At 45.2% G+C, this 112,452-nt stretch overlaps 1 protein-coding gene and 1 pseudogene across 2 annotated transcripts; one reads left to right on the top strand and one right to left on the bottom strand.

Annotated features, from left to right (window-relative positions):
• Window positions 1-13,534: 13,534 nt before the first annotated feature.
• TRABD (TraB domain containing) lies at window positions 13,535-71,561 on the bottom strand. Of its 2 annotated transcripts, XM_026648938.1 has the most exons (10): window positions 71,439-71,561; window positions 49,363-49,424; window positions 46,692-46,770; window positions 39,689-39,855; window positions 38,753-38,893; window positions 34,372-34,482; window positions 26,776-26,915; window positions 23,757-23,929; window positions 19,460-19,571; window positions 13,535-15,141 (listed from the first exon to the last, which is right to left on the bottom strand). In XM_026648938.1, exons 2-10 carry the CDS (start codon window positions 49,384-49,386, stop codon window positions 14,964-14,966), a joined length of 1,125 nt encoding a protein of 374 aa, XP_026504723.1. In that variant the 5' UTR covers window positions 49,387-49,424; window positions 71,439-71,561; the 3' UTR covers window positions 13,535-14,963. The 2 variants fall into 2 exon arrangements, with proteins under 2 accessions (XP_026504723.1, XP_026504724.1); XM_026648939.1 differs by lacking the exons at window positions 49,363-49,424; window positions 71,439-71,561 and adding an exon at window positions 49,292-49,361.
• A 34,173-nt stretch (window positions 71,562-105,734) lies between these two features.
• LOC112107700 lies at window positions 105,735-106,448 on the top strand (annotated as a pseudogene).
• Window positions 106,449-112,452: the final 6,004 nt, after the last annotated feature.

Raw genomic sequence — 112,452 nt, 5'->3', positions numbered from 1 at the left:
TCCTACACTGGCAGAGACATGGACTGGCTGCTAGAGTCTTTTCCATCTCTCGATTTCCATAATTAAAGAATCGATTAGTGCACTGCTTAGAAACAAAATGTTCTGGTGGAATACACCTTACATTGTACTTCTAATCCAGCTGCAGTGAATTAAAACAAATGGTGATTACTATGAATCAATTACAGTTATCTTCTCACCAGCACAGCAATGATTCACCTTTTGATTATATTCTGCAGCGGCAAAACCCCCATTGTAAACAAACTGTCAGTCTTTTACTAAGACTCTTGTGAATATGTTTATAAATGGCTTCAATTAAATTGAGGGCCAAGAAGACGGTTTAAAGTTGAGTCGAGTTTATGTTGATGGTAGTATTTCTCCAACACAGCCATTTATTTAAAAGATCCATATTTTGTTACATGCTTGAAATTGTGATATAAAACAAGCCTCTGTAAGGAATTCAAATTAATGTGCTTGTGTATAATTTTGGAGGGATTAATCTATCTTCTGTCATAACAAGTTCCCAACCAGAGATACGAAGAGGTCTTCCAGGCGGTACATCAACTCATCTACCTATTTGCCAAGTTTTACAGGAGGCCACATAAAAACATTAGCAAAATCAGTACAACGTAAAAGTTCATACCGACAACGACTGTCTATGTTGCAGCGGAGTAGCTTGTCTGGCTCAACAAGACAGGGGTCTGAAGTCCCAAGCTGGCAGGGAAAACAGGCTCAGAGGTAGTTTCAGCACATAAGGTGACATTCCCAAGGGAGTCTCTATGACCGAACCTATCACAAACTTATTTACACTGCTCTATATACAATACAATGAAATGTAAATAAAATATTTATATTCTAATTGATTTATTTTATCATTATACGGTAAAAAGTAGAACAATTTTTCAGTAAGAGTGTGTAGTGACACTTTGTATTTTTATGTCTGATTGTGTAAGCAAGTAGCTTTTAAGTGAGATGAAAGTTAAGCGTTCGAAAGACAAATCAGACTCCTGAAAGGGATACAATAGTCTGGAAAGGTTGAGAGAGAGACACAATTGTTGCCAACTCTCATGATTTTGTGATGAGCCTCATGATAATTATTGTTTTCCTTAAAGCCCAAGCTCTGGGAGTCAAGTGGATATGTGATGATTTCAGCCTTCATTCTTAAAGAAAAGGCAAGTTTCTAGCTCTCGAGGCCATGGAGAATGCTTTAAAATGTGACCCCAGTGCATCCTAATGGCTCAAAAAGCAGAAGGCAAATAAAAAAAAAATCTATTATTTTTACATTCTCTCATGATTTGAAAGCCAATCTCATAATTTTTGAACATTTGGCAATACTGCAATAGAAAGCTCCTTTTATCACTTTTGAATGAAATACTCAGATTAACACAATTACAGTTAAATGTCACACCATCACTGTACGTTAAAACCATAACAATGCGTTAATCACCAGTAAACGGTATGAGGTGGACAGAGTTATTTGCATAATGTGAAATTGCCCACTGGCTTACCTGCTAGAGAAGGGTAAAAATAAAACTCCAACCTATCACTCTAAGGCCATGTCTACACTGCCACTTATGTAGGCAAAACTTATGTCGCTCAGAAGTGTGAAAAAACCCCAACCCCCTGAGCAACATAACTTTTGCCCCCATAAGTGGTAGTGTGCACAGCGCTCTGTCAGCGGGAAGGCTTCTCCCACCAACATAGCTACCACCGCCCATAGAGGTGGTTTTATAACGACGGGAGAGCTCTCTCCTGGCAGCATAGAGTGGCTACATGAGCTATCTTACATTGGTACAGCTGTGCTGCTGTAAGCTTGCTAGTGTAGACATGGCCTTAGTTTCTTCAAGGCTCACTTGATTTGAGCAAAGAAAATCCCTAACAGAGAGCAAATCAACAAAAAATATTGGGGTAATAACTACTAGAAGCTTTTCCAGCTTCAGTCTTCTGTGAAGGTAGAAGACATATCATTCCCCTTTAGTAGCCTCATCCCTGGTCTCCCCTTATGCTGATGAACTCAGGGAAAATATCCATACAGTAAGTTCCAAAAATGGACACCTGATTGCTGGTCACATGACCTCTGGACTCAGTACCTTCCTAGGAATGATAAGAACTGGCATTCTGGGAGTTGAAGGCTAAAGGGTCATAACAAGTACACATGCATGCACTCCAAGCCCCAGTACCGCATTGTATTAATACTTGCATTGGTAAAGTTCTGAGGTCTACTTAGTGCCGTCTTCTACCTGCTGAAAATTATATGTAGAAGCTGTTCCAAGGCACTGAAACTTAAGTCCAAACAAGGCTATACTTCAGCTTCAGAATTCCTTCTGAGATTTCAGAAACCAGCTGTGTCAGATCATGCCTCTATTTATATACTCTCCAGCCAGAGACAGATAAATCCTTTTGTATTAGTGTTAGTTGGACAACATTCAGTGGTTTCAAGTTGCTGGGGTTCACTTGAAACTCATTAGGCCCTTTTCCCCACTGCAAGTTCCATAGAACTTCCTTTAACTAGGTGCTAACTGTGCCCAGCTGTCGATGCTTCTAGGTCTTTAGGTTGTGCTTGGAAGCCCACAGCAGAGATCTCATTCACTGTTGGGTTCCTATGGTATAAATCTAGAGAATAATGACAAACAGTGATTCTAAATTAATGAATTAATATTGTTTGGCTTTCTTATGTATATTCCTGAATGCTACTAAATGGGTGTAAATGGGGAATTTAAAAGGGACCACTCTCCACCAGTGTTCCCTCTAATTTTCCCCACATATGTGCAGAATGAATTTTGTTATGTGCACCAATATGGAGGTGATGTGTGATATATGCACCAATATGGAGGCGAAGTAACAAAATTCATGTGGCGGGGCCGTGGGGTTTGGAGTACAGGAGAGGGCTCAGGGTTGGGGCAGAGGGTTGGGGTACGGGGGTGTGTGAGGGCTCCGGCTGGGGGTGCAGGCTCTGGGATGGGGCCGGAGGGGTTGTGTTCAGGCTGCCCCAGAGCTACGGTGGGAAGAGAGAACTCCCCCCAGCTCTCTCTTCCCGCAGCAGCACCTGGGATCAGGGGGAGAGGTGCCTCTCCCTACCATGGCAGCTCCAGGGTTGGTGCTGCAGGAGGGGCGCCTCTCCCTCGGCCGCGGCAGATCCGGACCAGGGCTGGGGCCACAGCAGGTCCGGGGCTGGGGGAGAGGCAGTTACTATATAGGATGCTTGTATTGCTAATAATTATGATTATGTCTGGATGTAAGTTTAGTACTAGAACAGTTTCCATAGTCAAAAAATAAAAGTTGCACATAGTTCTTAATTTGCCATCACCGGGGAACATTTCAAAATACTACTATCCTCTTATTTCAGAGTAGCAGCCGTGTTAGTCTGTATCCGCAAGAAGAACAGGAGTACTTGTGGCACCTTAGAGACTAACAAATTTATTAGAGCATAAGCTTTCGTGGGCTACAACCCACTTCTTCGGATGCATTTTCTACTTGAGGTTAAGAATATGGTCTGTATGCTTGCTTGGTTTCTAAGTAAGCTTTGGGAGGCATTTGGTCAGCTTCTTTAGGAAGGAATTCGCCAGGTTAAGTACCTGATCAGGGAACAATGCATCTTGGAATGCTCCAATCCACATAAGAAGTCTTCCTGGAGACATGCAGGATTCCATGTGGACAATGGCTTCAGCCTGTAAAGACTGAGTCATGCAGGGACATGTGACTTGCCCAGGTGACTCCAGAACTCCATCTTGGAGCTGGACTTTGCATAGGAGGGAGGAGGGGGGTCTCCTCCCACAAGAGAGAGTCTATTTAACCCTGGGGGAGACCCCTCCATTTTAGCTTCAGCTGGCTAAAGAAGGAGCCTCTCCACCCCCCCAGGATGCTTGAAGGAAACCGAAACAAAAGACAGTAGCTACAGGGGTTGTGAGAGATTGCTGGACCCAGGCTAAAGGAAGATTAGCCTGTGAAAGGGAGCATTCTGGAACTGGTGAGGAACTTATCTGTATTTAGTTTGATTAGGCATAGATTTGCGCATTTTATTTTATTTTGCTTGTGACTTACTTTGTTCTGTCTGTTACTACTTGGAACCACTTAAATCCTACTGTCTGTATTTAATAAAATCACTTTTTATTTAGTAATTTACTCAGAGTATGTATTAATACTTGGGGGAGCAAACAGCTGTGCATACCTCTCTATCAGTGTTATAGAGGGCGAACAATTTATGAGTTTGCCCTGCATAAGCTTTAAAATGGATTTATCTGGGTTTAGACCCCATTGGGAGTTGGGCATCTGAGCGCTAAAGACAAGCACACTCCTGTGAGCTGTTTTCGGGTAACCTTGCAGCTTTGGGACAAGTGATTCAGACCCTTGGTCTGTGTTAGAGCCAGATAAGAGTGTCTGACTCAGCAAGACAGGGTGCTGGAGTCCTGAACTGGCAGGGAAAACAGAAGCAGGGGTAGTCTTGGCACATCGGGTGGCAGCTCCCAAGGGGGTTTCTGTGATCCAACCCGTCACAGTTATCCTCTTATTGAAGTCCATTAGTTACCTCCACTTTAAAAAATATATTGCTATTGTCATACCACTTGCAGCCAGTTGATGGAACTAAATATTTTAAAGCATGCAGAACACAGCAGTTAAAGTAAAATAGGGCCAGATTCTGCCAGCATTACTCATATTGAGCAATATCTTATTCTGCAAGTAACCCCCCTGAAACCAGAGGGGCTGCTTTTGCAGTTATGGGCCTCTGGTATAAATCAAACACCAGAGGGTCAGAAACTGGCCCTTAATTATTTTGTGCACACTTTGTGTGTTAGCTGATAGTTTGTACCATTGTTTGACATGGAGTTTTACTTCGCTGGAGGAGATGCATTTATTTAAACAAAAGAATGATGGGTACATTTTTTAAAAAAAGCTGAACTCTCACTTCTTTCCTCAGCACAGCACACATCTAAAGTATTTTGCATCAACACTGGGATTGGGTGAGAGGTGGTAGTGATGGTATGATTCAGTTTGTTTATCCAAATCAGCAATCAGAAGTCTTCCCCTTGCAGTATTTAAAAAAAAATAAAGAACACTCCAGATGAGTGAAAGGAAAGTGCTTACTTCAGAAGCTATGAGCTCTTAAGAGCTGCCCTTGCACCAACACAGCTTTTTGGAACACAGGGGCCAGGCATCAAGCAAGAGGCAGGGGACACATGGCTGAAGGTGAGGACCTGTGAAGAAAAACATGGTACAACCTCCTTGCTACTTGTGCCTCCCAGTTACCTCTTTTCCCCACTGCTAATAGTGGCAGAAAGGATAACTCCATTTCTTCGCTGCCATTGGCTCCCCCAGTAGAGGAAGCTCTCATCTGACTCCCCCCCAATAAGAATACAGCAGGCAAAAGAAAAACAATATACATGGCAATTTGACAAGTCACACATCTGCCTCAGCATAGAAATGCTGAGCAGAACATCTGTTCAATCTATTTCCCCTCCATTTCACATAGCTGGCACAAAGGGCTACACAGTGCCGTGGGAATCTACCACATAGTGGTATTTCCCCATTTTAGCAGCTGTACAGCGCTGTGAGTTAAACCTGTCTTCGTACAGCTGAGTAGGGAAAAGCGCTGCAGTCTGTCCACACTGACAGCTGCCAGCGCAGTGGTGTGGCCACACTTGCAACATTTGCAGCTGTGTTGGGAGCGGTGCATTATGGGCAGCTATCCCAGCATTCATGTGGCTGCAACGTGCTTTTCAAAATGGTGGGGGTGGGGTGGATTGTGACAGGGAGTGTGGGGGGAGAGAGAGTGCTTTTTGGAGCGTGTCAGCACTCTATTTTGCAAGTTCTGAACTCCCGGCCCCCTGCTCATTCATTTACTCACTCAAAGCAAGCTGCAAACTGTTTGCTTTTCTCTGTGGTACGAGCTTTGAAACCGGCACTTCCACATTCCTGCAGCCGGTCACAACAATGGAGAGGATTGGCCACTTGACAAGGTGATTAGTTCAGCACTGCAAGTGTTTACACTCACACCCGTGAGTCGTAGCCACTCCGCTGCAGCTGTTATTCCTCTCGGAGATGTGGAGTACCTGCAGCGGTGTACCCAGGGAGATACAGCGCTGCAAGTGCCCTGCCAGTATGGATGGGGAGTGATCAGGCCTTGGCTACACTTGTGAGTTACAGTGCTGTAAAGGCTCCCCCAGCACTGTAACTCACTCCCCGTCCACACTGGCAAGGCATTTGCAGCGCTGGATCTCCGTGGTTGCAGCGCTGCATGTACTCCACCTCTCCGAGAGGAATAGCGAGTATTGCGCTGCCGCTGCAGCGCTGCGGCGGCAGTGTGGCCACCCAATGCGCTGTGAATGGCCTCCAGAATTATTCGGCAGTATCCCACAATGCCTGTTCTAGCCACTCCGGTCATCAGTTCAAACTCTACTCCCCTGGCCTCAGGTAACCAACCATGTGACCCACCCTTTACATTCCCCGGGAATTTTAAAAAATCCCCTTCCTGTTTGCTCAGCCCGGCGTGGCGTGGATTGCTATCAGCGAATCTTTCCAGGTGACCATGCCTCCACGCGCCAAGCGAGCCCCAGCATGGAGCAATGGCGAGTTGCTGGACCTCATCAGTGTTTGGGGGGAGGAAGCTGTACAGTCCCAGCTGCGCTCCAGCCGTAGGAATTACGATACCTTCAGGAAGGTATCAAAGGACATGATGGAAAGGGGCCATGACCGGGACGCCCTGCAGTGCAGGATTAAAGTGAAGGAGCTGCGGAGTGCCTATCGCAAAGCCCGCGACGCAAACAGCCGCTCGGGTGCTCCCCCCGCGACCTGCCGATTCTACAAAGAGCTGGATGCGATACTTGGGGTTAACCCCACCTCCACTCCGAGCACCACCACGGACACTTCAGAGCCGGTGTGGGGGGGGGGGCGGAGGAAGAGGAGGAAAACGGGAGTGATGGTGGTGGGCCAGATGGAGACACCCCGGAATCCCTGGAGCCATGCAGCCAGGAGCTCTTCTCGAGTCAGGAGGAAGGTAGCCAGTCACAGCGGCCAGTACTTGGTGGAGGACAAACAGAAGAGCAGGTTCCCCGTAAGCGGTTTTTTTTTTTTTCGGGAAGGAATTTTTTCGGTGCGGGCTGTTTGGGAGAGGAGGGTTAGGCATGCATGCCTAGATGCGGAATAGTACATTGATGTGGTTTATCACATCGCGGTAATTGGCCTCGGTAATCTCCTCAAATGTCTCATCCAGAACGTGTGCAATGCGCTTGCGCAGGTTTATCGGGAGAGCCACCCTGGTCCTTGTCCCAGCCAGGCTAACCTGTCTGCGCCACTGTGCCGCGAGGGGACTATTGCTGCACACAGGCAAGCTGCATATGGGCCAGGGCAGAAGCCGCATTGCAGTAGAAGACCCTCCCTTGCTTCCCAGGTCACCCTCAGCAGCGAGATATCGTCCAGGACGAACTCCTGTGGAAAATGTTGGGACATTGTTCAGTGTAGGTGCCCCCTGAAGCTGTTGGCTCTCCCCAAGGCACAGAAACCCAGAGGACAGTGCAGCCCTGAAACAATCAGTCCCCCTTACTCACCATTTTGAGGCTCCCGTGGGATATGTGTGCTCTGTTTCGGACAGGAAAATTATGCTATTGTGTAGACCCTGTGTGTTTTCTACTCCTTAAGTGCGGGGGGAATCATTACTCTGTCTGGTATAAACAATGCTGCCTCTGTTAAATGTTGCATTTTGCCTATACAGCTGCATCAACCTTGAGACCTCAGCCGTCCCTCTTATCGCCTGCTCAGAGACTGCAAAGACTCAGGAAGAGACCGCGAAAAAGCAAAGAAGACATGCTGCAAGAAGTGATGCGGCAATCTATTAAAGAGAATGAGAAAGCACAGAACTGGAGGGAGAGAGAAAGCAGGATCCGCCAGGAAAATGCAGCGCACCGGCGGCAAAGCACCGCGCACCGGCAGCAAAGCACTGATAGGCTCATAAGCATCCTGGAGCGCCAAGCAGATGCTATCCAGGAGCTGGTAGCCATGCAGAAAGAGGAGCAGTACTGCAAACGCCACCCCCCCCACAGCCCTTGTCCCAAAACTCTTTCCGTTGTGCCCCACTGTCACCTCCAACCCACTTTCCCCAACTTCCATGTTCTTCACATCACCCGCTGTCTCCCACACCAGTATCTTCACCACCCAGCCCTGAAAACCACGACCCTTACCCTCTGCACTCAACCCCCATCACCATGCAGTATAGCTATCCTGAAGTGCAGCACTCACTGCACAGCACACCAGACAGGACATACGCGAATCTGTGATTGTACTGTTCCCCACTCCACCCCCTTATTTCTTTTCAATAAATAATTTTTTTTCTTTTCAATAAATGGATTCTTTGGCTTTGAAAACATTCTTTATTGTTGCATAAAGTAAAAGACTCCTTAGCCCAGGAAATAAACAGGCACTGCAAGTCTGCTTGTCTGCTTAGCAAACACTGATTCCTAAAGATTGGAACTACTGCACTTCACTCCCGTGCAGGGCACCAGATATCACTGCTGGTTTTCAGCCTCAAATTGCTCCCTCAAGGCATCCCTAATCCTTGCAGCCCCGCGCTGGGCCCCTGTAATAGCCCTGCTCTCTGGCTGTGCAAATTCAGCCTCCAGGTGTTGAACCTCAGAGGTCCATGCCTGAGTGAAGCTTTCACCCTTCCCTTCACAAATATTATGGAGGGCACAGCACGCGGATAAAACCGTGGGGATGCTGTTTTCGGCCAAGTCCAGCTTCCCATACAGAGATCGCCAGCGGGCCTTTAAACGGCCAAAGGCACACTCCACAGTCATTCGGCACTGGCTCAGCCTGTAGTTGAACTGTTCCTTGCTGCTGTCAAGGCTCCCTGTGTAGGGTTTCATGAGCCACAGCATTAACCGGTAAGCGGGATCTCCAAGGATCACAGTGGGCATTTCAACTTCCCCTACCGTGATCTTCCGCTCTGGGAAAAAAGTCCCGGCCTGCATCTTCCTGAACAGCCAAGTGTTCCGAAAGATGCGTGTGTCATGCACCTTTCCGGGCCAGCCTGTGTTAATGTCAATGAAACGCCCACGGTGATCCACAAGCGTTTGGAGAACCATAGAGAAATACTCCTTCCGATTAACGTACTCAGATCCTAGGTGGGGTGGTGCCAGAATAGGAATGTGCATCCCATCTATCGCCCCTCCACAGTTAGGGAACCCCATTTGTGCAAAGCCATCCACTATTTCCTGCACGTTACCCAGAGTCACGGTTCTTCTGAGTAAGATGCAATTAATGGCCTTGCAAACTTGCATCAACATGATTCCAATGGTCGACTTTCCCACTCCAAACTGGTTTGCTATCGACCGGTAGCTGTCTGGAGTTGCCAGTTTCCAGATTGCAATAGCCACCCGCTTCTCCACTGGCAGGGCAGCTCTCAATCTCGTGTCCTTGCGCCGCAGGGTGGGGGCAAGCTCCTCACACAGTCCCATGAAAGTGGCTTTTCTCATCCGAAAGTTCTGCAGCCACTGCTCGTCATCCCAGACTTCCATGACGATGTGATCCCACCACTCGGTGCTTGTTTCCCGAGCCCAAAAGCGGCGTTCCAGAGTGCTGAGCATGTCCGTGAATGCCACAAGCAATTTCGTGTCGTACGCGTTACGCGGCTCGATAGCATCGTCGGACTCCTCACTCTCACTTTGGATCTTAAGGAATAGTTCGACAGCCAAACGTGACGTGCTGGCGACATAAGTCAGCATACGCCTCAGCAGTTCGGGCTCCATTTCCCGCAGACAGATCGCGCTGCACAGAAACCGTTGAAAGATGGCGCCAAAGGTGGACGGAAACAAAGGGATTTCTGGGATGCGAAGCGATGCATCACGGGGCGTTGGGACAGGAGCCAGAATGCCCCGCACCTACACCCCCTTCCCACAACCCACGGCGCCAGAATGGGAAGAGGTGCTCTGTGGGATAGCTGCCCATAATGCACCGCTCCCAATAGCGCTGCAATTGCCGCAAATGTGGCCACGACAGTGCGCTGGGCAGCTGTCAGTGTGGACAGACTGCAGCGCTTTCCCTACTCAGCTGCACGAAGTCAGGTTTAACTCACAGCGCTGTACATCTGCAAGTGTAGCCAAGGCCTCAGACTTAGTCAATATCAAAAGGCAGGTGAATGAGTTTAGCCCCATGCTGGATATGACCCTTCATTAGTGCAGCTGTAAATATAAGTTATTAGATAGGAGTTATTAGACTTGCAGTAAAGAAACAGTCCTGCAACACCAAAGTCTAAAATTAAAGTTTATTTTAATTTCAGAGGGAAACAGCAAATAACTACAAGTTTGTCTTAGAATTACACAAAAGACACAATTTTCCTCTTTTTTAATGTGTAGTTCCCACTACTGTCTGGCACTTTGAGATAACTTGTTATATTTCTCATAACTGGCACTTTAAAAAGGGTTTTACATTTCACATGCATAGCTTCAAATAAGCAACTCCCTGTGCAACTCTGGCTGATTTTTAATTCAATAATTTAAATTTGATTCAGTATTATGTCAGCATCTATTAAAAAAGACCTTTCATCATAAATACTATCTTGGCCAAATGTCTGTATACAGCAGTGATAAACAAACAATAGATTATAAAAGCAGGTGGCTTCTATTCCTACACAAAAGAGTAGATTAAAAACATACTAGAAGGGATGCAGGTGGGAGGAGAGAGAGCATGGCATTCCTTTGATTTAGCTACCTCCCCTCAGCACTTTTGTATACTGAATTGCCCAATCATTGTGTATTATTTCTATTGGGTTAGCTAACTGATTATCTTTTCCGGAAGTGTAGTCATTTTTGTTTTACTTTAAGACTTTCTTTTGGCCCCGATACATTTTTTTTAGCTGCAAAATGAGGATCCAATTCTGGAAGGTAACAAGGACCCCCCTCCACTCAACACCTTGCCAGACTGGGCCCCAACTGAGACAGTACTTTCAGAACTCATTTAACTATTTCAGTGGCATGTCAGAGGGAAGTTCCATGGCCAGCACTTTATTTTAACATTTATTTAAAAACAGCGTCTGCTTCTCATCTAAATGGCCTATTCAGCACTCATTCAGTCAAAGCTCACATTGCCATCAGCAGGAGTTTTGCCTAAAAAAGGATAATAGGACTTAATGCTTATGTCCAGAGGGCTGCATAAGCTCCCTTTCTCCACAAGAATGTATACAAAGAGTATAGGCAGTTGAGTGGCAAATCGCATAGAATATTCTATTATCAGTAAATTGACTATAATATATCTAACTGTTACAAATGGATTTATTTTCAAATATGAACATTATCCTGACTTAAAATTAAAGCTTTGCACATATATTTTTGCAAGGGTTATTTTGATTAACCTGGTCCAATTTTCAAGATTAAATAAATTCTTCTTTTATTTTGCCACAAATTCATTCACCTTTAGCCTCTTATGATGCTCAGTCCTTCAAACCACTGAGTGGTCTGGTTCCAATCCAAAGCAGAGCATTTAACCACATGATCTACTTCTTATGAAACTACTGATGTGCTCAAATTTAAGCACGGATTTAAGTGCTTTGCTGGATTTGGGCCAAGCTGTTCAGCACCATAGTCATGGTTTAGAAAAATACATTAGGTGGTGTGCATATTTTGCATCTACTTTAGTTAACCAGTATTTGTTTTTTAAAAATGATGACTAATACCAAAAATAAATGGCTTCAAGAGAAACAGTGGTTAAAATATTTTATTTGGATAACATAGAACATACTGCTGTTTACTTGAAACTGTTGTAGACTAAAAGGCACACGCTTGTTAAAAATACTTCAAATTTACATAAGATGTACAAATGCATAAAGCAAATGCACAGTTTACCAAAAAGTACAATATGGCTTCACAGGGTTGAGTGAGGGCTGGGACAATTCAACATATGTTTAAATTTCACTGGATGTTGTTAACACTTAAATGATTGACTCTAGAACACAGAAGGAAATTAATGGAGGGTAAAACATTGAGCATGTTACACAGATAGTATAGCACATCGAGTATACAACATATACCACTTATATGTGGATTCATAGGACTGTTAGGTCTGCAAATTCATCAGGCATTTGATTGCCCCAGGATAAACACTTGTGGGTTTTGATGATCTGCCAGTTTGAGAACAAATTCTTCATCAACAAACAGCTTGTTTTAAGAATCTGTTTATATATTTTAAGAGACAAAGAGGGGGAAACAATACACTTTTTAAAACAATAAATTTTGGTAATAATCAAATTGTCATAAAAATCAAAGAGTAACGGACATTGTAACCATTTTCCAGGGGTGCGGGTAATTGTGCGCATGTGGAAAAAAATAACACACTAAACATGTGAAAATGCTCCAAGACAATCATTTAGTGCTAGCCCCACCCAAATTTAAGGCTCATTTGTCTGCAATTTTCCTTAGTTTTTTTTCTTTTGTGTAAAATTACCTGAGCACAGATATGTTCACAGATATTTTAAAGCAAAACATTAATACATTGAACTAAACCTCCTAGAGAAATCTCAGGAGGGGAAAGAACTCCCAATCTTTTGGTAGGTCACTAACGCCAGGAGAAGAATGAGCTTAAGCTTTTTCTTTAAAAATGTACATAAAAATGTAATAAAATTATTCAAACATGACTGCTAAACGGTTTATTAAATTATTACAAAAAATCAAGACTCAGAATTCAGGTGGTCACTCTAGTCAGTTATTTGCTAATTCTGCCTTCAAGCTCAATGCAGATCACTGCTTGTTTCAAACATTAATAAATAGAAAACTGAAGACGAAGGACCCAATTCCGCTGTGTCCTGCATTGTCACTTACATCTGTGAAAAGTGAGTATGAAATACAGCCATTCTGAGTAGGCAGTATTTTACACTCCCTTGCACAGGTGTACGCCCCAATTCAGAAAAGCACTTAAATAAGTAAGTGTTTTAATCAGGATAGATTTAAACACATCCTTTAAATTAAGCATCTCCATAAGTGGTTTCCTGGATTGGGATCTAAATAAGTACACAAGGTGCAAGGCACTGGAGTACCAGGCCAATAGACACACCAGCTCGCCAGTGATGTCAGTGGCATAAATGCAAACAGGATTAGGCCATTCATTTCTTTAGGGTTAAAGAGAAAAAGCTTTTAAAAAGACACTGCATGAAGGATACACACACAAAAATCTTGGGCAAATAATAGATTGTGTGAAGACATTTCCCCCACACAAGACTTTGAAAACATACCCTAATAATAACCAAGCACAGTTTGTTAACCTTATTGAACTGTATGACAACCAAAATCAACCTCTCCTTGCTGCCATCCCTCAGATTCAGCTCCTCCTCCCCATGTAAAGGTATCAGAACAGACAGGGCCGGCTCCTGCTTTTTTGCCGCCCCAAACGGCGGGGGGAGAGAAAAAAAAAAAAAGAAAGCCGCAATCGATGGCACTTCGGCAGCAGCTCTACCGTGCCGCTTCATTCTTCAGCGGCAATTCGGCGGCGGGTCCTTCCCTCCGAGAGGGAGTGAGGGACCTGCCGCCGAATTGCCGCCAAAGACCTGGACGTGCCGCCCCTTTCCATTGGCCGCCCCAAGCACCTGCTTCCTTTGCTGGTGCCTGGAGCCGGCCCTGAGAACAGATATGGACTTCACTTCAACCAATTTTCAATTGCATACGAGCTCCAGTAGCACATGGACCTCTTTCACATAAAATAAAGAGATTAAAACATTATTGATATGACAATTATGATTGCTATACCATTGGGGAGGGAATAGATTGTTTCCAAGGGCACTTATAATTAAGGGCAATCCTGTCTTACGGATACAGAAAGAACTATAAAACATAATGAACATAGGGTTAGAAGTAGATGTACTGAAAAAAAAAGAAGTGTTTAACATTACAGTAGTTGAAGTCATACCCATAATTCTACAAACAGCAAAGATAAAAAATCTCCAAACCCCATGGCTAGTTAAAAAAATTAATTGATTTTTGCTTTTCTTTCTATTAAATAGATAAAATACTCATCCACTGAAAAATTATACTGATAAACAAAACATTGCATGTGTGGGGGGAGAAAAGTAAGGTCAAGTACTGCATATCAACCCCAGACATATTGTCCAAATAAAGAAAGCTTTGCGACGTGAAAAGTAAATTAGACAGTAGTTCTAGCCTCAAAAGTTTACAATACTGAACTTAAAGCCAACAGGATTTGGCTAACTAATATGGTTAAATAATTGAATCCAAAAGGAACAGAGTGCCCTGTAAACACTGGAAGTTAACCAACACCTGCTGATAAAGGTACATACCTTTCCAACAGAGGAGAAAACTATTACTGATGTCTGTAAGGTGAGGTGTAATTCTAAAGGCAACGTTTCAGTTCTTTAATAAGGCTCAAAGAAACTTGGCGGTGTACGTCTGACAGCCTGTACCATTCTGATATTTTTTGAAAGCTCTGAAGTTTAAAAAAAACCTAAATGTATACAAAATGTTCTGTAAGAAGATGTCCTTCTAAATCATTTTATAGGTGCTTAGCACCAGGACTGATCATTTGGTATTATTATACCGAAACACTACTCAGAGGTGTCCATGCGCTGTTGAGCGGAAACATAATTAAGTTACCTTATGTTGCTCTGTTCCTCTGAAAAAAGTCAAGAATATACACTCTTTACGCTGTCTGTACTACATCATCATAAATATATATTATATATACACATAATATATAATATGATATATAATATATATGTGTAACATATTTCATTTACCTCAAACTGGAATCATGTACTTTCATACCACACACTTATCAGGAAGCAGACTTATTCATTAGGTCACAGCTGGTGTAGCTTTTAATAGCAACCCATTTACTTCACAGCAATTCAGCACTGCTCAGCATCAAATGGAACCTATGACAAGAATCCTCAGTCCCTCTTTTTCATCCCAATTAGCATGTGTTGTCTTTAAAACTCATTTCTGCAATTATCTCCAGACAGTATTTCAACTGGGCGTTCAATGTCGAGGTCTAATTTCCGTCAGCCTCTGAAGACAGTTCTGTGTTGCTGGCATCGAGAGAATAAATTGAACTGTCCTTTGTCCTACCCGGTAGCAGCCATATCCCATCAGTCCGAAAACTGTTGCCTTTATGACAAATCTGAGAACCTTACTCGAAGTTGACGGTGGAGGCACACTGAAGTAAAGGTGATAAAGACAAAGTTATCATCCACATAGCTGGAAGAAAAAGATCCTTCCCTATCTTCATTAAACGCTGATCATTTCTGCCACAATGTTTGCCATTACAACACACTTCCTTACTAGTACCAGGAGCCCTTGCATGGAATAGGTATATTAAGACAGAGCAAATGATTCTTTCAAGGTCATAGATTACATCCAACATCTTATTCCAAATCTAAGGGTAATGGCCTAGATCCTGAAGTATTTAGGCTCCTAACTTCCACTGAAATCAGTAGAAGTCTAAATACTTTTGAGGATCTGGACCAATGACCTTTCCAGTCATGTAGGGCACAACTTTTAATTCCCTAAGGAGCTTGACCTCTTTTACCATCAGAAACCCTAACAAACACAAAGAATACTGTCAGGAGTATTGTGGAGAAATTTAAATCTATACAGAATTGTTTTTAATGTGACTATTCATCTAACTACAAAGAACCAAAATCAAAGGTGATGTGTGAGGTGGCATAAGTTAAACATCAGTATGAGGATTTAAAGAGGGTCAGGACTTGCCAGTACTAGAAAAGTTTCATTGGTATAAATAAGTGTATTTACATTTAGTTACATTGGTGCAATCCTGTAATACAGACAAATTGGTTTAAATTGAAACTATATTACCATGATTTAAACTGGGTTAAATCTGTACATATATTAGAGATTTGCACAGGGTCATTAGGTTGATTTTAAATTAATTTAGTTACAAAGATATAAGTTTCCTAATATAAAACAAGATCTTGTATTTTGAGGGGTTGGAAAAAGGTACAACTTAGAAAGAGAGAGCATGGGGGAGGGAGGGGGGGGAATAGAGATACAACTACTTTAGCTTCCATCTTTTTACATCCTCTTATTAGTTGCTTTTCCCTCTTTTTCAGCCTCTCAACTAATTTAAATCACCTTTGAATATAAACCCAAAGGGGGTTGCACTTAGCAGTAAGTTCAATATGGGATGATCCAAAAATCTGTAAATGGAAATACATGTTTGGATTCTGAATCCTAAGAAAGGTTATTTCCAGAGCACTTTGCCCCTCATGAAGCATAATAAAGGTATCTGCAGTACAGCAAGAGAACTTTAAATCTAGGAAGAATACTCGGAGAATACATAGCCATAACCCCACAGACTGTGCATCTCAAATATGCTGAGAAAGCTGGAAGTTCATCCTCCAGCCAAGAAGTCGGGGTTTGAGAATGGTTGTACTCTGAGGGTTATTACTTGCTTTATACTTAGGCTTGGGAGGATTCGATTTTTATCAGTAAATGGCTGTAAACATCAATTTCATCATACACACACAAACTGACAAAACTATTTCCATTATTTGGTTATAATCAAACCTTACAGATAGGCAAAGTAAGAAAAATGCTGCTTAAATTAGAACTCAATTTGAAGATATTTACTTTGTATATTTTGACATGTGATGTTGACAATTTGTGTTTCAACAGTTATAAAGCTTTCACTTTTTGAATCGATACCCATTGTAATTAAATAATTTTTGTCTGACCCATACCACAATTTCCCGCAACTGTGAAAGTGTAAACTGAAAAATTGAAAAAAATGCTTAAAAATTATCAATATCAAAAATTATAAAAAAATTAAAAAAACCAAATTCTGCCACACCTATTTATACTATTAAAAAAAAAGGGAGAATTTAAGCAAACTTAGTGCCTTATGAAAGATGCTGGACTGACAACTCCTCCACCGTCACAGCCTTGAGTAGTGTCAGTTCAGTCAAAATGTCTTACGCCTGACTTAGAGGGATCCCTTGTGTAGGCATGAAGATAGGTAGGTCAGTTTCCACGCCATTCAGCCTTCAACCTCACTAATGAAAATGCAAACAAATGTACCAATAATGCCAGTTACTGTAACTCTGATCTGGATCTCTGTCCACTAGCAACTGGACTGAGACTACTAACCAGCCATCAAAAGATATGGTCTAGTTTTTAGGGCACAAACCTAAGATTTGGAAGGCCTGAGTTCAATTCCCAGACTTCCTATGTGATTTTGGGCAAGCCTTTGTGTGCCTCAGTTCCCCTTCTGTAAAATGGGGATAAAAGGATTTCCCTCCCTCATAGGGGTATTGGGAGGATAAATACATTACAGAAATTGAGGCACTCAGGTACTACAATAACGGGGCATGATAGATTCAAGGGGGGGAGAGGGAATCAAATGGTGAATTCTGGAACCCACTGATCTGGGCTGAATTCCAAAGGTACTATGAGTATGTCTACACTGCAAATCCGGAGGTGTGACTGCAGCACATGTAGACACACCCATGCTAGCTTTGAAAAATTAAAGCTAGCTTGAGCGACAATAGCAGTGAAGCCATGGCAGCATGGACAGCAGCTGTCCAAGATCCTGAGCAGGCGGGGCTAGCCTTTGTAGTCTCCTGTTCTGCCACAGTTTCACTGCTATTCTTAGTAAATGGATTATGAGAAACTGTGATTTTGCACTTCAAGAGGCAGTGCTGCCCAAATACAACCAAAGCCCAGAGGTCAACAATGTCTCACTCTTTGGTTAAAGTATATTTGAAGCTTCTTGTTTCACATACTGCAGGTTTCACCTCTGAATCACGTACCCTACATTCATTTTAAAAGCACTAAACACAGATAAATACATTTTCTTCTATGGCAAGACCATTTTCTGATCAGATGCATCACCCCGGAAATCCAGCTATGTTCATTTTTTTTCCATTTACAGCTTCTCTCATCTTTGTTGTAAGAACAATCTGCAAGTATTATACACCATTTCACTGCTGTAGCATTGTGACCCACAGCGCCCCGCAATGCCAACTGGCAGAGGGCACACCATACCATTACTCACATCAGGCCTGGCACACACATTGCCCCACCTCACTGTTGTCATAACTTGTATCTAAAAGGTGTCATGTAAGGTATCCTACCCAAATATGAATGACATATTAGAATCATAGAATCATCATAGAATATCAGGGTTGGAAGGGACCTCAGGAGGTCATCTAGTCCAACCCCCAGACAGATTTTTACCCCACTTCCCTAAATGGTCCCCTCAAGTATTGAACTCACAACCATGGGTTTAGCAGGCCAATGCTCAAACCACTGAGCTATCCCTCCGCTCCCCCGCATGTACATGCAGAGCATAAAGAATTATAGATGTGTGCTGCAAATATGTTTGTAAAAGGTGTTTGTCAAGCATGCATAAGCCCAGCCTGTCCTAGAAAAAGAAATGTTGTTTTGCCTGCTTGACTGTGTCTCCAATGTAAATTGAGCCTGATAAGCCCAGAAACAAGGGAAGTACATTTACACATACAGTAAACGGAGCTATCAAACTAGCAAGCAGGGGGGATGATCACTTAGCATTCACAAGAGGGATGGAAGCTATACCCCAGGAAGTCTTCCTGGCTCTTGAAACAGAGACGATGGACTTTAGGAATTATAAGTAGAAACAAAAAAACATTTTGGCCACTAAAGGACCCAAGAGGCCAGAGCTCTAGAAATCTGAGAAAGGTGGATCCTTCAACCAAGGGGGTTGACGTCTCTGGGAACGGACTATAGGTGAGAGACCTGCTTAGACAAAGATTGTAACTTGCCGACATTAAGTTTTAGTCACTAGAAAGCATGTTTTGTTAATAACCTTTCATATCTCTTTCACTCTTACCTGAAGAGACAAGGTAGATAGTATCTTTTATTAGACCAACTTCTGTTGGGGAGAGACACAAGCTTTTGACCCGTACAGAGCTTTTCTTCAGGTCTGTCCAATAAAAGATATTGCCTCACCCACCTCGTCTTTAATACCCTGGGACCGACATGGCTTCAACAACACAGCATACTCTTACTTGAAATCACTTAAACCTATGTTCTTTGTTAATAAACTTATTCATGTGTTATTACAAAACTTTCTCAGTGCTGCTGTGAAGTGTGGATCTTCAGCTAACCTAACAAGCTAATGTGGGCGCCATCTCTTTGGAGGCAGTGAACTTAATAACAGCATCCAGTGAGAGGGACTGGACACTCCAGAGAGACATCTCTCGGGAACTGGGGTTCACTGATTGTTACCTACAAGGCAAGGTTTGGACTGACAGAGTCCTGAAGAGTTTGCTGGCAAAGCAGACAAGCTGGTGAAGTGGGGAGCGGACACACAGCTTAGCAGCAGCATAGCTCACTCTTGTGGAGGCAGACTGGTAACAGTGTGGCTCACCGTTCTGGGTGACCTGAGCAAGATGTCATAAGCATTAAAAACAAAGGCTACTGCAGATTGTAAAGTGGAGTAGCTACGAAATCAACATACAAAGAGGAGAGGAAGTTACCTCATGATTTCCTGGATGTTTAAGTCCGTGTTCCAGTTCTTTTCTATTCCAGGCACGTGACCCATCCCAACCACTCCAACTACAACAGACGGGATACATTTTCTGGGTTCAGCTAAGAGAGGAGAGGGGGGAAAAAAATATATCAGTCTCTTCTTCAGTGAGAAAAACATTGCCACACTGTAAGCAATCTCTTATATCAAGGCAACAATTTCAAACAATTACCCCCAGTAAACATGAACCAAATTTTTTCAAAAAGTTAAACATGAAAATTTTTGAATGACAAAATTCTCTTTTGAACTCCCCCCTCCAAAAATAAAAATAAAAATAAAAACCTACTTATTTTGACTACCTCTAGGGCTACTCTAAGTCCTAGAAGCTCCAGTTGGGGCAGAATGCAGCTCATCACTAGTACGGCTTGCCGTGAGCACATAAAATTGGGTGAAGTCTTTGCATTGCCTTCTTATTTGCTTTGAAGGGCAGAATTCAAGGTTTTTAGCAATGATCCATAAAGCCCTGAATGATCTCACACCTTGTCCCATGAGAGACCTCCTCTCCTGTTATACCCAGCTGGGAGTCAAGGTTGACCAATAAGCACTTGGTGTTGGAAGCTCACATACAGTGATAAGTCCCTCTCCATTGACCATCTTTGGAATTTGGGTAACCTAGGTCACCTGAGTCTAGTGGCCATCAGGGTACAATGCAAAACGCATTTGGGCCCTGAGCCTGCAAAGGGAGCTCTGCAAAACTGGACCCCTCTGTCTACACAGTGCGATTGATTTCAGTGGGGATCCTAAGTAGTACAGAGTTTGGCCCACCTGGTTCTCTTTGCATGACTGGGCAATTATCCTATTTTTAAAGCATCTGACGGTTGTCTTTATTTTTGTTTTGGGAGTGGCATTTCCAATTTGTGTTTCAAGCACTTAGTATCCCTCGCTCAAAAATAAATAAAAGGAGCCTCAAATCACCTTCTAATATGCACTCACTATTTAGCCCACCAAAGTTACAGGAGCAAATTTTGAGGTCCTATTTGATTATATGACCCTCAAAACATTGCATAAGGTTTTAGCCCCCCAACTTGAGTAAATGCTGCAGCAACACTTCAGAAACATAACTAGTGCCATTCTGGTTCTCTCTGCCAGGTATGGTGGATCAGCATAATGGGGATAAATCAACATATAAATAATAAATACACAAACAAGATTTTCCTTTTTGTCTGATTCACTAAGGAATTCACACGCTAGTGTTTTCGGACACCATAAATTGCTTGTGACATGCACGCGTGCGCGCACACACACACACAGTTTGTGCGCTAGACTTCTTCAGCTAACAATTCAATAAATGAAAAGCCTTAGATACAATCTCCTTGAAAATCCAGCTGCTTTCTTCTATCCCCGAGGTCTTTGCCTCATCTCTCCCCTGAATTTTCTCTCTCTTTGTTCCCAATAGCTTTTATCTGTCCTCCCTACTGTTTTCCCTTTCCACTCTTTGCTTCATTGTCTCTCCTTCCTCTACTCCATGCTCCCCCCATTTTTATTTCTCTTCTCCCCCTTCACCAGCAGGGCCAGATTAGAGAGTTTTGGGGTCCTATGCATTATGGAATTGGGAGCCCACCCATCTCCCTTAAACTAAACAAGAGCATGAGATATATAGTCTGCAAATAAAAGAAAAATCTACATTTATTTATTATTATATCAGAGGAGACTTTAAAAAAATCAAATATGAAATATATTAATAGAGATAGAATATTTAAATATACACGGCAATTTAATTAAAAAAAAAATCTAATACCCACTCTCTCCTTTTTGTCTAGGAAACGTTACCTAAGTAGGCTAATCACTTGGCTACATTTATGCAACATGATTTAGAAATGAGCTGGACCATGCTCAGCTGGCTCTGCAGCTCTAGGGAAAGTGATCCTGATGAACACAAAACTTGCTGGAGACCGTACAAATCACACAAGAGCAAGTAGTTTGGTACACTGGGTTTCGGAGGCTCTTGAGCCAGAGAAACTCTGCAGCCTTTTGAAAAACAGGCAGAACTAAGAGGAACTTTACCAGCTCCTAAGGGGAAGGGGCATTGAGTCTTAGCTGGCTTTGGACGCAAGTTTGGTCCAAATCAATACAAATAAGGGACTGAGACAATGATTGTGGGATTGGGCTTCAGCAGCTGAGGGAGCAGGAAAGCTGGTTCTTTACCCCTGGGAAGAAGAAACATGGGTGCCATAATGGCCAGCCACCAGGACCCCAAAGCAGACACCTGATAGGTCATGACACCAGTGCCAGCAAGGAGGCCCAACAAGTCACGGATGAGCTGAATCCTGAAAAGGGACTTGAGAAACCAGACCCCACCCAGAAGTTCCCCATCTCTTCCGTGGCCCTGATCATCATGGCCATCCCAGAGACAGCCAAGAAGCAGCCCAGCCGCTAGGGTGCCAAACCTGTCTGCATCTCCCTAGGGTACCAAACCTGAGTGGCACTGTGATGGTGTGTGCCAGGTCACAATGCCACTCACTGACATTTCCCCCCCCCCCTTCCAGTCATGAGTCATGGTGAGGGGAGTCAGAGGACAGCTGGGCCAAACCTGGTCAGAACCCAAATAGGGCTGCCACCTCTAAGAAACCAAAAAAACGGCCACTGCCTTCCCCACCGATTCATCTCCCACGTGCGACCCCTCCTCCCAACAAGCCTCACTCCCCCCCTTCCTCTCCCAGGTACCTCCACCCACAAGTCTGACCCACTTTCCCCTCCCACGCACCACCATGTACACATCCTGACCCCCTGTTCTCTCTCTCCCAGGTGTCCCCCCATCACCACAAGCCTGACCCCCCCTTTCCCTCCCAGGCACCCTCTCCACACAGCCTGACCCCCTCCTCTTCCTCTCCCGGGTACCTCCACCACTGCCACCAGCCTGACCTCTCTTCTTCCCCCCCCAGGAACCCCACCCCCACCAGCCTGACCCTCCCTTGCCCACCCTCAGCCTGACTCCTTGGGCCTATAAGCCACTACACCCACCCCCTGCCTGGAGCCCCAGCCCAGGGAGCCCCCCACTATACCCTCCCAAACTCCAGGAGTCCCTGCTTCCCCCACCACAGTCCCTGCTCCTTACCCCTCCCCAATGGTAAGTCTTAGGCCCATCCTGCTTTCCAGCACCAAGAGAAGCAGGAGCCACCGTATCAACATGTTGAGGGCCCAGTATGCAGAGCAGGATGCTGGGTGGAGCCCCTTTCTACTCGTGTCCCTTGTAGCATCTCCTTTTCAGTGATGGAATCTAATCTACCCTCCCCTTTACCTCCATCATCTCTCATCACCAGGCTCAATCACGCATGAGGCCATTGCTGTGATGTTCTTGCATAGAGCGTTTCTAGCAGCAGAACAAAACTGATGTGATTTTGAGCAGTTTCACTCTGGTCCTCTTGGGTCACATGGGAAGTGCCATGCAGAGAAACTGCACAAACTATCCTCCGCTACTGCTGACGTATTTGGGAGGAGAGTGGTGGTAAGTTTTATCCCCTTTTCTGCTCAGAGAACTCCAGACCCCACAGCAGAAGGAGATCCTTCACATGTTGCTTTGACACCTCCTGCTTCCCTCATGACCCAAATGGGACTGACAGCAAAACGAATGATTTGTCAACAGTTTCCTCTGCTGCTTCTCCAGCTGGTAGCATGGAGGAAACACCACGTGAGGGAGCAGCAGAGACCCAAGTGCAATATTTGTGAAATTTTAAAAGTGGGAGACAGTCTCGGTGGACCTACACTAAAGTTACATCTAATATCTTCTTAAGATATTGGATATAAGATAACCCATAACTTATTATGCTTATGCATCCCAAAGGATTATGGATCACAAAAGTGACAGCCAAGTGCCTTTAGAGACTAAGTATTCAGTATGCCCACCCCTCCTGAAGTATATTATTGCTTTTATAAAAAGACTTGAGTCCCATCCTGTGCTGTAATATTGATGCCTGCATTTTTCAAACTTTAGCAGCCTAATTAGTATTTTCCTGTTTTGACATAGGCATGATGGGAAGGAGGAATCCATTATTCAAAGCACTCTCGTAAAGCTAAGAATTTCATTCTACTGGTAGAAGAGGCTGTCAAACTAATCTAACAATATTCTCCCTTATTTTTTAAGCATTATAATTTATGAAGACATCTCATTTATTACACATGGTACCTGTCTACAAAGCAAGACGGCAAAACTTTTCAGATTTTCCGGGAGGAAGGAAAATCATGGAGTACTACATTAAGAACATATTGCTTGCTAAACACAAGTTATATATCTGCTTTAAAGCAATTACTTTCTGAAGCACGAGGTAGTTCTATTCGCTTAGCTGCTTGCTTCAACATGTAGGTCAAGTAAATATCTCGCTCCGATACAATTGTTCGATGGAGATCAGGAAATTCTCCAATCATTTCAGCCATCATCTGCTCCAGTAAATCCTTCTGTTTACACTTCTCCACGTCATCTTTACTGAAAGAAAGAGAAACAATCCCAATGTCTGTATTATGCTCTCAAAGTCCAATATAGACACGCTGACTTGTAAAATTATACGAGTCCTGTACCTCCTGAGAAAGCAAAACTACCTCCCTATAGACTCATATTATAAGCAGTGTGTCTGAACTCAGTGAAAGGGAAAGAAAGTGGTCAATCATGTAAGAGCTATTCAGTAGAAGTCGTTCATTACACCTTACTCATGGGAAGCTAAACAAATACAGTAACTCCTCACTTAACGTTGTAGTTATGTGCCTGAAAAATGAGACTTTAAGCGAAACAATGTTAAGCGAATCCAATTTCCCCATAAGAATTAATGTAAATGAGGGGGTTAGGTTCCAAGGAAATTTTTTTCACCAGACAAAAGACATATCTATCTATCTATATAGTGTGACAAAGTTCCTCCTCTATCTTGGTGGGTCCTGCGCTTATTGGCGGATTTTCTTGCCTCAGAGATTCACCATGTGGGTTGGGGAACAGCACAGAGACCTTCCCCTCTGGGAGAACCCACAGTCCAGGTCAATTGGGAGGTTTGGGGGGAACCCGGGCCCGCCCTCTACTCCGGGTTCCAGCCCAGGGCCCTGTGGACTGCAGCTGTCTATAGTGCCTCCTGTAACAGCTGCATGACAGCTACAACTCCCTGGGCTACTTCCCCATGGCCTCCTCCAAACACCTTCCTTATTCTCACCACAGGACCTTCCTCCTGGTGTCTGATAACGCTTGTGCTCCTCAGTCCTCCAGCAGCACACCCTCTCACTCTCAGCTCCTTGTGCCTCTTGCTCCCAGCTCCTCACACTCCCACCACAAACTGAAGTGAGCTCCTTTTTAAAACCCAGGTGTCTTGATTAGCCTGCCGTAATTGATTCTAGCAGCTTCTTCTTAATTGGCTCCAGGTGTCCTAATTAGCCTGCCTGCCTTAACTGGTTCTAGCAGGTTCCTGATTACTCTAGTGCAGCCCCTGCTCTGGTCACTCAGGGAACAGAAAACTACTCATCCAGTGACCAGTATATTTGCCCTCTACCAGACTCCTGTACCCCACTGGTCTGGGTCTGTCACAATAGATATCTATATAGACACACACACACACACACACACACACACACACACACACACACAGTATAAGTTTTAAACAAACATTTTAATACTGGTACACAGTGATGATGATTGTGAAGCTTGGTTGAGGTGGAGGAGTCAGAGGGTGGGATATTTCCCAGGAAATGCCTTACTGCTAAATGATGAACTAGCAATTGGCTGAGCTCTCAAGGGTTAACTCTCACACTCTACAAGGCAGCAGGAATGGAGAGAGGGGAGACAGCATCGCAGACAGAGACACAGACCGTCTGTGTGAGAGAGAGAGATGCGCATTTCCCCTTTAAGTACCTGACCCTACTCTTAAGTACACTGCCTTGTTAATTAGATCAGCTTGCTGAGACCGCAGCTGCTGCCAGCTAGCTCCCTCCATCCTGAGCCCTGTCATGTCCCCCCCCCGCTCTATGGAAGATGGGTAAGCGGGGTGCAGGAGCAGGGGGGAGGGGGACACCCTGACAGCCCCCCTCTTCCTTCCCTCCCCCCGCACAGCAAGCAGGAGGCTCGGGGAGCAGCTCCAAGGCAGAGGGCAGGAGCAGCACATGGCAGTGGGGGGAGGGACAGCTGAACTGCCGGCAATTGATAGCCTGCTGGGCGGCTGCAGCACAGGGAACTTAGGGGAGCTGATGGGGGGCTGACGGTCCACCCTGGTTCCAAGCCCCCACCAGCTAGCTCCAACGGGCTGCTCTTCCTGCAAGCAGTGGACAAAGCAGGCGGCTGCCAAACGACGATAGAAGGGAGCATTGCACCACTTTAAACGAGCATGTTCCCTAATTGATCAGCAACGTAACAACAAAGCAACGTTAACCAGGATGACTTTAAGTGAGGAGTTACTGTTTATAAATTGGCATCACACCTGAGACAACATGCCAAAGCTTTGAGGGAAGGAGCTACCATCACGGCCCAGTTAAGGAGCATTATTGACACTGCTCCTCCTGGGGCCTGTCAAGCAGCCCTGAAGCAGCAAGATTGGTCACCACAACACAGAGCATTTGAGAGCGTGCACAGGGAGAGGAACAGAAGGGCACCTCCAAATGGGTCCCCTCAAAGCAATGAATTGGAGGAAACAGGTAGAATTCCATATGTCCCCATTATACATCTGCTGGGAGCACAAGTAAATTGCAAGGGCATCTAGGAATGCACTCCTGAGCCATGCAAATTAATGCTGCTTTTGCGGAGTTATTTGGCCCCAATTCAGGTGGAGCCAAATTTGACCCTACTCGTTTTTTTGGAGGGGGGGAAAATCCACAGACAGAATAATGGGAATGGGAACCACTGCATTATTGTAACACTTCCTGGAAAGCTAACAAAAACCCTTTATAAAGGGGGATATTAATGAACAGAACACTCAGACATTTAAAGGTTACAGACCATATTCTCTCCTGTGCCAAGACCTCCTTGCATAGAGAGCTGGTAATCATATCTCAGTTCTCAAGCTGAAATATGACAGCAGGCTATGGTCCCTAAGGAACCATAAAACAGCTGCGAATTGGCACAGTGCAGCTCCACTTTGTCCCTGTCACAATCCCTCCTTCTACCAAAGGGTGCAGGGGAGGCTGGACGGGAATAAGAAGTTACTGATCATTCTTCCTTTTGGCTGATTTCGGGCCCAATCATCTCCGACAGATTGCTGAGGACTTTCAGCTCCGACTGAAGTGAAACGGAGGATGTTCAGCAACATGCAGGAGCGGGTACTTACAATCTACCTTTCAAATAAAGCTAAAAACACTTATTCATACCTGATTGGGTCAGATAAGAAGCAGAGGCCCCAAGCAAGCTTGACTTTTTGCCAGAAAGAAAGTGCAGCGATGGCTCTCTTAAACGTAACAGGGATGGGTCTGTCCCCAAGATGAAATTTACAGAAAGGTACTTTACCAGCCTGAAAGAGAAGGTACACATTAACTGTTAGTAGATTGTTAGGACACCATTACTAGTTACACTAACCTAAGTGTTCTAAAGAACACTAAGGAAACAAGGGCAAATATTGTCACACTTAAATATCAGGTAAATGGAGGTTACTTACAGGTGAGTGGAAGTTCTTTGAGATGTGTGGTCCCTATCTGTATTCCACACATGGGTACGCATGCGTGCCACGTGCCAGAAATTCTGACAAGCAGTGGCCATTGGCTCACACATGCACAGAAGATCTCCTCATGCTCCCGACCAAGAGCACAAGAGGCAGTGCAGGCTGACGCCTCTCCTGTTCCTCCCCTTACCTCAAATCCAGCAGGATCCAAAGCAGAGGGGACAGTAGACGGGTAGTGGAATACAGATCGGGACCACATAGCTCAAAGAACAGCCAGTTACAGGTCTGTAACCTCCATTGCTTCTCGAGTGCTAGTCCCATGTATTCAGACAAGCAGTGCTCAGATATGAGCAGGGTGTGAGGAAGATGCTTGCAGTACTGCAGTTCCCATTGCTGCATTTGCAGCAGAGGCCTGAACTAGCACACAATGTATAGAGAATGTATGGAAGGAGCTCCAGGTGGCTGGTCTGCATATATCTAGTATTGGAATGTCCTGCATGGATGCTGTAGTGGTGGCTTGTGCCCTGACTCCGTCAGGAGGAGGTATGTGTGCTAACCTGTAGCACTCGATGATGCATCCAGAAACCCACTTAGAGATTCTCGGAGAGGATATTGCTCGACCTCGCAATCTTTCTCCTATGGTGAGAAAAAGTCTTGATGATTTTCTGATAGGCTTGGTCCTTTGCAGGTAGAACACCAGGGCATATCTGATGTCGAGGGAATGAAGTCTTGTCTCCTCTGGCTCCTATACACCAGCTCCAAAGCCTGACTGCCTCTAGGCAAAGGGGAAGCGATCCTGCTCTGCCCTGTTTGTTTATGAAAAGGACCACGGTGATGTCTGACATCATTTGGATATGGAGCGAATGCATAAGCAGGAGAAAGGGTCTGCAAGCCAGGTGGACTGCTATCACTTAATACATTGATGTGCAGTCTGACCTCCTGTGGAGTCCAGGTACCTTGTGCAGTGAAGTTGTTCAGGTGAACATCCCACTCAGAAGGGAAGTGCCTGTTATGTTGGTGGCTCTGGGGGTAGGAGTATTGGAGGGAATGCCCACTCTCACTCTCTCTGGGTTCGACCACCCAGGTGAGGGAGGCGATGACTCTGGCTGGAACGGTCACTCTGGAGTTAATGTGACCTTTGTCTGGTGAGTAGGCCGACCAGAGCCAGGCCTGTAGACACTGTAGATGAAGGATGGCAAATGGTATCACCAAAGCGAAGCCATATGGCCTAAAAGTGAAAGGCACATTCTGACCACATTTCTTGGTCTGTAAGTAATCCATGCTATCAGGCTGCTCATTAACTGAAGTCTTTCTGTTGGAAGGAAAGCTCTCACAGAAACAGAGTCCAGCGTGGCTCCGATGAAGGGCTGCTAGAAGATGGAGCAGATACACCATCACCAACTTGACCTCTTGGCAGGAGCGACCTGCCAAGAGCCAATCACTCAGATATGGGAAAATTGTAACTGACGTCTCATTTAGGCTGCCACCATAGAAAAAACCTTTGTAAACACTCTGGGTGCTGTTGCTATCCCAAAAGGGAGAACTCTGATCTGGAAATGTTCTTGGACCACCATAAAAACACCGGAACCTTCTGTGGGAGGGATGAATCTTCACCTGAAAGTCCGCGTCCTTCATGTCAAGAGGTGAGAACCACATCCCCTCTTGCAGGGAGGGGAATTACTGACACTAATGTAACCATCCTGAATTTTGACTTTTGAATAAAGGTATTCAGTTGCTGAAAGTCCAGGTGCGTATCCACCTCCCATCTTTTTTGGGGCTAGGAAATACAGGGAATAGAACCCTCTCCCTTGACACTGAGATGAGACACACTCGATTGGCTCTCATTACAGGAGGGAGTCTACCTCTTGATGAAGAGCAACCTTGAGAGAGAGAGAGAGAGAGAGAGGGGTCCCTGAAAGAGGGCTGGGAAAGGGGTTTGTGACGGGGGAAGGAAAGGAACTCAATGGAGTATCCTTGATGGATAATCCTTGACGGGTAACAACTGTCTGTCGTGATCAAGTCGAAATTGTGGGTGAACTGTGAGAGACAGCCCCAAATAATAATGGGGGAAAGGGTGGGTGGCATCAGGGTAGTAGGCAGCTCGGAATAGATAGAGGTCGTGGTGGTATAGGGGCTAAGAAGTAAGACCTCTGATCCCTCTGATGTTTCCGTGGAGGTTTGGCTGGACACTAGTGGTAGAATGCCTTGGCCTATAGGCTTCTCTCTGGTGTTTCCTCCTCAGGGCCACAGTGTAAATCCCCAGGGAGCGTAGAGTCGATCTCAAGTCCTTTAGCGAGTCCTTTAGGGACTCATGCTTTTTCACGCTGAAGAGATTCAGCTCATCAAAGCGAAGGTCCTGTATGGTATTCTGCATCTCCCTGGGGAAACTCTGAGACTGTAACCAAGAATCCCTCTTCACGACTATACCAGCAGCCAGGCCTCTCGATTCTGCATCTGCTGAATCTACTGCAGCCTGGAGAGGTGTTCTTGCCGCTAACTTGCCCTCCTCTGTGGAGGTCTGAAATTGGGCTCTGTCCTTAGAGGGAAGCTTGTCCTTAAATTCCACCAGCCTGGAACTGTTGTTAAAATCATATTGTTGCAAGGCCTGATAGTTAACAATACGGAATTGCAGGCCCATAGAGGAAAAGACTTTTTTCCAACCTCTGAGTCCTTGTCAGTGGTCCTTTGATGTTGCGACCTAGCCCTCTCCGTAGCTGCCTGTAACGGAGTTGGGGGCAAGGTGGGAGAAAAAGAATTCAGCTCCCAGGGTGGGGATAAAATAGCACCTCATGTGGGGGTTGGAGTGTGCCAGATCAGCTTCATGATGGCCTCGTTAAGTGGAAGGGCCACCTTCCTTGGGCCTGCAGGTTGCAAAATATCCAAGATCCAGTGTTGTGGGTCCTGGACCTGCTCCAGTGGTATCTGGAGGTCATTGGCAATCATCTGCAATAGCTCCTGGTACCGCCTATGCTCATCTGGCAGAGACAGAGAGGAATAAGAAGGAACTGGAGAAGCGTCAGCACATACTGCCTCTTATGCTCAGTCGAGAGCATAAGGAGATTTACTGCACACATACACACTGCTAGTTAAAATTTCCAGACTCAGGCGCCTGGCGCACATGTGCACCATTGGAAGACAAACAGGGACTAGCACTCAAAGAAGAATTTTATATTTTGTAGGTAAATAACATTTTCATTTTCAACGTAATATCCCATAACGGAATACTTCTTCCATGAAATGCAACAGTTATTACAATAAAAACCCAGGGCTCTATTCATACCAAACAGCACACTAACCCTCTCTATCTTTTGCACCTTACCAAAAGAGTCACCAGCTTTTGGGCTAGGCAGAAGAAAGCTTTTTGCATATAACTGCAGTTGACAGGATTGGGATCGAGACTTGGATTTAGATCTGGATAAGGTCAAAAGCAAAAATGATTTTAATGATTTTTAATTTTGCTTTTACAGGATCTGTAATATCCTGGATCCATCACAAAACATGGATTGAGAGGCAGAAAGTCTAAGGCTGGTGGAAGTGGGATACTAGACACTACATGGCTTGCCCAGGTGAAAAAAGATTTTGCTATGACAGATCTTTGAGTCAGAGGTACGTGAAGCCACAGACCTTCTAGAGCCCTGTCTAGAACACATGAATTCCATGTTAGGTGGAACCCTAGGCAAACCTCTTTTTCCGCCTCTCAAAAAGGTCCTTCCAAACATGATTTCAAAATACTTTGTTTTCTGTCAGTGAGGATTCAGATCTCAAATCTCTTCTAAAATGATTGTGAGTTGGTATGGGTACTACTTTCTAAACTAGTATGAACATATTTCTGCCTGGCTCCTGCTGAGCAAGAAATAACGTCTTAAGCCAGATACCACAAAAGAGCCAGTCCACGGCTGGCAGCGTGACAAATGGCAAGCAAGGGAGAGGAACACTAAACCAAATAAAGCACAGATCCAAAGGTTCACTTCACAAATATTTAATGGAACCAGACTCTATATATTGTACAGGAACTCATTTGGGACAAAAGTGTCTTTCATATGATCAATAAGATAGATCACATCAAGGGCCTAATCCTGCAGCGTGTCAGGATTGGGACCACCGTCACTTGGGCAGATCACTGAACTCATCCTATGGCCTTTTTGGATTAATACACTGGAGTTCATTAACATTGCAGAGATAATTCCTAGTGCAAAATCCTGATGCTCTTGACTTCAAAGGGACAAGGATTTCACCCCCTAGTGTTTTATCATCAAGTGACCTTTTGAGCCTTTAAATTTACTAGATGAATTCAAGTAGCTATGACTAAATGGAGGCAACAAAGATAAGCATTAAAAAGGGCTAAGATTTTACTTTAAAGTGACATCACCATATGCTCAGAGATTTTGGGATAGATTTACAAAGTCAGGCTCTGTTTTCCACCTATACATTGCAAGCACAATTAAAGTATTTTGGAAATCAGGTACCTGATTGTACCTGCAGCTCAGGTACTCAGTCATCCAGATTACCTTAATTATATCTGCAAACAACCATGGGCACAATTTTATGCCTATAATCACTACTTACTAGTTCCCACAAAACTACAAGTGCAAGAAGAGTTAAGGCTAGGCTGAAAAACGTGTCCCACTAACAACTATCCACCAAAGGACTGCAATAATCCTAGTATTCATGAATTACATTCCATGCAGCATTGTATAAAACATATTTGGTCAGTTGTGTTTCATTTAAACACACACTGGATTATAGAAAAAAGAAAAACTGGAAAACATTTTTCAAATTATGACCTTAAATTTCCTTGAAATTATTGTGAATGCAGATACTAACATCAGCATCCCTGCTGACACCCTCTTCCCTCTTAAAGTATTTCAAAAATCATTTTTATATTACAGCCTGTACAAAACTAGATTTACAATAGTACTGGGAGTATAATCCATTAGGAGTTCCAAAGATAACAGGCATAATCCCCCGCTGCCTTGCACTTTGTGTAGTCATCGACACCTGTACAAAGCGGTTGTAAAATGCTACCATGCTGATTTGATACCATAGTATTTTCACTTTGCATAGGAGTAAACGACTACACAAGGGGCAGGCAGTGAGGAATCAAACCAAATGTGTTTACAAAATACAGAAACAAGTCTATGGCAGGATTCTACTTTTCTCCTTCAATTGATAATGGACTTGCAGAAAAAAAGGAGGTCTCAAGTTAGCAGCATTATTAAATTTATGTCTAAAACAGATAGATTTCTGGTGGGCTGACAAGGGTTCTGACACTGCAGAGTATCTGGTAGAACAATATGGGTATTGTTAGCATATTACTACACAACCTTCTTGCTACTTTCCCCCTCCATTCCAAAAAAGGACTGGACACACACAGTTCCCATCAGATTAGTCTTCAGCTTTGTGCCTCGTAGCACAACCCAGACGTAGCATGATCAGTGTAACTGTATTACTTACTAATTGAACTAAAGCTCTGCAGTAAATGGTACTATTCAATCAATTTGACTGCATCAAAACAATTCAACATTTAAAGATCCATGTATTAAAACTGAAATGTCAAGAGACACTGAGTGGAGTAGGTCTGTGCTTAGTTTCCTAATACATCCAATTCACTCCTTTCAAAGTCTGACCTTCTACCTAGGACTCAGACTATATTTTCCCATGAATTATAGCATATAGCTAAAAAGCAGTTTTCCTGGCATTGTTAAGCTGCAGGAGCACCATGAAATCTTTGTAGCATGTTCATGTTACTATCACACAAGTTTCTGTCCTGGCACTGACTGCTTAAAGTGAACTGCAAACCAAACAAAGATTGTGCATGTGCCCTTTCCCTTATTACTACTATTTAGATAGCTGCAAAGATTTTTTTTTCAGTTTGTCTTTTTATATTGGAGATGAGACATCTTGAATCCCCCCCAGTTTTGGCTGGAGGATCCTCTGAACTGGGGATTCCCAAACTTTCCCCTGTCACAACCCTATTTGACTCTCCTAATGTTTGTGGCCCCCTGTAAGCTCTATTTATAACAAGTTTCAAAACACGCCAGGCTCATGAAGAGACATCTTGTCTCAGCCAGCATAGGGGAGATTTACCCCTCTACAGGACTGGCTACATTCTTATCTTGTAGGTGGTGTTCATAGGATGGCTGGTTCTTCCTGCTACTGACAACAAAGGGAAATAAATGGTGGCAGTGGGAGTGGAGCAGCAGATTTTCACAAACACAAGTGTAGCAAAATCCATCCCTTATTCTTAGAGTGACAGCTCAATACCGAGGCTGTCCTCATCTGTGTTCATGCTGCCATGTTCCCCACGTGGTTCTACTGCCAGTTTAAGAAGCAGTTTTTCCTTTCACACCCATTATATGTGTGTTCAACGATTGGATCACCAGAGACATAGTGCTGTCCAGCCTGCTTACACACCTTCTTCCTCTCAAATGAGGGATAGGAAAGACACGGATTAAAAAAAAAAAAAAAAAAATTAGTATTCTCCCAACAGTTACCACACAGTGCTATCTGAGATAACATTTTACATAACATGTTAGCCTAAACATAGAGAAAACTGTGGGAACTGTTGATTTTAATAGCCACAACTTCATATATTTAATTCATTAATTAGGTTTTTGCTCATTGCAAGAAGTGGTACATTTTATTAATTCAAAGTCTCTGGCCCCCGTCCCCACCTCCCCCATAGAGGGTTCCAACGCAGTTGGGGAAATGATGATCCAGAGAACTAGAAGGACAACACAGTCATCAGGACATATTGAAACCTGAGCTGCAGCTCTCTCGCCAGGAGAGGTCTAGTCAGACAGGGGTGTTTGTTTGCGATACCCATGCAAATCCTTTTGATTCCAGACAAAGGCCCCAATTTGCATGGGAACAGGGTTCCACCCATGAGGAGTTCATTGAAGGACCAGGGCCAAAACTGGGAGAAAAGCTCTATGTGAAATGTTTAGCATCCCCTCTCTCTCAGCTGGAGACCTACTGTGATTTCACTATCCCCCAGCAAATACAGAGAAGTAAGAACTGAATTCTACTATTTCTAGGGAGAAGACAAAAGCCGAAAATATTTTTCAAGTCTTTATGGAACCATCCATATATACACCAGAAAGGGGCAGTAAGGGGGCAAAAGCCACCATTTTCCCTTCCTCTTTGCAGTTCTCCTTTAAGTAAAAGATCTTTAGTTCTCCAGCCTCACCTTGTATAAGACAGGGATCAGAAAAGAGCGCTCTGGCCAAACAAGTGACTTTATTTAGTTTGACTGAGGTACAAGAGACCAATATTTTTACCTTAGAAACAACCAACTTCCAGCCCCTACCTCTTTGAAAGCCTCCCTGAATTCCCCTCCTGGGGCCATTCCCAGCTGTTCTGTGATGTGAGCAGAGACCTTCAGCAGAAGCATTTGCATTAGTCCTGACATGACTCCATTCTAGCAGAAAAGGGAAAAAAACATTAAACAGGAACCATCAAACCGTATGGATTACTAGGAAGTACACACAGACATTGTGCCATTAGCAATCACTGAGAACCATCAATTATTCTGATGAAGAAACATTGAAGCCACCCTCTGGAGCTGATTTACTGCTGAACACTGCTCCCATTATTTCAGCTTTCATCATTTATATGTGGGATCATTGTTAAAAATGCTCTTTGCTTACACACCAGATTGTTTGCTCAAAGAAAAATGTGTTTAAGAAATAATTAAATAAGCCAGTCTTGTTTCAGCCCCCCTGCCCAAGGTGAGAAGAAAGCATCTGTCCATGTGAATAGCAAGAGTAGCTCATACCACACATTTGTAATTGAATAAATTAGAACAAACACTGCATTCTCCTCCAAATATAAGTAGCACAGAACATGACCATATTTGCTCTGCATTTGCCCTGCTAGAGGGATATTGGAGTGGGGTAGACCTAGCAGTCTAAGCATGAAACAGCTAGATTCTTCAAAAACAGTGCTGAACACCGGCTGAGTCAAATCAGAACTTCCTCTTTCTAATCCAGAAAAACTGAGCATCAGGCAGTTTCCTGTTCATGGACTTGCAGATGAGATCTTAAAGAAAAACCCTGAGCTTGAGTCACGCTGTGGGCATAAGAAGGGATCCAACTTAGGGGGCTGGCAACTGTAGCTCTGCCAGTTTCCATGAAGGGAAGACAGCTTTAAACTCGACCTGGGGCTGCAGAATAAGGGAGGAAGGGTAGTGAAAATGAGTGTTTGTTCACAGAACACAAAGGACAAATGCTTCCACAAATTCAGGAGAGATCCCCAGCAAGAGAAGATTTTTTTTTTTTTTTTTAAACTGATGTACTTGTGGATAGACAATACAATAAATACAAGCCCTCATCCTTAGGCTATATTTCAGTAATCGCTCAGTAGCATTTTACTTACATAATTATTTATTTTCAATCTCTTTGTCTGGACTTGTGCTGCTGGTTGCTGCTATCTGCTTCAGCCTATCACCTATTATTTTCTTGAGTCTAAGCAAATAGGACAGGCACTGGGTTTTGGGCAGATTAAGAACATGATTGACTGAAATACACTGCAGTCATGTCCTTCTGCTACAAAGCAGGATGCAGTGTTTCCATCACTGTGCAAAAAGAAAACCCAGAGCACAAGCGTAAATTAATTACATCTGTCCTAAAGGAGCAAACGGCAGCAAGTGATCTCAGCAGGAATCCAGCCTCAGCCGCTTTAGGTAAAAAAAAACAAAAACAAAAACAAAAAAAACCTATTTTGCTGGGGATCTCTCCTGAATTCATGGAAGCATTTGTCCCATGTGCTCTGTGAACAAGCACTCATTTTCACCACCCGTCCTCTTCCCTCCCACTCTCCCTGCTGGCCTGATGACTTCTCACTCCTGGTGCATTTCACTTGGTAGTTCCTCGTGACCTGGCCTGGCCTCACAACACCACCCCCTGGACACCTCCCTCTGGCCAATTTCTAGCTTGAGGAAGTAAATAGGCACCTGGCATCAGGGAGGGTGGGTCATTTCAGGCAAAAGGTGGGGAGAGAGGGGAAATCAGGATGAGAGGTAGGGTAGCTCTTGGTTATAGGGTTTGGCAGTTTGGAATTTGCTCCTTTCCAAGAGTCCCGAACTGCCTACTTTTCAGAAACCCTCCGTTCTCCCCAGCACAGCACTCCCGATCAGTTATTGCTAAAGGATCCTGGGATGATGACTGGGTGGCTTTGACCCTTCGACTGAAATCAAGGCAAAGTTCTGCTGTTTAGGTTGAGCTTTGCTTTGTGTTTTGGGTCTCCACTGCAAATCAAAACTCGGGATGTGAACCAAGAAGAACTGAAACTGGAAAAGAGGCCTTAAAAAATCCCTGCTAACTAAACCAGGGCGTTTCACACTGCTTTAACACCACATCATGCTGTCACAAACAGGGAGCAGGTTGTTGAGAACAGCCAGTCATGCTGTAGAGTAGGTGGGAAACTGTCAAAAGCACAGATGGCAGTTAGGGGGCGAGCTCTTGTTGAGAGTCAGTGGGAGTTGGGTGCCTTTGAAAATATCCACTCAAGGCAGGCTTGATTACTATTGGGAATGGGTAAAATGCACAGTGTTTCTACATACAAAGGACCCTCATCCATAGGTAGCTTTATTTATTGACCTTAGTTTTTGAAATGGTCATTCAAAGAACAGCACAAGAATTATAATAATTTAAATGGAACAAGGTCCAATATTGAGTTACTCGCACTGCCACCAAGCGGCACAAAAGGAGAGTCACCCCAAGTCCTGGCAGGAACTGCTGACTACACGACACTACAGAGCTGCCATCATGAGCTTTCATAAGTCTCCTATTCAGGAAAAAATGTCAAAAGACTAACAATGATCTGAAATCAGTTTTCTATAAGATTTTCATTGGTCTTTTCCTCTAATAAAGTTGCAAGGCAAAAACGGTTGCATTCATATTTAGATAAAAGAAGAAAAGAGTGATGTTTTGTTCCTGTTTTAATTGTTTAAAAACGTTGATGATGATCCCTTGATTGCACAGAGGCTGTGTCATTTTGGTCATTGCTTTAAAGAAAACCTTACCAAAAAATGTAACCTTTAAATATGTTGCAATATCCTGGTCTTTGAGACTATATAAATACAAAACAGGAAGGACTAGTTATTGCTCTAGCTACATGAGTCAGAAAGAACTTACTGAGAGACCATACACACACACAGAAAATTACTAACTTCTTATTCACCACATGTGATTTCAGATTGGCAACAAGTGTTCTTGATTTGGGACCAAACCTGTAAATACCAACTCACAAGCAGTCCCACTGATGTCAATATGACTACTTACTTATGCCAAAGGTTCAGGATAAAATCAAAATATCTGCAGTCGGTTATGAACCTGTCCTTTTAACTTGATTATTTAAGACAGTGTTTCCCAAACTTGGGACGCCGCTTGCGTAGGGAAAGCCCCTGGCGGGCCGAGCCGGTTTGTTTACCTGCCCCGTCCGTAGGTTCGGCCGATTGCGGCTCCCACTGGCCGCGGTTCGCTGCTCCAGGCCAATGGGAGCTGCTAGAAGCGGCGGCCTGTACGTCCCACGCCGCTTCCAGCAGTCCCCATTGGCCTGGAGCAGCGAACCGCGGCCAGTGGGAGCCGCGATCGGCCGAACCTGCGGACGGGGCAGGTAAACAAACCGGCTCGGCCCGCCAGGAGCTTTCCCTACGCAAGCGGCGTCCCAAGTTTGGGAAACACTGATTTAAGACACCATTGATTGGTGACCCAATGCTTGTATAGTCTGTTCAAGTTATGATAAATATACCATTTAATCAACTTTTATTTGTTGCCCAGTGAGTAATTTTAACTTCATTAAACACAAATACAAGTACATTGTTTGATACAGATAATAAAGGACTGAATTTATATTTACATACACACCCACACATTAACAACCAGCCAGTTTGGATATGACCTGAATGCTAATCCACTGACAATTGATCCACAATATAACACAAATAGCAAATATTAACATGATGTAGAATGGAATTAATAACGAAGGGGAAAAGCAACCAAATATACCACTCAGAAACTATATAAAAATTAAATACCAAGAACACACACAAACAAGATGTATGACTAAAATTCCATAAAATAGTGTCAAAAGAACATTAAGGTTGCAAAGTTATTCTCCAATCCTGCAACAGGCTCCATATGGTGAAACCCAGGCAGAGCCCTGCTGACATCAAAGAGGATCCCTGTACAAATCCAATTGTAGAATCAAGGCCGTAAGCACTGAAAAGCCAGGAATTGCCGAAACCAAGGCTTAACAAACAACCTTAACTCTGAGGGTTTGTCTACACAGTGAAGTTATTACAAAATAAGCTAGGTCGTGAACTGAAAGTGCAATAGCTATTCTGCACTAGCTCCCCATGTAGACACTCTTATTTAGCACTAAGGCTATGTCTACACAGCCCCACACTTCGGATTAGGGGAGTGTGAACCATAGCCCTAACAGTGCTTTTGTGCAGTTTAGTTTAATCCACTTCAAGAGTGCCCATATGGGGAACTAGTACAGAGTACCTATTCACAACAGCTATTCCAGGCTATTTCCCCATGTAGACAAGCCCTGACTATTGTAGCTATGCTCACACTAGGGCTGAAGTGCTAGTAGGCTTGGTAGAAGTTGGTAGCAGCCATGTTTCTGTTTGCTGAATTACCTTTTAGCACAGATAGATTTAATTTTCACTGAGGTAATCATACCTGTTTTATAGCTTGCTGAAGTTTCTCCAGATTGATTTCTTTGGCTTCCTTTAGTAATGTCTGTTCATCCATCTTTAACATAGAAACTCTGTATTGGCAAAGCTCAACCACAACCACATCAGGCTGTACCTCCTGTATTGTCTGAAAAAGATGGATTTATTTACATAAATGTGGACAAGATGGAGAGGTACTGCAGCAAATATTGATTTTTTTTACAACAGCTATTTGTAAGGTATGGGGCTTAATAGGAATCCATTCCACAAATAATTTTCAATTAACACGACAATGAAAAATAAACTGCTTCAGGCCATTGATATTGCTCTGAGTTATCACATGCTTTTAGCACCTACTTATTTGAAGAAAAATAAGGAAGCCAATGAAAGGTATTACCTGCCAGCCATCTGGGGACAGGAACATGGAGTAACAATTGTGCTGGAAAAATCTGATTTTAACATTTTCCCTACGTGTTAGCAAAGTTCATTGTAAATGGTACTTTATGACCTTCTGCATCACAAACCTAGCAGGGACAGGCCTTTCCATCAGCAAGGCCTAAATCAAGAGCCCAAAGTGCTGGAGGGACTGATCCTAGCACAGGTTTCCTCCTGCTCAGCTTCCAGTGCCAAGCAGGGTGGTGAGGCCATCTATATTGCAGAGTCTGCATGGGACATGGAGCTCTGCCAGCTTTTCAGACCTGTCCTGATTCAGTTATTTCTGCACCAAAGTTTGAGAAACAATCCCAGTTTTTACAGGTCTGTTCCGCTTCCCATAGTCCTAGCACCTGTACTATACCTGCATCTGCCCTAAAAATATACCATTAGGTGCTTTTATGTCAATTACTGATAACATTTGGGACTTGCTAGCAGTTCACTTTAATCAAATTATTGTTTAAATACTATGGCTTACAACTTTGCTGAATGGCTCCACCTGCGTGTTTACCTTCACTACATCTCTTTTGCTGCTGTCACTGAAGTGGGCAGTACCAACCACGAACACCTTAGATCCTTCCTCAGTGACGAGTTCGGTCACAGTGCTTGGTAGATTGGGCTTTTTCTGTCTCTTCTTCATCTTCATCTCCAGGAGAATTTTAAATGCATCTGCATCAGCTAAAAATTTTAATAAAATATGCATGTCTATAAGCTGCATGTAAATAAAACAATTAAAAAAAATAAAATACATAGGTGACTCAATAGCTCAGCAGAATTAATATACCATTGTTTTAACACTATAGTCCTTGTTTTAATCCTGGGACCGTATCGTTACTGAGATCTAGGTCTTGAGGGGGCACCTCTATGCATGAATCTCGGTCTCTCCCTGTTGAAGAGGGGCTCCGGTGCCTCTGCGGTACCAACCTCACCCCCCTGGGCATTGAAACTGGTTCTCCATGCAGTTCAAGAAGTAGGGAGGGAGGGAGATGTGACAGGTAGAAATAGGATGGTGGGTGGAAAGGCACATCATGCCCTGCAGAGATTACAGCCTCAGGTAGTATTCACTTTTTGCAGATTCTCTCAGGTTCTCTGGGAAAAAATGGTTACTCACCTTCTCGTAACTGTTGTTCTTCAAAATGTGTTGTTCATATCCATTCCAATTAGGTGTGCACGCACTGCGTGCATAGTCGTTGGAAAGTTTTTACCTTAGCAGCTCCCGTTGGGTTAGCTGTGGAGCCCGCTGGAGTGGCGCCTTCATGGCGCTCAATATATACCCCTGCTGACTTGGCCCCTCCTCAGTTCCTTCTTGCCAGCTATTTACGACAGAGGGGAAAGGAGGGCGAGTATTGGAATGGACATGAACAACATCTCGAAGAACAACAGTTACAAGAAGGTGAGAAACTGTTTTTACTTCAAGTGATTGCTCATATCGATTCCAATTAGATGAGTCCCAAGCCCCACCTAGGTGGTGGGAAACGCTGACTGGAGCACCGCTCTGCCGAATGCAGCATCATCTCTGGCGTGTTGGATGATGGTGTAATGAGAGATGAACATAAGCACAGAGGACCATGTTGCTGCCCTGCAGATCTCTTGTATCGGAACCTGAGCCAGGAACACCACCGAAGACGCCTGCGCCTTTGTGGAGTGTGCCATAAGGAACCTTGGCTGGCTCGTAGCACATCCGGATACAGGACGTGATCCACAATGAGATCCTCTGAGATGAAACCGGGAGGCCTTTCATCTGGTCTGCAACCACCATGAACAGCTGATTTGACTTCCGGAACGGTTTCCTGCGCTCGATGTAAAAAACTAGCGTCCGCTGAACGTCCAGTGAGTTGAGCCTCTGTTCTCAGACATTAGCGTGAGGCTTTAGGGAAGAAGACAGGCAGAAAAATGTCCTGGCTGGTGTAAAAATATGAAACCACCTTTGGAAGGAAGGCCTGGTGAGGTCTGAGTTTTACCTTGTCCTTCTGGAAAACCATCGGGGGGGGTCGGAAGTGAGGGCCTTTAACTCCGACACCCTCCCGGCTGAGGTAATGGCGACCAGAAAGGCAACCTTCCATGAGAGGTAGAGAAGGGAGCAAGTTGCCAATGGTTCGAACGGGGGCCACATTGGCCTGGAGAGGACCATGTTAAGGTCACACGCAGGGAGTGGTTGTCTAACCTGTGGGTATAGTCACCCTAAGCCCTTGAGGAAATGGGCAAAGACTGAACATCCGGCCACTCCCGGGTGGAAGGCTGAACTAGCGGCAAGGTGCATCTTGATGCACAACGCTGCAAGACCATGCTGTTTCAGGTGCAGCAGGTAGTCCAGGATGATTGGTATGGGTGCCTGGAGTGGAGATGTGTGATGCTGAGCACACCAGAACGTGAACCTCTTCCACTTTGCTAGGTATGTGGCCCTAGAGGAGGGTTTTCTGCTGCCAAGCAGGACCTCTCTTACCAGTTCCGAGCACAGGAGCTCCATGGGGTTTAGCCATGAAGCTTGCAGGCTGTGAGGTGGAGGGACTGGAGGTCGGGGTGAGGGAGGCAACCATGGTCCTGTGTGACCAGGTCCAGAAGCAGTGGCAGTCTGATTGGGGTATTCACCGACAGCTCCAGGAGCATGGTGTACCAGTGTTGGCAAGGCCACGCCAGTGCCACCAGAATCATCCTTGCCCTGTTTCTGCAGACCTTGAGTAGGACTTTGTGCATGAGAGGGATCAGTGGAACAACGTACAACAGACTTCCCATTCAGGGGATCAGGAATGTGTCCGCAAGCGAGCCTGGGCTGCATTTCTGGAAGGAACAGAATTGTGGGCACTTTCTGTTGCTCTGGGTGGCAAACAGATCGACCTGGGGAAACCCACACCTCTGGAAGATGGAGTGTATGATATCTGGGTGGATGGACCACTCGTGGTTGCGAAAGGACCTGCTGAGGTGGTCTGCAATTCGTTCTGTGATCCTGGGAGATAGCCCACTCCATTCACCTGGAGGCATCCTATGCAGAATTCCCAGAGCTGGAGGGCTTCCCGACACAGTGGAGAGGAATGGGCTCCACCCTGCTTGTTGTTGTGAAACATGGCCGTGGTGTTGTCTGTCATCATGGCCACGCACTGCCCTTGTAGCCGGGCCTGAAAGGTTTGGCAGGCTAAATGCACAGCCCTCAACTCCTTGACATTGATATGGAGTGAGAGCTCGTGCTGCGACCATAGGTCTTGCGTTTGGAGGTCTCCCAAATGCACGCCCCATCCCAGAGCTGACGCGTCCGTTACCAGGGACAAGGAGGGGTGGGGGCTGTTGAAGGGGACTCCATTACTCACATCAGGCCTGGCACACACATTGCCCCACCTCACTGTTGTCATAACTTGTATCTAAAAGGTGTCATGTAAGGTATCCTACCCAAATATGAATGACATATTAGAATCATCATAGAATATCAGGGTTGGAAGGGACCTCAGGAGGTCATCTAGTCCAACCCCCAGACAGATTTTTACCCCACTTCCCTAAATGGTCCCCTCAAGTATTGAACTCACAACCATGGGTTTAGCAGGCCAATGCTCAAACCACTGAGCTATCCCTCCGCTCCCCCGCATGTACATGCGGAGCATAAAGAATTATAGATGTGTGCTGCAAATATGTTTGTAAAAGGTGTTTGTCAAGCATGCATAAGCCCAGCCTGTCCTAGAAAAAGAAATGTTGTTTTGCCTGCTTGACTGTGTCTCCAATGTAAATTGAGCCTGATAAGCCCAGAAACAAGGGAAGTACATTTACACATACAGTAAACGGAGCTATCAAACTAGCAAGCAGGGGGGATGATCACTTAGCATTCACAAGAGGGATGGAACATAGGTTTAAGTGATTTCAAGTAAGAGTATGCTGTGTTGTTGAAGCCATGTCGGTCCCAGGGTATTAAAGACGAGGTGGGTGAGGCAATATCTTTTATTGGACAGACCTGAAGAAAAGCTCTGTACGGGTCAAAAGCTTGTGTCTCTCACCAACAGAAGTTGGTCTAATAAAAGATACTATCTACCTTGTCTCTTCAGGTAAGAGTGAAAGAGATATGAAAGGTTACTAACAAAACATGCTTTCTAGTGACTAAAACTTAATGTCGGCAAGTTACAATCTTTGTCTAAGCAGGTCTCTCACCTATAGTCCGTTCCCAGAGACGTCAACCCCCTTGGTTGAAGGATCCACCTTTCTCAGATTTCTAGAGCTCTGGCCTCTTGGGTCCTTTAGTGGCCAAAATGTTTTTTTGTTTCTACTTATAATTCCTAAAGTCCATCGTCTCTGTTTCAAGAGCCAGGAAGACTTCCTGGGGTATAGCTCGCACACTGTCCGAGGGTCGAGTCACCATCAGAGAAACTCGAGTACTTGCTCCGGGACAGTGAGCACTGAGTCCAGCTGGGGAGTGATGCCGAGCCGGGGAGGGCGACCATCATGGCTGGCTTGTCTCTAGATGGAGCTGGTCATTGTGGCACCGGAGGCTTTTCTCTGACTGACGCGGGCTGAGGTGCCGTCATGGCAATCAGATCGCTGGCAGCTTCAAAAGTGTCCGGGGTGGAGAGCAGCTCCAACTTCTCCACCTGGCACTGTCTTTCAGGAGTGTTGCTGGGCGCTGGACTCAACGGTCCCCATGACAGGACTGAAGTCAACAGTGCCAACTCCTGTGCTCTTGGCACCGAGTGCTCCTGGATAGGATGCACTGCTGCCACGTCTGCCGGCACCGCTGTCTTCGGCACAGGGGAATGACCCTTATCAGTCTTCCTGTGTCTCTTGTGCGGCACAGGGGAATGGTAGTGGTGCCGGGTTGTCGACGCAGCCTGCGGTGCCAGAGAGCGCTGATGCCGAGGGTCTCTTAGACCAGAGTCCTTCCTTGGCACTGTGTTGCATACGGAGGCCGGGGCGCTCCGCATGGACACGCTCGGTGCCTGGTCCTGACGATCCGCGGCAGGCTGGGGGTGAAGAGTGGACTCCATCAAGAGATGTTTTAGACGAAAATCGCACTCTTTCTTAGTCCTGGGGCGGAATGCCTTGCAGATCCTGCACTTCTCAGTCTGATGAGTCTCCCCCAGACATCTTAGGCATGAGTCACGGGGGTCGCCTGTTGGCATAGGCTTACCGCAGGTTCCGCAGGGCTTAATCCCTGGGACCGAGGCATGCCCTGGAACCCGGGGAAGGGGAAGGGATTGGGGGTGAACTACAACTATATACACAACAACAACTATATACACAAACTAAACTACTAACTACAACTACAGCTACTAAGCACGCTAAGGGAAGCATTTGCTACACAAGCAACTGCAGTTCCAACGACTGTCACTGGCGGCAAGAAGGAACTGAGGAGGGGCCAGGTCAGCAGGGGTATATATTCAGAACCATAAAGGCGCCGCTCCAGGGGGCTCCACAGCCGACCCGACGGGAGCTGCTAAGGAAAAAACTTTCTGACGACAGTGCACGCAGCGTGCGCACACCTAATTGGAATCAATGGGAGTAATCACTCGAAGAAGAACAACTGTGCCTTGGGGAGGGGAGGAGTCAATGCTACTCTAGTGAAGCTGTGATGCTAGGCAGCCATTTCAGGACTACTGGGCCCCTGCAGGGATGGCCCTGCGATCTGCCAGGTTTGTGGGCAGTTTTTCTGTGGGGACAAAAACCTTGTTGAGATTTCCCAGTAAAATGTCCTATCCTGTAAATTTTGCCTCTGGAAGGGGTGATGTGGCCCCTGGTAATGTTAGGCACAGGATTAGATATCATCCTAGTTCTTAACAGATATTATTCAAGTCACAAAACCACCTCCAGCTGGGCAGGCTCTGTTCAGGAAAGGCTCAAGATGAGTACAGACCAGGACTAAAATGCATTGGCAGAGATACTGTGGAAAATTTACCCACCTTAATTATACCACTATAATTCCTATGTGGACACTGATATTCCAGTATGTTTAGTTTATTTGCTTCCGAAGCAACTCTTCCAAACCAGAAGGCGGCATTCTTACTCTGAAATAGTCTCCACACAGGGAGTTATACCAGTGTAACTAGAACAGTAAGTTTCCTCGTATAGACAAGCCCTGTACATGGGGGAACATGTATAGTGCAGTCTACACTAGCAATGACTCCAAATCCTAATCTAAGCCTCTTTAGGGAAGATCTACATGGAAAATTTACATTGGCATAGCTATGGCTCTCATGGGTGTGAAAAATTTACACCCATGAGAGACCCTGTCAACACCAGGGTTTCGGTCGGCTTAACTATGTCTCTCGTGTGTGAATTTTTCACTCGCATGAGACACATGGGTATCCTGATGTAACTTTTCAGTGTAGACCAGGCCTAATTCATGAAAGCAGCCTGTGAAGAGCCAGGAACTGAGGTAAAGAGTGATTCCCACTGATTTCAATAGGAAAAGCAAACTGCTTCGAATGATGCTTTTTAAGTAAGATTTAATATGTAGTAAAAAAAACTGGAAGAGGTGGATAAGTGTAATTTTGTTTGCAACAAACTTGCTTTACAAGCCAATAGGAAATATTTCTCTGGAAAGTTGCTCTACAAGTTAGCAGCAGTTTGAAGTTGCTCAGAGGTCTGGAGTATTATAATAGTCCAAGGGAGAAGGATTAATCAGAGTGCAGGTAAAGTGTCAAAGACACAAACTGCAGAACCATTTAATAGATTTTATTTACCTATGGTTTAGTAATTTATCGTATGGCTTTCATCTCCAAATGTGTTGTGTGTGTACATCTCAGACATAGGATTTCAGAGAAATCCTCTGGAGTTTTCCTTTAACTGGAGGATATTTTTGATAGTCTCCTACTTCATGGTCAATGCCAAGCAACTTAAATCAGCAGTACTTTCCCTTACACATACCTTCAAATATAAATTCAGACAGAATTTATATTTCATGAGAAAAAAAAAAAGTCATAAAAGGGTCCCCATATTTCCTCAGGCAGATTTTCAGTTATTCACTAAGCTGACCCAGTGGCTTAGTACGCAGGTCAGGACTCTTCCTACATTTCACCGGACAGTCCTGATCTAAAATGGCATGCAAGCCTACATTTCCAGACAAAAATTTATTTTGGCCATTGCAACAGGAGAACATCGCATCAGTGACATAATGACAAAATGTCCTCATGACCTAGTGCAACATCACTGTTGTTGTGGTGCCATGACAGAGAATCCAATATGTACATACCCAAGTATTGCCTAGAGAGAAGGACCCTGCTTAAACACAAGCTGGATATGACTATGATCTCAACAACAGAACATATTTACTTTAGTTTTAAAATATGGGAGTAGATTACTGACAAAAAAACCCTAAACTAATAGCAATGATGAAAAAAAGGCATGTTTTCAGATCTGGCCTTTACGGTAGAGCTTTGGCATAAATGATGATCAAATTCCCCCACTTACATGTCTACCTTTTTTATACAGGGTCATTAGCTCCTTTTTAGACTAGTAACCACATTCTTGCTAGCAGTGCAAACATTTAGCTTTACATTCTACGATTATGACGTTTCTTTTTTTCTGATCAAACTAACACATACAAATATTCGGTGATGCGTCTGAAGTTTCCTTTTGATCATCTTCCAGTGCATCGGAGGAGGACATTGGATCTGCAGCAGCCTGCATGAAATAAGAATGCAAAGGACAATGGGAATTATAATGAAATGGTTTATACTCCTCTCTCCTTGTTTTAAATATTATACATGGATTCAGACTAACTAAATTAGTTATACAGTGACAGAGCCCAAAATCTGATTTTTCAACGGCTCTTTTGTAAGCTGGAAATTTATGATACAAAAAAAATATATTCAAAAGACATTTAAAATCTCTTTTGAAAGAGAGAGTATTTATAACTAATACAGAGCTTACACAATCTGATTAAACATTCTAATCGAGCAGACTACTCTCTTTAAATCATTATAGAGAAGAATCGTGTGTGTTAGAAACCACTGTGCACAGATGATTCTAAAAGCATTGCTACTTATGGGAAACATTGTATTTCACAGCTTTTTAACTTGTGTACCACTGGAAGTCTGAGAAGAGTGCAAATCAGATATCACAAACTATCTACATTCATTCAAAAGGGTCTGTTATGTATTATGCCATTTTAAGTTATATGTATGAGAGAGAGAGAGAGACAGAGAGACTACAAAATAAGGCCTGATCCTGCAAACACTTATGCACATGCTACTTCCCACACATGAATAGTTCAAGTCAATGGGACATGAAGTCAAGCTGTAACTCTTTGAAGGATTGAGGTCTATCTGACTTGATGTCCAAATATTTACCTGAAAATTTTACAACTTGTGATATTTGAGACAGCTCTTTGACTAGCAAAATCCCTTCGATTCGTAGTTAATATATAAGCTTTAACAACACACAACTACAGACAACGCTCCCTGTAATTCAACCTGCAGTGTTTTGGGACTGACCAAATATCCAAGCAAGTCAGAGAAATATAATTAATGCCGAAAGATACTACAAACAAAGTAAAGCCCAACTGCGAGCTATGTTTACGCAAGGGCTTGATTTCAATTCTTTCTGGTAACTGTTGGGAGGATCTGGAATTCTTCATCAACATGTTCACACGCCAGTGACCAGATGTGGATCAATAATTATTCAGAGTTCCTTCCAAATGAAAGCGCTGGTAATGAAATCAACACCTACCAATATTTACTTGATAACCAAAGTAATTTCCAAAAGGATGTACATTTCCTATTTTTAAACCTTCAAGTTTGTTAGTTTCTTCCTACAAAAAAACAAAACAATGCCTCATAGGAGGTTTTCACCACCTCTAACCTTATTCTTTCATACCACAATATTTCTGCTTACAGAAATTCTAGCACAGTTTACATTTATCACGTTGTGATCCGAAGTAAAAACAATTCCAAACTTGGGTGCTTAAAGTTAAATACCCAAACCCATATTTAAAATTCTGAACACAGACAACTTAGGTGCTTCAGTACAAATATAGCTGCTACTTTTATGCATCCAAGTTTGAACCAAGATGAACAACCCAACAAACACATACCACAGTAAATTATGTATTTTTTGACTGCAAGTTCATCTTATATGGCAGTTTCAACAGCCTCTACCCCATCACAGATCCCATTTAATTCATATTTTTACCTAGCAGTGCCTTTTTTGGGGCACTTTAATTGATAAGACCTAAAGTAAGGACAGACAAAGCGTATCTGATGGTTGAAAGCTTTATACTACTTTTAGAAAGGAAGTTTTACTTCTCAAATCCTTGGGGCATTTCATTAGTCAAGTCAGTAATTCTCAGTTGTTAAATACTAGGGGTGAAATCCCACTCCCAGTGAAGTCAGTGGGATTTTTGCCATTGACTGTGATGCAGCAAGGCTCTCAACCCCAGCCAGCAGCAATCAAACTCCCCACCAGTTTTCTGACTTAAGTAATTTAAGTAATTCAAGGCAGTGCACAACGTACTTGTTCTGCAGTAAAAGAATATTTATAGACAGGATACAATCATCAATATAATCAAGTACTCACTCAGCCTCTGAGTACCCATTTTCTGAGCCTTCCAGAGTAAGCAACTCTATTCAAACATTAATAATATTTCATATTATGTTTTTCAAATATGAGGCATAAAAAAAACTAAATTCTGCCATTTGTAATGGCTTTATCAATATAACGAGGTTGAATGGGGGGTGGGGGTAAATACTATTTGCCAGATGAAACAGAGTCTTAATTTTATGATTATTCCACACACACAACTGTCTTCCATATCAAAGTATTTGCAGGAACATGGGAAAGTGAGTTGAAAGAGAAGAAGGGAAACAGTAGGAATTCAAGGATGGCAAAGGGCATCTAGGCCATGATTCAGCAAGGTACTTAAGGTGCTTACAATGAGACTGCTCACATGCTTGAAGTTACTCTTACAGTTTTACCATGAGCCCTTGAAGTCAGGTAAGTAGGTGAGAATCTCAGCTTTTACTTAAAAATAAAAGGGTACATTTCTACCCCTCCCAGTTGCAGAGAAAAGCCTGAAAATAAACCCTAGGGGTCCCAAATCTGGACATCAAATAACAAGAACCCACGGTTAATCTGATTATTTTTAAAACAATCCTATGATTTTTGAATGCTTGGGGCTGATAACAGTGGGCATGTGCTTAAGTACCTTGCTGATTCCGGGCCTTGTCAAGTGCCTTCTATCATCACTACTGGGGAAGATGTTATTCACAACCCTACCTCGGGCTGTTGCTCCTCCAGCATTACTGACGTGTGGTTTAATTTCACCAATCCGAAAAAGCCTGTAAAAAATTAAAAGATGGGTGGGGGGAAATAAAAGATTAAGGGCTGTAACTAGCAAAGGTTGGAGCATTTATGAAAAACTAAAGAAAATACTGAAAAGTATAGGCATTTCTATCCCCCACCTTCTCCAGATAAATAGAAAAGATAATAGAAGCAACCTAAAGATATATTGCACAAACTTGTTTATGGATATCTGGATCAACGGGAGTTGGAAATAATGGGGATTTGGAGTTTGCCAGCCCAGCTACCCAGGGTTCTGCAATGTACAGGGTTACTAATTTCTGCAGATCACCTATACACAAATGGAAATACAAGGGACGGTGTGGGGGAAGAAGAGAGAGTTCTTGGTAATAGGAAAAGTGTTGTTCCACTGTATGTGCTTCTCTACCTTTTTCCTGACATGACCCATATCACAACAGAAAAGAGTTTCATGCACCATCTCCTTTATTTTGGGGACGCCTCTGCCACCTGGCTAAAGAACAGGAAGGTGATCACAAATGCCCACACCCTGGACCCAATTGGTGGACTCACAAGCCCTAGGCTGAAAAAGCAGGCATTAGTTTTTGCCTCCCATAATGAACATTTATATTGGTGTCATGCATCACACAAAACATCATGAACAAAGAGGCATGCCTCTCAGTAGCACTAAGGCCCCTTCGCACAGTTCTCTTTCTGGATAAAGAGACCTTAGTGTAACTTAAAATCAGGCTGTTTAAAGGCTATGGTGACCAGATGTCCTGATTTTATAGGGTCAGTCCCAATATTCAGGCTTTTTCTTATACAGGCGCCTATTACCCCCTCCCCTACCCCTATTTTTCATACTTGCTATCTGGTCACCCTATTAGAGGCTGCTGAGATAAGTTTGCCTAATTCGTCCCACGCTTGTTTTCAAGCTTCATTCTTCCACGCTGCAGCATATACCCAGAACACCTTCTTTCTCCCTGGACCCCATCATGCAAGGTTGATAAAAATGGACTTCAGTTATAGTCTAGAGCAGGGGTTCCCAAACTGTGGTATGTGAACCCCTGGGGGTATGTGAGATGCCTCTGGAGGGTGCATAGGAGAAAATATGTAATGGTCACTTTTATTTTATTAATTGCATTTTCATAATAGGCTACTCAGACAAAGCTTTAAAACACTGTGGGAATTTGTTATATAAAATACGGTATTTACTTCAAGATGTACCAATGAGAACAGATACACAGAGGCACTGATGTACAGAGCCCTCACCTCTAATCACCGTACACCACGGGTTCAGTTGCCCAGCAACTGTCCAATCTAACTGAGCTCAGAACTTGGGGTGGGGGAGAGGGTGTTTGGTTGTATATGTCACATTATAACTATATCTGTATGTAACAGTGAAATATGGACAGATGGCTAAAGACAGTGTTAAGAAGAATACACAAAATATCAGTGATGAGAAGGGTAGGAGTACACAGGCTGCTGGTAGATCTGGAAGGCAGTATGCAATAAGAAAAATTGGGAACCGCTAGTCCAGGGCATGCGGCAGATTGTAAGAACTATTAAATTAAATGACTATTCCTTCCTTATGCAAACTTCTTCCACAGAACCCATCATTGTTAACCCACCAAAATAAATGTTAATAAAATAAAGAAATAATGAGCATGCAGGGCCTTGGAATCAGAGTCTTCTGTAACCTGGTTCATTGAGAAAATACTGTTCAGACATACACTTAGAATGCGAACTTTTTGGATCGGGGCCAGGCTTTACTTCATGATCTGTACAGCACGCAGCGCACTGATGACATCTAATAAAATCAAGCATGACTTCACCCTCCATCGAGTCAGTCTACCTGAACAGATCATGGAAGACGCTCATCCAAGATTATCTTATTTTTTGCACACAGGGATGTATGAGACACAGACTGTACATATGCCTTCACCGCTGTTGCAATACATTAAAAGGACAACATTTTAGTCTTTTGGTGCATGCTAGATTTCTAGTTTTAATTCAAATGGATTTTTATTGCTTTCCAGCTGCCACTTAAAATTGGATATTGGAAGAAAAAATATCCAAAAGGGCAGCAAGAAGCATCAGCATGTAGCTCAGACAGCTGCCCATATGTATAGACCAGCCTTAATGATTCACACGATAGGGTTGTCTACTGCTACTGGTCACCCAGCAAACTGGACGGGGGAGCAGGGAGAACAATTGCAGTTCAGGCAACAAGACAATTCCAATGAGACTAAAAGCCTGACTCTGCAGACTCTTTGTAGGCAGAATTCCCCATGAAGTCAGAGGGATGCTATGCGGAGAGCAGCTACAGATCAAGCTCTGAGCCTGTGGGGCAAACTACATTAACAAAACAAAAATTACTTACAAAGACACCAAGAGATTAAGTTCCTGATGATTTGTCCATACACAGACAAGAGTTGTAAGTATGCCACATAAATTGCCAACGTTCTTTCAAGAAGAATTATTTTTATTACAATGTGCAGTTAAGAACAAAACCCCCACAACTCCACCTGCTTTTTCTTTTTAAAAAAACATATGCAAAACTTGGACGCCAACAGGGCAGGAAGAGACTATAAGGTAAAGGGATGAGTGAAGCGGAAATGCTATTTTAACTTACACCTGTCTTTTATGCCTCAGTAGCATCGTACATAAACATAATGAAAGGGAAGTATCAGAGGGTAGCCGTGTTAGTCTGTAGTCTTTAAGGTGCCACCGTACTCCTTGTTGTTTTTGTGTAATGAAAGGGAGTTCCTGCTTTGAATAGCTTGCATGCTAAACAGACAATGCAGACAAGCATAACTCCAAATTAGCCGTGCCTTAGTTACTGACCTATTCCTCTGTACTAGATCAACTTGGCACTTGATTTGCTCATTTATGTACAAATAACCAGAGTTTTTCCAGCATCCTCATACATCTGAGCTCTAGAGCCAAACTGAAAGGTTTGGTAAGTTTGAACACATGCCTTTTACCTACAGTTGGGGGTTAAAAAGAGTAAATTACAAGCTCCAGTTAAAAAGCAAACTCTTATACACAGGCTTGGAAGGATTAGATTTTTCATCAGTAAGTATCACTGTACACACAAAAAACAAAAAACTATTTCCATCCATAATAATTGAAATTTACAGATAGGCAAAGTAAGAAAAATGCTGCTTGAGAACTAGACTTTGATTTAAAGATATTTACTCTGTATATTTTGACATGTGATGTTGACAATTTGTGTTTTAGCAATTATAAAGCTTTCATTTTTTTGAATCTCAATGTCTATTGTCATTCATTGTCAGACCCCCTCCCACTGTCTGACACACACCCACATGCATAATTTTGCATAACAGTGAAAATTTAAATTGATAAAAATTGAAAAAATGCTTAAAATTAAACATTGAGATTATCTGTTGAAATTATTAAAAAAAATAGAGCTCTGCCAAGCCTCGTTATACAGAAGCACCAAGTGATTCTAAATCATCACATAGATAAAATTTAAAATGACCATCTCCAGTTCTCACCAAATTGTGGATGCCACTAAGCACAATTAACGGAAAAATCTTCTCTTAACTTTACCTAGTTAATTCTAGCCTCAACAGCATCCCTTCTCTGTCCTGTCTGTTTGGAATGTAAGCTCTTTTGGGCAAGCACTGTCTCTCACTGAGTGTACCATGCCCATCAAAATGGGGCTCCAATCTCAGTTGGAGTCCTCTAGGCAGTACTGCAATACAAATAATGATAATGCAGCACAGTATAGTTGAGGTTGACCAACGCTTTCCATTTTAAGATCCTGTTTTCAGTTGCTTATAACTTTGCCAAAGTTAATTGTTTGGGATGAAATTTACCATGCCGGCTGTCCACAATTTTTTTTTGTGAGGGGATGGGAGGGAGGAAGATTTCAGACAATGCTTCAACCCAGGAGCGCCACCAGCTTTTCTGCAGCCCTAGGCGGAGGAAGGTACCGCCCCGAAATGCCGCCCCCCCCAGAGGCGGAGGAAGGTCCCGCCGCCAAAATACCACCGCGGTCGCCGTCCCCCAAATTGTAGCACCGTAGGCAACCGCCTACGTCGCCTAATGGGTTGCGCCGGCCCTGCTTCCACCATTTCCATAAACAAGACCAGGGAAAAATATATTGTTTTTCCCCATGTTAAAAAATTCGTACAACTGTATTGTTAAGAAGCTCTAACACTCCCATGCTTGGGAGCATGGACTTGAAATTTGGCACGGGTGTTGCCATAGTACCAGGACATGCTTTTTGCAATCTTAGCGAAAATCTGCTCAAATTTGTCCACGTTCAGAGCCTCTGAAAAAAATCTCAGTTTGCACATGCTCATTAGAGACTTGAGAGAGTGGCCTGAAGTTCTCCAAAGATTCCATCTGTACTGATCATGCTCTGTCCCCACACAGCTCCTATGGTCTGACCACATTTCACATGCACCATCCCTGTGACTCAGCATACTCCACCCCAAGGTTGCAGGAACCGAGCAGGACTTTCCTTGCAACTGCTCCTTTCACCGGCCAGCGACTGCTGCGGCACCAAGCAGAAGAACTGAGAGTAGGGAGACTGTCTCTCCTGTGCTCACAATACTCCTGTGACGGCCCCCCACCCCCTTTCACGATGCCACCTGGAACTGGGGTACCACTGAGCCCGCCTGACCCATCAGCCTGTATTGCTATACGCTGTATTGCTGAGGCAAGCCAGTCAAGCCTTCCCCCAGGCTTCAGACTGCATTTTACCAGCACACATACAGGTAGGGACACACCCAGCTGCAACTACACACACAGATGCTGAGATCAGCTCTGTATGGGAAGGCTCAGCTAAGGAACTGCCCAGTACTCAAGTGCACACCCCCTCTGGAGGGTAAACCCAAAATTATACTATCTTGCACTACACAGAGAACTGTACAGCCTAAGCTCATGAAATTCGCCCCCTCCCTCAATGTGGAGGGGAATATACACAGCTTTCTGCCTCAAGTTATGATTTCCACACACACAGGTTTTAAACAAAACAAAAACAAGTTTATTAACTACAAAAGACAGATTTTAAGTGATAATAAGGGATAGCAAACAGATCAAAGCAGATTACCTAGCAAATAAAACAAACACGCAATCGAAGCTTAATATACTAAAGAAACTGGTTATAAGTAGCAAATTCTAACCCTAAATGTTGTTTTAGGTAGATTGCAGAGATTCTTGAAGACAAGCTGCATTTGCTTGCAGCTTAAAACTCCAGATCTTTCTTTCACAGGCCAGACAACACTCTCGCCTGAGCTCAGCCCTTCCCCCCAGTCCAGTCTTTTTGTTCTCAGGTGTTTCCAGCAGTCCTCTTTCTTGGGCAGGGAGTCGATGAAGAATGAACCACAATGATGTCACTCCCCTGCCTTAAATAGTTTTTGCATATGGCGGGAATTCTTTGTCTCCCAGTTTGATTCCCACCCCCAGTCAGTGGAAAAATACTAGTATTATCATGGGGAGTCCAGTACCAGATGACTTGGTCACACATCCCTGCAGCCATAACTCAGAGGCTGTTTGCAGCATCCCCAGGAAAGCTTCCCAGTGGGAGATTAGTATCTTCAAAGACCTACTGTTTTCCTTAATGGCCCTTCCCAACCGGCCATCCACACTGATTGCATTCTGTCTAGTGGGCATTCCCCAGGTGTAAACACATTTGTAATAGAGGCATAGACAATATTCCTAACTTCAGATACAAAAATAATACAAATAGGACAATCATATTCAGTAAATCATAACCTTTCCAATGACATCTCACATGCCTTATCTTGCATAAAATACATCATAGTTATGCCATAGTCATATCATAACAATATCTCCAAGAAGAATACGGGGGTGTAGTGCCACAACTCCCATTACTGGAGCCCGGGCAGCAAGGGGAAGAATGAGGGAATTGCTTGAGTGGCAAGGAGCTGGGCTTGAGGAAGGGCAAGTAGGGAGACTGGCACACAGGGAAAGAGGCAGGTGGGGAGAGGGAAGGCGGGAGTTTGAGACTGAGACGAGGAGTCAAAAAGAGTTGGGAAGGGAAACTAGGTCAAGGAGACAAGAGGGGCACGTGAGGGAGGTGAGACTGGTAAAAACTGGAGGGGCCATGGGCAGAAGGGTCTGTAACCACTAGAGAACACTCTCCTCCATAGCCTGGAATGGAACACAACATTCCCTAGTCCAGGGGTTCTCAAACTTTTGTCCTGGTGACCCCTTTCATACAGCAAGCGACCCCCCCCTTATAAATTAAAAACACTCTTAAAATATATTTAGCACCATTATAAATGCTTGAGGCAAAGCGTGGTTTGGGGTGGAGGCTGACAGCTCATGACCCTCCATGTAATAACCTTGTAACCCCCTGAGGGGTCCTGACCCCCAGTTTGAGAACCCCTGCCCTAGTCTCAACACTCCTATGCTGTCAGCAAATAGCTGTGAACCCCCCTGACAAAGCACATGCCTCATCTCCCTCTCTCTGCTGGCTGGCCTACACTGAAGATAACCTACCAGTGCTATAAATTACTCATTTAGCCCAAGTGGCAGAGGTTTGTGCTCTGGATCTAAAGGTTCCAACTCTGCTGATGATCCATGTGGGAGTCAATATGGTTCCATATAAAGATATTTGTTTTTTTCAGTTTGCTTTTTAAACCCTCCACCACCCAAAATGAGATTGCAAAACCCAGCCCTCAGGAATTAGGACATGCCAGCATGAAGGTTGTCTGTGCAACCTTAATTCAGCCCACTCATTCATAGAATCATAGAGTTAGAAGGGACCGCAAGGGTCAGCTAGTCCAGTGGTTTTCAAACTTTTTTTCTGGGGACCCCGTTGAAGAAAACTGTTGATGCCTGCAACCCAACGGAGCTGGGGATGAGGGGTTTGGGAGGGGTTCAGGGCTGGGGCACAGGGTTGGAGTGCGGGGGTGAGGGCTGCGGGGGGGGGCTCTGGACTGGGGCTGTAGAGATATTAAAGAAGGTACTAACAGTGATTCCCCCAAGTGACAGTGACCCCCCATAATTTGTCCCCCACACTTTAAAATCCAACAGTTTCACCAAGTACAAAAATCTCTAGGGTCTTCTGTTAAAACTTGTAAACTACTATCTGTAGAACCATTGATTGTATCTGTCCTGTGAAAGATACTTTATTACTATGTAAAACTTACAAACAAGTTAATTGACTTTGTTCTTGAAGTGAACACTGTTACCACCCCTGCTGTGAGCCTCCAGCTGTTAAGTGACTTTCACTTCATTGTAACAGCAACTGCTCTTAGGAACAGACCCCCACCCTCTGTGATTAAAGGGCCCGGAGTCTCAAATGAATTATCACACACCCCGAAAGTGGTGGAGACAGTAAATTAAAATATGGTTAAGATATGGAATGTATGTTGATGAATGTGTGATGTACATGAATGGTTAGGGAGGTGCCAGCCTAGAAAGGGAGTATCCATCGGCCGAAGAATGTGTAAAGTGGACCACCAGAACCCCCGGAGGGTAAACTGGGATCCACCCCATCACCTGGAAGGATGAGAAACACAAACTTTGGACAGTTTGGAGCCACCAGGAATGTGCCCAGGAATGTGTCCAGGAATGTGCCATCTGCTGATTGAGTCAGCAACAGCAGAATGAAACAGCTCCCATAGACTAACATAGGAATTAAATCCTATAAGAATGAACTCTCAAGACTGATGACTTTGAGTCTCTGGTTCTGCTGCCAGCCTCCAGGAGACTCCGCTCCATCCTCATGACCAAGATACCTGGCCAGTAACTTGGCATGAGCAACTTCTAGGCTGGTAACTATAACACCTATACAGAACTTGAATGAATGATTGTGTGAATGAATCTATATCTATATATGTGTGTGTATTTATATATAAGGAATAAGTAGTGATAGAAATAAGTGGTCAAACAACGTTGTTTACTTTTATCTTTTGCTTTATCATTATATTTACAATAAATGTGGCATCTTTGCCTTATCCCTCTTAATAAGATCCTGCTGGTTTTTATTCTATTGGTATAACAGGGCAAGGGGTTAGGGTGTAGGAGGGGGGTCAGGGCTCTGGTCTGGGGGTGCAAGCTCTGGGGTGGGGCTGGGGATGAGGGGTTTGGGGTGCAGGAGGGGCTCCAGGTTTAGGGGGGCTCAGGGCTGGGACGGGGGTTGGGGTGCGGGAGGGAGTCAGGGCTCTGGGCTGGGGCCGTGGATGAGGAGTTTGTGGTGCAGTAGGGGGTTCAGGGTTTGGCGGGGCTCAGGGCTGGGGCAAGGGGTGCAGACTTTGGGATGAGGCCAGGGATGAGGGGTTTGGGGTGCAGGAGGGGGCTCAGGGCTGGGGCAGGGGATAGGGGTGTGGGAAGGGGGCAGGGCTCTGGGGTGGGGCTGGGGATGAGGGGCTTGGGGTGCAGAAAGGGGTTCCAGGTTTGGGGGGGCTCAGGGCTAGAGTTTGGGGTGCAGGCTTACCTCCGGCAGCTCCCGATCAGCAGCGCAGCCGAGGTGCAGAGGCAGGCTTCCCACCTGTCCTGGCACCGCAGACTGCGCTGTGGCCCAGAAGCGGCCAGCAGCAGGTCTGGCTCTTAGGTAGAGGCGTGCAAGCGGCTCCGCACAGCTCTCGCCAGCAGGCACTGCCCCCCTTCCCATACCCATTGCCTAGAACAGTGCTCTCCAAACTTTTTTGATCGCGCACCCCTATCAGTAAAAAAATTTTGAGCATGCATCCCCTGCTGATGAAGAAGAAAAAAAAAAACGCTCCTCCTGCGGAAACCACTGGCCAAGTCTGGCACACTTACAAAACTTTAAGTATACACAAGAATACCTTAGACACTGCATCCAAAAAGCGCTCCTCCTGTCGTGCACCCCCAAGGATCCTCTTGCGCACCCCACTTTGGAGACCACTGGCCTAGAAGCTGGACCCGCTGCTGGCCGCTTCTGGGGCGCAGCGCAGTGGCAGAACGGGTAGGCACTAGCCAGCCTTAGCAGCACCACCAACGGGACTTTTAACGTCCTGGTCGGCAGTGCTGACCAGAGCCGCTAGGGTCCCTGGGTGCTGAGCAAGGCGACCCAGTGCCTTACATGCCACAATCCAATACTGGGTCGTGACCCAAACTTTGAAAAACACTGATCTAGTCTAACCCTCATCCAAGATGCAGGATTTGTTGTGTCTAAACCATTGAAGACAGATGGATCCAGCCTCCCTTTGAAAACCCCCAGCAAAGAAGCTTCCACAACCTCCCGAGGCGTCTGTTCCATTGTCCTACTGTTCTTAGTTAGGACATTTTGCCTGAGATTTAATCTAAATCTACTTTGCTATCATTTGAACCCACTGCCTCTTGTCCTGCCCTCTGTGGCAAAAGAGAACAACTCTTCTCCATCTTTTTATGGCAGCCTTTCAAGTACACCTCTACCCTGATATAACACGAATTCGGATATAACGCGGTAAAGCAGTGCTCGGGGGGGGGGGGGGGGGGGGGGGCTGCGCACTCCGGTGGATCAAAGCAAGTTCGATATAACACGGTAAGATTTTTTGGCTCCCGAGGACAGTGTTATATCGGGGTAGAGGTGTATCTGAAGACCATTATTATATTCCCCCTTAATCTCCTCTTTTCCAAACTAGACATACCCAGTTCCTTCAGCCATTGCTCATATGGCTTGCATTCCATCCCTTTGATCTTCTGTGTCACTTGCCTCTGGATCCTTTCCAGTTACTCTACATCCTTTCTATACATTGGTGACCAAAACTAGACACAGTACTCCAGCTGAGGCCTAACCAGCGCCAAGTAGAGAGGTACTATCATAGAATCATAGATTATTAGGGTTGGAAGGGACCTCAGGAGATCTAGTCCAACCCCCTACTCAAAGCAGGATCAATCCCCAACTAAATCCCCAAATGGCCCCCTCAAGGATTGAACTCACAACCCTGGGTTTAGCAGGCCAACGCTCAAACCACTGAGCTATCACCTCCTGTGACTTGCATGCTATGCCTCGGTTAATGCATTTGCCTTTTTTGCAACAACATCCCATTGCTGACTCACGTTGAAGTTGTGATCCACCACAACTCCCAGATCCTTCTCAGCAGTGCTGCTGCCAAGCCAGTTTTCCTCCATTCATGTAATTAATGCTTATCATACTGCACAAGATCACATACTATTTTTTCCACCCAGCACCCCTGTGTACACCAATGGGCCAATTCACCAGCTAGTGCATCAGAAAACATTCTCAGCTGCCTGGTTTCAGTCCTTTTAATTCAGGGCTCAAATAGTATTCCTCCAAAATAAGACAGTTTAAGTTAAGTTCTAGATATAAACCTTTACCCTGTCCTGGGGTCTCCTGAAGGAGCCCAACTACTCCAGGCAGGTCTCACTCCTCAGGCCTTCTGCTTCAGCTTTCCTCCAACAAACTGGTTTCCAACCTTCCTGGTCTGCTCCCTGCAGGACTGCACTCCCAGGCCATCTATCTGGCAGTTAAGGAGGGCCTCTCTACTCCTTTTGTGTATCTAGCCTGTGCCCTGATCTCAGGCTGTCCTTTATATCCCAGCAGCCTGGCTCTAAGGGCATGGCTACAATTGCAGATGTAGAGTGCTTTGAGTTAAACCAGCCTTCATAGAGCGCAGTTGGGAAAGCACTGCAATCTGTCCACACTGACAGCTGCAAGTGCACTGGCGTGGCCACATTAGCAGCTCTCGCAACGGCCACAGAGAGCAGTGCATTGTGGTAGCTATCCCAGCATGCAAGTGGCTGCAACGTGCTTTTCAAATGGGGGGAGGTGGGGTGGAGTGTTACAGGGAGTGTGTTGTGTTTATGTGGGGGGAGAGAGAGTGGGTTTTGGGGGGGCTGGGAGCATGTCAGCATGCGGTCTTGTAAGTTCAAACAGCAGCAGACCCGCCCTCCCCCCCACCTCTCTCTCTCTCAGACACAGCATTCCACAGTAATGGTTGCTTTGTCTCGGAGCAGATAAGTATGCCGGCTGTCAGAAACGGAACTTTCAAAGGGCATATCCGCATTCCTGCAGCGATTACAAAACAATGACAAGAGTGGATTAAGGGGATTATGGGACGTTTCCGGAGGCTGATCAGAGCGCAGTAATGCAACACCTCATTCACACTGATGCCCGGGCGTTTCAGCCAATGCACACCAAGTGTTAATCTTCTCGCCAAGGTGGAGTACCAGGAGCGCTCTAGCCGTAGAGTCAGAGTGCTCTACGTGCCTTGCCAGTGTGGACGGGTAGTGAGCTAGGGCGCCCGGGGCTGCTTTAATGCTTTCTAACTCGCAAGTGTAGCCAAGCCCTAAAACAGAGTCTTCTACTGTGTGATCACAGGACTTAAGGTGGGCTGACCTGACACAGGATGCATCTGAGCTCTGACACCCTTGCCACATCAGCTCACCCTATGGCAATTGCCTTGTACAGTTGCAGTACCCAGAATGGAGCATGCTCTGAGGATGAGTTGGGGTTGTGTAGTGAAGAAGGCTGTTGTCTGTAGGACTCCTGCCTCACTTGTTGAAAAAAATCAGACGGTGTGCAGTAAATAAGCCCGGAGACTGCAGGAACTGAAAGGATGGTCTCATGGTAAAGTCAGTTAGATACTGCCCTGGAGAAATGGATTCTATCCGTGCCTTTGCCACAGAGTTTCCAGTGTGATGCTGGGCAAGCCATTTAACCAAACTTTTCCCAGGTGGTCACTAACTGTGTGTTCATTTTCTGGATTTTCATCTTGATACCACTGGGGTCTGATTTACAGAAGTGCTGAGTGCTCATATCTGCAACTGAAGTCAATGGGAGCTGCGCACAGAACAAATAAAGTGCTATAAAATGTTACGTTCTTTGAAAACTCAGGCCCATGGCATCTCAAATTGGGTACCCAAAATTAGTGGACACTTCTGACATTAATGCCTGTGTGCCTCAGTTCCCCGTGTGTAAAATGGGAATAATACCGCTGTAGCTCCCCAGGTGTCGTGAAGAGAAATCCATTAATGTTTGTGAAGCACTTAGATGCTACAGGGATGAATGCCATACAAAAGCACATGAGGAAATGAGTAATTCTCTCGTCAGAGCAGGGTTTGAGTAGTGTGTGGTAAATAAGACTGGGGCCACAATTTGAGCAATGAGGAAAAAACAAAAGATTGAATAGCTGCTTGTTCAGCGAGCATCATCTATCCTGTGCACTGAATAGGGCATGGGCCTCTAAAAAAATAATAATAGTATGTGATCATGTAATTAAAGCCTGTATCAGAATGTATATGCACAAGGAGGCTGAATTAAGGTTACATGGGCAACCTTAATTCAGACTTTTCCTAACTTTCCAGTGCTTGACTTTTCAACTTTAACATTCTTATATTGTAGTTTCTTTTTGTATGTAATACAGTAACATATATAACCACATAATACTGGGTAATTTCTTGAGATTCCGTAACTTCTATTCATGGGTCTCAGCACTGCAACAAAAGAAGATTGGTATTTCAAATGTATGCAAAGCCTTCCACAGGTCAAAGACCCCAGAGTCAGTGCAGCCCATTGCAGCAGTGAGACAGGGACATTTCTTGAACCACAGCAGTGTTTCCTAGTGGAGAGAGCATAGGATTAGGACTCAGGAGACCTGGGTTCTTTTCCTGGCTCTGCCACTGGCCTGCTGGGTGACCTCGGGCAAGTCACTTCACCTCCCTGTGCCTCAGTTGCCCAATCTGTAAAATGGGGAAACTGATTAAAGTTCCCTCATGAAAAGCATTGCATAAGATCTAGGTGGTGGTATTACTATTATTATCCTCCTGCTGCAAGACAGCTGGGCAGGCAGCCATCTTCACTTACATTTCCTGGATTGGGGAGAAGAGACTGCAATATCTTCCCCTAAAAGATTTTTGGGGGGGAAGAGGGAGGGAAAGGTTGGCTACCCAGATTTCCTTGAAGATCTTTGAAGGAAGGGGCATACTTTTCCAGTAACTCCTATCCTGCATAAAACGAAATGAAAAAATAAAGGATATAGTGAAAAAGCAGATTTCCCCAAAGTAAAGGCTGGCACTGTATCACACCAGACCTTGTATTCTCCAGGCAGCCTCGACAATGGTGGGTATTCCAAGGTCAATTCAGGATGGCATCCAGCATGTTTAGCCAACGTATGATGCGTAACACTGCAGGTACACTGATGATGGGGAAAAGGAATCAGCGAGATTAGGAGTGTCAAAATGCTCGCTGTCAACTTGGATGGAATTTATAAGTAAACTATTGGTTGCAGATTAGGTTTTTTTCCTAGCATGTGGTGTCTTAGTTCACTACACAGTTTCAGTTCTTGTTGTATAATTAGGTATCTGAAACTGTCTCTGATGTGTTATTCTCCCCACTGCAAACAGAGGATAAACACACAGTCATCAGACATATGAATGCAGGGTTCAGATAGGACTTTAATTGAAAGACACTAAAAACAAGTTACTATTAAAGAGTCATTCCTCACCTCCTCTGTTGTTACTATCACTTTTTAGGAACATATTTCTAGCATAGCATAAGAAGAAAGGACTTTTAAGCAGATCAGTAGAAATTGCTCCCTCCCTCCCCCCCCCCCCCACTAGGATTGAATTTGGCCCTACGTCTTTGTCTGAACACACCTGAATATTAAAGAACTTGTTCCATTCAGACAATGAATTGGAGTCAACAAAATGGTTTTTTTTTAAATTCTCTCTCTTTCTATTAATGAAGTGATGTGGCCAACTACTTTTTTGAAAACAGGTTTTTTTAAGCCAATATTTATTCTTCATTATTATCTCTGCAGAAACTTCAAAAATAGCTTTGTTTCCCCCAACACTTTATCATCATTATCTCCATTAGGGAAATACAGTAGATTTTTCTCTGTTTCTAGAACTGCTCTGTGTTTATTACAGTCTATGCATAAACATTATTGGTATAACTGGTCAGAAACAGTGGGAAGGAACTTGCTACAACTTGTTTTAATTTTTCATTGAAACAAACTTTCAACAACTTTTTATAAACACGTCTAATTGTCTGCAATGTCTATCTAAGGTATTCATATGGTCCACCATTACCATAGTATCTGAGCATCTCACACTCTTTAATGCATTTATCTTCATAAACCCTGAGGTAGGGAAGCAAGATTAGCTGCATTTTACAGATGGAAAACTGAAGCACTGCGAGCCCAAGGGCCAGATTTTTAAATATATTTAGGCACCTGATGGGATTTTCAAAAGCGTCTAGGTGCCAACTCCTATTGAAACTTCCAATACCTTTTATTTTTGCTGAGAGAATTTTGTGCCAACAACCCTTCAGTCTGAAGTCCTCTTTACCCACAAACAGGGATAGCACACGTCCTTGTTAGCCATGCATATTTCCTCATGTTGACGTGCCAATATTCCTCAGCCCTGCTCTTTTGGGATCAGTGCAAGGGAGGAGGGAATGCAAGAAAGATCACACTGGGTCAGACCAATGGTCCATCTAGCCCAGTATCCTGTCTTCGGACACTGGTCAGTGTCAGGTGCTTCAGAGGAAAGATGATCAGCCTTGATGCACATTCAGTCCCTGGCCTCTCTGTCAAGACTGCCAATTAGTGCAAACTGCAATACCAATGTTCATCCTATGGACACTAGACTGAGACCACTAAAGTACTTCACTTAGATCATAGAACAACCATGAAATGTAACAATGGTCATTAGTGACCAGGGTTGGATCCAAACCAGCAACCACATGTAAAAGGCTCTGTACTCCATTAGCAAACCCTGAGCCATCTCACCCCATGACACTCCAATATTCTTGGACAGAACACAATTTGTTTGTTTGTTTTCAATGAAAAAGTGTAATTAAAATCTCACTCAAGTCTACATACATTAAAATCTACTGCATTCCTTTTGTATACTAAAACTGTAATTTTGTCAGAGATAGCTTACTGCGTTTGTCAGGTACAGCCAGCTTATTGTGAATCCATGTTGCTTATGTAATATGCTGGATAAGTATGTCCCATCCCACTCTAACAAGTGGTCCACAGAGGATAAGATCCTACTACTACTCACTAACCAAATAACTCTTTTTGCATAAGTGGTAGGCGCAAACCTGTGTTTTGGAGCTGAAGATACAGGGTTCCTCATGACCAATTATACTTATCAATCATCTGTTGCTCCCTTTTGTGTACCTATGATTCCCTTCCCCAACCTAATATTTTACCCAGTATGAAAGTTTAGCCAACCAACTGGTATGTTCCTATGTCTCTTTTTACTTTTATCACAAAACAACATAACGGTACGAAGGATTTAAGGCTGATACAATTTAAATGCTTATAAATAAAATCTTACAATATTTACAGACAACTCATACTACTTGGAAATGAAGATCTCTTTCCCATTTACATACTACAAATATCCAACATGACACATCAGCTGAAATCTGGTGCCCAATGATGCAACAGACACAAATTTAGGAATTGGAACTTGTTTCAAAACCATCACCAAGGTGACCTACTCTATGTCGTACACATTTCCGCAGAACCACCCACACCTCTGAGACTTACCAGGAGCAACTAGCTCTGACCACAGTCGGTTGCAGATCACGGTTCTGCCTTCTTGTGTGTCAGGGATTACTTGTATCAACATATTTCAGCAGTTGAGTTTAAACTGACTGGAAAATGCACACCCCTGAGTGATGTAGTTATACTGACCTAATCCCCAGTGAAAACAGTGTAATGTTAATGGGAGGGCTTCTCCTGTCAACATAGCTACGACCGCTCAGGGAGGTGGAGTATATCTACGCTGACGGGAGAAGCTCACCTATTGGCGTAGGTAGCATCTTCACTAAGCGCAGCAGCTGCACCACTGCAGTGCTTTAAGCCTAGACAAGCCCTAGGCTCCTGCATAGCTGACTTTGCTGCTATTCACTACCCACATTCAGACACCTGGAAGCGAGATCCAATGTTCACTTGCACACTTCAGAAGTGAGAAAATACAATCCAGAGGTGTTTAACATAGGGCAGGACAAAGCACCGCAGATTACATGTCAAGAAAAAAAACCTGTGCTGCTCCATAGGGATTGGCAACAAGAAAACCCAGCAAGACTTTCCCATCTCCAAGTTCTAAGGTTCTGTAAAACTGCAGCTCACCATTTATTATCATCAGACAGATAATGAGGCAGCAGGCTACCTGGGCCTTTCAGTGTTTTAAATTATTGCCACTTACATTCATTAGGGTCACCACATACATTTGAATTATGATGAGCAAAAACCAGGGTGCTGGAGAAAATAGGGACCGAGAATAATCCTCAAATCAACCCTGCAAGATTAGAAGAGATTTAAGGAAGAGACAGGTTGCCAGATTTGGAAAGAGGTGATAAAGAGGCAGAAGTAGTACAGTACAAGTCTGGTCATCTGTTGAGGAATCACATTATCTCAGGGACTAAGTGACTGCCTAAAGACCATGGTAAAGATATGACTTTACTGAGAAGAACCCGTCTTAACTGGAGCTAATATTCTAGACTTGTCACAATCTGGATTCAGGCCATGACATGGGACTGAAAATGCTTTAGTGGCACTGATGGATGATCTCCTGCTGTCAATGGATAGAGAATAGGCATTTATTCTCATCCTCCTCAACCACTCTTCAGCATTCGATATCTGCTGTATCACCTGAGAGAGGTAGCAGGGGTCCAGGGTATTGTGCTAAGATGGTTTGAGTCCTTCCTGGAGAGATGCATCCAATGAATAGTGATGGGAAATTGCACCTATACCACTAGACCCTGTAGTTACAAACACTACATTGCACACGCGCACACACACACACACACACACACACACACACACACTTCTCTCTCCAGGAGACAGGAGAACAGAACAAGCCACATGTGATAGATATTAGTCATGTAGCTTAATGCACTACTGGAAAGAGCTCAGTTATTAAGGTGAAAAGCATGGTATAAGAACCTATAGCCTCCTCAGAGCTCTATCTGCTAAGTGTTAGTAACCTCTGGCCTACGGATGTTTTGTGGGACTAGAAATTAATTATTTGTGTTTGTTATAAAATGTTCAATATGTAGTTGATGAGTGGAACTGGAGAAAGAGGGTCAGGGTCTAGGAGGAACCTGGTACCAAACTAAACTAAGGATGCAGGAATGCATGCTGATTCCACTCTCCAGGCTGCTAGTTCTCAAATTCTGTGGCCCCAGCAGAGCTATGATTTCTTTGTGCCTTCAGCTTTCCTTGGAAATAATTCTGCCATGAAGTATGTGTGTAGTATTTTATATTCATAAAATCATAGAAGATCAGGGTTGGAAGGGACCTCAGAAGGTCATCTAGTCCAACCCCCTGCTCAAAGCAGGACCAACCCCAACTAAATCATCCCAGCCAGGGATTGGTCAAGCCAGGCCTTAAAAACCTTTAAGGATGGAGATTCCACCACCTCCCTAGGTAACCCATTCTAGTGCTTCACCACCCTCCTAGTGAAATTTTTCCTAATATCCAACCTAGACCTCCCCCACTGCAACTTGAGAACATTGCTCCTTGTTCTATCATCTGCCACCATTGAGAACAGCCTCACTCCATCCTCTTTGGAACCCCGCTTCATGTAGTTGAAGGCTGCTATCAAATCCCCCCACACTCTTCTCTTCTACAGACTAAACAAGCCCAGTTCCCTCAGCCTCTCCTCGTAAGCTATGTGCCCCAGCCCCCTAATCATTTTCGTTGCCCTCCGCCGGACTCTCTCCAACCTGTCCATATCCTTTGGGTAGTGGGGGCACCAAAACTGGACACAATACCCCAGATGTGGCCTCACCAGTGCCAAATAGAGAAGAATAATCACTTCCCCTCAATCTGTTGGCATTGCTCCTACTAATGCAGCCCAATATGTCGTTAGCCTTCTTGGCAACAAGGGCACACTGTAGACTCATATCCAGCTTCTCATCCACTGTAATCCCCAGATCCTTTTCTGCAGAACTGCCTCTTAGCCAGTCGGTCACCAGCCTGTAGCACTGCATGGGATTCTTCCATCCTAAGGGCAGGACTCTGCACTTGCCCTTGTTGAACATCATTAGATTTCTTTTAGTCCAATCCTCCACTTTGTCTAGGTCTCTCTGGACCCTATCCCTACCCTCCAGAGCAGAGGTGGGCAAACTACAGCCCGGGGGCCACATCCGGCCCTCCAGACGTTTTAATCTGACCCTTGAGCTCCCGCCGGGAAGTGGGGTCTGGGGCTTGCCCTGCTTGCTCCACTCTGCATGGCTCCCGGAAGCAGTGGCACATCCCCCCTCCAGCTCCTATGTGTAGGGGCAGCCAGGGGGCTCCGCACGCTGCCCCCACCCCAAGCGCTGCCCCCGCAGCTCCCATTGGCCAGGAACTGCAGCCAATGGGAGCTGCAGGGGCGGCACCTGTGGACAGGGCAGTGCACACAGCCGCCTGGCCACGCCTCCACGTAGGAGCCAGACGGGGGACATGACACTGTTTCTGGGAGCTGCTTGAGGTAAGCGCCACCCGGATCCTGTCATCCTGACTCCCTCCCGTGCCCCAAACCCCTGCCCTGATCCCCCTCCTGTCCTCCGAACCCCTCAGTCCCAGCCCAGAGCACCCTCCCGCACCCCCAATTCCTCATCCCTAGCACCACCCCAGAGCCTACACTCCCAGCTGGAGCCCTCCCGCAGCCCAACCCCCAGTTTTGTAAGCATTCATGTTCATGGCCTGCCATACAATTTCCATACCCAGATGTGGCCCTCGGGCCAAAAAGTTTGCTCACCCCTGCTCCAGCGTATCTACCTCTCCCCCCAGCTTCCATTTATCTTACTGTTAGAGATAGATCCAGACCAGAACACTGGATCTCGACACCCCCTGAAATTTTGGATCTGTCCACTCAACATACTCAATAAAGATCTCTTTCCTACAAGTCTGCCCACCTGCTTCAATATTATTGCTCAAGAAAGAACACTGACATTTGATGCATAAGGCAGACTACATCTCAGTATTTAAGAACAAAAATTGTAACCAACACCCCCCCCCCCCCGCCCAAAGACATTTTACATTTTATTCCTACTCCAGGTGGTTCCCCTCCACACTCACCTCCCTTTCCCAAAAAACAAGAAAGGCCTTAGATCTGTGCCTGACTTATAATTTTTCAGCATGTAGCAGTAAGAATACACCCCAAAAAAAAAAATCTATTTAACACTATCACCATTGAATTAAACAAGACATGAGTATACAGTTAGAACACTGGGATGCTAGGGTTACAGATGCTGATGTTACAGGTATAGGGTGACCAGATGTCCCGATTTTATAGGGACAGTCCCAATTTTTGGGTCTTTTTCTTATATAGGCTCTATTACCCCCCACCCCCTGTCCCAATTTTTCACACTTGCTGTCTAGTCACCCGATACAGGTAGCTCTTCCCCTCCCCCAATCAAAACTCAAAACCTAGAAAAATCAAATTGCTGAAACACGAGAATCTGCTTAATCCACAAACAGAAAAAGGATAAGACAATGAATTCTGTAACCATTTTTTGACCAAGAAACCCAATCAACCCACTATAATCAAGCAATTTAAATATCTAGAGATAATATTATGTAAATGTATTTTTCCCTGTAAGTTTAATGTTTGTTGAAAATGCGGGACTGAAAGTCCTAGAAGAAAATTTCCTTTATTTTGTGCATTTGTTTTGTTTTTTTAGGTTAATTAAAAGGAACAGAATCCATCTTATTTACTCAAAAGACCAATGCAAAATGAACATTCTCCAGGCATATAGTTAAATTTGATAATTCTTAGGGAAAACTACTGACAGTGCCATGCATGCACAGGTACAGTGTCACTTTGCAAAGTTTAATCTCTTGGGCATTTTTCCTCCAGAAGCAACAGTTAGCAGTTGTCAAGTTGTTTTCTACTTCAGTAAATACAAAATGAAAGTCTCTCAAACAGGTAAACCCTTATAAAAACAATAAACAAAAACATCCAAAAGTCAAACACTTTCCCTGGAACCTGGTTAAAAATAAATACCCCAATCCTGCAAACAGCAACACATAGGAGTAGTCCCAAGTGTAAAGTTCAGCATGTGCTGAAATGCTGGCAGGTTTGGGGCCAAAAATTTGCTACCAAGATCTGTGTGAACCACGACTACTTTCAGAGCTTAATTCAAGCGCTTTATTTTACAGGAGTTTACTGTAAGTTATGGCACAATACTAACATCTGACAAGAAAACAGGAGTATGAAGACAAAAATGTGAGGGGAGGGAAAGTGGTTGTTGTTGTTTTTTTAAGACTGAAGTAAAACAAAAACAAACAAAAATCACAGAAGTGTCCAAAGCTCTTAGCACCTTCTGTTTTCAAATCACCACACAACCACCGCGATCCTGATCCTGCCATACTGCCTGTTAATACAGACTCATGCACCAGGATGCAGACCTATTGAAGCCAACGAGAATTTGTACAAGGATTTGTGCAACCATTTGCAGGACCACTGTCTTAAAGATGGATTTTTTACTCTAAATTGGGTTTATGTCCACTCTTAATCTATGAATTATGCTGAGGAAGTTCTATGGCCATTGACCTGCATTGTATAGGCAATCAGACTAGAGGACAACAGTGGTCCCATCTGGCCTTGGAAACTACGAAGCTATGATGTACAAAGAAAGCCTTTTTAAATGCTTCATGCTGCTTTGGCCCTGAATGCAGCTCAGGGGACAGGTGGTGGGAAAAATGGCTTTTTCTCTCTCCTTTACACATCTCCTTTAATGTTTAAAGTCCTGCTCTGAGCTGAATATCATTATTTCCGTTTTACAAAAGTGGGAACTGAAGCACAGATAGTTTAAAGCAACTTGCATAAGGCCATCTAGCAAGGCAGTGGCATACCCTGGGTTAGAGTTCCTACCTCCCAGCCATGTGTTCAGTCCACGAGAACATGCTACTTCACTTACATTGCTTTGCTGACAGCAAATCTGACAGCCACTCTATCTGGTTATTCACACTCACCAATAATTGTATCTTTATCATATTCTACATCCTCACACAGAACTTAAGGCTTACAGCTTATTTAAACCTAATATTGATTTTCAATTATTTTCTCCACTACATAATGAGGTGCGGAGGGGGAACCCTGAAAGTTGTTTAAAGTTATTCAGCAATAGATATAACAATTTGCAACCTTTGGTTTAAGTTGATGCACTTTTGCCCCTTCATGACTGCTTCTGATTTTCTTTTGAAGTTTGTTAAAAAGATAACTCTTCACAAAGCTTCAGAACTTTGCTGACTAAGAAAATAACGCCAAACAATTCTGCTTGTGAAGGGACTTCTCCCATGGAAAGAACTGTTCATGCATGTAAATAGTACCTTGCATAAAACTTTCTAGTAATTATAGGTTTAAAAGTGCACTGTTCCTAATTAACTGACTGCCATGAGCAACGTGAGCCACCCCCAGCACCTGGGAAAGGAATGAAGCAGTTGGAGGAGGGCAGAGCAGGAAGTGATTAGAAGAAGCTTTTACCTCACTCAAGTACTTTGTGACACATACGTTAAATAGCATGGTGTGGTCAGTTTCTGTCGTGTCACAAGGCCCCTGGAAAGATTACAAAAGTTCCAGGGTATGAATTTTCTCAGTCCCACACCCCATATGCTACCAACTTCCTGATCAAACAAAAGCTCGGCAACTATGACATTTTCTGAACTCTTCCTTCACACGCACTCCCTTCGCCCAAAGAAGAACCCCACTTCAGGGTGGAGAATCACTAAGAGAGCCGATATTTTCGAGTGAAACATGTTTCGTGGAGACGGGGGGGGGGGGGGGGGGGGGGGGGGAAGAGGGAGGCAAAGGCGGATATCCTGGATCTTAATATTAAACTTCCCTCCTGGTAAAATCTCTGCAAAGAGCCTGGAATACGTGAAGCAGGAGGAACAATGTGACATCCCCCACCCCACTCCGGATTCTTGGACACACTGTCGCAGGCAGGCACAGTGTAGCTGCCGCATGGACCTCGGACTCCCCAAACTGTGCCTGAGCCCGCCGCACAGCTGCAACATGGCAACAACATGCTGCTGCCGCCGCCGCGGAACAGCCAGGGCAGCCCCCGCCTCGGTGCATTTAGCCCGGACGAGCCGGGATGCAGAATTAAGCCCCCGCCCCCACTGACTTACTTTGCGGGCGCCGCTCGCGTGTGAGTGCCCCGGGAGGGAGGCAGGATCGCGGCTGCTCAGACACCGCCGCGAGGAGGAGGAGAAGCAAAGGCGAGCGGCGCTCTCCTGCTCCGAGGGGCACGTTAGCCGCCGGACAACATGTTGTATTAGTCATTCATACGGGGCGGGGAGGGAGGAGAAAAGCGGGTCGCTCTGCACCCTGGGAGCTGTAGTTCCCCTTGGCCGCCCCGGCTGCGCCGTACCGGGAAGCGGGGGTGAGCAAGGGATGATAAACTACAGCTCCCACGGTGCACCGCCAGCGCATGTGCCACGCTGCTGCTAGTGGTTTCCCCTCTGCCCTAGCTGGGAGCTGAGGCGTGTGGCTGGTGCTGCTGCCCGATCCCTTCTGCCCAGTGCGGCCGCCTGGGCAGAAGGCGGGCGGGCGGGGTTGTTGTGAGATGTGGCTGGCTCCTCTGCCCATAGCGAAACCGATGGGAATCTGGGGCTCGGCAGAGCCCGCCTCTCTCCTTCGCCTGTTGTTGCAGATCATAGAATATCAGGGTTGGAAGGGACCTCAGGAGGGCATCTAGTCCAACCCCCTGCTCAGAGCAGGACCAACACCAACTAAATCAACCAACTCGATGCTGCTGATGCAGTCACCCAGTCCTGCCCCTGCCCCTGCTCCTACTTCCCTTGGAGCAGCCTTGGGGCACTAGGCAGAGTTTAAAGTGTGTGTTTAAAGGTTATAGCTCCTACTCAGGGGCCACCTCCTGTCTCCCCATAAAACAAATCTATGGAGGTCTCAGTGTATAGTTTTCTGACATTTAAAGTCTTGTTGGTATCATTCAATCACCAGCTTAGACTGAAGCCCTGTGCATCGTACTGTATTTCTTCAGACATAAGTAGGGGAAGTTTAGAGATAAGCCTGAAGCAAAGAGAGAGTAAATTTTTCAAAAGTACCTAGGTGACTTAGCCACTTAGGAGCCTATGTATCACAAAGGCAATGGGATTTAGATTCCTAGGGGCCTAAGTCACTTAGGGCCCCTGAGTCATTTCAATGCTTTTTGAAAATTTTACTCCTAGTCTTGCTAGACCCACACATCCAAATCCGGTCATCTCAGCCTTTCTTCCATCTGAGTCAGACTAATCACGTTCTTTCCATGTGTTCTTTCTTTACTGTCTACACGTAATAGGGTGAAGGGTGTATTTTGGTCAAGATCTTAAAATCCAAGGTCCATCCGCTCTCCATTCTCTATAGACTTTAATCACATGGCACTTACTATATGAGCAGCATTTTACTCCGGTGTCCTTAACCAAAATGTTCTTTCACATTAGTGTTGGTCTCTGGCTGGACACAGGGCTATCACCCTTCACCCAGAGGTGCTTAATGACTTGTTTGTTTTGGTTTTCACCAAGAAGGTTAGTGGCGATTGGATGTCTAAAACAGTGAATACCCATGAAAATGAGGTAGGATCAGAGTCTAAAATAGGGAAATTTAGACAAGTTAGATGTCTTCAAATCATCAGGGCCTGATGAAATGCATCCTAGAATAATCAAGGAGCTGACTGAGGAGATATCTGAGCCATTAGCAATTATCTTTGAAAAGTCATGGAAGACGGGAGACATTCCAGAAGACTGGAAAAGGGCAAATACAGTGCCCATCTATAAAAAGGGAAATAAGGACAACCCAGGGAATTACAGACCAGTCAGCTTAACTTCTGTACCCGGAAAGATAATGGAGCAAATAATTAAGCAATCAATTTGCAAACACCTAGAAGATAATAAGGTGATAAATAACAGTCAGCATGGATTTGTCAAGAACAGATTGTGTCAAACCAACCTGATAAGCTTTCTTTGACAGGGTAACAAGCCTTGTGGGTAGTGGGGCAGTGGTAGATGTGGTATATCTTGACTTTGGTAAGGCTTTTGATACTGTTTCACATGTAAAAAGCAACAGAGGGTCCTGTGGCACCTTTAAGACTAACAGAAGTATTGGAGCATAAGCTTTCGTGGGTGAATGCCCACTTGCGTCTGATGAAGTGGGCATTCACCCACGAAAGCTTATGCTCCAATACATCTGTTAGTCTTAAAGGTGCCACAGGACCCTCTGTTGCTTTTTACAGATTCAGACTAACATGGCTACCCCTCTGATACTGTTTCACATGACCTCATAAAAAAAAAACTAGGGAAATACAACCTAGATGGAGCTACTATAAGGTGGGTGCATAACTGGTTGGAAAATCGTTCCCAGAGAGTAATCATCAGTGGTTCACAGTCATGCTGGAAGGGCATAACGAGTGGGGTCCCGCAAGGATCTGTTCTGGGTACGGTTCTGTTCAATATCTTCATCAATGATTTAGATAATGGCATAGAGAGTACACTTATAAAGTTTGCGGATGATACCAAGGTGGGAGGGGTTGCAAGTGCTTTGGAGGACAGGATTAAAATTCAAAATGATCTGGACAAACTGGAGAAATGGTCTGAAGTAAATAGGATGAAATTCCATAAGGACAAAGGCAAAGTACTCCACTTAGGAAGGAACAATCAGTTGCAGACATACAAAATGGGAAATGACTGCCTAGGAAGGAGTACTGTGGAAAGGGATCTGGGGGTCATAGTGGATCACAAACTAAATATGAGTCAACAGTGTAACGCTGTTGCAAAAAAAGCAAACAACATTCTGGGATGAATTAGCAGGAGTATTGTAAGCAAGACATGAGAAGTAATTCTTCCACTCTACTCTGCACTGATTAGGCCTCAAGTGGAGTATTGTGTCCAGTTGTGGGTGCCACATTTCAGGAAAGATGTGGACAAATTGGAGAAATTCCAGAGAAGAGCAACAAAAATGATTAAAGATCTAGAAAACATGACCTATGAGGGAAGATTGAAAAAATTGGGTTTGTTTAGTCTGGAGAAGAGAAGACTGAAAGGGGACATGATAACAGTTTTCAAGTACATAAAAGGTTGTTACAAGGAGGATGGAGAAAAATTGTTCTTCTTAACCTCTGAGGATAGGACAAGAAGCAATGGGCTTAAATTGCAGCAATGGCAGTTTAGGTTGGACATTAGGAAAAACTTCCTAACTGTCAGAGTGGTTAAGCACTGGAATAAATTGCCTAGGGAGGTGGTGGAATCTCCGTCATTGGGGATTTTTAAGAGCAGGTTGGACAAACACCTGTCAGGGATGGTCTAGATAACACTTGCTTTGAGTGCAGGGGACTGGACTAGATGACCTCTCGAGGTCCCTTCCAGTTCTATGATTCTACAGTTCTATGAAGAGCTGACTGTATTTCAGTGATGCTGTATGTATAAAACTATACAGGAATAAAAGGCGCACTGTAAATGTAAGGTATCATTATTATGGCATGTCCAGTTCAGAACTATGACCACCGTGAACACGCCTGCTATTTGTTTCATTTGTCTCCGTCCCCCTGCCTGACTCTGGCTGTCTCCTTCATTCCATTTCCCCTCTTTCCCCGTGGTCCGTCCTTGCCTTTGTGGTTGCATAGTTAACGTTTTACTTGTAAAACCTGGAAAAATCAATACCTGTTTAATCACAGGCTGTATAATGCAATACTTCAGAAACAAAAACTGGGACTAGACGTGTACAAATGTCTCAGGGAGAATACGTTCTGGGCCAGAAAAACCTCTTCCCGTGGGGCCAGGTGTGAGAGCTCATTATAGGAACTGATTGTTTACTAATACCTTGTCCAGCCCCTTTTTCCTGTGCCTCCTCCCGCTCATTGGCATTTATATGTTCAGAATGGACAATATTTCTTCTTTATCTGGAGTTTTCACTAGGACAGAGTTTAACACAAACTTTACAGTGTTCCTCATCTGTTTTTCTTCTGTTTTTTCACTCAAATATTTTACTTGATTAACATATTGTAGCTCAGAGTTGGGCTGAATTGGTTAGGAAATATGTGGTATGTGGAAATCAGGTACAAACATATTGGTGTTTCTTGCTATGGCAAGGAACTACACTTTCCATTAAGAGTAATAATAGTTTGTACTTACCACGCAACCAAGGATTAGACACTGACATGGAAGAGAACATGAACAATTATATTAGGTTTGATCAACTCAATTTATAAGGGGTATAACTCTTCTGCTTCTGGACATAAGCCAACCACTGACCGATGGGTTAGGAAGAAACTTCCCCAATGGCTTATTCCACAGATGTCCACTATAGGTTTTCTTACATCTTCTTCAGAAACCATCTGGTACAGATCACCATCCAAGACAGGCTAGATGGGACCTACTGATCTACTCTGGTCTGGCAATTCCTACATTCGTTTGAGATAGTGTGAGACCGTGCTAACCTATTGTTCCCCTGGTTTACAACATTGTACCCTGGTTATGTCAACAGGGGCATATGCTTCCACTTCTGATTATTGTTTTCACTCCTACTTCAGCAAGAGCAGAATGGTGGTTGAATGTGCCTTTGCAAGGATGAAGGTAAGATGGAGGGGCCTTCTGCAGAGAAACAATGTTATTGACTGTACCTTCTGTATTGTTTCAGCCTGCTCTATGGTGCACAACATTTTTGAAAGCAAAGAGGAAGTGCTCCAAAGGGTGGGGACCGATCAGGCAGAGGAAGCCGCAGCATGGCTACAGTCAGGGTCCCAAGGGTTGCAGGACTCAGCAGCTGCTGACAAAAACAGGCTTGCTTGTATCATTAGAGATGCCCACCGCAGGAACTTTTCAAGTGACATAGTTGACAGTGTTGACAGCTGTGCTTTTTTTCTAATTTTTTTTTTTGTAGTTTTGAGGAAGAGAGGGTTGTAAATTGAATGCTAAATTAATTGAATTGAATTAATTAGCAGCTACTAGGTAGGTTATTGCTGTCTGCTAAGTAGCTTATCATAATAGATCTATCTGGCTTTTTCAGTTGGCCTTAATACCATGTGTCTCTTTTTGAGAACTTCATTGTTGACCTGGAACAATTTTGGTGCCAGTGACAAGAGCCATTGGGAAACAGGGAGGCAGCAATAGGGGGGCTGATATATGCTTTTTTTCAGGATGTCACATTTCAGATTATTTTAAAACTCCTTAACATATGTAGGTGAAACGTTGGGCACTGTCAGCAAAATGGAAAAAAAAAACCAGAGTAAACTAATGTTACTTTCTTCCCAACTCTATAGACCATTCACAGCTGTTGATTTTGTGGAAGAACTTTTCCAGATATAGGATCCATGCAGGACAGCTGCTCCAGTGCCTAGACTGTATAGAGTATTTCAGTAGGGGGCTCCAACATAGCACCAGCAGAAGAGCTTCAGTGACTAGCCATCAATCACCGTAGAGCACTGAAGAACATTTCTGAAGTGTCTTTAGTAAAATGTACATGTAACCCCTTTGGGGTTTAGAGAGCATGGCCCTTTAAATCTTTTTCCTAAGGGGGAGGGGGAGAGTAAGAAAAAAGGAGGGAAACTCCAGGGGGCAGCACTGGAGCTCCAGGGAGGGGGAGAGGCAGCCTGCAGGCCCTGGAAAAGTGAAGCAGCAGAGAACCTGCCTGAAGCCTGGGAAGGACAGGGCCGATCGGGGACACCCCAGGACAGGAGCCAGGAGGAGCACTGTGCCAGGGAGGAATTGCCCGAGAAGGACTGGAGCTGGACCCAGTATCACTGCTGCCCAGAGCTGCATGGGGCTGTGAGTACTGGGGCTTGTGACTCTGCATTGGGGACAAGGAGGGAGGTTGCTAGCTAGTTAAGTGGGGAGGGGGTCGCTCTGTGTGGCTTTGCAGAGAGCGGCAGAAGAGGGCACTGGAGGAGTTTGTTGGGGGAAAGTTCACTGGCGCCGAAGACGACCAGGATCACCCAAGACTCACCACTGGACTGGAACTTTGCTCAGGACTCCTGAACTCTGTGTGCAGACACATTGCTCAGTGTCTGCCCTTCCAGACTGTGCTACCACTGGGCCTGTGGGGCCTTGGCTTGGATGCAGCCCTGACTTACTGCTCCCCCTATATTTCCCCTTGTTGTTTTTCTCCTCTCATCCCTCTGTAAATAAATATTTCCCTTGTTATATCCACTGTACTTTTCCTGTGGGTGTGTGTGTTCACTCTGGGGGGTTTGGAACAGGTGCCCCTGGGGTGGAAGGGATTTCTCCTGCTGCATTCCTGCGCGCGCCATCTCTTGGCCAGAGCTGCCTGCAGAGCAGACTCCATCTTGGCCACGAGGGAGCTAAAGTTACATACACATTCCTGTAGGGGGCTCCAAAGCAGGACCTCATTGATAAGTTGCTGTATCTGCACTGCACTGCACTGAGGAGACATTAAAAGGACCACACACACACAAATCGAGCCTGTGCCTTTTTATGTTTCTTGATGATGTATACAGAAAATCTGAATAGTGTTGGTGGCTTGTGTGTGTGTGTATATGTGTGAGTGGTCTTTTAAAAAACAACTGCAGGAAGGAGGGGGTTACCTGTGTTTTACATTAGTAATTCAGGTTTTGCCTGCCCTGAAAGACTTCATGGAGACTGGAGAACTAGTGAAGTGATGGCGTCACAAAGTCAAGCAACTGAAAGTTGAGAGGGGATGTGGTTTTCATAGAGTCATAGAATGTAAAGCCAAAAGGGGCCATCAGATCATCCAATCTGACCTCCTGTCTACCACAGGGCACCAACCCCACCCAACACCTGCATACTACACCCAACAACTGAAATTAGAACAGGGTATTACAGCTCTCAGGAGACCAAACTATTATGTGCTACAAGCAGAGAACAGAAGGGACCAAAGTGCACCAGTGCCAGTGGCCCCTGCAATGGCAGGAAATTGAGTAAATGAGATATACCCACATAATCCTGACAAACAACCAATGCTCCACACTGCAGATGCAGAGGAAGACAAAAACTCCCCAAGGACACTTCTAATCTGACCTGGGGAAAAAATCCCTTCCTGACCCCACATATGACCCTGAGCATGTAAACAAGGACCAGGCAGGCTATAGGCGCCGAGTTTCTAATCTGCCGGGGGGTGCTCCCATCAGCTCCGCCCTTTCCTGCTCCCACTCCACCCCTTCCCCCAAAGCCCCACCCTTGCCCTGCTTCTTCCCACCCCTGCTCTGCCCCGGCCCCGCCTCTTCCCCACCCAGTTCCGCCCCCTCCCCCGAGTGCGCTGCGCACTCACTTATCCCCCCTCAGAGCCTCCTGATGCCACGAAACAGCTGTTCCGCGGCAGGAGGCTCTGATCCGCAGGGCCCACTGGTGGGCAAGAGGCACTGGGGAGAGAGAGAGAAGCATTGATAGGGGGGCTGCCAGTGGGTGCTGACCATCCACCATATTTTTCCCCGTGGGTGCTACAGCCCCAGAGCACCCTTGGATTTGGCGCCTATGAGCCAGGCAAGCACCCAAGAGAGAGAACGCTCAGTGCCACCTCAGAGCAGCAGCCCACCTCATCCAGTTTTAATGGATTGTTTAAAACTCATTGGGGGAAATCCTGGCTCTATTGAAATTAATGGCAAAACTTCCATTGACCTGAGTGAGCCAGGATGCCACCCACTGTTCTGTTTGTTCTCGTCAACACCTATTTAATTTCAATTAAACAGCATTATGGGTAGAGATTCACCATGTCGTCCTTCAGTTAAGATGTAAGAGCTCCCAATACATCTTATAATTATAAGATTAAAAATCAAGCAGAAAACCCCCTTAAAAGCCTTTTAGGCCTTATTTATCAAAACGGCGTTTTAATTTTTAAAAAATCCTATGCATTTCACCTCTAAAATCTTACCTCTAGGGTTCTGAGATCAGTCCGAGTTTTGTCACTGACTTCATTGGGTGCAAGCACAGACCTTAAATGAGCACACACCCAGAACTTAGCCTTAAATACTGGCCTGCCAGTGGTTACTGGTGCACTTAGGGAGAGGGGAGGATTTAATAGAAAAGTATTTTTTATTAAAGTAATGCTTTTAATGCACCTTTAAATCTAAGACTTTGAGCTCCCCTCTCCCCCTGCATTACTTATGCAGTGCATCCAAATTTTCCATTGACTTCAATAGGAGTTTTATGCCCTCAAAGGCATTTATCCTTAACTCAGCTATATTTTTCCCCCAAGAATTACACCAAAACCTCCCATTGTTTTCTTGCCATGTGTCAGAAAAACTTGGGCTACGAATGGCATTTTGGCATTAGCTCAGGTTCTCCTTTTCTTCTCGTTTAATTCAGACTCATTATTTGAAGAGAGAACTCTGTGATTTAATTGTTTCTATGCAGCAACAGGACTCTAGATAAAAGCAACATTTCATCTTATCTTCCGCAGCTTTGTTCCATCATGGAACTTCTTTGTGTCTCTGGTGAACAGAAAGATTAAATTTTGCATGTCACACTGGCATTCTTTAATTTCTAACCTACAAAACTGTAGCAGAGTCTACTCACGGCAGGTGTGCCGTGGATCCCTGGATCCAGCATGGGGTAGCAGCTCTTCTCCTCCTTTGGTGGTCCCTGCCAACAGCTGCCCTGGCCCTGTAGTGGTCTGCCTCTTTCTGTGACTTGGCCATCCAGCCAGCTTACTTTTAGTCATGCCTCCTCTGGAAAAAACAAGCCACGCAAATCAGTGGTTTGGCACCTTCACACTGGAGGTTCGCCCCAATGTCAGGCTTTTAGGGCCTGCCAGCCCTTGGTTCCGGGATCTTCATACCCCACCCTTTGTGGGCTGGGAGCGGAACCCAGGCCCGCCCTCTACTCTGGGTTCCAGCCCAGGGACCCTGTATGAAGCCGAGGAGGTCTGTTTGTTCAGACCCTCTGCTACATTCTTGAGCTACTTCCTACCATGACTAGTTAGGCCTTTCTCACAGTCTCTTCCCCCACTGACTCTTCTGCAGGTCTCAAAACAATAGAGGAGCCAAATTAGCTATAAAAACAAATGAAACAGGCCTACGTGTCCCAACGTGGCTCTGATCCTTAAAGGTATCTATGTAGGCTCTATCCCCAACTGGTTCTTCCTTCCAGGCAGCTTCAAGGACAACCTCTAGCCCCAGGCAAGCCTTCCTTCCCTGGGCTAGCTAAGGAGGTCTGTTCCAGCTCTCAGTGGGGGTTTGTCTACACTTAAAATGCTGCAGCTGCACTGCTGTAGCACTTCAGTGAAGACATTACCTATGCCTATGGGAGGGGTTCTCCTGTAGCCGTAGGGTACTCCACCTCCCCAAAAGGCAGTAGCTAGGTTGATGGGAGAATACTGTATACAACTGGGGTTAGGTCGGGTTAACTGCATTGCTCAGGGGTCTGGATTTTTCATACCTTTGAGCGACATATCTATACCGACCTAATTTCCTAGTGTAGACCAGGCCTTAGTGACCACTGAACTTTTCCACTTTTATATCCTCCGTCCAAGCTTGACGCCTTGCACAGGTGTAACTGGGTAGGGCTGCTTGGGCCCACATTAACCCCTTCATGGTCAGTGTGGATCTTTATACCCCAGCAGACACCCTCCTCCTCAAGACAGTATCCAGGGTACTGGTATAAGAGGACAGATTCCCCTTCTCCCCCTGAAAAAAAACCCTGCATTTTGGTGTGCTTTCCTGCCCAGTCTTGGACCCAGAATGAGAAGGGCTTGAGGGACAGGTACCACTGCATTAACCGAGGGTTTGTGTCCATCATGGGATTTATCCACCTGAGGGGGAAGTGATCTATAACCAGGAGGATCTGTTTTCCAAGGAGGTAATAGTGGAGCTCAGCTATGGCAATCATAGGTGCTGACTTTCTAATGTGCCAGGGGGTACTCCCCCCGGCTCCACCCCAGGCCTTGTCCCCCCTCTACCCCTTCCCCCAAGGCTCCACCTCCATCCTGCCTCTTCCCACCCCTGCCCTGCCTCTTCCTACCCCCGCCCCACCTCTTCCCGCCCTGTTCCGCCCCCTCCCTTGAGCGCATCCTACCCTCGCTCCTCTGCCCCTCCCGCCCAGCGCCTCCTGCACACCGCAGAACTGATCCGCAGTGGGCAGGAAGTGCTGGGAGGGAGGGGGAGGTGCTGATGCGGGGGCTGCTGGTGGGTGCTTAGCACCCACCATTTTTTTCCTGTGGATGCTCCACAGCTGGAGCCTCCCCAGAGTCAGCGCCTATGATGGCCATTTCACCACCAATCAATCTTTCTCAATGACGGAGCAGGCATTTCCCCAGGAAAATAGTTTCCAGTAATATACAGCACTGATGCTCCTCTCCATCTATTTCTTGGGACAATATGGCTCCCAATCCTACTTCTGAAGTGTCTGGTGCCCTACTTAGGCAATCCTTCAGTGGCTGGAAGGCCTTCTCATATTTCTTCAGATCAGTGACCCTTCCTAGGGTCTGCAAGAGGGACCGCTACTGTGGAGAATCTATGTACAAATCTGCAGTAATACCCCATGATCCTGAGAAATCTCAGAACCTGTCTCTTCATTGTTGGACCAGAGTAGGTTTTAAACTTAGACTTTGTCAGTCAGGGGCCAGACTTGGCTTTTCCGCAGTGCATATCCAAGTAAGTCATCTTCTACCTTCCGATTTTACATTTTGCTGGGTTTGCCATCAACCCAGCCTCCTTTAGAGACTGGAGGACTATAACTTCTTGTTTTAGATGGGTTTCCCAGTCCTGTCTACAGATAACCACGTCATCCAAAGAGGCGTCGTACAAACCATGAAGAGGGAGCCACTGGAAGGTGGCAGGAGCTCCATGGACGCCAAAGGACATAGTTCAAAACTGGTATAACCCAAAGGCTAGAGAGAAGGCAATCTTCCCACAGGATTCTGGCATAAGTAGGATCTGCCAGTACCTCTTTGAGACAGGGTATACAAAAACCTGCACCAGAAAGGAAGGGGTTAAAGAGTTATTTTGGGCCCAAGCAGCCTCACCCTGCCACACCTGTAAAGCATGCATGGGCTGGAGGAGGAGCTTAAAAAGGGGACCAGAACAGCTCACTGGCAGGCAGCCAGTGGAGGTGAACAGACCTACATTCCTAGCTTCTCAGAGGAAGCACTATGGGAGGTTCGGTTGCCTGGGGCCACTGGCTATTGAGACTCTGCCTGAGCTGTTGAGGGAAGAAAACTCTGGACACCTGCAAGGTCTGGATTTATCCTTTGATTAATTTTGTTTAAATGTTTTCACTTTGCCCTTTTGTATAAAGAGACTGGTAGAAAGCAATCCAGGGGAAAAGCAATACACCACTTTTGGGGTGCAGAACCTTGCTGCCTACCACAGTGCCCTGGATTAGAACCTGTGAGCGAGGGTGGGCCCAGGTTCCCCTGCCAACCTGCAGATTTGGCTGAAGATGAAAAGCATACCCCAATATAAAGAATCTGCACCCTATAACCCTATAACAAGGAGGGTCAGAACTATAGGACCTTGATCCTATTGAGGCTGGGGGCCCCTTGCCTGACAGCAAGGCTATCCTTTGTTGGACTATTTGTACTCACCCAAAGGGATGAACGTAATTTGTGACATGGCCAGAGGGCTGAGTCATGAAAAAGGATAGATCATAGCAAGGCAGGAGCAGCATGGAGTGGGGGTGCCAGGAATGAAGAGAACCTCTTACACCCATGCCCAACTGCAAGGGGGTGCCTGGGGTTAGTGAACCCCCTTCACAGAGGATTAATGTGGCGATATACTTCTCTGCATCCAGGCAGTCTAGGAGTTCACCGACCTAAGGTATGTGATTCACATCAGACTTGGAAATGTCACTAACCTTCTGGAAGGAATGCAGAATCCATCTGGTTTGGAGACTGGTTCTACTGGGCTTCAGCAGTCACTGTGAGATTCCTCAGTGACGCCCAATTCCAACACAGCCTGGAGCTCTTGCTTCACTATCTCATGCATCTTCCAGGAAAGTGGCTAGGGACTTTCCCAGACTTGGTGCCCTGGCTCCATCTGGACACAGTGCTGGTTAGGTGGGTCTGGCCTGGCAGGGACAAAAATACTGTCAGGAAGGCAGTGACTACCTGCTTCATTTTCTCAGGGCAACCATATGGACTTTGGCCTCCATGTGGTGGGTGCTTGTGGATTGAATTCTGGCTCTGTTGGACCTGGTGCCATAAATAAGCCTTCCTGGGCCTTTCAGAGTTTCAAGAGATTTACATAGTAAATTTGCATAATCTTCCACTTACCCAGTAGTCTTATTTTATAGTTGGCCAGCCCCACATAATGTATTATTTCAGTGGTTCTCAACCAGGAGTCTGGGGCCCCCTGCGGGGGCTGCAAGCAGATTTCAGGGGGTCTGCCAAGTAGGACCAGTGTTAGACTTGCTGGTACCCAGGGTAGATAGCCGAAGTCCCACTGCATGGGGTTGAAGCCTGGAGCCCTGAGCACACCAATAGTCTGGCAACGTCACAATGAAGGTTCAGCGTAACTTCAGGCTTTTGGGGCCTGCCAGCCCTTGGCTTCAGGATCTTCACACTTCCACCCTTGGTGGACTGTGAGGGGAACCCAGGCTCTGGGTTCCAACCCAGGGACCCTGTAGAAGCAGAAGTCTGTTTGTTCAGATCCTCTGCCGTATCCCTGGGCTGCTTCCTGCTAAGGCCTAGAGCTCGGCTTTCCTCACAGTCTCTTCCCCCACTGATGCTTCTGCAGGTCCTAAAACAAAGGGGAGTCAAACTAGTTGTGCTAAACAAAAGAAACAAAGGTCTTGCATCAGGCCTACCTGTCCCAACATGGCTCTGACTCATAGGGGCCCAGGGTACTGGAACAATTTTTATAGTGGGGGGTGCTGAGAGCCATTGAACCAAACTGTAAACCCTGTATATAATGAAAACCACTTCAAGTCAGGGGGTGCACCAGCACCCCCTGCACACCTAGTTCCAACACCTATGTAGGGGCCTCTACATAGGCCTGGTCTACACTACGAGTTTAGGTCGACTTTAGCAGTGTTAAATCGAATTAAGCCTGGACACGTTCACACAACGAAGCCCTTTCTTTCGACTTAAAGGGCCCTTTAAACCGGTTTCTTTACTCCACCTCAGACGAGGGGATTAGCGATAAAATCGGCCTTAGCGGGTCGGAATTGGGGTAGTGTGGACGGAATTCGACGTTATTGGCCTCTGGGAGCTATCCCACAGTGCTTCATTGTGACCGCTCTGGACAGCACTCTCAACTCAGATGCACTGACCAGGTAGACAGGAAAAGCCTCGCGAACGTTTGAATTTCATTTCCTGTTTGCTCAGCTTGGAGAGCACAGGTGACCACGCAGAGCTCATCAGCACAGGTAACCAGGATCGCAAAAGAGCTCCAGCATGGACCGAACGGGAGGTACGGGATCTGCTCGCCATATGGGGAGATGAATCAGTGCTAGCTGAACTCCGTAGCAGTAAACGAAATGGCAAAATATTAGAAAAGGTCTCCAAGGCCATGAAGGACAGAGGCCATAACAGGGACGCACAGCAGTGCCGCGTGAAAATTAAGGAGCTAAGGCAAGCCTACCACAAAGCCAGAGAAGCAAACGGAAGGTCCGGGGCAGAGCCGCAAACATGCCGCTTCTACGCGGAGCTGCATGCCATTCTAGGGGGTGCAGCCACCACTACCCCAACCGTGTGCTATGACTCCCTCACTGGAGAAACACACAGGGAAGCGGGTTCGGGGAACGAGGAAGATGAGGATGGAGATAATGTAGATAGCTCACAGCAGCAAGGAAGCAGAGAAACCGGTTTCCCTAACAGCCAGGATATGTTTATCACCCTGGACCTGGAACCAGTAACCCCCGAACTCACCCAAGGCGTGCTCCCAGACCCTGAGGGCACACAGGGGACCTCTGGTGAGTGTACCTTTGTAAATTTACACATGGTTTAAAAGCAAGCGTGTTTAATGATTAATCATTAATTTGCCCTGGCAATCGCGGCCAGTACAGCTACTGGAAAAGTCTGTTAATGTGTATGGGGATGGAGCGGAAATCCTCCAGGGACATCTCCAGAAAGCTCTCCTTCATGTACTCCCAAAGCCTTTGCAAAAGGTTTCTGGGGAGGGCTGCCTTATCCCGTCCGCCATGGTAGGACACTTTACCACGCCAGGCCAGTAGCACGTAGTCTGGAATCATTGCATAACAAAGCATGGCAGCGTATGGTCCCGGTGTTTGCTGGCATGCAGACAACATCCATTCCTTATCGCTCTTTGTTATCCTCAGGAGAGTGATATCATTCACGGTCACCTGGTTGAAATGGGGCGATTTTATTAAGGGGACATTTTATTCAGAGGTGCCCCTTCCTGCTCTGCTGAACAGAAATGTTCCCCGCTGTTAGCCACGCGGTGGGGGGGGAGGGGTGAAGTGATCATCCCTGAGAATTGGGTGTGGGGGGGGAAGGGGGTCAGTTGGGTTTGTGCTGCATGTTAACCCGGAAACCGCAGCCCCTCCTTTTACATTGCAAACCCATTTTAAATGGCCAACCCAATGGGTGCTTGATATGGGAAATGAGGGTGCTGCTGTTTGAAACCATTCCCACATGTTAAGAAGGTTAAAAAAGCCAAAAGACTGTGGCTTACCATGGCTGCCTGCAAGCCGAAATCTGTTGCCTGGCACTGCGTGAGTGATCTCTCACACCAAACCGGTAGGCCCTCAATATAAGAGGAAAAATGCGACCTTGTAACGAAAGCACATGTGCTGTGTAATGTGAACAGCAAAATTTAACGTGAAAGAGTGTACCCATTGTTCTCTAAAATGTGTCTTTTTTTAACCACCTCTCCCTTCTCCTCCACCAGCTGCAAATGTTTCTCCTTCAGAGGCTAGTGAAGATTAGAAGGAGAAAACGGCGGACGCGGGATGATATGTTCACGGAGCTCCAGATGTCCTCCCACGCTGACAGAGCACAGCAGAATGTGTGGAGGCAGTCAATGTCAGACTACAGAAAAGCACAGTATGAACGAGAGGAGAGGCGGCGGGCTGAATCGCAGGATGAACAGAGCAAGTGGCGGGCTGAAGAGGATAGGTGGCGTCAGCTTGCAGACAGAAGGCAAGAGTCGATGCTCCGGCCGCTGGAGCATCAAACTGATATGCTCCAGCGTATGGTTGAGCTGCAGGAAAGGCAGCAGGAGCAGAGACCGCCGCTACAGCCCCTGTGTAACCAACAGCCCTCCTCCCCAAGTTCCATAGCCTCCTCACCCGGATGCCCAAGAACATGGTGGGGGGGGCCTCCGGTCACCCAGCCACTCCACCCCAGATGATTGCCCGAGCATCAGAAGGCTGGCCTTCAATAAGTTTTAAACTGCAGTGTGTCCTTTTCCTTCCCTCCTCCCCCACCCATCCCGGGCTACCTTTGCAATTATCCCCCTAGTTGTGTGATGAATTAATAAAGAATGCATGAATGTGAAGTAACAGTGACTTTATTGCCTCTGAAAGCGGTGCTCGAAGGGGGGAGGGGAGGGTGGGGTGGTTGGTTTACAGGGAAGTAGAGTGAACCGGGTGGGGGGGGGGGGAGGCGGAGGGTTCATCAAGGAGAAACAAACAGAAGTTTCACACCGTGGCCTGGCCAGTCACACAACTCGTTTTCAAAGCTTCTCTGATGCGCACCGCGCCCTGCTGTGCTCTTCTAACCGCCCTGGTGTCTGGCTGCGCGTAATCAGCGGCCAGGCGATTTGCCTCAACCTCCCACCCCGCCATAAATGTCTCCCCCTTACTCTCACAGATATTGTGGAGTGCACAGAAAGCAGCAATAACAATGGGGATATTTTCGTTGAGGTTTGAGCGAGTCAGTAAGCTGCGCCAGCGCGCTTTTAAACGTCCAAATGCACATTCCACCACCATTTGGCACTTGCTCAGCCTGTAGTTGAACAGGTCCTGACTACTGTCCAGGCTGCCTGTGTACGGCTTCATTAGCCATGGCATTAAGGGGTAGGCTGGGTCCCCAAGGATCACGATAGGCATTTCAACATCCCCAACGGTTATTTTCTGGTCCGGGAAGGAAGTCCCTTCCTCCAGCTTTCGAAACAGACCAGAGTGCCTGAAGACGCGAGCATCATGTACCTTTCCCGGCCATCCCACATTGATGTTGGTGAAACGTCCCTTGTGATCCACCAGGGCTTGCAGCAGCATTGAAAAGTACCCCTTGCGGTTTATGTACTCGGTGGCTTGGTGTTCCGGTGACAAGATAGGGATATGGGTTCCGTCTATCGCCCCACCACAGTTTGGGAATCCCATTGCAGCAAAGCCATCCACTATGGCCTGCAAGTTTCCCAGAGTCTACCCTTGATATCACCAGGTCTTTCATTGCCCTGGCAACTTGGATCACAGCAGCCCCCACAGTAGATTTGCCCACTCCAAATTGATTCCCGACTGACCGGTAGCTGTCTGGCGTTGCAAGCTTCCGCAGGGCTATCGCCACTCGCTTCTCAACTGTGAGGGCTGCTCTCATCCTGGTATTCTGGCACTTCAGGGCAGGGGAAAGCAAGTCACAAAGTTCCATGAAAGTGCCCTTACGCATGCGAAAGTTTCGCAGCCACTGGGAATCGTCCCACACCTGCAGCACGATGCGGTCCCACCAGTCTGTGCTTGTTTCCTGGGCCCAGAATCGGCGTTCCATGGCTTGAACCTGCCCCAGTAACACCATGATTTCCACATTGCTGGGGCCTGTGCCTTGTGAGAGGTCTATGTCCATGTCAATTTCCTCATCACTCTCGTCGCCGCGCTGCAATCGCCTCCTCGGCTGGTCCTGGTTTTGCTTTGGCATGTCCTGGCTCTGCATATACTCCAGGACAATGCGCGTGGTGTTCATAGTGCTCATAATTGCCGCGGTGATCTGAGCGGGCTCCATGATCCCAGTGCTAGCTATGGCGTCTGGTCTGAAAAAAGGCGCGAAACTAGTATCTGACGGACGGAGGGAGGGAGGGAGGGGCGAGTGACGACATGGCGTACAGGTACAGGGAATTAAAATCAACAAAAGGTGGCTGTGCATCAGGGAGAAACACAAACAACTGTCACACAGAATGGCCCCCCCCAAAGATTGAACTCAAAACCCTGGGTTTAGCAGGCCGTTGATTTCACGGAGGGAGGGGGAAGCAAATGAATACAGAACAAATCTATTTTTTACATCTTAAGCTGGCAGACGACAGTGCAGCATGACTGATAGCCCTCGGCATCTTCTGGGTGCTTGGCAGAAAATACTGGGTGCTTGGCAGAAAATAGCATACTACGACTGATAGCCATCATCATCATCAAGACAGTTCGATAGGACTGAGCATGTCTGCCCAGGTGCCCATGATTGACAGCCACTGCAGTACGATGACGACGGATACCAGTCGTAATATACCATCTTCTACCAAAAGGCAAGGGGCTGCTGCTGTGTGCAATGCAGCCCCACATCTGCCAGCACCCAGATCGCCGATGAAGGCTACCAGTCATACTGCACCGTCTACTGCCAAAAGGCAATTAGCTGCTGCTGTGTAGCAATGCAGTACCACGTCTGCCGGCACCCAGAGGACATATGGTGACGGTGAGCTGAGCTGAGCGGCTCCATGCTTGGCGTGGTATGTTGTCTGCACAGGTAACCCAGGTAAAAAGGCGCGAATTGATTGTCTGCTGTTGCTCTGACGGAGGGGGAGGTGCCTGACGACATGCACCCAGAACCCCCCGTGACACTGTTTTGCATCATTCAGGCATTGGGATCTCAACCCAGAATTCCAATGTGCGGCGGAGACTGCGGGAACTGTGGGATAGCTACCCACAGTGCAACGCTCCGGAAGTCGACGCTAGCCTCGGTACTGTGGACGTGGTCCGCCGACTTAATGCACTTAGAGCATTTTATGTGGGGACACACTCAATCGGCTGTATACAACCGATTTCTATTAAACCGGCTTCTATAAATTCGACCTAATTTCGTAGTGTAGACATACCCATAGGTTCTAGCCACAGCTGGTTCTTCCTTCTCGGCTGTTTCAAGGTAGTTTCTGCTGAAGTTCTGATCCAAGCCAAGCCTTATTTCCAAATGCTAACTCAAGAAGTCTATTCCCTCTGTCAGTCAGCCACCACAGAACTGGGCTTTTCCTCTTTTATCTCCTCCCTCCTTTATCTCCTCCCTCCAGGCTTAACACCTTGCACAGGTGTAATGGGGTGGGGCTGACTGGATCCACAGGCTCTCCTTAACCCCTTCCTGGTCAGTGTGGGTCTGTATATCCCATCGCAGAACACATACTCTAATTCACTTCCCTGTTGATGTAATTGACTCTGCACAATTCCTGGGCTAGAATATACTGAAATGCTGATATACCACTGCATAGGAAATCCAGTTCGTTGTCAGGCTTCCATATATAATAAATAATAAATCCAAGTTATCATTTTATGTTTTCCAGGACAATGGCAATTCATAACTCCCTTCTGACTTGGTAAATGCAAGATTTTTAAGGGTAAAATCCAGAAATGGGCACCCCTGCTGAGAATCTGCCACACAGCTTCATAGATTTCATAGGGGTTAAAGCCAGAAGGGACCATTCGATCATCTAGTCTGACCTCCTGTATAGCAAAGGCCATTAAATGTCACCAATTACTCCCGTATTGAGTCCAATAACTTGTGTTTACATTTGGCTAACACATATCCTCCAAAAAGGCATCCAGTATTGAGTTGAAGACATGAAGAGAGAGAGAATCCATCACTTCTTTGGTAGTTTGTTCCAATGGTTAACCACCCTCATGGTTAAAAAATTGTGCCTCATTTCTAATTTGAATTTGTCTGGCTGTATTATTGTTACATGTGATTCGAAATAATTAGATTGCATAAGAAGTTAGGGCAGAAAAGAAAAAGGTTATCCCTAGCTGGGATAGCTAAAACAAATATCTTGTTAAAAAAAGAGATTATTAGAAGACTAAAGTAAACAAAATTCAAATAAAGTTACATTAGCATCATCCTTCTGCATTTTCTCACTTGGCTGTCTTAATAGATACACTTGTACTTGACTGAACCTTTTTGCTTTTAACCTTGCTTTGTTTGTACACACCAAATAAAAAGTTTTGGATCAAATCATAATTTTGTCTTGACAAATTAATTAATTATTAAGTTTGCTTTCTGAGGAATACCAGATACTAATACTCAGTTAATGATGAAAACCAACCGGAAATGAGATCAGAACCCACAGCTCTCTGTACTGAAGAGAGGCATCTCCAGGCAGTAAATATAGTTGTTTTTTAAAAAGAAATGTTTATCTTAAATTAGCCACTAGAAGGAGCATAAACCTCCCCTTAAATGTAATGGAAACATTGTAGAGCAGGGGTCACTTCAGGCTGAGAGAAAGCACCTTTGACATGATCCCTTGTCAACAAATTGTTTCATCCTTTGAGACAACATGGCATGCTCTCCATCTGGGATTTCTAGCAGCATGACTCCCACTGGACAGCTATCAGTAGCAACTCTCCTAATGCTAGGCACCAGACCTGCTGGAATCTACAGTTAGAGGTGATTGGTGGGTGAAGACAAACACAGGAGAATGGGAAATGGGGGTGAGAGAGGGTAGAGGGCAAAAGTGGAGAAAGAAAACCAAAGAACACAAGACAGACAGAGGAGAAGACAAAAAAGGAAAGAAGAGGCAGAAGGATGAAAGACAAAACATACATCCCTCCAGAAACATCCCTTTTGTCAGCCACAGACTAGAAAAATTGCCTCCAGAAAATTGAATTGAGGTATCAGAGGTGGCAAGAGTTTGTGGACAAGCTGAATCGTTTTACGGAAGGTAAGCGAACAAACAAATCAACTGGGACATCAGTTATTTTTTTTAATTTACCCTGTTTGTCATCACTAAGAAATGTCTGAAGTAACCCCTGATATACAGTAGCACATGGTCTCTGCCAGCATTGTGGTAAACAATGTCAGTAAACATTAGGCAGGGATCTACTGCCACTTAGTCCTGAAAAAACTAGGTTATCTCAATCTGCCTATAAAAATCCATGCACATCTGTAGGAGTGTATAACTATTCTGTGTATAGCACAATTGGGCCGTGGTCCATGACTGGGGTTCCTAGCCACTATCCCAGTACTAATAATATATAATAATAAATAATAATGGGATTACTCATACGTTTAAACTTACAGATGTGTTAAGTTTCTTCCTGAATCAGGGCCTTAGGGCTTGATCCAAAGCCCACTGAAGTCAATGGAAAGACTTCCATTAACTTCATAAGTACGCTTGGCAGCATAGGATTTTATTTTTTTAATAATTTTGACAGATATCAATGTTTATTTTTAAGATTTTATTGCCCTATTTTTATCCATTTAAAATTTCACAGTTGAGGAAATTAGGAAGGGTGTCAGACAACAGTGGGGGTAAAACAATAATTTAATGACAATAAATGTTGAGAAACAAAAAGTGAATGCTTTATAAATTGTTAAAACACAAATTGTCAACATCACATGCAGAATATACAAAGTAAATATTCTTAAAACATACTTTAAGTTCTCAAGCAGTTTCTTACTTTGCCTGTCTGCGACTTTTGAATATTATCAATGGAAATATTTTTTCATCGGTTTATTTGGGTACAGTGAAATAAATGTTTTCAGCTAAAAATCTAATCCTTCACACATATTCATAAGCATTGGATCAATCCCTAAGTAATCTTTTATTTACATACAGCAATATTAAATGAAGCTCTTTATTGTTTTGACAGTATGGGCCACATTTATGCAAACATTTACACACAAGAATAACTTTCTGTAGGTGAAGAGTCTCTTTGTCTCATGAATTCCATTGGTTAGTAAATATAAACAGGGATACTTGAAGGTTTAATTGTTTTTAGCTAGCAATAATTTAGTCATTGGGCTTTTTGTACAATAAATAAGAGAAGATTGGGGAGAGCCAATACTGTTAGAATGGTACCTTTTCTAAATATTTATTTTCACTTTAAGAACGATTGGTGAAGAGCTCCCTGTTACTAATCAGGAGTATTCTGATCCATAAATCCCAACTTTTTCCCTGTTCTATTTTAAAGGGTCACTTGATACTTGGTGATAGGATCATGTAAACCAGGAATGTATGGAACAGATGTTTTATTGCATCTGGGTGCCTTAGCCTGAGCCTTGAAAGAAGACTGGAAGAAAGGTTGAATTTGCTGCTGATATTTATATTTTACTCTTATTTTTTTGTCTCAATCTCATGAGATATCACACACACCAAAACTGGAACTTTGGGTGTGAATGTCAGGATACTTGATTAGTTGGACAAGGTGTCTGAGACAGAATGTTAATTCCTATGTTCCCACGATAGATCCTGAGATAGAGAGACTAGCTCCTGCAGGAGGTACTTATTCCATAGACAAAAACTGTTTCTGAAAATCCTAAGAACTACACCTTGGAAAAGAACTGTAAGAAAACCTACTGATTGTCAAGAAGGTCATACATATAATAATAACAATGTGAAGCTGCTATCAGTTGCTCCTTATTTGCAGATCTTTGCTAAAGGCAATCACATGTAAACTGAAGATGTGGAACAAGAACATTTTCCATCTGAAACCACTGGACCAAGAAAACTGTGAGTTGCTTTTTTTGGTGGTGTATTTCCTGAGAAAGGTCAGGATTTATAAGGGGAAGGGGGAAAAAAAAAAAACTGTTGGAAAGGAATCATACTATGGAAAATGGTGAAAAGCTACCATGTGAACACGAAGAACAGGTGCCTTCTAACTGTGACAGAACCTTTCTTCCAATGAAGGCTTGAAAAATAAGGTAAGACAAGTTCAGTTGCCTTCCAAACTTGCTGCACTTTTTAGGAAATGAAGGCTACAAATGGACAGCAATGCATGATGTGTTACACAAACGTGAATGATTGCTTTAAATCCGTGTTCACAGACTGCGTACTACAGTTAATGAAGATGCCCTCTAAGTGCTTTGCTAAACACATTGACCTGGATGCTAACAAGAAAAATGTGACACTTACCTACTTAAGGAACCATATTGAAGATGTTAATAAAGAAGACTCTGCAGACACCATCCATTGATGATGACGACGACCAACAGCATTTCTCAGCAAAAGTCAACCAAAAACCTCTGTATATGAATTCTGTTGTTCACTTAACAGCTCACTAATTATGAAGTGGAATAATTGGCAATGGAATATTTGGGTGCTTGTAAATTTGACCAAACCTAGTTTAAATCGGGAACTTGTGTTCATAGAGTACACGTGTGCTGGTTCCCTATCACAAGGATAAACTAAAATCAAGTTCTGTACAAAATGACCTCTCCTAGAAGTGGTAATAATGACTGGAAGTGTTTTACAGATGATTCCTGTGCTGCTCTGCTAGCTGTACCTGGAAACATTCCGGCATGCTTTGAACTGCTGAATGTAGAGCCGTGAGATGAGGCATTTTTGTGCCAAATTATCTCTTTTTACTAGATGGTTTTCCATCAGCCATCAGAGATGTCATCAAGGAACTTAGACTCTAGCTTACTGACTATACGAGATTCATGACAGAAACATGGAGCTCTGCAAGGTCTACGATAACACACTTGATATTATAATAGAGTATGCAGAAAAGTGGGCTGAGAAGATGCAGAATGAGAAGTTCCTCTGTCACAACTCTCAAGGCTTAATTCTTGAGTCCACTCTTACTGCTTTGTACCAGCATGGTAGCATTTTATATCCATTTTGCACTGCTGTAAATGATTATACAAGGTGCAAAAAAGTGGAGAATCAGGCACTATGTATTATAGCCCATGAGGCTAGTCTGCTAGCTGCTATATTGCCTAATATGTTTTCTTCATTGGTTTGATTATATTGTTAGGGATTTTGTTTATACCAAATTCCAGTATATATTCTCATAATATTTGGCTGTAGCGCAAGGAACCTACAGGTCTATGTCCTGTATGATTAAGCTAGAGTAAGTTAGCATAAGTGTTTGTAACCTTTGGCATAGATAAATGGCCTACCACTTACCCCTTTTTGTCCTTGGGGAACTGCATGGAAAACCGAACAGAGAACTGCATGTGTTTACCATGAGTCTGGAACAGACCGGTAACCACAGGGAACACTGCAGAACATGTAAGTCATGATTTAGGCCAAAGGTAACGGTTTTGGGGATGAGATAATCAATATTAATATGTATGAATATATGTCATAATGTGTTAGCCTATAGAATAAGTGTATCCGAAGATTTATCTGGGTGAGGAAATAAGATTTGGGCATGGTAGGTTGGGCACTGATATGAATATTTAGGGCATTGCCAGGACCCTATAAAAGGGCAAACAACAATGCAGAGGGGGTCACTCTTTCTATCAAGCTATCAGCTCAGCTTTGGCAATATAGCTTAGCTACTCAACACTCGAACCTGATCTCGACCAACTTGGGGAGCCTGGACCATCAAATTCATCGGGCATGCTAGAGACGAGGCAGACACCTAGTATGGAAAATTTCAGCCTAAACAGTTAAAGTTTGGCAAAGAACGACAAGCAACTGAAGAGTGTCTTATAAAGGGAAGTATTGGCCAGTCTTAACTATGGGTGATGCTACCAGCAGCCTCCAATTCTTGTACAATGCTGTGGTACAAATTTATGATAAGCACTTGATTAATCATGATAGACTGTGATCCTGAGTGACAGTTTCCAAGGTCAGGAATAACAACATTTAAGAAAATGACTAAGGCTGCCAGGGCATGGGCTGCATACCTAGTGGGTGGAACAGTACCTTGCCTGCTGGTTGTAGTGGCAGTTTGGAGTAATGGCAAGCACAGAGTCAGGGTAAAGAAGCCAGCCAAAAGTGAGAACCGGAGCCATGATTGGGAACACCAACCCAAAAGGTAAGCCAAAGTTAGGGTCAAGAAATCAAGCCAAAAGTTGGAGCCTGAATCAGAATCAGGGCAGGGAGGCAAGGATTAGACTGAAACAGGCAGGAATCAAGGCTGGAGCAAGGAGGGAAAGCAGGGTAAGTTCAGCTACAGGTGTGGTACAGGCTGAGCAGCCACTGTGCTGCTGCCACTGCAAAGCTCAAGTAGCAGGCTGCTGGCTCCCCTGCCCAATCAGGAAGTGCGACCCTTTGAAGAAGGTTCATTGGCCTGTGCTCCTGACAAAATGCCCTTATTGAGCAACTAAGCAAGATTCTCCATCACTGAACTGGACACAGAATATTGTTGGCAAATTATTGCAACGACTGAAGGAAAGATACCAATGTGAGGTACTGCTTGTACACAGTGTACTGTCTCTGACTAGTACTTGACATATTAGAGTGATGTTTTGCTTGAGGACAGTGCATTTTTGCTCCAGTAATGCAAAGCAGCTATAAAGTTTGATAGATCTGGACACCCAAGGATTGGGAAATCCTCTGGTAATGTAATGTCATGATAGTGATTCCTACACTGCGTAGTGATTCCTGTGGTGCAGGAAAGATGGCTGAATTAGAGGGGGGCATATATAGGAAATTCCCATGCTGTGGTGACCTAAAACTGCTGGAGTAGCCCCTTAGGATCCTAAGGCTGTTATAACTTACACAGGAATCCACTAGGGATCTTATACCAATTCCTGGCCAGCTCCAGGATTGAGAAAACAGAAAGGTGTCTTAAAACCAACATTTCCTTTCTCCCACATCCAGTCTTATCCCAAGCACAGCTCAACTGCACTGGTGAGAGGAGGGGAGGATTGTAGGCCTACATGTATACATGTTTGTGACACACTCATTGACCAGTATCAAATATAAGTTCATATATATCATTATGAGGAGGTGGATGAGGCTTTTTTTTTTTAAAAACAACTAACAAAATCATCCAAAGCACAGGACTTGGTGGTGATGGGGGACTTCAACTACCCAGACATCTGTTGGGAAAATAACAGCAAGGCACAGATTATCCAAGAAGTTCTTGGAATGTATTGGAGACAGTTTTTTATTTCAGAAGGTGGAGAACGCTACTAGGGGAGAGGCTGTTCTTGATTTGATTTGCCAAATAGGGAGGAACTGGTTGAGAATTTGAAAGTGGAAGGCAGCTTAGGTGAAAGCGATCATGATTCTAAGGAATGGTAGGAGGGAGAACAGCAAAATAAAGACAATGGATTTCAAGAAGGCAGATTTTAGCAAACTCAGGGAGTTGATAGGTAAGATCCCATGGGAAGCAAGTCTAAGGGGAAAAACAATAGAAGACAGTTGGCAGTTTTTCAAAGAGACATTATTAAGGGCACAAGAGCAAACTATCCCACTGCATAGGAAAGAAAGGAAGTATGGCAAGAGACCACCCTGGCTTAACCAGGAGATCTTTAATGATCTAAAAATAAAAAAAAAGTGTTCTGCAAAAAGTGGAAACTAGGTCAAATTACAAAGGATGAATATAAACAACTAACACAAGTATGTAGGGACAAAATTAGAAAGGCCAAGGCACAAAATGAGATCAAACTAGCTAGAGACATAGAGGGTAACAAGAAAACATTCTACAAATATATTAGAAGCAAGAGGAAGACCAAGGACAAGGCTCAGGGCTTGTGCGAAAGCCGCAATCTAGCCCATAGTTATCATTATGACATCTGTTCAGGATCAAGTGAGAAAAGACAACGGATTTGAAAGAAGCAAGTCTTTTAAATTCAAATAGTTTCCAAACCAACAAAGATAAAAAGATGGCAGAATATTATGACAAGCAAGTGGAAGAGAGAATAGATCTTTGCTGGGTGACCTTTCTAAATGCAACAGAACATGGAAATCCCACTTATGCATATGTGTATATAGGTAAATATAGATTAGTGTCATGTGACTTATGGACTGTCAGTATGCCTGGCTGCTGACAACACTCATTATCACATAGGACCCAATTCTGTGAAACACTGAATGCCCTCAACTTCCAATAAAGTCAGTGGGACATGAGAGGGACCAGTAATTTGTAATCAGCACTTCCTGATTACAAATCAGGCCAAGAGTCTGGTAAATGTTTAACATGCACTGGTCTTCCCTAAGCTGTTTCCAGGCCAGGAAAAGAGAAGCCTAAGTGTTTTATTCTTTTTTTACATCTGGGATTTATATTACCAGCTCTTGCCAGCCATTTAACTATCCCCTATGTGGTTGGATGGGCTAGCATCCAGATGTATTTGAAAATGTCCAGTGTTTAAATAATTTTCTGTGATGTAATTGGAAAGAGCATTGAGTTTGCCTTGATTGTTAGACTTGCTCAAGGCATTGATCATGGATATTCTTTGGAGCTGTTGCAAGGCTTATATTTTACATCCAGGATTTAATGTTGTATTATATTTTAAGGTTAAAGAAAACATTACATGTAAATCATTAATCCACAGATTTTCTTGTATTTGCTATTAATAGTACAAGCAGCTGATCTACAAGGTAGATTGCTATTTTTTTCAGGTCATTTCATTTAGCTATATGAGAAACTGAGGTACCCACTCTTTTTATTGCTGCTTCTTGAGGCACATTACCAAGAAACTTAAGGCCAGGCTCTGCCCGAAGATCACACTTGCTCTAGGCAAGGTTGTCAAACCCCCTGCTCAGCTGTGCAGGGTAGAAGGGTCCCCCTCACCCTTCTGCTCAGATTGTCAATCTAGCTGTCAGGACCAGATCTGACACCCAATACTCTCCTGTGCAAACAAGTGGGCAGGGAGATGGCAGAGGGGATGGAGAGTGAGTGAAACCCAGCCTCCAACCAGGCCCGAGTGCATACAGCATAAAAGCTGCTCCATGAAAACAATTGAAGTAACGTAAGACTTTTCTGTACTTGAAACACTCACTATAGCGTAGTGGTTCTCAACCTCTTTACCATCATGGGCCACACATGCAGTTCTCTAGGTGTTATGTGGGCCGCATCCACACAACATATATACTCCCTGTATGGCCCTGAGGCTGTCACGTGGGCCACAGCTGGGTGCTGATTGGGCTGCAAGTGGTTAAAAACCACTGCTATAGCAACAGGAGCGGTTCTCCTGTCGGCATAGTTAATCCACCTCCCTGCGAGGCAGTACGTGGGTCAATGGAAGAATCCTTCCGTCGACCTACCGCTGTCTACACCAGGTGTTAGGTCAGCTTAACTATGTTGCTCAGGAGTGTGGATTTTTCATACCCCTGAATGGCGTAGCTGGGTTCACTTAACTTTTGTATGTAGGAAGGGGGCCTTACTCTCACCTCAGAGCAATGGGAGAGCAGGGGAGCAATTGAATTCTCTGAGTCACACTTTGTTCTCTGGTGTGTTCTGGGCGTGGTGCAGCTACCCTGTTTCCCCGAAAGTAAGACATCCCCCGAAAATAAGACCTACTTCCAGTTTTGCCTCTCGCTGTAATATAAGGCATCCCCCCGAAAATAAGACCTCCCCGATAATAAGGCCACCCCGGAATATAAGGCCCCGAAGCTCCAGGAAAAATAAGACCTCCCCTGAAAATAAGACCTAGCGCATCTTTGGGAGCAAAAATTAATATAAGACACTGTCTTATTTTCGGGGAAACAGGGTATGTGGTACCGCTTACTCATTGGGAGATTGAAAAGTTACAACAGAGCCCCCGATAAATAGTCCTGTTTTGTTCAATTTTGTACAAAGGTATCACTCATCAGATCTATGGGGAGCAGAATATGATGTAAACAATCAAAGGGCTCAACTCAAAAGTAGTAGTACCTTCCTATGGGCCTACTTTACTCACACTGCATAGCATAACTAATAGTTCCATTGAAGTCAATGGGACTTGTGGAGTTAGGTGGTACCCAACATGAGTAAGGGTATCACTCATTATCAAAATGTGGACCTGTGATGGGTTCGGTCACAGAGACCCCCTTGGGACTGTCACCTGATGTGCTGAGATTACCTCTGAGCCCATTTTCCCTGACAGCTTGGGACTCCAGAACCCTGCCTTGTTAACCAAGACACGCTAGCCCGCTACACAGACCCAGGTCTGGTCCACACCCCCAAAGCTGCAGATTTTAACCAAAAACTGTTCAGCAGGTCACCTACCTTCAGCACCCAGACACCCAGTTTCCAATGGGATCCAAACCCCAAATAAATCCATTTTACTCTGTATAAAGCTTATACAGGGTAAACTCATAAATTTTTGTCCGCCTTCTATAACACTGATAGAGAGATATGCACAGCTGTTTGCTCCCCCAGGTATTAATTACTTGCTCTGGGTTTACTAATAAACAAAAGTGATTTTATTAAGTACAAAAAGTAGGATTTAAGTGGTTTCAAGTAATAACAGACAGAACAAAGTAAGTCACCAAGCAAAATAAAGCAAAAACATTCAAGTCTAAGCCCAATACATTAAGAAACTGATTACAGGTAAAATCTCACCCTCAGAGATGTTCCAAAAAAGCTTCTTTCATAGACTAGACTCCTTCCTAGTCTGTGCCTAATCCTTTCCCCTGGTACAGTCTTTGTTAGTTCCAGCAGACATCTTAGGTGGAAAACAGGGGCATTCTCATGACTGTCAGCCCCCTTTGTTCTGTTCCAGCCACTTTTATAGCTTTGGCACAAGGCGGGAATCTTTTGTCTCTCTGGGTCCCCACCTCTCCTTCTAAATGGAAAAGCACCAGGTTTAAGATGGATTTCAGTATCAGGTGACATGTTTACATGTCCTGTGAGACCCCAGCCTCCATTCTTCCAGGGCTGGCCTGCACCCACCCAGGAAGGTTTGCAAGTAAACAGACCATTTACAACCAATTGTCCTAGTCAATGGGAGCCATCAAGCTTCTGTTGGTGTCACTAGGCATAGCTACCAGGTAACTCAGGGGGGGATGGAAGGCCATAAGTGCCAATGAAACCTCCCTGCTCTGGGTCTAAGTGAACCACAGAACTCCATCTTGTGAACTTTCACCTATCTACATGCTAACAGCCTGTGCTGAAGCAGAATATGTGATGGTCAGCTTTTTTAGCAGACAGCTGCAGTTTTATTCGCACTAACAGAAACGATAGTGATAATGTGGGGGAAAAGGGGGAGGGAAAGGCCTAGTGCGTAGAGTTTGCAAGGCCAAAGATAAGCATGTGAATGGGAATTTTTCTAACTGTAACTGCTCGAGGAGGGAGAGGTAGAAGGGGTAGAGGGAAAAGTAACAGACAAAGCTTACACAGAAACAGCTTGGCGTATAGAAGGGAAAACTTGCTTGTATGTGCTGTGCTTGATTTGAGACGTGCCTGTCTCCCTGCACCACTTTGAGATCTCAAATAAACTTGGTTTGCTTCTCCACCCCTGGTGTGTCTATTGGTGCGGCGCACACCGGGCAATGAACCCTGTTGCCCCCCTCGGGGCCCATCTGGGCCGGCAACACTTCCAAACCACCACTAATGGCCCACACTTTGCATAATTACAATAAGACCTCAGAGTTATACTTGGTATTCCTAGTTTCAGATACAAGAATGATACATTCATACAAATAGGATGAATATTAGTAATTTGGTAAGTAACTGAAGGGGTTTGAGCTATATTTTACAACTGTTTCTCACACATGCTTTGGTTTAGATCACTCTGTAAAACTAGTCACTTTACAGCATTTAATCTTACAGCAGTTTCCTAAAATGGTCAAAAGAAAATGTGGGTTTTCCCCCAAGTTATTGAAATAAAAAAAATCTGCATTTAGTAAACCAAAACTTTAGAAACTGCCACAATATCATAGTTACAGTCAGCCACCCATGTAGCTTCAAATCTCATTTATCCACCAGATATTGTCAATATACAAGGAAATGTAAACATGTAGACACTGTGTAGACTGACCTTCAGACCAAATCTCAGGCCAAGTGGTTTTGAGGGAGAAAGAAATGATAAAACTTTTGAAAAAACTGCTCTGAAGACTGCTATAGACTGCTGAGAGAGACAAATGAGTCTAATTGTTAGTTGTGAGGAAAAAACGGTTCTCCTGACATCTGTAAATTCACAGTTCAGTTGAAGTGGAACATCTGCAGACTTCTGTGGTTATTCATAACCAATGCACAAACTGGAGACAGGCCTAGAATGAGGCAATATATTTCCCCCCAACCAATACTTTACATAGATAATGTGGGTTTAAATGTTGAAAAACTCAAGTTTCCCCCATTCCCATTTCCCCTCCTCATACTTACTTACGGGGACAGGATCAAGCCACACCACCCCTATTCTTCATCCCACCCACCCTTTTGCTTTGACCCATGGTCCAAGTATATTTTAGGTTGCCATTCAAAGAGGGCAGTGATGGGACCTTACTCCCCTAACTCCCCAAAGAAGCCATGTAGAACTAGGGCATAATCCTTCCCATTGTGATGAGTGGAATGGGTATTGTGACATCTTACTCAGGGTACCCAGAACTGTGAACCTCTGTGTACCTCTCTCAGCCTCAGCAACTGAGAGTTTTGCAGCTGCTAAAACACACCAGCTTGTCTGCCTTGCCAGCAAAATATTCAGTCCAAACCTTGCCTTGTTGGTAACAATCAGTGAACCCCAATTCGCAGGTCCCCAGAGATGTCTCTTCGCAGTGTCTAGTCCCTCTCATTGGACACTCGCAGAAGTAAAGTTTGCTGCCTCCAAAGAGGCAGAGTACACACCAGTCTGTTTGGCTAGCTGAGGACTCACCCTATAATTTAATACACAGCATTGAGATGATTTTGTAATAAACAAGAATAAGTTTGTTAACAAAGAACAAAGATTTAAGTGATACTAAGCAAGAATAAAAGACATAGGTCTGGTTACAAACAAAATACACTTTCTAGTGACTAAAACTTAATTTCAGCAAGTTACAATCTTGCCATAAAAACCTCTACGGATGGAGATTCCACCACCTCCTTAAGTAACCCATTCCAATGCTTCACCACCCTCCTAGTGAAATAGTTTTCCCTAATATCCAGCCAATCCACACTGCAACTTGAGACCATTGCTCCTTATTTGGTCATCTGCCACCACTGAGAACAGCCTAGTTCCATCCTCTTTGGAACCCCCCTTCAGGTAGCTGAAAGCTGCTATCAAATCCCCCCTCACTCTTCTCTTCTGCAGACTAAATAAGCCCAGTTCCCTCAGCCTCTCCTCATAAGTCATGTGCCCCAACCCCCTAATCATTTTTGTTGCCCTCCACTGGACTCTCTCCAATTTGTCCACATCCTTTCTGTAATGGGGGGCCCAAAACTGAATGCAATACTCCAGATGTGGCCTCACCAGTGCCGATTAGAGAGGAATAATCACTTCCCTCGATCTGCTGGCAATGCTCCTACTAATGCAGCCCAATATGCCATTAGCCTTCATGGCAACAAGGGCACACCGATGACTCATATCCAGCTTCTCGTCCACTGTAATCCCCAGATCCCTTTTTTCCCATTGTTTGCAGGTATCTTCTGGTTTCATCAGAAGAGAACTGAAATGTGATGGCTCTAATAGTAGCAGCGTCTCTTATTTCTTTACTTCTCCTGTCAGCTTGAATGTTACCTGCCTTTTCTCCTTTCTGTTTAAAATATACCTCTTCAGTTCTGACCATATAAAAGCCTGGAGGACAAGAGGATATTCTGATATATTGTTTTATTATTTCATTCTGAAGGACCAGATTCTCAGTTGGTGTAAATGGATGTAGTTCCATTGCTCTTCTACGGCTGAATTCCATTAATGTCAATGGAAATATGCCAATTTACATCCAGGCTCTGGCCCAAAGGGCTGAGTTTTTGCTACTCCCTGCCCCAAGGATGAAATATTTTTCTTCCAGTGCAGCTGGCTGGGGGGGAATCATGCTTTCTTTGTCCAGGAAGCATAACTGATGCTGATCCTTGTGATGGTGGCTTTAAGCATCTACCAACTGTGGTAGGGTTGATTATGTATTTATAGAGAGGTTAAACTGTTTGTATTTTTCCAGTTATGTCAATGAGGATCTGCTCTTTTTAGCCTCCAGTTTTGAGATTTCAGACATGCTTAGCCTATATTCATGTAGCTTCTGTCAGGCATATGACCTCCTACAGTTAATTGTGGATACTGGCATTGTGACATGAGAAGAAGTTTAGACATTATATAGTGTAATCTATTGTGGTGTACCCTGGCAGACAGGAGGGGAATAGGAGTAATCTCTACTTTAGAGGCTGAAAATCCTCAATATTCCTCTGAGATTCAGGTCTGTGTCATGTTAGAGATTATAATACTGATAAACCAAGTGCCAGCTCTGGCCAAGGCTGTTGATGTTATCTAAGAACTGACAACCACTGACAAACAGTAAAAGTCAGTATTTTTACTGATTTCAGTGGAGCTACTCCAGATTTACCTAGGGTGAAAATGAGGGCAAATCTGAACCAGAATTTACATTATGGAAGAAGGAATCAGGTTAACAAAAGTTCTAACTGTGCAGACTCTCAATAAAATTGTACACATCAGGATTCTTTTGCCAACTGTTATTAAAAAGCTAATAAATATTTTGTAACAGTAATAGCATAATATGAGAAATGCAGGTATTAAAGAGAGAGATAGAAGACACTTCTCTGCCTGAAGGCACTTGGCATTCAGTTTTATGTCTCACAATTCACCTGAGAAATATCTGTATCCAGTGAACTGATATCACTGTGATGAACCTAAATAAAAGAGTAAGTAATAGATTGTCACATACTTTGTGTGTTTTTGCCAGAACACATTAAGAAGAAACGGACTCAGGCTCAAGTTCCATGCATCACTAGTTTCTAAAATGCAATGGGGCCCCTGGATAGGGCACTGGACAGAACTGGGTTTTATTCCCAGCTGCCTGTGATCTTGCTTCACCTTTTGTCTGTATTACCTATTTAAATTGTAAACTCTTGGGGCAGAGAGTGTTTTTTGCTGTGTTTGTAAAGTGCACCATGGGGTCCCATCTGACTTCACCCTCTAGGTGCTACTGTAGTACAAATAATGTCTATTAATGAACATTCTTGCATAACTATTTTTTTCTCTTATTGCTCATGCTTATCTCCAGGTAAATAAAGTTAATGCTTAGCAAAGCGAAAACAGGAAGAAAGATTTCCTGTACACTTAATAATTACCCTATGGTAAATAAATCATGTTCACCTTGACTGTATGGCTTTAGGATTTGTTTCTAGGAAGTGTCCTATGTTTGATCAAATATAGGAAATAAAATGAAAAAAAAAACCCGATAATGCATTATTTGTATGTTTTCTTTAAAAATATTTTGATTAGGCCTCTGTTTTTAGTGCTTAGAATTAAAATCAGAACCAGTAACTACAAAGGGCTAGTTCCTTTGCTAAATGTAATCCCATACCACTCTAGATTCTGACAAATATTAATCTTGTGGCTCTAGCAGCAGAACCTTTTCATTTGATAGTGCAGTTCAAAGGCGAGAGAGAAAACAATCGATCTGACATATACTCCTCCATTTATTGCACCATAAATCTATCGAGGAAGATCTGAAGAATTTATTTATTTGTCCCTTCCGAAATCCTATATTGCTTGCTATGCACTAGCAGTACCAAAGGAAAGGGGTGTAGTTGCTTAGAACAGACATGCCCTATCATTTCAAAGCTGTAGCCTGGTTTTCTACAAAATTTTTCTCGGAATGATGTGTAGGCTGGAAAGCAAAATAGGCTGTGAGGGACTGATTACAATACTCTTATTCCTCTTCATAACACAGTATGGCAGACTCCCCTATACACCAGATACTTCCATAGTCCCCAAGAAGAACCAGAAATCATATCTGCTGGGCTTTGATGTGGGAGACGTTTCCATTGTGGAATTTTACCAGTGACCGAGAGGAAGGGAACTAAAAACAACCTTGTGACCAGCTTTTTAAATAGGTATGTGAGCAGGGTTGCTTGGCTCTCCAGGTGAGGACTCCCGGCCAGTCTTGCCTGGGCTGGAAATCATCTGTGCTGTGCCCGCTGGTTTTGCCGGGTGGCACTTGACTGAAAAGCGGCCTCAGAACTATATCCACCCGCTCTAAAAGGGAAGGCGGGGACCATGACGAGCGACATAGCAGTTGGTGCCCTGGTGCCCAGGCAGGAGGACGCGCTGCTGGAGCAGAAGCCGCAGCAGGAGCCTCTGGAGGGCTGACTGACAGCTCGGGGAGGAGGTGGTCCTCTCCTCCCAGCCGGGGATCCTCCGGTGTGACAGGCGCAGCTTGTACTACAAACCCAGCCGCTCGTTACCCAGGGCAGCACTTTGCCCACGGGGACTCTCTGGGAGCCCAACAGCAGGATCAGCCGCTGGAGGTGCCAGCAGCAATAGGAGGTGTCCCTGGCCACCCATCCCGCAGTGAAGAGCAGGAAGAGGACTCTGATCGCCTGGACTCTCATCCGCGGCAGCCGGGAGAGAGCCGCAGCGCGTCCCTTCTCCAAGGACTGGCCTGGAAACCCAGTGGGGGCAGAAGCTCCCAGTAGCACCCAGCAGCTGCAGAACCCAAGGGCACCCCCCAATCTCGTCACCACCCAGCGGCAGCTTCCCAGTTGGACACCCAACAGCACCCTGCAGGGGCATTAGCTAAGGGTGGCATCCAGCCGCGCACCGCACCAGCTCTCCAGGGTGCCCATCCTCACCAGCCGCAGCACCCGATAGCAGCACCCAAGGCCAGCAGCGCCGAGAGGGCGACCATGGCCCTGCTCAAGCTCTTCCTCATGGCCTTCAGCTTCGTCTTCTGGGCGGCGGGGCTGACCATGCTCACCCTGGGCATCTGGGCCAAGATCTCGCTGGGCAGCTACCTGGTGCTGTCCGCCAACCAGTACCCCAACACCCCCTTCATCTTGCTGGCCACGGGCGCCGCCGTCCTGGTCTGGGGCTTCCTGGGCTGCTTCAGCGCCGCCACCGAGCACCGCTGCCTGCTGCGCACCTACGCGGCCTTCCAGCTGGCGGTGCTGGCGGCCGGCCTGGCGGCGGGGCTCTCGGCCTTGTTCTACCGCAGGGACATCGCCGAGGGCTTCCGGGCCGGGCTGCGGGAGGCGGTGCGCGCCTACGGCGAGGACGAGCAGAAGGCGGACGCCCTGGACTCCCTGCAGCGCGCCCTGGACTGCTGCGGGGCCGAGAGCTACCGCGACTGGCTCGCCTCGCCCTGGTCCCTGGCGCAGCCGGGGCGCAACGGCTCGGTGCCGGACAGCTGCTGCCGGGCGCGCCGGGGCTGCCAACACAGCCCGCTGCCGCCCGAAGCCCGCGGCATCCACCGCGACGGCTGCTTCGCCAAGGTCTCCGGCTTCGTCAGCGACAACCTGTTCTACATCGCCACGGCCGCGCTGGGGCTGGCGCTGCTGCAGGGTGTGGGCATCGTGCTGGCCTGCCTGCTGGCCGCCCGCCTCCGCCCCGCGCCGCGCTGAGCGCGCCCCCTTCAGCGCCCGGCCGGGGTGTTCCCAGCGCCCGCGGCCCCGACCGCCCGCAGCGCCCGGCCAGGGGTGTTCCAAGCGCCCGGCCCGGGGTGTTCCCAGCGCCTGCGGCCCCGACCGCCCGCAGCGCCTGACCCGGGGTGTTCCCAGCGACCCCGCCCCCAGCTTCTGCCCCGGGACTCCCTACCCGGAGCCCGTCCTCCTCCCAGCGCTGCGGCTGTCAGCCCCGCAGCCCCCTCCTAAGCTAAGGCTATCCCGGGCACCCTCACCCCCAAGCACTCCTCTCTGGGCACTGACTGGCCACCACTACTACGTGCCCTATCCTCTCCCTCCCCGAGCTGCCTGGAGAGCCCTCTGCCGTGCTACTGCGGGGACTGGATCAGCGCCACCCCCCCCCCATTCCTCCTCCTCTGGGGACTGGAGCAGCTGCTCCCCCCCCATGTCACTCCCCCTCTCCACCACCTCCTTGGAGAACTAGATCGGCAGCACCAACTCTGCCCTCCTGTCCCCTTGCTTCCCCCGGCCTCAGCCCTCTCCGCAGAGCTCATCCGCCTGCACGCGCCCGCGGAAACCGTGGCTGGGCTAGAGACTTTCCCGTACAAACAGCGGTGGGAGGAAGAACGAGCATCGCTCTCTCCCCGGCCGGCGGGTGAGACTTTCCTGTAACATATACACGTCTGGCGTCCCTGCAAGGGGAGAGAGGGTGGGGGTCTGGGCACGAGAGGGGCTTTACCCGACAGCGAGGTTAGCGGAGTTTCCTTGGGAGAAGAGCGGGGTTTGATTTTCCAAAGGGAGCTGTTATCTCGACAGACAATGGACGGCCGTAGGTTTTAGCTGGTGAAAGGGGCTGTCAATAGACCCCACTCGTGGTCGGCTGGTTCCGGGGATAGTCCTTGAAAGGCCAGAAGGCTGGGACAGCTAAGTGCCCCACTAACACAGGGCCACCCCGGACTTTTGCTCTTCACCTGCAGGCCAGGTCCCGCCTACGGGTCCTCGCTGCTGAGCGGAGATCGTTCCTATTGAACGTAGGTTAATGAAAGCTGCAGCGTTCCGCACACTTCTTCTCCTGCTGGCTGCTGCACTGCGCACCCCGCTCCTCTCTCCGCGAGCTGGAAGCGCTGTCCGGCCTTGCAAGGCTCCCCCTTAGTGTTACCCAGCGAGCCGTTTACATCCCCGAGGGGCTGTGCCAGCAACAAGGACAGCCGGATCCGCGTGAAGAGACTGGCCACCCCCCCGGATTTCAGGGAGAAGAAGAGGGAGGTCTACACGACTTCTAACGCATTCTCCGGGGGAAGTTAAGACATCCCATCATTCGCTTAGGAGACGGACGAGCGTCCATTGAATCTTCGCCCCCCGCCCCCCGATTTCCCTGGGGGTTTCTAGAACGATGTTTACAGTCTCGTGCCGGTTTACAGAACGATGTTCAGTCCGGCAATTCTGCCTTTTTCTAAGGATCCTGCTTTAACAGGGCTCTCTGGCTCCCGCCCCAGCCCTTTAGAAAGCCGTTGCTTAGAGGAAAACCGCTGTTATTACCGTATCACCGTGTGCGGGTCAGGCTCTAGAAGGGATCGGCAACCTATGGCACGCGGTTTCCCGCAGCCCCCCATTGGCTTGGAGCGGGGAACCACCACCAGTGGGAGCCGCCGTTGTCTGAAGCTGCGGACCCGGCCCAGGGTGCTTACCTGGCGGTCGCGTGCCAAAGGTTGCCGATCCCTGGCTATAGTATGCGCAATGTAAGAGCTTTGTACTCCCCAGCGACCAGCTTCGGAACCACAAAAGGCCGCGCAGTAGAAGTAGCAAAAGACAAGGTTCACTTTTAAGAGCTCGTTTTTGCTCCCCCACGTCCCCGCTTTAGTTTCCCCTAAAATGGGCATTTACCTGCCGTTTTAACCTGTGTCTCCCTTCTGACTCCAGCCATTCATAGGCAGAGCAATGGCCTTTTGATCCCGCCAGCTAGATGAGTGATAACGGGCTGAGCAGAAGCCTTGCAGGAGGGCAGAAAGAGGATGGTTTCTGCAGGCGGAAGGCAGTTTCAGGCTGGAATTTCTGCAAGAGGAGCTTGCCACCGTCAGTGAAATTAACTGCTAAAGGCTATTCGCAATGTGCTATCGGAACGCCAGGGAATTTGACAGTAGACAGTAAACAGCGATCACAAGCTGCGTTTGACTTAAGTGAGCCAGCTCGGAGCCCGGGAGTTTCTGACTGACAGCTCCCGCCACAATGTACCATTGCCAACGGACAATCGCCATCCTGCGTTCCTCACTCATTGGAATAGTCACCTAAGGATTAGTAGGGGTTGCAAGATCTAGCCCAAAGTGCATGAAATAAATAGACGGGGCAGCTGCTTTTTAGCATTGTAGAACTTCCTCCCAGCGAAGCCTAACCAGCCCGTCTTCTCTCAAACCCATCGCTGGCTTTTTAACTCTGTCTCTTTTGCTTGTTCCATAGGAATGGGATTGATGAAGCGGGGAAGTGGTCAGTTACTAATATTGCTGCATGTCAGAGACGCTTCCCTCTCAGGGTATGTCTACACTACAGGATTAATCCGAATTTAGATAATTCGAATTTGGGAAACAGGTTGTATAAATTCGATTGTGCACGGCCACACTAAGCACATTAATTCGGTTTTTAACCACATTAATTCGGTGGTGTGCGGCCACACTACCCCATTAATTTAAACACAGTAATTCGGTGGTGTGCGGCCACACTAACCCTAATTCGAATTAACAAAATCGATTTAGGCGCTACTCCGCTCGTCGGGGTGGAGTACAGAAATCGATTTTAAGTGCCCTTTAATTCGAATTAACTGGCTCTGTAGTGTGGACGGGTGAAGGGTTAATTCGGATTAACGCAGCTAAATCCGAATTAAAGTCGTAGTGTAGACCAGGCCTCAGTAAGGAAGAAGGGCAGGACCAAGGGAAACCCGCTTAACCAACAAGCTATTTGAATGTATCAGAGGGGTAGCCCTGTTAGTCTGGCTCTGTAAAAGCAGCAAAGAGTCCTGTGGCACTTGATAGACTAAGGCCTGGTCTACACTAACCCCGCAAGTCGAAGTAAGGTACACAACTTCAGCTACGTGAATAACGTAGCTGAAGTCGACATACCTTACTTCGAATTTACCGCGGTTCAGACGCGGTCCACACGCGGCAGGCAGGCTCCCCCGTCGACTCCGCGGTACTCCTCTCGTTGAGCTGGAGTACCGCAGTTGACGGCGAGCACTTCCTGGTTCGATTTATCGCGTCCAGACCAGACGCGATAAATCGAACCAGGAAGTTCGATTTCCAGCCGCTGAACTAGCGGCTAAGTATAGACCAGCCCTAACAGACGTATTGGAGCATAAGCTTTCGTGGGTGCATCCGACAAAATGGGTATTCACTCACGAAAGCTCATGTTCCAATACGTCTGTTCAGAGGCATAGCAAGCGCCCTCCGTACCCTCCAACCGGAGGGGGCCCCGCAAGGAAGGGGGCCCCTAAAAGTGGCAAAATAAATACCGCATTCCAGTTTCTGCATTGTAAGGGGCCCCGCCCGGACATATGTTCGGAGGGGGCCACCGTTCGGAGGGGGCCACGTTCTTTGTTGCTACGGCCCTGCGTCTGTTAGTCTATAAGGTGCCACAGGACTCTTTGAAGCTATTTGAATGTGATTGTCCCCACGCTGCAGCCCCAAGGAGAGCGGGGTGACTGCAATTTTCAGTTGTGCCCCCGCCAAGCTGTGTCACATGTGCAATGGAGGAAAGCGAGCTTTCCGATCCCTGCCTTTGCAGGAAGAAAATGTCCTCTTCTGTTAGCGCTCCTTTCAGGCTGACTGTCCGCCTTCCGGGGAATTTCAATCCCAGAGCTTTGCAACTGCACTGGACAAGCTTTATAATGAAACCCAGAGTCCGCCTGCAATGAGCCTGAAAGGGGCTTGTTCGACAGGATCGCAAGTGCGCAGCTCTACGGCAGTGGTTTTCAGGCTGTGGTCCGGACCCTGGGGGACTGCACACTATGTTTAAGATTTCCAAAGGGGTCCATCTCCATTCAAAATTTTTTAGGGGCCCATACATGCAAAAAAGGTTGGATGCCCCAGAGCAGTGTTTTCAAGTCTTCTTGAGGGAGAAGAACGTCACCTACAATTCTTACCTTTGGGATCAAATACTGCTTTATTATATTTCACATTATTTTCATAGCTACTTCGTGTTGGTCCCTGGCCTAGGCCATATACTACTTACCATTTGGTTCACATGGAAGAATTTTTTCCATTGAGTTTTCCCCCAGAACGTAGTGTCGACAACTGGAAGGGCTCTGCATGGATTCTTTGGAGTAAGAAACCATTATGGGGTGCAGACTGGGAAGAGGTTTCCCCATGGGAAAATCTTTGGGCAGTAGCTCTCCTCTTTTTGCCTGTGTACATAATACCTTTCACAAGGGGCCTGGTCCTGACTGGTCACAACACAAATAACAACCACTAGTAACTTTTTGCATGCACTTATTGGAAACATTACTTGCACCAGTTAATTTTCAGGGGATCCTCTTAGTCTGCAATCTGATTGGAGAGGATCATTCCAACTACCCCCACCACCCTCTCTTTAGCAGAAAGGGATACAGTTATTCTTTTGTTCTTTTAAAAAAAGTTTAACTATTACTATATTTAAAAATCCTGCTCCAAATAATTTCATTTCTGGGACCCTGATTCCAATGATCCTTTTTCATGTCAGAGTCTAGTCACTAGGTGTTTTGTGTTATTGTATTAACTATAGTGCCATATTTCTCCAAGTGAAGTCAGTGGCAAAACTCCTATTGACTTCAAAGGGAGGAGGGTCTAGTTCTTATTTTGAAATATGATCTCTTAGGTCTTTGCTCTTTAAAAATACCTGGAAATCTCTCTTTCCCATTGTTTAAGGTTTATTAACATGTCTCCTGTTCTGTTACTCAGCCGTGTCCTTACTTATGAGAAAGTCTGCCTGATTTCAGTGAGAATTTGTCCCAACTGCAGGTCCAGGCTTATTGAAAATGTAAAAATGTTTTCTTCAAGGAGTCACAGTTACAATTTGAATGTTCATCACTGTGCCTGATTTGTCTATACTACTCAAAAAGGTGCAATATCAAGGAAGTGATGAACCAAGCTTAGTATTTTACTATTTTTTAAGTAAATTACCATAGGGTTGTATTAATTTTATAATGCCTGGATGTTGGTTGACAACATATAACATGATGTAAATAGCTATTTCCAAGAGAAAGATATATATGTATTGATATTTAAGTGAGTCTGCTGATCAGATACTTCAAAAAATGCTGATGATTAAAAGTCATTTTTCACAGTCAACCAGAGTGTTTAAATCAATATCTCAGTGTTTACAACTTAAGAAGTGTAATACAACTCAAAGGCAGCACAAAAGAATACAGTGCAATTCAGGCATATAAACTGATTCTGCAAGTCCTTACTCACACAAGTAATATTTGCAAGACTCAGCCCTTGTTTGGGAAATAAAGGACAATAGTACATCAGTTCACCTATTCAGAGAATTATTCTGATCTGAGTGGACAGTTTTCTTTATGAGCTGGAGGGTAATTTTGAGATACATACAAAAACAATTGACAAAAAGTTAATTGCTATTTTATATTGATTGTCCATTTCCCCAGATATTAGAGATAGGTTAATAAATTCATTAATCATGTTTCAGGTGGACAGTGAAATACAAGAAGGCTACTGATAATTATTTGATTAATCATTCACATAGATTCAAACTGGGAGCATGTAGACAGACAGTAATAAGATTAGGATATTTAAAAAAAAAAAAAAATCTACCTGCTCAGCCATGTTTAAAGTTTCATATTTTCCACCATTTTAACAATGGACAAAAGTCATACTTTTTATGGACAAATTATTTTGATATCTCACCTTAGTAATTAATTGGCAACTGTTACACAAAAAGCTGCCTATATCAATAAGTAAATTAACATGATGTGAGATCACCATAGACTGAGTTATGGAGTCCACATTTCTATATTTTTTAA

Source organism: Terrapene carolina, unplaced genomic scaffold (genome assembly GCF_002925995.2).
Source record: "Terrapene carolina triunguis isolate 2854851 unplaced genomic scaffold, T_m_triunguis-2.0 Scaffold68, whole genome shotgun sequence".
NCBI classification, from domain to species: Eukaryota; Metazoa; Chordata; order Testudines; family Emydidae; genus Terrapene; species Terrapene triunguis.
This window is presented reverse-complemented; position numbering and strand designations above follow the sequence as displayed.

Excerpts from the sequence above, each read along its gene's own strand:
- TRABD (XM_026648938.1), bottom strand. The coding sequence starts at position 49,386 with ATGCTGGAGGAGCAACAGCCCGAG. Across the intron at positions 46,771-49,362 it reads TGGAGGAGCAACAGCCCGAG|GCTGCTGCAGATCCAATGTC; the intron begins GTAGGGTTGTGA and ends TATTTCATGCAG. Across the intron at positions 23,930-26,775 it reads TTCTTATCTGACCCAATCAG|TAAAGATGACGTGGAGAAGT; the intron begins GTATGAATAAGT and ends TCTTTCTTTCAG.